Consider the following 144179-nt stretch of genomic DNA (forward strand, 5'->3'; position numbering starts at 1 on the left):
ATATAGATACAGAGATAGAAGCAATTTGAAATCAAAAGTAAAAGTTTTGAAGAGCATTTTTTTGTATATCCGTATACATAACTCAGTTTAAAAGCTTCCTTTTCTGAGTTAAATGAAACGTTCAAAAGATTTACCCCAAGCTCTTGCCTCATTTTGGTGTTAAAGCCCAACTGGGAGACCATCATGCACCAGTTTAGATTTTACTTTCTTCTTCTGAGATGGACTTGGGCTCCACAGCTTCATTTTGGGTACTGGAGCTTGTTGAAGAAGAGGAGTGTTCATTATTTGATGAAGATGACTGTTCACCGGTGCTTGTATTATTTTTTTCATAAGATCTTCTCAAGCGTCTCATCTTATTCTTTACAATAGATTTTTGTGGAGTGGAAAAAGTGTTATCAGTTTTGGTTTGCAACCTTTTCAACTCTTTCTGTTTTGCTCTATAGTTTTTCTTTGCCAACCCTAACCCTAACCCTAACAACCCTAAACAACTTCATTCTCGTTAGATTTTCTGTCTTAAGCTGCCTTTCTGTTTGCAGCATTCTTTCTTTCGCGGTCTTGATCCTTTAACTTTCCATGTAGCCTTTTGTTCTGATAAATAATTGCTCTTTTTGGACCTATCTTTGGGTACCCCGGTGGAGGTTCTCTATAAATTAAACCATGTCTGTTCGTTCGTTCGTTCGTTCGTTCGTTCGTTCGTTCGTTCGTTCGTTCGTTCGTTCGTTCGTTCGTTCGTTCGTTCGTTCGTTCGTTCGTTCGTTCGTTCGTTCGTTCGTTCGTTCGTTCGTTCGTTCGTTCGTTCGTTCGTGCGTCCGTCTGTTACCAGCTTTTCTCAGGATTGGCTCATTAGTTTTTTCTGATTTTTTGCACAATGATGCAAAATGGCAATGCCCAGAACGTGACGGAGCCCGATTTTTGAGAAAAAATTTATTTGGGCAAATTTGGGCCAAAAACTACCTAAAAATAGGGTTTTTTGGACTTTGCAAAATCTTGTCATTACTATTTTCTGATTTTTTGTACAAAGAATTCTCTAAAGAATGGCTGAATCACGAAGTGGTTTTTCCCGGAAAATTCTTATTCGCCTTAAAAAACGGATTTTCGTATTTTGGGGAAATTCCCTTTAACCAAATAAGAAAATATACCTTATTGGAACTAATTTTCGCGGGAACTAATTTTCGCGGTCGGAAAAAAGAATCCGAAAAATTGCATTTCGCGGGTTTTAATTTTGGCGGTTTTTTCCTTTTTGGAAATTTCGCAGGTTTTAATTTTCGCGGTTTTGCCCTTTTTTGGACAAATTTCTTTCATTTTCCTAGGGATTTTTCAAATTTTTCGATAAAATTGAAAAAATTTGTTTTTTGCGGGAATTAATTTTCGCGGTTTTCAATTCTCAAAATTTTTCGGGAGATCAAATTTTCGCGATTTTGACGAAAAACCGTGAAAAACGCTAAAATTAAAACCCGCGAAAATTAGTTCCAATAAGGTAGCTTTTCTCAATGTTGACTCGTAATTTTTTTCTGATTTTTTGCACAATGATGCAAAATGGCAATGCGAAGGAGCCAGATTTTTAAGGAAATTTTTTTTGGGCAAATTTGGGCCAAAAACAGCTTAAAAGGTTTTCTGGGCCTGAATGGTTTAAGTGATTTTCGTATTTGGGGAAATTCCTTTTTACCATTTTACATTATTCAACACACAAGCTTTATTTTTCCATTCTGAATTTTTGTATAATTATTGTCACTTTTTTCTTATTTTCATCTGATGTTAATCATTAGGTAGGTCCATTCAGCATGTTGCTTGTTACTCTTGATCTCTCTTTGCTAGTTTTACCCATTTTACTATTATATCTAATCTAAAGAAAAAGATACACTTAAATATGAAACAATTTGTGTTAGGCTAAAACCTTTAGAAAATGAACTATCATCACAACATCAAATTTCATATTTGATTGTTTACAAAAAGTTATCTCTGTACGTAAATTCAGTTTTAAAAAAGTGTTGCGGAAAGGACATTAGTGTTGCGGAAAGGACAAAATTTGGAGCCATAAATGAAACCTGAAGTAAATACCATATGATTTTATTAGAAGCAAAGAAGGAAAAAAATCATATAAAAATTTACCTTCCCCATACCTTTAGAGTATGAAATCAAGTCACTGTAATGATAGAACCCTTTATAAATGGTACATTTCAGTCTCAGTTCAAAGGGCACTTTTTTGAAAAAATGCCAAAAATTGGCTTTTTTCAACTTTGGACTCAAATTTTTGAAAATGACGGTCCAGGTGCCAACTTAAACTGAATTTCCCATGGGGGCACATGTAAAGTAGAAGCTTTAAGCTAACGTTTGAATGTTTTCCTTTTTGGACCTACCCCGGTGGAGGTCCTATAAATTAACCTGTGTTTGTTCGTCCGTTCGTCCGTTCGTTCGTCTGTTACCAACTTTTCTCAGGATTGAATCATAGGAATCTTTTGATTTTTGGTACAAAGGAAACTGGTAGTGGCCAAAATGTGACGGAGCCCGATTTTCGAAAAAAAAATTTTTTGGGCCAATTTGGGCCAAAAAACGGCTAAAAAAGGGTTTTTTAGACTTTGTGAAAAATTGGATCATTAATTTTTTCTGATTTTTTGTATGAAAGTAGGGTACCATCATAGGTAAAAGATGGCTCAAGCAGATTTTTGCAAAAAAATTTTGTTGGCTCAAAAAACGCATGTTTATCTATAAGAATCACTATTAATAAGCATACACCAATGTTCTTAGTCAAATTACTCAATTTTTTTATGAGATAGATGGTTTTTTTGCTCATGAGGGCTTACTTTTAGAGAGTATGTGTGTTTAGACATGAAATTTTGGTTGCTTAACTGTTTTATTAGAAAAACTGGCCAAATTCGATATTTTTTTATAAGCACATTGGTATCAATTACTTAGGTATTAGCTTTTCTCGAGATTGGCTCTTTCATTCTTTATGATTTTTTGCACAAAGATGCATAACTTTAAACCCTCAAATGTGACGGAGCCCGATTTTTGAAAAAAAATGTTTTTGGGCAAATTTGGGCCAAAAAACGGCTAAAAAAAGGGTTTTTTGGACTTTGTGAAATATTGGATCATTGTTTTTTTCTGATTTTTTACATGAAAGTAGGTAAAAGATGGCTCAAGCAGATTTTTGTGAAAAAAGAATTTTTCAGCTCAAAAAACGCATCTTTATTTTATAAGAATCACTATTAATAAGCATACATCAATGTTATTAGCCAAATTACTCAATTTTTTAATGAGATAGATGGTTTGCATGAAATTTTGGTTTCTAAACGTTTTTTTTATAAGAAACAAACGACTAATTTTGAAAGATCGTCACTATTTGTGTTCTGAATGATTGTTTAACGGTCATGCTCACGTAGATATCAATTATATTTGTTAAATGCATAACCAGGTAGGTACATAAAAGTATCACTTGTTTACTGATATTTTCAATTACTTTGAATCGTAAAGTTTGTTCATGAAAGCGGTAATAGATTGATTTTAATAAATTTCTTTTATAAACAATCAAACTTTGAAAGCAAACTTGAAAAAAAAACTATACCATGGTATATAGTCTTATACCATGGTATATCAGGAACATAGCTGTTTTTCCCGACAGGCGGGGGGAGCTCTATCTTGGGGGGGGACCTGCATTAGTTTATGTAACTCTAGGGGCTAAATAACACTTCCTAAATATTTTTCTTTACTGTTGGTTTTTAATTTCTCTAAACATTTATGTTTTCATGCAAAGTGTGATCTGATCCTTAAAATGCAAAAATGAAGACATTCTATTGCATTCTCTAAAAGTGCACACACATGTAAATAGAGCTTTGTGAATGCCATAAAATTTCCCCCTATACTGGGACCTAAAATTTTATCAGGCTGGGGGGACCTTGTTCTCAGGGGGGACCTAAATTTGGCGGGGGGACCTAGAACCCCAGTCAGAGCCATGAGGAACGAATTATTCAATGGCTGTTTTAGCCTACAGGTATCAAGACATCAAGACAATATATTGGCCAACTATCATCTAAACTTATTAATCACTCAGATCTTGGAGCAAGTAAGAGAAAAAGACCATTTAATAAGATGGCTCCCAAAAGCTCGCTTAATTCTCTTCCAAAAACTCTAGAGAAAGTAGGAGAAGACACGATGTAAGGGGTCTTTGGGAATAACACCATGTAAATGAAAAGAAAAAACTGAATAACGAATTTGGATTTTTCATCAAGAAATTTCAAACGATGAAAATTTGTGATTTGTTACCAAGAAGAATCAGTAATCCTTCATCCAAAGAGATTGTAATTAGCTCCAAAAAATGAGAAAATTTTCAAATGTCTGTCCCTTTTTCATTTCAGCCGCACAATCGAACATTTTGCAAGCGATATCAATGAATACAGTAACAGATGCCTTACCAAAGAAGAAATTGAGTAAAGCAAACTCAATTCCTTGCTTGATTTGCGCAGAACGATTTATCAAGACAACAAAGATGCATAACTATAAACCCTCGAATGTGATGGAGCCCGATTTTCGAAAAAAAAATTTTGGGGCAAATTTGGGTCAAAAAACGGCTAAAAAACGGGTTTTTTGGACTTTGTGAAAAATTGGATCGTTAATTCTTTTTGATTTTTTGCATGAAAGTAGGGTACCATCATAGGTATCATAAATTCGATATTTTTTTATAAGCACATTATCAATTACTTAGGTATTAGCTTTTTTCGAGATTGGCTCTTTCATTCTTTATGATTTTTTGCACAAATATGCATAATGTCGTATATCCCCTGGTTGGATACACGTAGTTCTATGGTGCTTTTTGAAAATGTGTTCGAAATATGCAAAGATATGAAAACTAGAAAATAGATCAGTTCATAAAGTTTGATTTATAGAGCTTCCTTCTTAGAGATCAAGCTTACCTTAAGATAAAGAAAGAAGAAATCTTTTTCTCCCAATTTTATATCTTCTTAATATAATTCCTTAATTTACATCCATTGCCATAATCATATCTTATATTCTTATATCTCTTCTAATTTACAGTTCTATGTCCATCCTAAGATGGGTAAAACTACTTACTCCTGTGTTAAGTTACAAAACCTCAGTTAAATACATTTTAGCTTATTTATAAGTTCTGTTAATTAATATTACATAAGTGTAGATATAGTTATTGTTCGTGTTAGGTGTGTGTTTGGATCGGATTGGTTTGAACACAATGGGATTCACTGCTTGAATCTGATGGTTGATATTCCAAAATAGGGTGCGGGTTGGATAGAATTTTGGCTCTCAGGAGTTCGCAGGTGATCGTTGAGTGGGGGACGAAGTTTTTCTCAGCGAGGATGAGTTGTTTTAGAATTAAACAATCTGTTTGTTGTCCCTCCTTTAAGGTACTTTGCATAGAAAGTGATCAGTTTGTGTTCTTGATCATGATGATTAGGAGTGATTGGTGATAATTAGATAAGGCAATTTCAATAGAAAGGAGGTAAGCAGCTTTTTCATATCAGCTTAAGAATAAGCATTCTTAGTCAATCAGTCCTTTTACACGACACCGGGGTGGTATAAGGGAGCCCATCACGGAACGGTGGTTTAGCTCTTTGTTACGTTGATATGTGGCCGCTTGTGAAATTACAGCAGGATCAAGCGTTATCCCCCTTGTTAATTTCGAATCATCTTGGTTCAATCAATAAACATCAAGTTTAATATTTTTTAAGGCCAATACATGTGCATCAATTCAAATTAATTATAGTGGATGTCAATCGATGCCAAAAATGTTCATTCCTGTTGTCTCGTTTATGATAAATATTTGTTAAATAATGTTTAATATATATTAGTGACAAGTAAAAATTCAATTACGGTAAATACTTTCTTAGAATATATGTTTCTTTGTCATCAATTTAGTTCAATAGTTTCTTCTCACAGTTAATCAGACTTATGGGGCAATATCTCGAAGTGTCCTTCCTCTTTGCATATGAAACAACTACCGATTGTTTACAATCGCCCTGTTCTTTATCGGTTTTAATAAGCTTTATTTGTCATTAATCTTCATTAAATACTCCATTGGGATCAACGCCTCTTTCAGCAAAGTGCATGGGTTGCCTCACGGTCGTCTCTGGTTGCGTCATTTGTAAGTAGTTCCTGTATCCAGAATCTATCCAAATCATTGTCAAGTTTTGTTGTTCGGGAATAAGATTTTGAGCAAGTTTTCTCAGTCTGCTCAAGTACGTGCTGATTGGCTCTCCATGTTGGGAGATTTGGTGTAAGAGTTGGCGTTTTCGATACTGATTTGTGGCACGTCGAATTCATCTGTAAGTGCTTGTTTCAAATATGGTAGTTAGCACGGACGCCTGCGGCAGGGTGCGATAAAATGTAAGTGCCCTGTCTTTTAATACTCGAGTGAGGAGCTTAGCTTTTAGCTCGCTGTGAGCTCGTAAAATTCAATTGTTATTTCATAGTTGACGAAAAATTCGGTTATATCTCCGCTGGGGTCGAGTCCAAATGTTGGTAATGACGATATTTCGATTTGTCGGGAATTACAATTTGTGCAACAGCAGCGGCTTCATCTTGGGCTACGGCCATTTTTCTGCTTGCGTTTGAAAACGGTTTAGTGTCTCTGTACATTGTCTGTAATGTTGGTCGTTTGCCTTTTTAGGATGAGTTGACGCGGTCAGATATTCCGGATTTACTGACGGTCTCCTTTCTGATTACGGGCAAGCTTCTTTATCTCGATGTGGTTCTTGAATGTTCAATTAAAGTTGGGTCGTTCTCAGTGCTCTGTCTTTTCCACTTCCAATGATCAGTCATCAATATGTCGGTTCATTAATTGGTTTCAGTTATAATTTTTCATTTAATTGTTCTATACTTCTAAAAGAAAAAAATTCGAATTTCATGCCTCGTCTTTTGTTCATTGTCTTTTAGATATTGTCTGTTAAAATATGTGAATTCAGTTTTTGTTTTGTTATTTCTTTTTAGCTATACGTTTTGCTCGAGTCTTCTTTGCTTCTTATTTCTTTCAAATTACCGCGTAATTTGCTCGTATACATGTATACCAGTCAAATCCCTGATTTGACCCGTAGTAGCTGAGAAGTCTCTTCATAGCACTTCTGCGCCAGCTTCTACTCAGGAGTTTCTTCTGTAACTTTATACTCCTACAAGTTCATTGTTCATATATTTTCAATTAATTATTTGTGTAATGTCTAAATTCATTTTCTTCTCTTTCATTGCCATGGTCTTTCTTGTTGCGTTAATTTAGTCGTTATCCTTCAAGGGATCAATTTGATATTGATCAATCGATCGTTTTTTTCTATTGTCAATTGGTTAAAGTTCTTTCAGACTTTATCATGAGGCGTTACGGTAAGATGACTTCGCGAATGTCTATCTTCTATCTAACCTCTTCTCTCGATAATGGTAAGATAATTGTTGCTGGTTCGGTGTTATCGATTGCCATCGAATTTATAATTAACTCTCTCTCTCTCTCTTTGAATATCGTAATCGGTGTAATAAATATCGCTTAATAAAATATCTCAATTCGGTAACGAATATTAATTCCTCTGTCTCCAGACAGGAATACCATCGTAAATAAACCATATTTCATTCAATTGTTTCCACGAACTTAAACAACCGAACAAAGGTAAAATAACCTTTTTACTCTTACGTTGACATCTCCCTGTGCACAATGGGATGCTCAACTCGTTGATTGATATCATATCTTAATTAGGCTGAAACCAAGTAATCTCTACTTAGCTATCCGTCAATACCGCAAACCTATGCCAATCGGGCATATACATACAGCCTTAACTTAAGTTTTCAATTTCAATCTCACTCTAACTCTCACTCTCAGCGCGTAGGATGTCACAAAACATATCATGTAAAACATTTAACATTCAATATATAAAAACTCTCTTGATGGAACAAACATGTAATATTCTTTCAACAAGTTGCAAGTTGGCATTTCCGGGCCCTGGAACACTCAACCTCTTATTAATTTAATACCACATCTTGGTTCTTGAATAAATCTTTTTCAAAGGTAAATACAATCAAAAAAACTCTTGGTCAAACGGAACTTACAATGTTCTTCAAACTCACGCGATCTCTCGTCACTCTCTCACGCTTTCACTTATTTCTACGTCATGTCTTCGTCATCCCGTTTCATATTTCTGTAATGTTTCTAGTCAAGTTTGGGATATTTGAAACCAAAATATATATACTATTTACACAATCGTTGTAGATTCTCTCTTCTCTACTCCTCTCATCTCTCATTCAAAAATGGAAAAATATCACTTACAGTTTTGGGGACTTTCTTTGAAGTCTAAAAGAAATACTGTTGGAACAAAAACATTAATATACCATACAACAAACAAAGTCCACTTCTTGGAATAGAATAAAATCATAAACAACACACATTCCAACTACTGTTCAAACGCAAAAAAAAAAGAAATACAAAATACTCACTAAAATTGAAGGTCTATAAATCGAAACTTTATCTCGGACTTGAACCTCCATGTCGTATATCCCCTGGTTGGATACACGTAGTTCTATGGTGCTTTTTGAAAATGTGTTCGAAATATGCAAAGATATGAAAACTAGAAAATAGATCAGTTCATAAAGTTTGATTTATAGAGCTTCCTTCTTAGAGATCAAGCTTACCTTAAGATAAAGAAAGAAGAAATCTTTTTCTCCCAATTTTATATCTTCTTAATATAATTCCTTAATTTACATCCATTGCCATAATCATATCTTATATTCTTATATCTCTTCTAATTTACAGTTCTATGTCCATCCTAAGATGGGTAAAACTACATTACTCCTGTGTTACAGTTACAAAAACCTCAGTTTAAATACATTTTAGCTTATTTATAAGTTCTGTTAATTAATATTACAATAAGTGTAGATAATAGTTATTGTTCGTGTTAGGTGTGTGTTTGGATCGGATTGGTTTGTAACAACAATGGGATTTCACTGCTTGAATCTGATTGGTTGATATTCTCAAAATAGGGTGCGGTTGTGATAGAATTTTGGCTCTCAGGAGTTCGCAGGTGATTTCGTTGAGTGGGTGACGAAATGTTATTTCTTCATATTAATGATGATGAGTTTGTTTTAGAATTAAAACAATCTGTTGTTGTCCCTCCTTCTTTAAGGTACTTTGCAATAGAAATGTGATCAGTTTGTTTTCTTGATCAATGATGATTAGGTATTGATTGGTGATAATTAGATAAGGCACTTTTCAATAGAAATTAGGTAATCATCTTTTTCAGTATCAGCTTAAGAATTCAAGCATTCTTTAAGTCAAATCAGTCCTTTTACACGACAATAACTATAAACCCTCTAATGTGACGGAGCCTGATTTTCGAAGAAAAAAATTGGGGGCAAAATTTGTGCCAAAAAACGGCTAAAAAACGGGTTTTTTGGACTTTGTGAAAAATTGAATCGTTAATTTCTTCTGATTTTTTGCATGATAGATGTTTTTTTGCTCACGAGGGCTTACTTTAAAGAATCATCATACTAAAATCTTCATACTAAAATCATCATACTAAAATCTTGATCCCGCTAAAAAAAATTATAGAAATCATGCCATAATGCTAGAAAGAAGCCCCTTTAAACAAGCGTAACGGCTTATTAACCAATATCAATTTGTCTCATAGTTGCATAGCAATCTGTTTAACTCTCTAGGATAGTAAAAAAATTGTAAAAATTTAATAAACAATTGCATCAATCAAAATAATTTTTATGAAAATACCCTTTAAATTCTACCCGATTTTTTACGAATATCAAAATTTATTATTCTCTTTCAGATATGTGGAGTATTGGCGAGAGAGATTCACGACAACAAAAGATTTGACTGAATATTGTGTTGTTGTTAATACCAACACCAAGGAAGAAGATCTAGGTTTGTCCCTTTGTTGACTTTCTTTGTTAACAATATGAAAAATCAGTTTAAAAGTAGCATTTTATCCTCTTATTTTTGTTATTGCTTTTCCTTTTTCAGGACCGAAAGAAAAATACTTTTTATTGACCAATTATTTACCTGAAGACCTTGAAATTCGACAGAAGCTTTCAAATGAAAAATTGGTATGCGTTTTGAATTTTTTGACATCCCCTGTTTCAGTACCTTTTGGAGTATGTTGGAGTTGATGATTTATAACAGGTCATCTATTCTGCGCACACCACGCTCTTTTCTAAAGGAATAATTCGAATATGTGATGATCTGACCTGGTTTTTCAACTGACCTTTATAAACCCTGGACAAAGCTATTATCTGCCAACTTTTATCAGAGTTTTTTTGAAAGTGGTACAGGTGTTTTTTATATAAGAATAACTTCCATAAGAATATCAGGGTGAGATTTCAGAGTTAGAACAATAGGCCTAATGTTTAAAACAATAGAAAATAAAGAATATAATACTCATCCTCAGCCAAAGTACACTTGAAAAAGAAGCCATTGCAGTGTTAAAATTAACGTCAAACGGCGCTATATCATCAAAAGTATTATCTAGGGCTCTCAATGTAATTACACCGCTATTGAGTATTGCTACCATTAAGGTACCACTTTTCAAAAAAACTGCCATCAAAGATTTTATTGGCCGAGATTGAGAAACTTGGTCCAGGGTATATAAAGGTCAGTGGTTGTTCAGCCAAAACTATCAGCTTTTTGCTTAGAGATAAAAGAGATTAAAGAGAAGACGATCGGGTTCTAATGTTCATGCTTAATGTTGACGTTTGTTTTGGTGCGCAAATCTCCGTTCTCAAAAGTTCATTTAATATTAATTCTAAATCTGGATGAAAAAGATCAGAGTGGTCCGCCAATCTCGGCACATTTAGATGTGGAGCCATGGTCTTTCGAGTGGATGCATGCTATACGCGGAGTAATTGGAATCGGTTATCAACAATAACTTACTCTGTGGGTTGAGTAAGAAAGAGAATAAATTGTCACGAGGGGCTTTTTATTTGCTTTTTTATTGGTCTAGAATCACTGGATGGTGTTTAACCTGGGACATGAAAACATTTCAAATTATTTTGGGCTCATACAAAAGAATAATACTTTTGCAGACTTTTTGGTAGGGTAGGTTCCGGGAAAGTCAAAGCTGTCAGAATTGATGATTTATTAAAAGATATATAAATATCATATTTGCACTACTGCTATAGACTAGCTCATGAATTTACAAAATTATAGTGTTTAGTAAGGACAGTGTCGGGACATTTCATATCCATCGTCCGTCTGCGTCCGTTAATGTTCGGCACATTATTGTTTAATTCATCATACGTCCTCTTTTTCCTTTGCATGCTATGTTTCCTTGTATATTTTCCTTGTTTGTAATAAGCCACTGTCCTTTTTTGGTCACTCTTGCTACAAATACGACGATCATTGCTTGACCCCAGTTCAATAGCGAACTCTCAACCATCACATACTGGAACTCATTCAACAACATCGTCCACTCCTACAAACTACTATTACTTTCTTCTTTCTCGAATTAAGCTGTTTCAAAGACTCTGATGACACTTTCGATTGTTTTTTGAGCTTTTTTAAACCAGTATCTGTTAATGTCGCTACTGCATGACAGGTCAACAAATACTGATATTATGTGTGATTTATTTTTTGCCAAACGAATATTCACTTTATCCATTTCCTCACATTTGATGAGTTCGCGCTCGTGATGAACAGTGTTTGATCGTGGTAGAATGTTCTTCCATCCTCCTCCTTTACGTGGAGAATATTGCTCGCTGATTGCAAATTCTAATGACGTCATTATTAATGCTCGAGTGAACTCTCGGTCGCCCTCAAATATTCTGTATCTCAAAACGATATCTTCACAGTGAATTATTAACTCCATATCGTTTTATCACGTTTACGCCTTAGCTTAACCTGTGCTTTTGATTTAATGTACCTTTTTCTGTTCAGCTTCCTACTTTTTATTCTCATTCGCTGTTAAGACAGAAAGCCGAAGACAAAGCAATCATACATAATTCATTAACCTGCCATCGCCTGTAAAACAGGTTATCGTAATCATAAACCTTTGTTAACATAACATTTGACGCCTTGGATCGGAAATTGCCTATTTTTCACTTTCGTTTTTTTATTTACGCGACATCCAAACGAACCAAATATGGTATAGATTCAAGTTAAAGATGGCTCACTCATTTCTCATCATGTGGGCTTTTAATCTACATTTTTTTCAATCACGTGTAATTTTCCTTCTCAAACGAATTGTTACGAAGAAAAAGGGGAATTGTTACTCTGATGCTTGTTCGATGTATTTTCATCCTTTCTGAAGATTCTAAACTGGACACGCGTCTCCCATTCTGACAATTAGTCGGAGAAAAATGACGAAATTCTTAGGTTAGTGACGAGGTTTTCTCTGGCGAGAACTTTTCTGTTTATCTTCAAGTTTTCCCTGACGAAAAGTTTTACCCGACTAAGTTTTCCCCATTAAGGTAGAGTTACCCGTCAAACCTTTTGCTGAAGTTGAAGCCAAATGAAAAGTCTATCTATAACGGTATTGCTAATGTTAATCTCTCTGTAATTTGAATCTTTCTTTAATTCGAAGTAAACTCGTGGTTTCTTGAAAATTGGGGGAAACTGTATACCTTTTTTGGCTTGAGAAAAAATTAAAGGAGTGTAGCTTTTTACCAGTATTTTTTTTATACATCCAATTTTGTAGGTGAATATTTTGGACCAGCAACATTTGGAACGACAAGACAGCAAGTTCTCCAAGAAGTGTCTTTTTTGTAAAGTCATGTTTCATGGAAACAGGTAAATACTTTATTATAATCGCGATTTATCATAAATTCTAACTCTACTCTGTCTGTAGCAGACCCGTTATCTACAGAATAATAAAGATTCATTGCCGTAGAAAAATAGACTGTAGGAAAGTCGTTTTTTCGTACTTACAAATCGGGGAAATAAGTCGAAACGGGGATAATAAATATAATCGGGAAAAAAGCTGCAATATTAGTTATAAAGTAACGAATGCAGTTATTTGAGACTTGGCCTGGTAGTATGCGTGACAAGTCAATCCAAGTAATAGAAGGAGCACAAACGAATGAAGTGAACGTAAGGTAAACGTTACCTGTTAGCTGCGATTGATTATTTTAATAGTGTTTAGAAGAAGTACGAACGTTAAATGTGAGATCTCTCAAAACGACCGTTCAAAAATTATGTCATTTTTTTAGGTCGAAACTTTTCCAGCATATGGCTAAAGACCACGCCTTCAATGTTGGAAATCCTGATAATATTGGTTTGTGCATTTCTACGATATTCAGTATTTTTTTCCTGTTTCTTATGAAAAGGGAAAAATTTAGAAATGAGACTTTAAATTCATTTAAAAGGCCTTAAAGGGACCCTCCGGCCTTTTTTAAAGTTTCTCTCATAACACTGCTAACATAAAAACATCTACGAAAACGTTTCTCTTTTCCCTCAATAGCTCCACATAAGGAGATTATGAGCACTTTTTGTTTAACAAATAGAGAAAGAAAAATCAATAGTCGCCATCTTGTTTTAAAACGTAATTTTTAACCGGATGCCGGAAGTAATGGGTTGTGACGTAGATTGTTGTCACATAAGAAGTTGAAAAGCTTATTTTACAGTGAATTCCAGTAAATTGAACTGAGATTATCAAGAACGTTTTCATTTTTATTTGATGTTCTTTTTTTTTGTCCCTTCAAAAAATGAAAAACCTTGCTTGTGAAGCTTTCATATAACTTCATCATTTCATTTTCATGGGTGTTTTGCGATAAAAATCACGGGAAATACGAGAACGGTTGCAATATATTTTGCCTTTGAATATAGTTAGAGAATGATACGAGAAGCTGGCAGATTGGGCTCCAATGATATTAAATCATTTGTATTGGGCGGCACGAAGTTGCAACGAAAACGAAGAAGAGCTGACAGAGCGGTTTAACAGCGTGATTGTTCACATTGTTGACAGATACGAATTTCAAGGAAACCACTACACAAGTTAACCACCCCATGACAAATCACATCAGTATGATTGGCTAAAGGCAGGATCTAAACCACACGAAAGCCTTGAAGAAGATTATCTTTAACGCGGAATTCCAAAAAGGGTTTCGCAAGCTCAATTTAAACGTCTATACAACACACTTGGAGGTTCTCCATGAACTGAAGATAAGGTACCTACCCAAATCTATCTTTTACGAGCAGGATAAAATGGAATGTGGTATGATGCTTGCGGCCTTAGACCACAACCTTAATATCAATAGGTACCCTATTGATAGAAGCAAACGCTCAATCAGGGAAAGTTGGTAGGGTGATTCAAGATTGCCTATCACAAATACTCCCACCGGTTTGTGGCAAAGCAGGTCAAGAAGGAGAAACCATACGACTTCCTTCGAGACATTGCTGTTCGATGCTATCACACAGTCGTAGATGGAAATAGGAACTTCATGACGAAGAGAAAGCGGCTTCACGTTACACCTGCTGAAAGGCCTGCTAGAAAACAAACTATCGAACGATCTACAAAGTTTTCCAGAATGGCAGTGAAAGATAATCAATAGATTTCATTTTGTTTTTTTTTCATTTCATGAATATTTGTCTAATATTATTCAGCTTTTTTATTCATCGAGTTCTTCTTCCTCTTCGACTAATCTCCATGATGACATACGGCTCTCTGTGGTAGCTACCCCTGCCTTGAATCCTACGTATACATAGCACACAGGCTGGTAATCATCTACGGACACTCTTTTTTCTTTTGCTATGAGCCCACCAAGTGAAATGTTTATACGCAGCATATCAATAATTTCTGGTAGTAGCTTTGTCACGTGGAGGCAAGTAATCACTGAATAAATCATGTAAGCTGACCAAACCCATGTACAGATAAGATTTATCAAGAAGAAATTTAGTGAAATCTCTCCATAGCGTAATATGAATCGGCTTTCTTAATTATCTTGTGGCAGCAAATTCATCCTCCTCCAAGAAACCATAGGCCGTCATAACACTACATTTATCACATTTACACCAATCATTTCTTTCAGATCTCCCAATTATTTCTGACTGGTCTTGTTGATTTGTTCTATTTTCTGGTGTAGTCAATGATGTACTAGTGGTAGTCGTTTTCTCCCCGCTTCGCGTTGGCTGGAACTGCATACCCATTATTTTCCAACCGTCCATTTTCCTAGGTTAATATTTTTGACAAGGAAAAATTTTAACCGTTCACAGAAGGGAGAAGAATTGAAAGAAAGATAACTTATCACTAGACAAAAAAGAGAAAAAACTTGAAAAATCTGAAGCTTTCTCAAATTATAAAAGAAGAGAGGGTAACAAGTGACGTCACATACGCACCATTTCGATTCAGCTGTTTGGAAGGGAAGCTCGAAGAGATAATCTTTTTATGAAGCTTCGACTGTTTTAAAATTTCATTTATGGCTCTGTAAGAGATTTTTACTTTTTATAAAATAGATTTTCCTTCTCATATTCATAAAACGAAAATTCAAAGCCAAACTTGAAAAATGACCGGAGGATCCCTTTAAAGATATCGGGTGCACCAAAAAAAAGTATACAACTTTGTCGAGATATTGTGAGCTTCAGGATTTAAATTTTTTGTTCATTCTTTTTTTATAGAGGATGCTCTAACTTGAATTTTGAGCTATCATACATTAAATTTGAAAAAGTGGTTCGAAAGTTATTTCCAAAAAACTGATTAAAAACATGAAAAACAGCGAGCAAACTTTTCTCTTGACACTTACCTTCTTTACACATGAAAATATCAAAAAATGCAATTGTTTTCATCAATTTAATAATATGGTAAAATAGAACAAGCTATTCCCACGTGGGATAATATTTTTGGAAAGGCTGAAAAAATTTTTTGGAAATCTCCAAGAAAGGTGTTTTGATGCTATGTGTGTGCTATGTGAGAAAATAGATCACCATTCCTCGACTAGTTGCTCAAAGAACTTGGCTCTGCATTGAGTTTGCTGGTGTTGGAAATGTTCATAACGTGCAAATGAGATGGACAAACTGTTGGCAAAATATAAGATAAGAGAAAAAGGAATAAAGAAAAAATGAGATTGTGTTTTTGTCATTTTGTCTTAGTTATTGCTGTTTTTAATGATTTTTTGAAATTTCGACATGGAAAAAAGTCAGTTTTTTGGAAATAACTTTTGAACTACTTTTTCAAACTTAATGTATGATAGCTCAAAATTCAAGTTAGAGCATCCTCTATACAATAAAAAAAGAATGAACAAAAAATTTAAATGCTGAAGCTCGCAATATCTCGACAAACCTGTATACTTTTTTTGGTGCACCCGGTATATTTTCTAGATTTTTTACCTTTAGTTGCAGTTAAAAAACATTTAATTTATATTTAGTCAAAAGGTAATAATTCATGGTCTCTGTTCAATAGAAATTTAATAGTTCATTTTTTGACGGTTTTGAGTAATTTATTTTTTCGTTCATTTTAGTATGTTTTTTTATCTCGTAGACCAATTTTAATGAACCATTAAAATCTAAGTTCATTTTTCTTCTTTCTAATGAAAAAGGTTTGATCCCTTAAAAGTCATTTGACTTGAGGAATTTCACATTAAACAGGGTAACTTATTTCTCGCACACCCGGTATATATTTACTTATGAATACCTTTTTCTTGGGTTTTAGTACACGCCGGTGATTTCATTGACATGATGAAAAGCAAGTTAGATAAGTATGTCGCTCTTCAGCGCTCTTCAAAATTTATTATCTAATCTAATTTTTTGTTTGTCACCTTTTAACCAATATTTCAATTCTAAGTTATTATATACCGTTGAAAAGATAATTCTGAGCATATAAACAATTTCAACAACTTTTGAAAGGAAGATGACAATAAAAGAAGAAAAAACTACTTTTGTGTTATGGAGGTACTTTAATATAATTATTTTGCACAAAAATTGATTGCAACTGATCATCTTCCAGAGGCTGTAACCTTTGACGCAATCATTTATCTGAAATCAGGAAGTTCAATATTCTCAATCTCGTTAAATCTTCGTAAAAATAATGTTTGTTTGAAAAATAGCTCCTGTGTAAGGTTGTTAATTGTAGCTAGGCATACCCAGAAACTTTGGATGTCGATAACTTTTGAAAGAGTAAACGAAACTTTTCCTAAAGTTTCCTAATTATCATCGAAGGGTCCCGCTTATACGTATTTCATAGAGTTCCTTTCCAACTAAAAAATATATGCCGTCTGTGCTTTAGAGCTTATTCTATAAATTCCTCAAAAATATTTTTATAAAGAAAAGCCTATGATTAAACAACCGTAAAATCCACACCTTATACAATCACTTTTCAAAGCAAAAGTTTTTTGGCTTTTTAGCTGGTTGGTTGATATATTTTTGTTCAATAATACCTTTTTCAGGTTCACTTGCCTGTTTTGCGAGAAGGAGTTTAAAGAGTGGAGCATTTTGAAAGATCACATGCGCAAGAAGGGACACAAACGTTTAGATCCTAAAAACAAAGAATACGATAAATACTACGTCATCAATTATCTGGTATGCTCAATGGGCTTTTCGAGAGCGAATTTTGCCTGTGTCGCCTAAAGCCTTTTCTAGAATATCAACCCCTATGTATTTTTGCCGAAACTTTAGATACAGAATCATTAGGTCATTCTTTAGCCAACTTGGATTTCTGATTTTGCTTGAATAAACAACCCCGAATTTTTTTAGCTTTGGGGCAACTGCTCTCTTACCCAGAAAATCTGACCTCATTCTTCACTTCATTCTGTGTTTTAATGTTCATTTTTTATATTTTTGAAACAAAACTTCCTTCTGACGAACTGCATCTTTTATGATTTCACAGGAACCCGGAAAAGACTGGAAAGCGCTTCAGACGGAACCGGAATACGAAAAAGAAGCGGAAATACCTGTTGCAGAAGAAAATATGGAAAAGTAAATATATATCAGACATCTGCAGAGTATATCGATAATTGATTTAAATATAATTGATATGAGCTTGAAACATTATTCCTATCTTTTACTGCGATCATCTTCTTTCACTTTTCAGAGAATGGGAGGACTGGATCGAGGATGACCCAACTCTTTCCCTTTGTCTCTTTTGTATGAAGACTGACAAAGACGTTTACAAAATCCTCGATCACATGAAGGTACTTTAAAAAAAGTTTTTTCACAGTTTTGTTTTCCAAAATAGGAAAATTCTTATGTTTCGTAATACACAGCCGACATACTCGTTCAGAAAAAAGTATAAGGTTAAGCCACTTAGAGAAAAAGGCCGCAGTTTCAATAAAGAGGCTAATTCAAATAATCTAGCCGAAACTTTATGGGAACTTATCCAAATGTCTTAAGATTGGTAGCTAATGTTTTCCCAGTGATATCAACCTAGAGTTATGCAATAATATGCTTTTTACCATAGTGTGCAAGGAGGTTCCAGGTCCACCTGAAAATTCAGGTCCCACCTTATCCTAAAATTCCCACCTTCAGCCCAGACTCCCAGATCCCAGCTAAAAACAAAAAAAATATACTAATTCGAGGAACAAAACAAAACTTCTTTACCATAATATGAAGATGCAATATATTACATATGTTTAACTTTCCATTTGCCTATGACCTACATTAGGGGTAGAACTGGGTAGAAACCAATCAAGTAGTCAGACGGCTTAGAAGTAAGTGTGAGTCGTTAGATATAAGTTTGTCGAGTGTCGACTTGAACAGGGAGATGTGATGGCCATTTTGAACATGACGTCACATGGCTATTAGCAAAGTAGACTCAGTTGGCGGAGGGCGGCCACCCAGCCATTCGAATACTGTATATAGCGCTTTTCAAACAAAAGTTAAACCGCAATTTAACCTGTGTTAAATCCAAAATATATTAATATGTCTATTATATACATTTATGAAATATATAAAAAAGATATATCATAAAGTCATAAAATCTGAAAATAAGAAATTTTACTTTAACTTTTTCCAAAACACCCAAAGTCCCACCTAAAGAAATTAACTCCCACCTTAACTTGTTTCTCCCACCTAAAACCTGGAAAACCCCAAATCCCACCTGAAAATTTTCGACCCAAATCAGCAAACCCCCCCCCCCCCCCCCACTATTCTGGGGGGGGGGTGCACACTATGAATTTACTGTGTTGAGGATTGTTATTGTGCTTACCTTAAGGGAACTGATTAAATTTAATCCCTAAGAAAATGAAAGAAATTTGTCCAAAAATGAACCTTGCTCAAACGAAAACAATCGGAGAACAATAATTCAAGAAAACCATAACGTAAATCAAGTAGATGATGTTGAAATAAAGATCAACGAAATCAGGATCTTTTATTGCAACGCCGACACGCTAACACCTGAGAAGAAGCGACAACTGGTGCTTGATGTAGAGAAACATCATCCCCACATCATTGCGATATGTGAGGTGAAACCAAAGCACGGTGGACTGCGAGAGCTACACGAACACGAGCTTAAACATTATAAATGTGTCAGTCATACGAACATGACCACTGGCATCGGTCGCGGGATAATTATTCTTGCTCATTCATCGATCAAACATTTGGTCACCGATGTCAACCAATCAATGAACCAAGTCAATTTCAATGAAGTATCCACAATCGAAATTCGTCTATCCGGAAACGATCTCCTGGTCTTCTCCTGTATCTATCGCTCCCCTACGAACAATGACACGTCAGCTGAAAATAACAACAAGTTGAATCATCTAATCAAAGATATCGCATCAAACAACAAATACTCTCATAAATGCTTTGTCGGGGACTTTAACTTCCCAAGAATCAATTGGAAAAATTGGACGACGCCACATCTCGAGGAAAGTAAAGAAGAAAAATTTCTTGATGCCCTTCGCGACTCCTTTCTCCACCAAAGTGTAGAAGAACCAACCAGGTGCCGTGGGACTGACGACCCATCTTTAGTCGATCTCATTCTAACAGGTGAAGCTAACCAAGCTCTATGTCTAGAGTATCTCAGTCCTTTGTGTTTAACTTAAGCGATCATAGTTGCTTGACCTTCACTATCAAATGTGATGCTGTATTGAAACCTAAATCAGAAAGATACAAGTACGAGGACGCAGACTTTGAAGCAATGAAACAAGATCTCAACTCTGATGATTGGTACAAGCAATTCCCGGAGATGGCTGATTCTAAGTCAACCGAGGAGCTTTGGCAGCTTTTCCGAAAGAAGATTTTGGATATACGAAACCGTTTTGTACCCATAAAGATCATCGGTGGTCAAAACTGGAAGAAGAAAGGTAAAATACCTATTGGAGTTCAACTTCGGAAAGAAATAGCAGAGAAGAGACGCCTCCATCGGAAATGGATGAAATCATCGCCCGAAGAAAAGAAATACAATCGAGCAAAATACACCCCTGTAAGAAACAGAGTGAGCAAATTGATGAGACAAGCTCACAGGAACTACGAACAAAGAATTTGTGATAACGCAAAGACCAAACCGAAGATCTTCTGGTCACATGTGCGTAACAAGATGAAATCTTCTAGTACAGTTTCATCACTACTTGAATCACCAAATGTCAAAACCTCGTTAAAGCATGAAGATCACGAAAAAGCTAATATACTTCAACGACAGTTCTGCAGTGTATTCACAAAAGAAGCAGTAGGTGAGCTTCCTGCATTTGAAAAGAGAACTGATTCATCCATCACAGATATTCATATCTCTGAGGAGATGGTACAGAATCAATTGAAAGAGCTCAACCATAATAAGTCATTCGGTCCAGACGAAATACACCCTAGGATACTAGCGGAATTATCTGACTATCTGTCTCTACCCTTGGCTGTAATCATGAACAAATCTTTAGTTGAAGGCTCATTACCACAAGATTGGAAGGTGGCACATGTCACACCTATTTACAAAAACAAGGGACCTCAGAATTTGGCAGTCAATTATCGACCTGTTAGTTTGACATCAGTAGTGTGCAAATTAATGGAATCAATACTGAGGAAACATATCATGAAGCACCTTTCTGATCATAATCTTTTATCGAACAAACAATATGGCTTCATTAACAACCGTTCAACCGTGACACAGCTTTTGTACTATCTGGATAAATGTTATGAGAGCATCTCTAAAGGAAACGTTGTTGATAGTGTCTACTTCGATTTTGCGAAGGCTTTCGACACTGTACCCCACCGTCGACTATGCAAGAAACTATCAGCATATGGCATCAACGGTTCAATCTTAAAATGGATAACGTCATTTCTAACAGGTCGAACTCAATCAGTAAAAGTGAACCAGTCCTTCTCGACTACAGACCCTGTAGTGAGTGGTATTCCACAGGGTAGTGTACTGGGACCAATGCTGTTCGTGCTATACATCAATGATCTTCCTGAAAAGGTCATCTCATTGATCCTACTGTTTGCTGATGATACCAAAATCTTCAAAGAAGTCAATTGCATCGAAGACTCTGTTTCCCTTCAGAATGATATAGACACACTTGTAGAATGGTCGAAAGACTGGCTATTACTATTCCATCCTGAAAAGTGTCACGTTCTGACGCTAGGAAAGTTTGGAAACATCAAACATGCTCATCCATATTCCCTAGATGGACGTCAATTGGAACACGTCTTTGAAGAAAAAGATCTTGGAATCCTCATTGACTCAGAACTTACATTTGAAGAACACATTGCAAAGCAAGTCAAAAAAGCAAACGCGATACTTGGCATAATCAATCGAGGATTTGTAAATATGAGTACAAGTACATTTAAAACATTGTATTGTGCGTTTGTTCGCCCGCATCTGGAGTACGCTCAGTCAGTATGGTCTCCGTTTCTACGTAAACACGTAAATCTGATTGAAGGAGTACAAAGACGGGCAACAAAACTTGTTCAAAAATGTCGTGATATGTCTTATGAAGAACGATTGCGTGAATTAGATCTTCCTACGCTCGAGTTTAGAAGACACTTTTGTGACATGGTCCAACTTTACAAGCACATCAACTATTACGAAAAAGATACCATCCCAAACAAGATAGCCCGTCGAACGCGACCAAACAGAAGGCACAACTTTGAGATGATTCCAAACTTTGGAAGCGATGGACTCCGTGGTGTACAAACGAATTCCTTCTTTTATCGAACTATACCAACCTGGAATAAATTGCCAAAAGATGTCGCTGAGGCAAAGACAGTCAAAGTCTTCAAAGAAAGACTCAACACTGCATGGAGTAAAGAGCCGAAAAGATTCGACACAAGACAATTGTAAAATACGTATAATCACGATCAGTTCCAGAGGCCCTCGTGCGCCTAGAACTTTGTTACATTATAATAATAATAATAAAACCACCAAAAGATTTTCGAGCGTGAAAATTACTTCCTGCGAAAGTTACAGTAGTTCTCTTAAGGTATACCAAACTTTATTAGTCCTTGGGAGGCCTGGGCTGGATACACTCTATAAAACTAAGATTCACTTAGAAATTGAACGTTCCTTTGCCCTGGGTTCGACGATCCATGCCATATGCAAAGAATTAAATATCATTCCTCTTTTACATGTGTGCGTAGATTTTCGATACATTTGATCATGCCTTAAAACTCAGGCAAATTTGAATTAGAGGCAAAGCTAAATTATACAATATGTAGTCGTAAACTTATTTTTTATACCCTTTGTGCCATACCCAGCTGACACACTTGGGTTCATGTATCCTAATGATGATATCTGTGCTAATCTGGAATCTAATTCTGGATTTTGTCCATCTAAAATCTTTCTTATTTCCCTTCAGGGTGAACATAAATTCGATTTGAAAGATGTGAAATCGAAATTAGGTAAAAAATTATTTTTTTTCATTTCAAAGAAAAGCAGTTTGTTGACTATTCTGAATATTTTGACGTGTTTTCCAACGGTTCTGGTGGTTGTTCACAAGACAACTTCATTGTAATATACAAATGAAAAAACGTTTTCTTGTGTTTTTTTTTTTAGAACTGGATTTTTATCATCAAGTCAAGATAGTCAATTACGTGCGTAAGCAGGTTAGTAAGCTCAAAAAGTAACTTAAGACGATGTTCGTTAGCTTTGAGCAAGATAAAATCTGCCAATAACTGAGGGCAATATGGCCTAGATTTATCTGCAAGGGGTTAGAAATTACTTTAGCTTAGGCGTACAAACTTTCGCGAGCAGAAACTTTCGCGAGGACGAAAAATCGCGAAATTCACGACATTTACTTTCGCGAATTAAACGGAAAAATATTTTTCGTGAGCATAAACTTTCTCGAATCAAGAGGTAAAATTGAGAATTTTCAAATGAAAAAATGGCTTAGAGGGACAAACACTTCCTTGATTGGCTTGAAACATTTGTCCTTTGATTTATTAGTCTTTTAGCAGGCTAAAAAGTGCCATAAAATTTACATTTTATTCAAATTTTGAAGTTTTAGAGATTTTCTATTTTGTCAATAATTTTTCGCGAGCATAAACTTTCGCGAATGGCCCTTCCTAGAATTTTCTAAGACATTTACTTTCGCGAAAGGGCCAAAATTCGCGAAAGTCTCTGCTTGCGAAAATTTGTACACCTAAAGTACCTTGTATAACTAAAATTGAAGGATGAAGGATTTTTTGTCTAAGCAAACCCAGACACCAGTCGACAACAGTTTTGTATTCGAAAAGCCTTCTCTCGACAACGAAAAAGAATCATTTCTTCCCTCTAGGTTTACCAGTGTAGATGTCCGATGTGTTTGCGAGAGTACGATGGGCAAGACGAATTACAATATCATCTTGCCGATGAAAATCATTTTGGACTACCGGACGATCGAAGTGTTTGGGATCAACCAGGGTTAGTATTATTCATTTTCATCGTTCCTTTTCATATTTCACAAGATTTGATGTTCCATTTCAGAAAAAAATACACCAGTCACTTTAATGATTCTGGCTAGTTTACACGGAAGACTTGAGTATGCTAACTTTGATCAAAGAAATGATTATCGGTATGATGATCAGAAAGTTTAAAAGAATTATTCAAGAAACGCCAAGATAAATCTACTAGAAATATTAAAAAAGTCGTATGTAATCTTACTAAAGTTATGTCAAATTTTTCCTACTTGCACAAGTAAATGTGGGAAACTAAAAGTGTTACTTTCTAATCCTGCCACAATCACTTTTCTTGAATTCATTACTTTCACAAAAATATTCATTTTTGGGTTTAAAAATATACGGAAGAAATAAGTGTAAATCCCAGTAAACTTAACGATGTCCAGATATTGCGAACGGCCTTCTCTGGCAGTTTGTTTTGCTTCTTTTGTTCAGTTATTTCTTCTCAACGTTTGACGATGACAGTTTGCTTTACTTCTTTTGTTCAGTTATTTCTTCTCAACGTTTGACGATGACAAGTTTGTCTTACTTCTTTTGTTTAGTTATTTCTTCTCGACGTTTGACGATGACAGTTTGCTTTGCTTCTTTTGTTTAGTTATTTCTTCTCAACGTTTGACGATGACAGTTTGCTTTGCTTCTTTTGTTCAGTTATTTCTTCTCAACGTTTGACGATGACAGTTTGCTTTGCTTCTTTTCTTTAGTTATTTCTTCTCAACGTTTGACGTTGACGGTTTGCTTTGCTTCTTTTGTTTAGTTATTTCTTCTCAACGTTTGACGATGACAGTTTGCTTTGCTTCTTTTGTTCAGTTATTTCTTCTCAACGTTTGACGATGACAAGTTTGTCTTACTTCTTTTGTTTAGTTATTTCTTCTCGACGTTTGACGATGACAGTTTGCTTTGCTTCTTTTGTTTAGTTATTTCTTCTCAACGTTTGACGATGACAGTTTGCTTTGCTTCTTTTGTTCAGTTATTTCTTCTCAACGTTTGACGATGACAGTTTGCTTTGCTTGTTTTGTTTAGTTATTTCTTCTCAACGTTTGATGATGACGGTTTGCTTTGCTTGTTTTGTTTAGTTATTTCTTCTCAACGTTTGATGATGACGGTTTGCTTTGCTTGTTTTGTTTAGTTATTTCTTCTCAACGTTTGACGATGACAGTTTGCTTTGCTTCTTTTGTTTAGTTATTTCTTCTCAACGTTTGACGATGACAGTTTGCTTTGCTTCTTTTGTTCAGTTATTTCTTCTCAACGTTTGACGATGACAGTTTGCTTTGCTTCTTTTCTTTAGTCATTCTTCTCAACGTTTGATGATGACGGTTTGCTTTGCTTGTTTTGTTTAGTTATTTCTTCTCAACGTTTGACGATGACAAGTTTGTCTTACTTCTTTTGTTTAGTTATTTCTTCTCAACGTTTGACGATGACAGTTTGCTTTGCTTCTTTTGTTCAGTTATTTCTTCTCAACGTTTGACGATGACAGTTTGCTTTGCTTCTTTTCTTTAGTTATTTCTTCTCAACGTTTGATGATGACGGTTTGCTTTGCTTGTTTTGTTTAGTTATTTCTTCTCAACGTTTGATGATGACGGTTTGCTTTGCTTGTTTTGTTTAGTTATTTCTTCTCAACGTTTGACGTTGACAGTTTGCTTTGCTTCTTTTGTTTAGTTATTTCTTCTCAACGTTTGACGATGACAGTTTGCTTTGCTTCTTTTGTTCAGTTATTTCTTCTCAACGTTTGACGATGACAGTTTGCTTTGCTTCTTTTCTTTAGTTATTTCTTCTCAACGTTTGATGATGACGGTTTGCTTGGCTTGTTTTGTTTAGTTATTTCTTCTCAACGTTTGACGATGGCAAGTTTGCTTTGCTTCTTTTGTTTAGTTATTTCTTCTCAACGTTTGACGATGACAAGTTTGTCTTACTTCTTTTGTTTAGTTATTTCTTCTCAACGTTTGACGATGGCAAGTTTGCTTTGCTTCTTTTGTTCAGTTATTTCTTCTCAACGTTTGACGATGACAAGTTTGCTTTGCTTCTTTTGTTTAGTTATTTCTTCTCAACGTTTGACGATGACAAGTTTGCTTTGCTTCTTTTGTTTAGTTATTTCTTCTCAACGTTTGACGATGACAGTTTGCTTTGCTTCTTGGAAGACGAAGACGATGATGAGGAAGAATATGATGAAGATGAAAATTACGTGGAAGACGAAAATCAAAACATCACCAAAAGCCCGAAACCATATTCACATGAAACGTGATATATCAAAAAGGTATTCGTCATTTCATTATTACATACTTTATTAGAACAGTGCTACATAACATGAAAAGCATCCTCCAAATCTCACCCTGTCCTTTATTTCGTTTTTTGACTATTCTCATAACTATGATTCTAATAGATCACGAGTGAACCTTGTTCATCAGATTTTTTTAGATTATCCATAAAATATTGTATTTTTCAGATTCATTGTGCACATACATAAGATATGACAACGAAGTCGTAGTTGGATGGTGGAGCCGACTCCTAAAAACCTGATTATGTCTCATTTAAGCATGATTTCAAGATGGATTAGTTAGTTTTTTTGTAGTTACCTCATGTATTATTGTCTGTTTTTTAAAGTTTTTTTCCTAGGAACTGTTCTTTAGCAGCCATTTGTTAGCAAAACATTTTACTATCCCACTCTATATCGAGCTGTAGACACTGTCATATCAGTCATATTAGAAACGAAACTGGTTTAAAAATTGTTTGTTTTGGTGGAAAAGGGAATAAGATAAACTCGAGATACTTTGAAATGTAGTTGTATTGTTTTTAGTTATTGTCAATATACCCTCATATAAAAATTTTCATTTTATGAACCATATATTTTTTATCTACCAAAAATTTGTGTTGAATAATACACTTTGAAACGAAAAAGACGAGTATCACTTCGTTTTATTTCGTAAAAAAGAAGCTCCATCATCCGATGTCCAATAAGTGAAAATCCTTTCCAACACTTTGAATAGCCGAGGTAAGAGACTCACTTTTGGAAAGGAAAGTGTGAGTCCCGAAACCAAAAAGATATAGCCTGATGATATAATAAGACGAATCTTCTGTAGAATTCAAAACAAATCACTTGTTCCCTTAAGCAAGTTTCGTGACCGGCGTGATTTTCAAACGAACGCTCGATTGAAAGTAAAATTTTCTGTTAGATTCAATTCGTTGTCCGAAATAAACCGCAATCATTAATTGTGTTGATATTATCTAGCAAATCAAAGTCTCTCACTCTTTTTCTACGATTCTTGATTAAATATAAATCTCGCGTAAGAAAATAAGCCTAGTGATGAAGATTATTATACATATTTTCCATAGATTTGATCAATATTTTCGGTGCCATGACTTTTTTTGAACAAATATTTGTGATTTATACACTTAACTCCTTCAGTAAACTGGATATAGCTGAAATTTATTTAAGGGCTCTGACCATAATCGTAAAATTGATTTTAGTATCTGAACATGAAAGTTATATTTTAGATTCTTTAACACTTTTAACAAAGAATTGCCTTTATAAATTCCTTTTTAATCAAATCCCTTAAGAGTAATTAAGAACTTAATTGCAAAAATGACGTTATGAACTTTAAAAAGACGTTAATAATATGTTGCATCACCTTCTTTTATAAAAAGTGCTAAGTTTTAATGGGTAATTAACCTTTTTGTTTCGAAGTTTTTTCAAACTGTCCGCAAAGAATTGAACTATTTTAAATTTTGCGGAAAATTTTTCTAAAAAAATATGTCAAAAGTTATGACTGTTTTTTTGAGCGAAATCCAGATGAAAAATTGATGAAAAACCACTATTTTCAAGATTTCGAGACAAAGAAGTATTTACAAAAATTTTCCGCAAAAATTTTTATTATTCAGTAAAAGATACACCATCTACTGCGAAAAAATTTTCAAAATGTTTTTTCTTCGCCGAAACTAAGCTCTTCAAAGTTGAAATACTCTTCCTCGCAAAAGTCTTCATTTTCTTCTTCATCAAAATTTTTCGATGCAATTTTTGAATTTTCAGATTCAGGAATAGTTTGTCTAACTGAAAATGTATAACATGCCATAGTTTTGTTGGTTACATCAGTCAGAAAACACATTTTAAACACGGCAATTATGAAAAATTCACTATGGTCAGAGCCCTTAAGGGTTTTTTCACCTCGCGGCACGTCAACTTCTCTAGTCAAATGCAAATGCAATTTTCTCGGCTTTGTCTTAAAGCAAAATAGTTCATGTTGAAAAACTGCCACTGCCACCCAACCTCGTCCCCGTGTATCCCAGGCTTTATTTTTATTTATATGTTACTGATTGACGCCAGAGAATATTATCTACCGTTATCAGTAAGCATCAAATCAAAAAGTTGATAATACGCAGAGAACGAGGTTGGCTGCCACCTTTTTTAATTAAATCTTCAAAGATTTTATTTGTACATTTGACAAGTGCAGTAAGCATGAAACTCGGAGTAGTGTACTTTTTTATTTTGTGATGAAAGATAACTTTTAAAATTTAAATCTTCAAACCTAACAATTTACCCTAAGTTTTTGCGATTAAAAGCAGACCAATATAGATTCAGAGATCCACTTAGGGTTCTAAAAGTACCTCTATACCTTGAATGAAGTTCATGAATCAGGTTGTACCTAATTGAATATCACCCCAAAGTTCTATTACCTTCGCGAACTTGGTGTCCAATTCGCAAAAAAAGAGGGCTGTGCGAACTACGCCCTTGCCTTCTTTAGGAAGTATTTTAAAAAGGGGCGTGATGAGAATGCAGCATAATGACAGGGCTTACGCCATGAAATTGAAAGTGGGGGCTAATGAATATAGAGTCTAAGGAGGCGCAACCAAAAATTATTACTTTGCAAAAAAATTGGGGGCCATGGCCCGGTGGCACAGGCCCTGAATGAGTTTAAAATAAAAAACCCGGAAGACCCAAGCAAAGGGGCTAGAGTGAGAGATGTATCTTCAACCTTTCTCAAGGAATTAAAAGCAAAAAGTGAAGCCTTCAGTTTGTCGTCCCACATTTGGAAATTTTGTTTGAAAAACGTGTTCTGAATGGGAAATAAGTGGCTTCATTTCCAAACCAGGCATTTCGAATCTAGCCCCTTCGGGGCTTTGAAATCAATGTGGTACGGCAGAGGTGAAAATTATCTAATAGCTATACTTTCTAACATCAAAACAAAATAAAGCGCGGGAAACGGGTCACGAAGGACATGATAATGGAATTGATGGGAATCCTGCTGGTTTTTTGACGAGTTTTAATCAGTTTTCAGAATCGATGCCAATAATTTTAAACTCACCTGATTATCATTTGGGAGCAAGATTTTATTTTAGACAGTTTTAGACGATCTATAAAGACCATAACAAACTTTAGAGAGCCGTCCATTCATTTGACCATTGACAGTCTGTTTGTCTGTCACAAACGTAGCCTGGGAATCCAAGCTCATAATCTTAGAAAAAACAAAAATTACCTCACCTCACAAAGTTCTAAGATTATAGAGCTTGGTGCAGGTAGATTAGTCTGAAGCAGAATGTTATAAACAGTCTGTGTGTGAACCCTTGTTGACAGACTTTCTGAACTTTGGAAACCCAGGCAAACACACTACTTAATCAACTTTATACCATAAAAACTCTTTTACAAGCTCTAAAGACTTTCAAAACTACTAAAAACCACATCAAAACATCAACCACATGTATTTAGACTTCCATCCAACAGCCATTTTGTTTCGAAATGAATCGATGTTTTCATTTTCATTTGTTTTCCTTTTTTCTGCAGAGTCCAGCTTTTTCCATAAAATTATGCGTGCGCATCGAAATTATCAAAATGCGCGCGAAAGTACTGCTAAGTAATACGCCGAAAGCTAGCCAATCAGGCCGAACCTGCATATTGCAGGGAAAAATCTCCCTGCAAGCGAGTTACCTGCGCCAAGCGTTAAACAAGCAGCAAAAATATCATAAACTAGACTGTGATTAAAGTTTAACGCTTGGATTCCCAGGCTATCACAAACGTTGATATTCAGAAAACTTAAAATTTCCCAACATTCATTTCAAGCATTCACTTCCACAATAATTTATGTAATTACTCTTTCGGCCAGTCGGGTTCAACATATACGCGTGTTTTTAGTCACATGACTGTAGTGCCTACTAAAACGATCCAGGACCTGGGATAAGTGTCAAAGCAACACAGCAGATTATTCTTAAAGTAAAGAAATACCTTTTGGCGTTGACAATCAAATGAAATATTATCGTGAATTTGGGTACCTAACTTGCATCAGTGGAGGCTTACATACATACCGTAACTTGGTCTAATGTCGACACCCCTCCTCTAATTCCGACACTTTTTTTATCAGCTGAAAGGTTGAAACTGTTTTTCTTTGCTTAGTTTGGTCAGAGAGGAATAATCTTTTTTCAATCAGTGATTCAAGCTTTCATATTATTCCTTTCTCTAAAGAAGGGTGTCGGAATAGACCTTTTTTCAAAGAGGCAACCCTGTTGAATAATTATGTAGTCCAGCCATACAAACAATGATACAGCAATGCATAATTACTGTTTCATGCATATTGTAATAATTATGCATGGGTGTATCATTGTTTTTCTGCTGGACTACATAATTATTCAACAGGGTGGCCTCTTTGAAAAAAGGTCTATTAGACAAGGGATGTTGATATTAGACCAACTTACGGTAGCCCTCAAACAAAGACCTGGCTGGTCATTGAAATACAAATATAAATCAAAACAAACCTGACTTGCAAAATTTGCGTGGTAATCTCCTAATCATAAGTGATGTGCATAATTATGTTTGATATCATTATTAAATTTAAGGTTACAAGTCCAGCAGCAGCCATCGAGAAACGTCCGAATTGTTGCCATCTTGAAATTTATGATCTTGCATGATTTTTATTATCCAACCACTCTGTTTTATCAACCCGCGGTTCTGTCGGCAAGTTACTTGCCAAAATTACTTGCGCTACAAATATGAGATTCTAAAATGGTAGAGTAGAGCTGTGACCTGGAAGCGGAGCTGTGTAGTTCATTTGTTTTGAAATTTTGCTGCTTTGGTTGTCAGGCATGCATCATCTGATGACTATGCAAGTTTCCCTCCACTGATGCAAGTTACTCGACTTCACGGTACATTATATTTCTTTAAAGGGACTCCTGGGTCATTGGAGCTTTTCAGAGCATGATATTATATAGATCCAAAAACCCCAAGTTTCAACTTTCATTGGGCGTTTTTCTTGCGCTTCGTTTATCGCGCAATTTTTGTGTCACACAAACTATCTCGGCCTTTCATAATGATTATGCATTGCCAAATTTGATTCTCCATTGTTCTTACTGTCAAGTCAGGATCAATGGTGACGTCACCTAAGAATAAAAAAAAAAGGATTTCTTCAGTTTTATGCATATATTAATTTGCAAGATATTCTATTCGCTGCCCGAGTGCACTTTTCGTAGACAAGTAGGAATACCTCTTTTTACTCACGGGATTGATGGTAATTTTTCATCTTCGTTATTTTTTAAATAAAGCACAACTGGAAAAAAATGAAACTTCAGAAAGTTGCGTATTTCCAGGGAGTAAGCGGTTCTGACAATTGACAAAATTGATAATGAGAAAATCAATTTTTAATTTTTATGACATCAATGATGGAATCATAATCAGTTTTGTTTTTTTTTTTGCAAAAATCAGCAAAAAAACAATTAGGTTACACATCAGGTTAGAAACTACATCATAATACCCTTCATGTTCAGTCATTTGTTTGGTCATTTTCTGTCGCCTAATGCAATATAAAAATTATGGTAATTTTCTGTTTTTGAGACATGCCATAACTTACCCGAGTTGCCAATCCCAAACTGTAAAAGACTACGACTCCAGTTTCCTTATCAGCTCTTAACGCTGACCAAATTTCAATTGAGCATTATCGAATCTCAATCCACCGCAATCAATTGCAAAATCTCAATCAAACCAATCCAATATTACCTAGAATTTGGCCGTTCGATTGAAATTTGATTGCGTTTACAATCGAATTTCAATTGTTCGAAAATTGAATTTCAATCGTTTGACTGTGTTTTATCTGGTTTAGTGGGTTCATTCATTAATTCTGTTCAATTAAGATCATCTGGCCTTAAGGACTATTGCAGATCAAATGAAAGCATCAAAACAAAAACCAATTTTTCTTGAAGGGAAAAGAGCTCCCTTTTCAAAGGAAAATTCTGCCCGCCCAGATTTCAGATAAATTTTGCCCGTCCAATTGACTGACCAACCTATCTTTTGATGATGAAAATACTGAAGTTGAGCCCAGTGTGCTGCACATATCCGACTATATATTATTTTACCCTTTGAATATTGAGTATATATACCCAACAATTTTAAGAGCTTGGATAATTTTTTCCTGTCAAGATTATCCAAGTTTAGATACTAATATAACTTTATACAATGTCTAAATTTGTCATTTAATACTTTCAAACATCTTTATTTGGAAAGTTTAAGATTTACTTCTTAAGCTTATTAAACAATTCTATAAAAATAGGGCTTATACTGTGAGCTTAGTAAGACAACCATTGAGCATAAAGATTAAGATTTTTTTACTCCTGATGACTGACATAAACCATTTTTCACTTTTTTCTCATTTATCAAGTTATATAATAATAATCGAGGTCAAAATGGCACAAAAGTTTAGATTTCCATTTCCACCTTACAAAATTCAAGAAGATTTTATGAGCAATTTATATGAAACCATTGAAGCGGGAAAAATTGGAATTTTTGAAAGTCCCACTGGAACAGTAAGTATGCCTCTTAAATGAAATAGATTCAAATCCTGAAATGTCAATCAAATTTAGCTCATTAAATTTTATAAAGGTAATTGTTTCAGTTAATTTTCAAATTTATATTACCACCAAAATCTTATTTTGCTTATTTCGTATATTAATACACTATTTCTAGCCCCACAGTAGAATTGCTTTCAAATTTAGATTTTTCAAGACAAGGATTTTTTCCTGTTTTTTAGGGAAAGTCACTGAGCTTGATATGCGGCACCTTAACATGGCTTGAAGATTATAATAAGAAGCAAAAGGAAGAACTAGAAAAGATTCTCTCTGGAAAGAAAGAGTAAATCTATTTTTGTTACTTAATTCATACCCATTGCTAGCACTAAATCATAATATTTTGAACTCTAAACATTATTAGGGTGAGATTGAAGAAAAAGGGTCCGTCAAACCAAAAAGCCTTTCTACAGGTACTCTGTATTGACTATGAGAATAATGGTCCATGGTACGTGCTATAACGGTTTTAATACTACATTGGTGTGATCAAAATAGATAGATAAAAGGTGTTTTGCTCAAGGCCATGTTAAATAAAATGTCAATTCTATTTTGGAATAATTTTCTTTAAATTTTACAGGGAAAAGCAGGACACAAATGATGGTATGTGATGATTCTTCTTATTTTTGCTTGTTTTTCAAATTACATTTTCCTTAATCTTTGTTAGCATAATAATTTTAGGATAACCTTAAAATAATATAAAAACCATAAACATGTTTTTTAGAACCTGACTGGGTCAATGATTTCTTTGAAGTGAAGGCTGCACAAGAACTGTCCAAAAAGATTCAAGTAAAATCTCTTCATTTATTCATTGGCTTAAAAATTTGTAATAAATCTATTTATTGGCTCGAGGCATCCAATAATTTTTTTCTGCAATTTATGTAACTCAATAATTTCAGTAAACTATGGTGACAGAGTGCTCTATGAATTAACTTTTAGCCAAGTATCAATTTAAAAATCATATTCTTTTTTTTTTAAGTTTAAAACATTATAGTCTGTTTCACGCGTTACAGACGATCTTAAGATGGAAATAGAATAAATCAATTAAGTCAAATAGAAATTTGTGTTATTCTACCATATTTCAAGCCCTTAAAATTTAATGTAGAGTGATCAAGATGGTCGAAAGAAAAGGAGGGAAAAGTTGCAACGCATTCAAAGAGAAAAACAAATGAAAAGAAAGGTACTGATTTTATGAATTTATTTAACACCTCGTTGCATATTTTGATCGTGAACGCTTTTATATTTGATTGTCAAATGAACTGAATAATGTTTGATCTTGAGATTCATAATTTCTTACCAAAACAATCATAATATAAGCAAAAGTTCTATCAAAACCTTTCACTCATTAGGACCATTGCTTTAGCTTCAAGTCATTGAAAACCATCCATGTAAATTTTTCTTAGCTCACTAAGTAGTATGTTGTTTTTTAGATTAGTCTACTTAATTCCAAATTATGTGCTAAAAAAGATTTTTAAGACAATCAAAGCAGTGGACTTTGGACAACAATCATGCTATTTTATAATGTCAACCGAATTCTTCCTCGAAACTGGCATCTTGATAAATTCTTTGGAATTCACTGTCTTCCTATAATTTTGTGTGAAAACTTTTATAAACATTGAGACCACTGCTAAATCAGGTATTGTTTTAAAATCAATAGATTTTTGGACCTACCCCGGTGGAGGTCCTATAAATTAACATTTGTTCGTTCGTTCGTTCGTTCGTTCGTTCGTTCGTTCGTTCGTTCGTTCGTTCGTTCGTTCGTTCGTTCGTTCGTTCGTTCGTTCGTTCGTTCGTTCGTTCGTTCGTTCGTTCGTTCGTTCGTTCGTTCGTTCGTTCGTTCGTTCGTTCGTTCGTTCGTTCGTTCGTTCGTTCGTTCGTTCGTTCGTTCGTTCGTTCGTTCGTTCGTTCGTTCGTTCGTCGTTCGTTCGTTCGTTCGTTCGTTCGTTCGTTCGTTCGTTCGTTCGTTCGTTCGTTCGTTCGTTCGTTCGTTAGCAGCTTTTCTCGAGATTGGCTCATTAGTTTTTTCTAATTTTTTGCACAAAGATGCATAACTATAAACCCTCGAATGTGACGGAGCCCAATTTTCGAAAAAAAAAATTTTTGGGCAAATTTGGGCCAAAAAACGGCTAAAAAACGGGTTTTTTGGACTTTGTGAAAAATTCGATCATTAATTTTTTTCTGATTTTTTGCATGAAAGTAGGGTACCATCATAGGTAAAAGATGGCTCAAGCAGATTTTTGCAAAAAAATTTTGTTGGCTTAAAAAACGCATGTTTATCTACCGGGTGCGCCACAAAAAAGTTTCTCTATTTAAAACTAATTTTCTAGGAATCTAAAAATTTTAAAAGAACAATTTCTATTTTATTGGAAAGAAGAAACATAAACTTAAATTTTGATGGGTCATTTATTAAATTCGATTCATTAGATCAAATGTTATCCTCAATTGAATAAAAAAGTTACTTTCAGAAAGTGCTCGAAAACGTCGAAAATCGACCTATCAAATTTTTAGATTAAAATTGGCAATCGCAATAGCCTTTACATGATTAAAAGCATTTTTCAGTAATTTAAACTCGTGAATTTCGAAACTGAAAGGCCGAAAGGGTTTAAAATCTTTATCAAAATCACTTTAATTTACCTTAACCGAAAGTTTCCTCCGATTTTTTGTTATAGATTGGATAAAGTCTATGTAAGGCCGGATATATCTCGAAACCCATATTTGATGGATTTTTATGAATTTTACCAGATTTTTTGGCCTTTTTGAACAAATGTTCCTCCTTGTATTGAAATTCAACCTTCCTTTACATATCATAAAGTTATTTAAACAGCATTATCATTTTTAATGACTGAAACGAAGATAATGATGTATCACATAATTATGCTTCTGTTTAATTTGATAGGTCAATTTTTAACGTTTTTGAGCACTTTCAGAAAGTAACTTTTTTATTTAATTGAGCATAACTTTTGATTTAATGAATCGAATTTAATAAATGACCCATCAAAATTTAAGTTGATCTTTCTTCTTTCCAATGAAATAAGAATGGTTCTTTAAAAAGTTTAAGATTTCTAGAAAATTAGTTTTAAAGAGAGAAACTTTTTTGTGGCACACCCGGTATAAGAATCGCTATTAATAAGCATACATCAATGTTCTTTCCAATGGAGATGCATTTTAAAAGCTCCAATTAACGATAAGGAAAGGAAATTTCTGGAAGCCTCATTTATTGCTACTATGGGACCATCATTAAACAACCAAATAGAAACAAAACAATTACAACTTTTTAGAAAAGGCATCACTTGATTTACTCCACGGAATAAAATAAAATTTTATTACCCATTATGTTTTTTAACGAATTTTTTATCAAGCGCTTATTAATGACTTTTTTATTTGTAGATAATTAGGCAATTTTTTTCAACATTTTAGATACAAATTTGTGATTTTTTACCATTCTTGTATACTGACGATGGCGTAAGCCGAAAAGCTTCTATAGTTTTGAAGTAAAACCGAAACATTCGAAAAAAGAACGTCTCATACAAGACTACCACATTGAAGGCTACTCCGAACCCTACGAAACAAATGCCTTTATTAATGTTGGACGTGGAATCATCGTTTTGACACATAAATCGATCAAAAATGTAGTCGAAGTGACACCCAATAGTGAATTTCAGGAGGTATGCTTGCTGGAAATCAAACTCAAAGGAGCGGATTCTTTGCTTTTTGGATGTATGTATCGAAGTCCAACCAACACGCCAACATCAGCAAAAAACAATACAGCGCTTAACCTCCTTCTGAAGGAAATAGCAATGAATAAGAAATACAGTCATAAGTGTATCGTCGGAGACTTCAACTATAAAGATATCAATTGGGAAAACTGGTCAACTCCTCACGATGACACGAAGGAAGACGAACAATTTCTCGAAGCTTTAAGAGACTCCTTCTTTTACCAACACGTCGATGAACCAACAAGAGCTAGAGGTACCGATACGCCATCACTTATTGACCTGATTCTGACAAATGAAGAAAGCCAGGTTAGCAACATAACCTATCTTTCACCACTTCATAAAAGTGATCACAGTGTTCTATCATTTACGTTCGAATGTTATCTTGAAACAGAATGCATTATTGAAAACTATAACTACAATAAGGCAGATTTTGAAGCAATGAAAGGACATCTTGAGAACTCTGACTGGGTTACAGGTTTCCATCAAAAAACAGGAAATGCAAACGTAAATGATTGCTGGAAGATGTTGCGAGATAAATTATTCGAGCTTAGGAATCGGTACGTTCCTCGTAAGGGGAAACATGCCTACGGAAAAAAGGGAAGTTTTGCAATCGATCAAGATATTCAACAAAGCTTAAAAGAAAAACGTCGCCTTCATCGCAAATGGATAAGATCAGTAGGTACAACTTCGGAACAGAGAAATAGAGCTATTTACGCTACTGCGAGAAACAAGGTTACAGGAAAGATCAGACGAGAAAGAAGAAGACTAGAAGAACGAATTTGTGGTCAAGCAAAAAGAAGCCCTAAGAAGTTTTGGAAGCATATCCGGAACTCAATGAAGACCAAAACGGGAATTTCCCCTCTTCTCCTTGATCCAAATGATAAATCATCACTTCGTTTTACTGATGAGGATAAAGCTGACATCCTACAGGATCAGTTTTGCAGTGTTTTTACGAATGAACCTGCTGGATCACTACCTGAGTTTCCATCACGAACAGACACAGATGTAGCATTCGAACTAACAATCGACATGATCAAAAAAGAACTGAAAGATTTGAATCCTAATAAATCGCTAGGACCTGATGAGATTCACCCAGTCATGCTGAAAAAGCTGGCCTTTTACATAGCCGGTCCTTTACATACTATCATGGCCAAGTCCTTCGTAGAAAGTAAACTACCTGATGATTGGAAGACTGCACATGTGTCCCCGATCTACAAGAAAGGAAAAAAGAACCTTGCAGGAAATTACAGGCCCGTTAGTTTAACATCAGTTGCGTGTAGAGTAATGGAAAGAATCCTAAAGAAACAAATAATGGAACACCTCACGAATGAGAAATTGCTATCAACCAAACAACATGGGTTCATGGGTAAGCGATCGACAGTGACACAACTACTTCACTACTTAGACAAATGTGCAGACTCCATATCCAATGATAAGGTTGTTGACGTAATCTATTTCGACTTCGCAAAGGCATTTGACACCGTTCCACATCGCAGATTACTAAGAAAACTCGAAGCGTATGGTATCAGAGGAAGGGTACTTGGTTGGATGAAAGCATTTTTGTCCGATCGTTACCAATATGTGAAGGTCAATGGAAAGTTATCTAAGAAATGCCAGGTGCAAAGTGGTGTACCACAAGGAAGTGTCTTAGGTCCACTCCTTTTCGTTATTTACATCAATGATCTAGCTGAAGTTACCAACTCAGAAATGTTTCTCTTTGCCGATGACACAAAGCTTGTTGAAGAAATAAATAACGCTGAAGATGCAATTAGACTTCAGCACGATATCGAGGCAATGGAAAAGTGGTCTGGTGACTGGTTGTTGAAATTCCATCCTGACAAGTGCCACGTGTTGACACTAGGGAAATTCTGGAACATTCAACATGCACATCCTTATGAGATCGCTGGCTCTGTCCTAGAACATGTTGATCAAGAGAAGGATCTTGGAGTGATTATTGATAGTGAATTGAATTTCGAAGAACACATCTACACCAAGATCAAGAAGGCTAACTCGATCGTTGGATTGATTAACAGAAGCTTCGACTTCCTTTCTCCCGAGATGCTCCGCACACTTTTCATTGCATTTGTGAGACCTCACCTTGAATACGCGCAAGCTGTTTGGTCTCCACGACTGATCAAACACTCTGATGCAATTGAAAGTGTCCAACGTAGGGCCACAAGACTTGTCGGTGGTTATAGAAACCATTCATATGAAAAACGTTTACAAGTCATGAACCTACCCAGCCTCAAGATCCGGCGTAAAATCGGGGACATGGTGGAAGTATATAAACATTTTAATGTCTATGATAAATCTTCCCTATGTCAGAAACTCGTTCTTCGAAATCGACCTCAACGTAAGCACAATCTCGAATTAAAGAGGAATTTCGCTGAAGACGGCATTAGAGGATACCAAACGAATTCACTTTACTATAGGAGCATTGATACTTGGAACAGTTTGGCAACCAATGTTGTAAATGCACCGTCCGTAGGGAAATTCAAACTAGAATTGACAAACGAATGGAAAGATAAGATCTATAAATTGTAAAGATGTAAGATTGTTTCATAGAGGTCAATAGACCTGAGAAATACACTTCTATTAAATAAATAAAAAAAATTTTATGTAGTGAAATAAATTTTGATTTTTTATAAACTATGGCGAATGGATTAAACAATGTTCTTAGTCAAATTATTCAATTTTTTTATGAGATAGATGTTTTTTTTGCTCACGAGGGCTTACTTTTAAAGAATATGTGTGTTTAGACATGAAATTTTGGTTGCTTGGCGTGTTTTTATAGAAAAACTGGCCAAATTCGATATTTTTTTTATAAGCAAATATCAATTGCTTAGGTATTAGCTTTTCTCGAGATTGGCTCTTTCATTCTTTATGATTTTTTGCACAAAGATGCATAACATATATATATATATATACCAACTGTTTTTTTGGTGATAAAAGAGAATTAAAAAAAAATATATATATATATATAAACCCTCGGATGTGACGGAGCTCGATTTTCGGAATAAAATTTTTGGGGTAAATTTCAGCTAAAAAACGGCTAAAAAAGGATTTTTTGGACTTTGTGAAATATTGGATCATTGTTTTTTTCTGACTTTTTGCATGAAAGTAGGTAAAAGATGGCTCAAGCAGATTTTTGTAAAAAAATAATTTTTCAGCTCAAAAACGCATCTTTATCTATATGAATCACTATTAATAAGCATACATCAATGTTCTTAGCCAAATTACTCAATTTTTTGATGGGATAGATGTTTTTTTTTGCTCACGAAGTTTTGAATATGAAAGAATATTTCAAGAGCATGAAATTTTGGTTTCTAAACGTTTTTTTATAAGAAACAAACGACTAATTTTGATAGATCGTCACTTTTTGTGTTCTGAATGATTGTTTAATGGTCACGCTCACGTAGATATCAATCATATATGTGTTAAATGCATAACCAGGTAGGTCCATAAAAGTATCACTTGTCTTTATTATTATTGTTGTTTTCAATGACAGAGAGAAGCAGAAAACAAGAAGAAAGTGAGCACCAACAAGGAAGGAGAAGGACAAAAGGAAAACCAAGAAGAAGATGAAGACAAGGATTTGGTGCTCGAAGAATATTTCAGTGATGAGGAAAAAAGAAAGAAAAACTCAAACAACGATAGGTATCATATATCTTGAAGCACAGATTTTGTAATTTTATTAGCAAATTAAAAATTTGTTTTTAAATTGTTTTAAAATTTTTTTTCTTGTTGATAGATTTTCACATTCTGATGATGACCTCTTGTAACACGGTATAATCGAATGAGACTCTCCATTTTCATCCTGAAAGATATTTGCAATAGTTTAAATTCCTTCCAACTTTTAGCTCTGAAAGCGAAGATGAAGTTGAGAAAAAAGAAGAGGATGAAAATAAAGGATTAAAGGTGAGATAATCTGAATACTATTATGCATTAAAGGGAGGTTCTTATATCATTTTTCTTACAAGAACCAGTAGATTTTCAATGAGGTTCGGCTGTTCTTGATTTTTTGTACTTAGAACATCAAATTGTTCTTGTTTTGTTCTTATCTATATGGTCAAATTGAGGTATTTTAGGCTTTATGTACCTAATTTTTACTACTTTGACTCCTAAATTGCTTGAAATTGGGTAATGTCAGGCTCAGCATTGTTCTTGAACTGTTCTTGTTTATTGGCATTTTTGAGCCTTATTGTTCTTTTAAAATTGTTCTTACACAAGAAAAGAGTGTATTTTTTAGTCAAAAATCACAATCTATGTAACAGGAAAATATATTTTCTCCTATTTTTGTTTACATCCCAATATTGAAATTATCTTCAACAACAGAATGCTGCTAAAATTAATAATACAAAAAGTTGCATGGAACCCAAACGAATTTACTTGACATGGTATACCCATTGTCCTTTTAACTATATTTTGATAAACAGATTAAAACAAAAGTAAATTTTATTTAAGTTAAAAGATACCATCATTCAAAAAAAAACACTTCATAAGAAATTGGTATGCTTTAGATTCCACACATCGATTTGAGCTGGTTTATGTAAACCATCACTGAAATACATTTTCACATTATAATCTTGTTTTGCCATGGTATTAAGTGTAGAGTGTTTTTCTTTCCCATTCAAGAAAACTGAATAGAGGTATTGCCCATTACTGATATATCTTTGCTGGATTTTCACTGAGTTTGTTTCATTCATATTACCAATAGTGAATTCTACTGCATGCAACGAGTTTCCACTGACTGATGAAATAATACGCATCCGTGTCTGTCCAGTTTCAGGTGTTTGAAAAAGTAGAACTCTTGGGTTTTTATCGATGGAAGGACCTTTAAAATCAAAAAGTCCTCCCCATCTATCAAATCGATCATAGGCGCGGAATTGAAATTCTAGGGACCATTCGGGTGATAGAACATCGATGGTTTGAAATATTTGTCCTTTCATTGGTCTGATAACTAAAATAGATAAAGAATTGATTCAACTTTTTGAAATCTTCATGGCAACATTTTAATATTCCCTTAACTCTATTAACCCCAACCTTTTTTGATTTTTGTAGCCCCAGGGGAGGGGTAGAATTTTTTATCTAGAAGAGCTATGGCCATGGAAATTGGTACAGATGTTCTCCATAATGACACAAACTTCCAGGAAGAAAAGAAATTGATGATTGACGAAAAAGCGACGACGTCATCACAAAATTTCCACCTGTCGGAAAAAAGCAAAAATGTATGGTTTACAAAAATGTCGTTCACAGTCAAAGTAATAAAGAGATTATGTTTGAAGATTCAAAAAGATAAAAGATTTTTCTTTAATATAATTGCCAGTTTTGTATTTCCCATTATGATTTTTTGTTAAAATCCATGCTGAAAATGAGTAGAATTTTCAGAATTTGATGACGTCATAAATGATGACGTCATCATTTTCAAAACTTTTTTTTAACCTTTTTTAAATCGCATTGTTAATACCTATCACCTGTCAAAATTTGAATATGATTGGATCAATACTCCAGAAGTTATCGCAATTTTAAAATTTTGAGTTTTAAGCGATTTTAGCTTGGTTTTATGTCATGTTTCACATTAAAGTCATAAAACCTGACCTAGAGGATCTATGACCCTAAAAATTTGCACAAGTACTGTTAATAAGATCTTATTAAAAGTCAAAAAGTTTGTAATCGTTTCAAAAAATTAGATATACACAAAAGAACACTAGCGTGGTAGATTCTACCCCCGCCTGGGGCTAATAGGGTTATGGCCTTGAGAGAAATCTCTTTTTTTATAAGCTTTCGAAAGCACAACAAATTAAATTTGCAGCTGGCACACAACGTTTTTTCAAGGTTCATCTAATGTAACATTCTGGACGTCGAAAGAAGGGCATGTCAGCTTAGAAGCAACCATACTTTTTTTACCTTCTTTATGATAGATTTGGGGCTGGATTCCATGATCGTTCGGTGGTATGCCAAGAGGCTAAAAATGATGTGAAAAAAATGAAATCAAACTCTACATACATATTAAAGGCTAATAAAAATAATTAAACGTTGAGATTTAAAATCTGAAAAGTTTCAAATAAATACAGATATAAAAGCAACGGTCATTGTTTTTCTCAGGGGTTTCAACTAATGCACGTTTGGTAAAAAGTGGATTTTCTCTCTTGACTTACATGTTCCAGTGATTCAATTATATGGATGCTTTGAAGTAGAAGAAGGAGCTGAACAAAAATTACTTTCAATTCCTTTTTTAACCCATCCATCTTTCTTGGGTTTACTTGAAACTATTGATTCTTCCAATTCTCTCAAATTTTTTAAATATGCCTTTCCCAAAAACTAGATATTTGAATAAATAATTACTGAGAATACTGTGATCCCTTTTACTCATCAAAATATATTTACATTTTCTTTTTAATTTCAACCAGTTGACGATTGGTGCTTTTAACTCCTTAAATCAAAGGGAGGGAGCAATTTACACTTTCTTTAATGTTTTTTACATTTCTCTAGAAACATTAAGTAGTTTTGGAACAGCCTATTATTAAAAAAAGTGTTGCTTTTATAACAATCATCACCAAATATACTTTATTTTTCAGCCTTTTAATATTCGAACTTGAAATTCATTGAAATAATGGCTTCTTTTTTGAAATATCAGCCAATCAAATTGTGTTATTTTCATTGTAATACCTTAGCCTTTAACTGTACTTTTATCTAGAGACCTAAGCCACGATGCCATATCTTTCTCAGAGTAGAAGACAATCTTCCCTTTTTAAAACACTCTGTACAGTCTAAATTATATTTTTTGTTTTCTTTGAAGATATTTTACTGCAGTAGAACACACTCACAGTTATCACAATTTATCCATGAGCTTCGTAAATCGCCTTTTGGTGAATCAACAAAAGTTGTTGCGCTTGGATCAAGACAAGTGAGTCTCTTTTTTTTTGTCTCTGATCAAAGATTCCAGTAATGGTATCCGGTCTGATCGTTTTGACTTTTTAAAACATATACACGTTTTTTTATAAGAACAAACTGTATAAGAACATGAGGCTTCGATGGCCAAAATGTTAAAAACAAGAAACAACATTTTAAGGCTTTACATAGCGTCAGCCCCCCCTGCTGGTTGGGGGGGGGGGTTACACCCTAAATTTCTCCCAAAAGAGGAGGGGGCTGGAAGTACACCACTTTTTTGGGGGGACCTATGTACTTGGGGGAGCTAAAATCTCATCACTTAACGTGGGGGCTAAAATAATTCAGCTTAATAGTTGGCTTCAATTACTCAAATTGAAGCTCATGAATCTGAAAAATTTTCACGTGCGGCGCGATATTTTTGTAGGAAGTGTGCACAATTATTTATCTTAAACTTAGAACTGAACGCATTTTACATTGGAAAAACCTTTTTTACTGGATCAATTTTTTGAAAGTATCTAGGGTCAAAAGTCATGGGTGCTAACGAAAAATTCATAAATCTTTGGGGGGACTTAAAATTCAGGGGGGACCTAATTTTTGCCTGGGACCTAAACCCAGGCTGACGCTATGCTTTACTAGAGACTTTAAACACCCAATTTCTTAGGAAAATGGACAAAAATGCTCAAAAAATGGTGAAAATAAGAAAATTTTAAGAGCATGTTTAGGCTTAAAACTCCTAAATTTAAGAACATCCGAAGGCTTCAAAATTTTTGGATGTTCTTTTAAATGAATCGTGTAGTGCTTTTAAGGTAATTATTTTTTTTATTGTAATTTTCAGAATTACTGTATCAACGAAGAAGTTCAACAGCTGAAATTTTCCAATAAAATCAATGAAAAATGTTTAGATTTACAAAAGAAAAAAGCTGGTAAGATTCAAACATCCCCCTGCCAAATAATCATAAGATCAATTGTTACATAAACCTTCTTACTTTCGAAAACTACCGAAGTTTGTTTTACTTAAGTCTTCAGAGAGGTTATTGCGCGAGCACCCTAAGGACGTTTGTTCATTTCTGAAAATAGGGGCGTATCTAGGATTTTTAGGACCCTGCAATAAAAGATTCAGCCATATTTAGTGTCTAAGGAGGACCCACCATGGTTTGGCCCGATGGGGCAGAAAATATTTGAATTTCGACCCTCTAGATTGGCTAAAACAACCACCTTATTATGCCCAATGTACCTTGAACCAGAGATAAAGATTTAAAATTGCATTCAAACACAAGATAGTTTTTCATTACTTCTCGGGCTAAAGTGTTTTCAGAACCAAAAAAAAACAGTGGCCTTTACAGTCGAGCTAGCTTGGTTGAATTGAATATGAAAACAATGAAGGAGGAAAGGAAAAAGGAGGGTAAAACAATGGCAATTCATTATATGTCAATAGCAAAAAAATCATAAAAATTATGAAGTCTTTACACTTTACACAACAAAGTGAAAAATGATAAAATAGCACACAAAAGAAAACATGAAAAAAATTATACAAAACTCTTTATCTGATCGTTATATCCTCACTAAAAGTACCTGAGAAAATAAACGTATATTGTGAAACAGTAAATGAAAAATAGGTCATTCACCAATTTAGGGGGGGTTACTGATTACAATAGAAGTCTGTCTCAAATATTCAAACCTTTTCTCATCCAGGGTTACCACTCAGACATCAGATCCTTTAACCTAATAGCATTAGTTGAGGACTGATTGCTAACGCTACACACTAGTGATCGTATCACGAAGCTTACACCGACCGCATCCTTTTATTTTTATCTTCAGAGAAAACTAAGAAAAGTAAAGAAGAAGAGCAGCCTGCAAAGAAAAGACGCAAAAAGACCACATCCTCAGGATGCCCATATTACAGCCACAAGAAATTCGCGGAATTCAAAGAACATTTGTTGGTGAGTGCGAAAGTAGTATCTTACTTGAATCAACTCATGTTGAGAAATCTTTGGTGGTCTACCGGGTGAGGTTTGGTTAGCTAACTGGGATAACAATGTGAATCTTTACCCAAATCATAATTTTTTTTCACACCCAGGACAATGTGCAAGACATAGAACAGTTGACGTCACTAGGAAAAGATCTTGATACCTGTCCGTATTACGGAACAAGGCATTCTATCGGAGACGCTGAGGTACGGATATTCTTATAGATTTCCTTTTTGTCGCCATGCAGCAATTTTGGCTCATCTCAAATGGTATTATATGGTAGTTTTGAAATGAAATGCTTACAATTTGTGGAATAAGGAAAAGAATGCGGCCATTAATATCAAAAGTTCAAGCTTAAGTTTAAGCAGTACCATGTTCGATTTTGGTCAATTTATTTTCCAGGACTTTTTTCAATCTCTACATTACATACACACTTTTAAACATTTTTAGCTAGTGGTGTTACCTTATCAGACGTTGTTACATAAATCGACACGAGAGACAGTCGGCATCAACCTTAAAGATAGTGTTGTGATTATTGATGAAGCTCATAACGTCATTGAAACCATCAATAATGTACATAGTGTAAATGTATCTTTAAGTCAGGTGCGAGTTTTTATTGACTGTTTCATTACGCTATATTTCTGAATGAAACATTGTAGTCGAGTTTCGAACCAGTGGATATCTTCGGGCGTTAGGCGAAATGTATACTGTGGATATACGAGAGTTCAGAGTACCTTTTTCTCAAGACAAACTCTTTTAGGGTTACAAAAACCAAACCACCTTTACAAGGGTAACTGAATTTTTTCAAGAATATCGAACAAATTTTTCTAATGGTTAGGAAAACCACTAAAAAAAGTTTGTTTTTTTAAGTTTTGGTTTTGAAATACCCGTCACCTTGCAAACCTAGTTCCTCATTCATTGTATTGTTCGGGCATAGATAATATCCTCTGGTAATTTTGATCTATAGATTTAAAATCATAAACTATTGAATACCATTGTTATGTTTTTTTTCAGTTAAACAATTCAGTGAGCCAACTTGCACAATACAGAGAAAAGTACAAGTAAGTTCACAGACACTTTTTCCAACTACAGTTGCCTTATTCGATCTTCAATGGACCAAAAATTTTATTCGAATTAGGGAAAGATTCAAATTACAGAGAGCTAATTTGAGCCAATTTCCAGCTGAGGGACCAATATTTTACTTTTATATTTTAATTTTAATTACAGAAAGATTCGAATAATAGAGATTCGAATTAGAGAGAGCTGAATTTCTATAAGATAAAGTTTTACTGCAATTTGCCTCAAACATAAACAAGGGTCTTCCTTTCCGCCTTGTGCGCTCACACGTGCTTAGATTTCCATTGTGATTTGTTATCTAGAAAACGTTTAAAAGCAAAAAACTTGATGTATATCGATCAAATTCTATTCGTATTAAAAGCCATTATTACGCACCTCAACTCAGGTAACATTTGGTCGACTACATTGTTTTAATAGGGTAAAAACTGGTAGATATTGGGCAAAGTAGGATCGGGTCAAGGCGTTTTAGTCTAGATTTTAGTTCTAGATTTCCAGTCTAGATTTAGAACGCCATGGATAGGGTCGCAAGGAGCCTTCACTCCCTGTGAGATTTCTTCTACATGCTTACTCAAGACATATATCCTCTATTTCGCACCGCTGTCTTGGCGCTCTTAACTCTTCAAAAGCCGTCTAATGCAGTGTTCAAAGGTCTTCCGTCTCACAGAAGTTTAAAAAAGCGAATTTCGTAAAAACCAGCCAAATTTGAAAAATCTGGCCAAGGTTGGAGTGTTATTAAACATGGCCCCCGGCGTGCGCTTCGAATTGAGGGGGCAAAAAAATATGTCGCCCACCATGGTTGGGCGACGAAGAAAATTTTCGACTTTTTGCCCTTATTTCACCCCTCTGAACGGTATATATAACATTTTTCGAGGTAAAAAAAAAATACTTTGCCAAATATTGGGGGGGCCATGTTAAACCCCATTTTCGTCTGACAGGAGAATCTCTGCTTTGACCACTGCTAATGAGCCCTTTACAATTTTAAAATATTAAAAGAGAACATCCATATCTATTCCAGAATCATCAATTTAGGTATGGTAAAAATTAAGTATCATCCGTAATTTTTTCTTGATGAGAGTGATGTGAATTTTTATTTTAGAAGAACAAGAAAAGGGCAAAGAAGGTAAGTTATATTGGACTGAGCCTTTCTTTTATGCTTGGTTGATAATCGTTTGAACCTTTTTTAGATCTATTAAGCCCCACTTTTTATATTGAGTACAAAGAAATAACATATCTTAAAAGTAATTGTAAACTTTTATCTTAACAAGCTTTTCGAAGAACCCTGATTACAGCGTTAGAGTCTCCTCGTGCGGGGAACACAAGTTTGTTCGAGTTGAGGAAATTTTGAGTTATGGAGTAAGGTTTATAAGGTTTTGTTAACTGAAGAAGGGACCATAAAACTTGTTCCAGTTAAAGAGACTCAACTTTTCACGTTTTCTTTTCTTCATAGCTGCTTATATGGCAACCATAAATAATTTTCTTTGCAAAACAAAAATCGATAACGTCAATTTGTTCAAGGTAAGACTTGCGAGGGGGCTTTTCAATTCAGTGTTCGTTATCAGATCATTATATTAATAAAGCTAAAATTAAGGAATGACCAGTTCAATTATAGGTTACCGTATAAGTTCCTCTTGTTATTTCAATTATTTTCCAGATCTGCCGTTATTGCGAGAATAGTTTGATTGCAAGAAAGGTAAGTTACCGGAAACTCTCATACTCCCTGCCTCGCTCAAATTTTTAAACCCTTTCACTTTAAATCAAGAGTGTTTTAAAATGGTCAAAAAGCAAAGTTTAGCTAAAAGTAGACTCTAATCTAGTCACCATGCAGCAAATCATATAATATTTGTTTTTATCCATATTGCACTCCATCGTTTACTTTTTTGCGTCGAATCTGGTTACAATCTTTACTTTCTAGATGAACGGTTTCATCGATAAATACCATGGCTCGGTCAACCAGACACAATTGGAAGGGAATACAACGTCTTCTTTTCTAATGATCGAGGCATTGCTCAGTGCGCTTACAAATTATGATAAAGATGGGAGGATACTCATCACGAAATCAGGTAAAAAAAATTCAGATTGCTTTATTGTTTAATTAAGGAGGCCCCCCAGCGTTAAGTCTGGTCGCGTTATCACGCAATTTTTTGTCTTCAAAAATCGATCACGATCACGAAAATCAGCTAAAATTTGGATAATCACGCATCCCTTTGAAAAAGTCCCAATCATGCATCGTGGCTCAAAAATCTTTCAAATCACGAACACGTTTTGACCTCTGATCACGCAATCATGAAGAAAAAATTTCCAAATCACGTAATCACGCTAAAAAAGGTCCCTATCACGTCATCACGAAAACCGCTTGGGGGCCTCATTAAGCTTTAGCATCACATGCAGTAAATAAATTATAAGTACACCTATCTTTGGAGAACTGCGTTTTTTTTCGACGAGAGAAAATCAAGTAAGATACAGATAAAAGATCACCGTAATTGAAGCAATTTATTACGTCCGCCAATTTGAAAAACCCTCAATTTGGAAGTAGCTCAATTTTTTGTTTTCATTTATAGCGACTGCAAGTAAGAGTGGGTTGAAGTTTCTTCTATTGAATCCTGCTGTCCATTTCGCAGAAGTTATCGAAGAATGCAAAGCCATTGTGTTCGCTGGTGGAACAATGGAACCGGTTAGCTCTTCTGTTTTAAAGGTTTTGTTTTTCGAATAAGAGTGATATCATTTCCTTACTCATCATTTTTAATTCACAAGCTTTTTCACATTAGATTGACACGGATGTGAAGCAAGATTGGTTAGAAACAGGGAAAGAAAAACATTTTTTGTATTAGCACAAGATAACAATATACAGGAATTGTCCTGATATTAAACATGTTTCTGATATATGAATCGGGAACGGGAACACTTATGTAAAAATAAAACCATTTAAAACAATAAGATGCTAACCGAGATAACCAGATAACTTTTTCAAAGTTTTTTTAATTTCGGTTTATTTTATCACCAGTCTTCAAGTTATAACATTTTATTATAAGATTCTAAAATTATTTTCATTATTTGTTTTTTAGGTATCAGAATTCAAAGATATGCTTCTTTATTCAGCGGGTGTTAGGAATGATCGCATTCTTCAATTTTCTGCCGGTAAATAAATACACACAAGGCTTTCAAATTAAGAATGTAATTATGACCGTAGACTCAAATCTCAGAATTTGATGAATTTTTATGTTTTTAGTTATAGAAAAAAGGCATTTTTTTTAAGAACAGACCAACCAAGAATATTTCAACTTATAATTCAGGAGAAAAAAAGATTAACCGATTATTAACCTACGGTAGATTTACCGGTTTCTTAAATCGTAAATTTTCTATCTATTCTCTAAAATACATAATAGCTTGCACCCATGAACCTTAAAGTTAATAAAGTCTCCTGTTTTAGACCACGTGATACCACCAGAAAATTTGATCGCACTAACACTTGGTAAAGGGCCGTCTTCAATTGATGTTAATTTCAATTTCCAGAACAGAAACAGAAACGATCTGGTATGTCATGACAAATATCTAAAGCTCATAAAATGATCTCGGCTTTAACCCATCAGAAGCATATTTTATTCTAAACCCCTTATCAGTTTTTGGGAAGAATGCTTTTTGAATTTATCCTGTTAACCTAGTTCTTTTTCACGATGACACTCTAACTACAGTTGAGTTTTTTCAGCTCGAACCTCTATAACCTGAATATCTTCTTGACTCGAACAATATCTCGTCCCTTTAGTTAAAAATTCCTATAAACCTTACTACATAACTCGAATATTTTTTTGCGTGTTCGAGTTATGGAGATTCAACTGTAATATCATGCTGATAAATTTGCGCCTACAAGGTAAGGGCAGGTTGGCTGTGTCCTGGTTGTGTATTAGAATAACATGTTTTTTTTCTTATAAGCATAACGTCTATAAGCATGTACAGGCTCAGTTTTGGGTACCCAAACAATGGCTCTATTGTTTAAGAACAATAGAATGTTAAGCATAATGTGAGCCTGATATTGAGATGTATTTTACAATTTCTAGATAATTCTTATTACCTCGCATTTTTCAGATTGACGAGCTGGGACGTATTCTATGCAATGTGTGTACAGTTGTACCAGGGGGTGTGGTTTGTTTCTTCCCTTCGTATGATTACGAAGAACTCGTTTACACTAGACTGTGGTCCACTAGTACCCTTCAACGTATCGGAAAACGCAAAAAGGTAATAACTTGGGTTAAAGGGTCGACCACGGTTACCACCACGTTGCTCGTGCGGATCAAATATCCAGAATCCAACATTCAGAGAGTCTAATTTTGACATTTTTGTAAGCTTTTGAGAGACTTTCTTGCCCTACCGTTCACGCTTATTACATCACCTTTTGTGTCCATTTATTCCTCCTAGAAGTCGAGAAAATCCGCGATAAATATATTTGATCGCTTTGAAAATCTTCTTTAGATCTTCCGCGAACCAAGGAAATCAGGACTTACAGAGAAAATTTTACAAGATTATACCAATCATATCAAAGTATTTTTATCATTTTTTTGCACTGTTTTTTAAGATTTAAGGTTTAAAGAAGCTGGCAAGTGGAAAGGCTCTGGAGAAAATGATATGAAAAGCCAAGGAAGATCAGAACTTTCAGCATTTTCATCTTTCTGCACCCTAACATAATATGGTGTTTCCATCAATGTGTACATTTTACCAAATTCAGCAGGTCGATCCTATCAATATCACAAAGAAAGAACGATTACTTATCTTCAATATTAAATAAAATAACATAAAATTAATCTCTTATTTGTAGAAAACTCTTGGCAAAGAAAACTCTGCGACGACTGGAGCACTTCTTTTGAGCGTGGTTGGAGGGAAAATGAGTGAAGGAATCAATTTCTCAGATGATCTGGGAAGGTTTGTTATTTTGTTTTTATCACATTTTATAATAATTCTCCGACTAGATATGAAGTGTCGATTTAGACACCCCCTCCTCACAGACCCGGTAGAATTTTTTCAGCAGGTGGGGGTAAAAATAACGGACTGAAACTCGATGGGGATCGATATTCCCTTATTTTTTATGACCGGGGATTTAAATTCTTTTGTTTTCAATTCAGAAAATTCAGCGAGGATGGTAAAAATAACATAATATTTGGTAGTGAAAATTGGTTTATTTTATTATTTTCAATGGGACTAAATTTGGAGTATGATTTTCCACTGGGGACAATATTTTGGCCAATTTTTCAAGTGGGAAGGGTTCCCAGTGGGTCTGTGAGAAGGGGGTGTATTTAGGTTTATTTTTGCATCTTGAAAATTTAGAAACTCTTCGAAACTTGATGGCAAAAGTGTAGGAATTTTGCTATTCTCAAAGGAAAATGCTGCTAGAATTCAGTGACACCCAGAGAGGGAGAATCATTTTTCAATCATTTTAACAGAATTTTAAACAAAAAAATTTAATATCGCCTTTGTTAGGTGTATTGTGATGGTTGGTCTACCGTACCCGAATAAAAATTCGCCAGAATTAATCGAAAAGATGGAATTCCTTAATAAAAACATCGGTGTAAGTTTTATATATTTCTGGGTTTTGATCTTATCACCAGTCAGTTTAACATATCCACACCATTGATTTCAAAGCTCCGAAGGGGTTCGATCCGAAACTCGAGGATGGTAAATGAAGCCACTGATTTCCCATCTAGAACACGTGACCCTTTGTGTTTTTGAAGCAAAATTTCTAAATGCGGGGCAAACTGAAGTCTTGCTTTCAACTACCTTGCTATTCTTTGAATTTAATAGATAGTATTATAAAATATTGTCGGTAGTGCTTTTGATTTTCCAAAGAGGGAAATTTGTCTTACAGTTATCCATCACTACGCTGGGGACTACAGTGTGTCCCAAAAAAAGGAACAAATCATAACTTATGCCATATTTTATGACTTATATGCTTATTTCAATCTCAAAAGCCTGTTCAATGATCTTGGAAATTGAATATCTATTGATTGAACAGAGACTTGATATCTTATTTCATTTATTCTAAGCCTATTCTATTTTACTTTATATAAAAATTTGTCCGCTTTTTTGGGACACATTGTAGTGTGGAGCATTACTAGAAACTTTTGGAACTTGTTGCTATTCGGGACGAAATTATTAGAATAAGGCTCTTAGACCTTAAAGTTAGAACTTAAAAAATAAGTAACGAAAGATTACAATACACCAATTCGGTTTCTCGGCTTTCTCATATCCCCCATTATGGATGATTCAAAATTTGTTCAAAATCATTTTTGATCTATTCTGGTATATTTGTTTAATGCACCTCTTTATTCGCTGATGTCATATTTCGAATTTAAATGAAAAGATTAGTAACTTTGTCAAAAATAGGAAGTGCTATATCCCCATCAGTCAATATTTATCTACCTTGAAATACGATTCCATAACATGAAGACTGATACCATAGTATGAATACACAGACACTACATTGTGTAATTTGAATCATGAAAAGTTTAACCTTTGTCAAGAAAACGTGACTGTGAGCCTGTATTATTCATCTATACGACTAGTTTGCTTGCCCTTCATAATTGAAAACAATCCCTGTTTCATTGATTCGGTGTGTTTTGCTAACGAGGATAAGAAAAATGTTTTCCACTTTTATAATTTGATCCCATGAAGAATTTCAATTTAATATTTCCAAATTAATAGGTAAAAGGGGTCTCATTTTAGTTTCTCAAAAGGGGACAATTTTTAGCCCTGTCAATGGGTAAGGGGTTCAAGACATCCCTCTTCTCACAGACCTACTGGGACCCATTCCCACTGGAAAAATTGGCCAAAATATCGTCCCCAGTGGGAAATTTTACTCTATTTTCTGTCTCCGCTGAAAATAATCAGATAGATAAGCAAATCCTCACTGCAAAATATTGTGCTATTTATTCCATCCCCTTTGAATTTTCTGACTCGAAAACAATGGAATTCAAATCCCCAGCCAAAAAAGAAACATAGGAATATCTATCCCTATTGAGTTTTGTTCCGTTACTTTTACCCCCACTTGATAAAAAAATCCCACCGGGTCTGTGAGAAGGGGGTGTCATAAGGGACCAAGCAGGTTAGTGACACCGTGTGTGTTAACTACCGACAAGTAAATCTCACCAACATTTCTATTTTGGTTTCAAATGATTTGTTTGTAACATCTGTTTTGAGGGTCAATTTCTTTCAATTTTAATAAACGAATATATTTTTCCCTTTTTCAGCCGAATGCGGGTTCGGAACATTATGAAAACATTTGCATGAAGGCTGTCAATCAATCTATAGGTAAAAGCTGAAAGTGGGAGGGTTGCTTTTCGTATTTGTATGTATCAAGTATATAACACTTGACTCTGAAATGAACTTATGACGAAATTGGGTAGCATCTACGTACTTGGATACAAATTGGGTTCATTTTTGAAAAACAGTTTTCAAAGTTTACGATGAAAGCTATTTAGATATTTACAGTATACCCATCCGATCCTTGAAACACTTCATTTTAACTTGCCATATTCCCACTTCAATAGTCAAGTTTTGGTTTTTCAAGTACATAGGCGCCAATATGCTACTGCCTATTTGTTTATTTAGCTCATAACTTTGTTATCAAAATAAAACATAACGCGAAGCCACTATCTTTCCTTCCTTTTCATTCCAAAGTAGTTTATATTTTGGCTTGTTTTTGTCCTCTCATTTGGCTTTCAAGCTGACGTCAATTCAGTAAAGAGAGGCCCCTGTGAATAGAATGTTTTGTGGTAGATAGTATTGACAATTTCGTCATACTCATATCCTTGTTTGAATTTAATTTGTGTACTTGATATGTAAATCTGATTAAAGTGTTTGTCCATAACAGTCGAATGTTTATTTTGTTATTTTGCAAGTTCCAAAACTCAATGACCCTTTATTTGCAAGACATAACATGGTATTAGTGACAGTAATAAAATCTGGCCGGGGGTATTATTAGTTTTGTCATTTGGCGTAATGTTCCCTTTATCAAACACCCTTTGTCACTTAGTGGACAGGTATATTTTCTTCTCTGTCCTACCTGTAAATTTCATTTTATCTTACATTTATTTCCTTACTTGAAAAATGTTATTTTTTTTCATAGGCCGTGCTATACGCCATAAGAACGATTATGCTTGTATACTAATGGTAGATCAACGATACTCCAAAACATCCGTAAATAAGAAACTACCATCTTGGATTCGAAAACAATTAGTTACGCATGATCGCTTTGGACCATGTCTTGGACAAATTAGTAAGGTAAAAGCTCATACATTCCTTGAATTGGTGAAATTTTTTGCCTACAATATGCCGAGATAAACACTACTGTTGACGTGGCTTCCTTAAAATGGTTTCCTTTCTCTATCCATATGTCTCTCCTGACTATCTTTTATCGACGTGTATGGAATTTAGTGTCTACCATACTACAGTTTGTAATTACAAGAATTGCTTTTAATTAAAAGATGACCTAGTATACCACGTTTTTTGTCCTTTTAAGAATGAGAATACTTGCATGCTTAATTAATGGAGTGTTTTATAATTAATCAATTATATTATCACCATGGAAACTTGTCAACCCCTATTGGTTGCTTCCCTAATGCTTGACCTTGGTTCAATTTTTTTCAAAACATAAAACTCGAGAATATTATTTCATTAGACCAGCCTCGTTTTGAATTTTCTCAATTTAAAATAGTTAGAAACTTCGCCTACAGTAATGTTTTGATGTTTTGAATCAATTTTGTTTTTCAGTTTTTCGCTGGGAAAAAGAAGTTGAAAAGTTGATGTGTTTTGGATATCGTCAAAGAGACGGTTTGAATGCAATGCCTTTTCATCATGGTCGTTTTCTTTGACTAATGACATTCAATTTCTATTTTTAAACGTACACTGTATGATTTGTTTTGTTGGTTGTCTTGGTGATAGAAACCACGGATTGATTCAAACGCAAACGAAATTTTTTATGAGATTTTTTTTTCTATTCTGTGTCCGTATCAAGGAATTTTGAAGTAATTCAAGAGAAAACGAATGATTATTTCATCACTGTTCATCGATTTCAATTGAAGCAATGCAATCTTTCTACAAACCCAATCATAAATTTTTTATCGTTTTTCGATTCAGTTCGTTTTCATCAACATCATCGTCATTTTTAAAAACCCTATTTCGTAGGCCCCCGGATTATGTTTTAATTTCTTCAGAAATTTTCAATTGCCGATCCAACCATCAAACTGTGGTGTTTTTTCTTCATCTTTTTTTCAAGGCAGGATTATAAAAAAATCAAAAGAGGGGATTTTTTTTTACGGTTCTGATTTGCATTTATGATTATCTCTCCATCCGTAGATCGCTTTTGTTTATAAAGATTTTGAAATGGATTCTGTACCATTTTGAAAAGATATTTATTTTATAAATTATTGATAAGGCAATATCTATTTCCAATTTTTAAGTGTTCCAATTAATATTTTTCTTTTGAAAACAGAAAAGAATTATAAGTATGAAATGAGGAAGATAAGGAAACCCTTTCCATTTTCAACTCAATTACAACCGTGAAATTTTATCTTGAAATACGATCGGGTTTTTTCATTTGTAGTAATATTAGTTTATATAAGGTAAGGAATTCGATTTCATCTATGGTATGATACTTCAATTTCATTGGTTGGTTGCTTTTCCTTTTTCTTTGTTTAGCATTGTTCTCAGACAATCAAAAATCATCCCTACCGTGAGAAGATACTCAATGCATGAATACTATTCACAGGTAGCCTCGTTTTCAAACAAATTACTGAATACTCTTGTTACCAGACCTCTAGTAAATGAAAATTTTACCATTAAGATATTTTTCATGAAAATTTTATTTTATGTACAAAATTTATATTTTGAAATAAATTTCTATAAATAGTTCACTCTCCTCGTTTTAATTGCACCACCTGTTAGGTTTTGTTGCCCTTTTGGTTCATTCTCAAGCCTCTGCAAGCTCTTTGGAGGAGAGTAGTACTCATCATTCAAAAGGAAAAACAATTTTAGGGTCGTTGACACATTTTCTTGTCACCATGGAAATTTGACAGGTGGTCCGATTGAAATTTCGAATTGGGATAGAATATCAATAAATGAGTCCTATTCATGTGTCCTTCGATATTTTTGCAAAATCATCTCGTTAATTATGAACGACTTTTACATACAGTCAAATCGAGAAAAGAAATTTCAATTTTTCACTCTATTTTTAAATTCACAGTTGATGTGGAAGGTTTTTCTATCAATTTGTGAAAATAAGAGGGTGAAAGGAAATCACGAGATAAGGGGGACTGTCACCCAACTCATTTCTTGGACTTAAAACTCTCTTTGGATTGTAAGTTACTTTTCTTTTACAATATTTTAATGTAAAATTTATATTTTCATTTGACTCGTTTGCCAAAAAAAAAAAATTAAGATTATGTCTACTATAAATGAAAACTATTCGAAAGCTTGTTTGATTTTTTTAGTACATATTAATATGAAAATCGAATCTTTCATTTTAGGTAATTTTCAAATTTTCACGACGGCACTAATACTTTACCCCCTCATTTTTCTTTTCCCCATTGAATTCTATATTTTTTTCACGATATAACAAGAAAGCGCTATTTTGTTTATTTTCATTTCGAAAGAATCATTGTTTCTTAATATGTCACTTTTTGATGAAATTGTGTGAAAAGTATCATTCTTTTTTTTATTCGATTTTGCTTCGCAAGTGAAAGTTTGTTATAAACTTATTTTTATCTTGAGTTATGTTTTTAAAGAGCTTTTGAATGATTTCTTCCTAGCGTCAAAATGAATATCAACTTTATTGTGCTTGAGGGACTAAAGAATTTGCAAAGGTTGACGTAGGAGCGTTAAAAAAGCTGTCAGAATATGCCAAATATTTTCAATAATGCAATGGGAAATATTGCGAGTTGCGGTATTTTTCCTAGTAAAGACGGGGGTTATTTCGGTATCAGATATTTGATGCCTATTAGAGGGTAATTTGAAAAAAGAGAGTCAGTATTTTTGTCATAAATGTCACGAAAAAAATATTTTTCTTCATTTCGTTTTACATTCATATTCATATCATAAGAAGAAAATTATCAAATTCTTATCAATATCAAACTGACATGACGACAGCTCATTTCTATTGAAATCATAGAAATCATACAACACAAATTCTCATTGTTTGGATGGAAATTTTCATCTTTGAAAAACAGAATAAAACATTCATAATTCATAAATGAGGTCTTTTTAAAACGTTCAATATAGTGACCAATATAATAAAATTATGAAAAATTATTCTTTTTTTCGTGCATCAACCGAACCCCCTGTCGAGAATTTTTTATCGGTGCCGAGTGGAGAATTTGATGTCGCCATTTTGAAAAAAATCTGAACAACAACAAGACGACTCCAAATTCGGAGAAAATCATTGAGCATAATTTTTCACTTTCACATTCAAATTGAAAACCACTTTCACTTTATGATTTACAGAAGACTCTAAGCTACACAAAATGAGCAGTGCAACAAAAAGAAGATCCACTAAAAATTTGCAGGGATCACAAACGAGTCTGACGAGGCAAGACGAAATGGAACTTCAAAATAAATCAAGACCTCAATCATCTGCCTCTCGCAAGGCTTGGGATCAAGATGGACCAGGCCAAGACGACGTGGACTTCAGTCCAAGAAATCAGCATGCTTTAGACTTACCAAGTGGTATGGCTGCTGAACCCTACAGTATGCAGTCACAGATCACTCACGATGTTCGTGCTGATGCCAAAAATGAACCAGTTGATTGCTTCACACGTTTCAAGAAGGGAGTCAGAGGTAGTTTATTTTAGAATTTTTTTTCTTACCTTACAATATAAGCGCCAGCTTTACTTTTTCCCAGACATACTGGCAAAAATAATAGTCGTTTTACCGTACTGTGTGCAAGTGTGTCTCGCATGGCATGGATAATAGACAGTTTGTTTGTATGGATGTGTCCCATCATTTTGACTTTACTGGTCAATTCGGTGTCCGAATAGTTTTTTGGGAGAACGCCACGGTCTATTGCTTAACTAATTACTCCACACTTCAGGAGATGCAAGTAAAACAAGCAGGAAATCAGAAAATACCTATACAGTAAATAAGTTTTATTCAAACATTCTCCCGAATTAGCATGGGATAACTCTGCGAATCTTCCCGCACAATGTGCTATAAAGTATTAGTTTGAGTATAAGTGTTCTATTTCCGTAATACAGAGCAGATATTTTTCTATTCTATTTGGTTGAGTTGCAGGAGGCTTTAGAGGCTTATTCTCGCAACTATAGACGCTTACTAATGAGTGTCCCGTCAGCACCTTGAACTGACTACCCAATTCCCCTCACATGGCATGGGTTGACCTGGGCAAAGGAACGTTCACGACCCTGGACACCGCCGTACATTGTGCGGTGGAGTCCGGTGGGTGTACAGTGGGTGTACGGTGGTATTTTAGGTTAGATCGAAAACACCGTACAACACCACCGTACAGAATCCCTTAGTGTGACATTGAATAGCATCATTTCATTTACCTCGACTAGGGAAATTTTGACATTTTCCGTACGATTGTCCGGTGGATGTACGCATGGATGTACGCACTTCCCACCTTACAATGTACGGCGGTATTTTTCGTGTACGGTGGGACATGAACGGTGGTAAAAATAGGTTAGGCTCCACCCACCGTACACCCACCGGGCGCCCACCGGACTCCACCGCGCAATGTACGGCGGTGTCCAGGGTCGTGAACGTTCACTTGCCAAGTGAACAGCCGTGAGTGGGAATCAAACCCTAGCCTCATGCACAGAAGCCAAGGTCGACTACCACTATACCACGGCACCACAGATAATTTCCGGTCCAAACTGGTGGAGTATATGATTAATATGGCGAACGCTTTCGCGTTCTCGTAAATAACTATTTTTTACATTGTGTCATGTGAGATGTTAAAGTTGGGCAGAAAAAGAAAACCAAATACTAATTTCACAACTACCATATATTGTACCGTAAAGTTGGTCTAATGTCGACATCCCTTTTCTAATTTCAATATCCTTCTTTAGAGCTAGGAATAATATGAAGGTCAGAATCACTGATGGAATCCTCAACTGATTGCTAAGCAAAGAAAATTAGTTTCAATCAGCGATTCCGGTTTGATCATAAAGATATTAAAGAAGGCTGACAAAGTTAGAAGAGGGATGTCAACACCCAAGGGGCACTGACCTTGACGGCTGACAGGACGCAGTGCACAGAACACAGTGCCGCTGGAGTTTGGAGAGTAGACCCTGTCAGATGAGAATTTTCGGAAAATTCGGACCCTGTCAGAACGAAAAATCAAAATTTTTCTTATTTTCACCCTGCAAAGTGGCAAAAATCACTGAAAAATGACTGCAAGTAGACGAAAAATTTGAAAAATTTATAATTTCCACCCTGAAAATTGTATATATAAAATAACCAGAAGTCGACCCTGTCAGATTCAGATTGTGAAATTTAGTAATTTTGGAACCCTGTCATCTTCAGAGCCTAAAAAAGTAACCCTGGCCAGCGGCACGTCCCCGTACCTGATTTTGCCTAGGTACTTTCACAATCAAAGTCCCACTATATCTTTATGATAAAACCCCACCAGGCATCACTGTACGATATACAATGGCATTCAGGGTCGTCTAATTTCTTAGTTAGAATGAGTTTTATCATGGCTCCGCACCCCCCCCACTTATTTAGGGGGGTGTAAATCTGAAATCAGCCTAAAAGTGGGTGGGGGCTGTCTCATTTTTAAACTCAGGGGGGGCCTAAAAAAGTGGGGGGACCTGAAGGGCTGCACTAAAGTTCTGGGGGCTAATTACAATAATTAAGAAATTGTAAAAATATTTTTTTGTTTGGTTTTAATGTTCTGTTTTTAAATAATCTACCGTTTTATTTTCATCTGCGTGCGAGAGGGGGTGGTACACACACCACAAAAAGAAGACATATTGAAATCGAAACAATTTGGTGCCAAATTATTTTTCTTTGCTGGGACCTGAACCTTGAAAATACTTTTTGCAGGGACCTGAACCTTTAGATTTCAACTGGGACCTGAACCTTACTGAAAAGTGGGGGGACCTAAAACTTAGGGGGGACCTAAATTTGTTGGGGGGACCTAGAACCCCATTCGGAGCCATGTTTATAAAATAGGTCTTTTCCTAAAATTCACAATGCCATGCTGAATAACACAAATTGTTGTGTTTTTAACCTTTCCGGTATTTTGCAAAAAAGCTTGGTCTCTAGTAAACAAACCTGTTTTTACCTGTCTTTCCTTAGCCTAGTTTCCATAACAGTTTCCATCTAGGATGCTCGACTAAATTTGAGCATGATATCTGACATTGACAGCCTGTAATTGAACCCCTTATAGGTTTTGGCAGAATATTAAAATAATCTTTGTTAGGTTACATGTTGACACATCTATCAATTGGCAAATTGGAAAAAATTTAATTCTTAGTGTGACATTGAATAGCATCATTTCATTTACCTCGACTAGGGAAATTTTGACATTTTCTGCCTCTGAGACAAAATTAAAACCTTTTTTTTTAATTTTGCTTCAGATAATATGGTAGATAGTTAAAACATGAAATTTTGCAGAAAGTGTATCATTACCAAGCTGTAGCTAATGAAAAAATAAAAAAATAAAAAAATAATTAACACTTGACTTGAATGAGGTGTATGCAAAAAATGATTTTGGACAGGGCAGTAAAGATTTAGTTCAAATCACCCATTTCAAGCTTGAAAGATTTTTTTTGAAAAATCCAACATTTAAGGTATAATTATAAAACTTAGAAATAAAACTCTTACTATTTAAAAAAAAGATGTGAATTTGCCACTACTTGCACATTTTGATCCCTTGCATTTTTCTTGAAATTCAAAAAATAAAACTAATTCTTCTGAAGTCCCAGTTTTAGGATATTTTATTAAATTTTCCAAGTGCTGGAAAATCAAGTTTATTTAATAAAAGATTATCCCTAATTTCAAATTACAAGATTGTAAAATCAAAATTCAAAATCAAAGTTTTGTGTTTATATTGATTTTTTAGATTTTTAATTTAAGAGCTATATGTTTATTGTACAAGTAACAGGATATTAAGGAGGGACTGAGATAATTAGAATAAGACAATGTGTAGACTCGAAAATAGAGGCTTTTTGTCAAACAACAAAAGTCAGGGACCTACTGTATCTGAAACAACTTTGAATTTTTGTTAGTATGTAACTAAAAAGAAGATTTGGATTCAAACTATACCAGCAGCTTACCTAATCAAACTCATAGCACTCATCTCCTATTCTTATATTCTCTTTTAATTTGACCCAATGTAAAGCCAACTTCAATCTGGCGGCTCTGTTAAACTGATGGAATCTTATCGAACCACCCTTCCACTAAAAAACAACTACAAACTGCCACTATAAAAACTTAGAAAAATACCTAAAAATTCTTCGAAGTTGAGTTTATATTTAACCGAGCATACGAATAAACACCAATTCAAAACTCCTTATTTTTAGGCCTTCATAATAAGAATGAAAGAAAGAAAGAACCATTCTTCAGCCATTTGAAAAAGTCCATTTTTTGATTTAGCATTTGAAATAACTTCCTTTACTTTTGAATGATTAAAATTTTCGTACACTGTACAGGCCATTTTCAGAATCTGAAGATTCACTGTCAGGGTCTTCAAACGTCCCATTGATTCAAAACACTTTTCTTTATTGCCGTTGCTTTATCAAAAAAATGATAAAAGGCCAAAAAAGCCTGTATGTGGTAGCAATTAATTTTTCATGTGACCCACTACTTAAAGAAATTTTAATATGTTGGAGTCCTGAGTTATTTGAAGATTTATTTAGCCTTTTACTGAATTCTCATTGTATTGTAAATTTTCATCCTGCCAAGTCCTTTCCTTTCCTCTTTGTAAAAACCAGCGGACCTTTTTTATTAAAGTTTTGAAATTTGTTTTTCGTATGAAATTGAGAAAGTGAGAATCATGAAAAAACAGTAAAAGTTTGACACCGTCCTTGTGAGGAGGAGAGAAGACGTTTTCTTCGTTGTTCAGTAAAATCATAATTTTTTGTGACTCTGGAAAGTAATTTCTAAAGATGCCTTTTGTACCGAGATTGCGCCCTTCGAAAAGGGTGACTACCAAGAAAGTTTCGAACCACCCTCGTTCGAATCTGAATCCAGAGATTTCGATGAACCGTTTAAGTTCATCTTCGTTTGAAAGATCATCGAGTAGTGAGAAAAATACGGTGGTTATGAAACTGGATAACACCACCGAAATATCCGCGTTTCCAAAATCTTCAAGTAGAGGACACGCCTTCCCAAGATGTTAGTAGTATAAAGATCTGTCAGGTTTTGACAAATTAATGCAACTTAGCGAGAATCCTCCATCTTTGGAGTAAACGTTTTAAGTTTTAATTCGCAAATCGAATGTTTTCTTCAACAATGGCGAAAATTACGTAACCTAATCAAACTGAACAATATGTTTGGCACTTCATCCGTATTCATTGTTTTTCAATTCAGCCAAAATAACAAATACAAAGCCTCGATATAAATTAAACATAAGGTCGAAAAATATTTCTTATCACATTTTGTTTATCTCTCTCTATAGGTTTATGGCGAACTCGATTAACAGAATCCAACAAAGAAGATGATCGTGAATTCCAAGTGAAGACAACTCTTCGTGAATTGATCATCTACGTCGCCTTCATCGTCATCCTCTGCATCTGTATGTTCTTTTCCTCTATCTCATCATCCTATTCAGAAGTAAAACAACCTCTATTTTCACAAGCACTTAATTCTCTATACTATATCCTTGATATCCTTGATATTCTGAATTAACACACTCATCTTATGTGAAGCCAAAGTCCCCCTACGACCTTCTTTTTCATCCGTATCGTTGAAGAGTTCCCCACCTTATATCTCATCAAAATAGCACAAACGTCATAGCGTCAGCCCCAGCACAATTTACATTGAATAACCCTTTTTTTGTGGAACAAACTTTTAAAAGTGTCGAGGGTCAAAAGCCCTAGGGGCTACCAAAAATTTCATGAATTTTTTATGGGGGAAGTTAAAACTCAGGGTGGACCCAATTTTTGCATGGGACCTAAACCCAGGCTGACGCTATGAACGTTCGACTATTTCTTTCCATTTCAGTGACTTTTGGAATGACTCATTCAACCATGTACTACTTTACCAAGGTCATGAAAGGTATGTCGCACGATTAACAAAACCATCCCTAGTTTTCTACAAGAATCGAAATTAAATTTTTCTTAAGTGTCTGAATGATTTTACCCTTTTAATGAGGATTATATTATATGTTCACTGAATATTTAGAACCATTTCCACTGAGCTTTATAAACCAATGAGTCACTTTCTCAATCCCGGCCAAACAAAATACTTTGATCGGAGTTTTCTTTTTGAAAGTGTTACCCGCATCGAGAGCTATGATTTACTTAGTTTGTACATAAGTGATACAGCGCCGTTTGTCGTGATGCAGTTTTAACACTACAATAGCTACTTTGTGGGTATCACTCTCAAAAAAATACACCGATCAAATATGGCGGATATAGCTTGGTCCAGGGTTTATAAAGGTCAGTGACCATTTTCCTTATTTTACTTACGTCACAGACCTGTTTATTGAAGAGCCCGAGTTCGAGAGTATGACCACCATGAAACACTTCTGGGATGTAAGAATCGCATGCCTTTCAAACGCATGCTTTTCTCGCATGAGAAAGATCAGTTAGTTTAGCCGGCATGTCAATAGATTGGTTATTTAGACAGTACCTTGCATGATTTTGTCCGTTTTTCTTAGATCTTTTTGTTACTAACACTGGATTTGATAGTTACACAACCATGAAAGACTTCTGGACTGTAAGTTAACCATAATCTTTAACCAATATTGACTAATTCAAACATGTTCCTCCGAATATTTCTTTTAACAACACTTGCATGAATTTGTTGCATGTTTAACCTATAATTTGCCATTCCGGAATGTTTTACCAAACACTTTGATTAGCTGATACAAATATCTATTATCGAAATTTTCTCCCAAATTATGAATGTATTTGTTAGTGCTCTGCTGGTTCCACTTGTCGACCCAGGCAATCAAAACAACTGAATTTTACATTGTACATTGAATTTTTATATTTTGCTTGTATGTGTAGTTTGCAGACGACGGTTTGATGAACGGTCTGTACTGGGAAGAATACTACAACGGAAAACCAATCACCAATAATGATGAAAAGGGATACATCTACTTTGAAAACAAATTATTGGGCAGGCCCCGGCTTCGGCAGGTTAGGGTTAGAAACGACTCTTGCACTGTTCCTGATGACTTCAAGAAAGAAATTAAGGAGTGTTATGCTCCTTATTCTGAAAGTGTGGAAGATAAACGTGCTTTCCGTGTCATGAACGGCTCTGCGTAAGTCATTTTACTTCTTCGTCTGTAATACGTCTTTGAATTTGCCCATCGGTTGCTAACTGGCTTTTGTTTGATTGGTTATTGAATCTTTGTTCAAATTATATTACCGTACATCCTGTGCCCAAGTCCAGGAGTTGCCATAAAGCCATTATGGTAATAACCGGGAGGGCACATTGCTATACATTGTCTTTGTTCAAATTATAAATTTATATTTTTCGAATTATACAACTTCTATGAATAAATCGAAATTCCTCCCTTTTTAATAAGATCAATTAAATTTACTATGAAATTGTAATTATTCTTTTCTTTTTGTTCAGATGGGAATATTCCACGGAAGACGAGTTGAACGGACGTGGTTTCCGTGGGCGCGTCACTACATACGGAGGCGGTGGTTTCACCAAACTTTTAGCTGGTGAGAAAGCTCCTTCAAAGGACATCATTGCTGAACTCAAAGCTAACTTGTGGTTAGATCGTGGTACCCGGGCTGTTTTCATCGATTTTACCGTCTACAACGCTAACATCAATCTCTTCTGCATTGTCACGTAAGACATTTTTTACATTTTTTGTTGATACCTAAACCTCACTCACCTCTAAAGTTTTTTTTTGAAATCACTAGTTTGTACAGTTTCCTACACTCAGTATTTGAACCATATGATTGTTTTTAACACTTCTTCCCTTCACTCTTTCAGTTTGCTCTTGGAATATCCGGCTACTGGAGGATGTATTCCATACTACAAATTCCGAACATTGAAACTTCTCCGATACGTCACACCCATGGATCAATTCGTCTTCGCTTGTGAATGTATCTTCGTTCTTTTCCTCCTCTACTACGCCATTGAAGAAGTGATCGAAATCCATAAACACAAATTGGAATACTTCAAAGACTTCTGGAACATTGTTGACATTTTGGTGGTATTGATGGGTATCGTGTGTGTTGCTTTTAACGTCTACAGAACCATGGAAGTGGGAAATCTCTTACAAGACCTTCTCGATCATCAAGACAAATATGCTAATTTCGATACTTTGGGTTATTGGCAAGAAACATTTAACGATTTCATTGCTGTTGCTGTCTTTGTTGGATTAAGGTAGGTTACTGCTCACCCTTTTATTAGGAATTTTATCTTTAGTGGTCTGCAAACTAGACTAGAATTGAGGTAAGTTGATCCAAATGAAAAGAACGCAATGACTTGACGGATTTTTTGTTCCCCAGATTTATAATCGAATTTGAGTATAGCGTGACTCTTTCAGTTTATTGAAATCTCATTTAATTTCTTTTTTGTAGGTTTTCAAATACATCAGCTTCAACAAGACTATGACACAATTGCAATCTACTCTTGCACGTTGCGCAAAAGATATTGCCGGATTCGCTGTCATGTTCTTCATCATCTTCTTGGCCTACGCTCAATGGGGTTATTTGATCTTCGGAACACAAGTCCGTGATTTCTCCACTTATCTCAACAGTGTGTAAGTATACTATTTTATTCTTTCATTTCATTTAGAACCTGCTGTTTTAGAGTCTTTTGTGACTTTCAGCACTTATGTTTATCACTTAACCTGATTGATTTTCAACATTTCTTTCATTAGTCAACCGTGTCGTGGGTTCTTAAATAGACATCGTTCCATTTGGTGCTTTTAGGAGAGTTTAAACGAATCCCTCATTTCTGTATTCAGAATATCGGGAAGCCCCGAAGTATAAACTAATTGGTATTTTAAACCTTTTTTTATCTATACTAAGGTTATTTTCTTCTTTTTCAGTTTCACATTGTTCCGTATCATTCTTGGTGATTTCAACTTCCGTGAGATCGAAGACGCCAACCGCTTCTTGGGTCCACTCTTCTTCATCTCTTACGTCTTCTTCGTTTTCTTCGTCCTCATCAACATGTTCTTGGCTATCATCAATGATACCTACGCTGAAGTCAAATCCGACTTGGCACAACAAGAGGACGATTTCGCTTTCGGAGATTATTTCAAGAAAGGATACGATAAGATGATGAACAAACTCTCCTTCAAACGTGAGAAAATTGTTGACATTCAAAAAGCTCTCCAAACTGCTGACACTAATCAAGACAACAAATTGGACTTTGAAGAATGGAGAACTGAACTCAAAGCGTAAGTCTCCAGCATATCACCAACTTGTCAAAAGAGAAACAAATTGAAATTTTATGAAATTACTAAAGCAAAAGTACTTAGAGAAAATACCCGCTTTGCCTTATTTCCTACTTACTTCAATCAGATTTAATTTAAAGGTTAGAAGTATCTTTGCGCCTTAAAACCTTGTATACAATCCTTAAACTCATCGTAAACAATTTCCACTTTCACCTTCTTCCTATATTTTAGTCTTGGTCACGCTGATGCGGAGATTGAGGCAGTGTTCGCCAAATACGATGTTGATGGTGACCGTATCTTGAACGAAGATGAACAACGAAAAATGCAAGAAGATCTCGAAGGACAAAAGGTATGTCAACCCCTTCTAAGAAATGGTGGTATTTTATAATTCTAAGAGAAGAAGAGCAAAGTTTGTATGGCAAGTTTTTTAAAAGGGATGCTTAAACTTTTATCCAAACGATGCAAACTGATTAGGATAACTTTGATTTCAGAAAGCATGGAGAGGGTTGGAAGTTAAATTTGTTTTGTAATTCATTTTTTGAATTGAAATTTTTACTCGTGATCAGTCGTGATCAGAGGACACCGAAACTTCTAGAAATATATGTTTACAATTTCTACAAGTTTCTTGATATAAATCGAAAAATTCACTGCATTTTTGTTCATCCAGGCTGAATTGAACGAGGAAATCGAAGAGGTTGAACGTGCAAAGGGTGATGCCTCTCGCATCAAGAGCAAGATGAGCGTCCGCGATGATGACGATTCCGATAACGAAAGTGAAAGTGGTGGTGGCACTCGCATCCCGTTCGAAGAATTCACTGTGTAAGTTTTTTATTCGTTTAAAAAAATGATTTTCAATTTTTTAGAATTTGAATTGCTCTTTTCAGAGATTTTGTTCATCCTATTTTAATTGTGTCTCATTACTTCAATTTACTGACCCTAGACTTAAAGGATCTGTGTTGCATTTCTAATCAATTTTCTGAAATTTTTTATTTTACAGTTTGAGCCGAAGAGTGGACCGTGTGGAACACAGCATCGGAAGCATTGTATCCAAGATCGATGCCGTCCTCCTCAAACTCGAAGCTATGGATAAAGCCAAGATCAAGAGACGTGAAACCATGACCAAATTGTTGGACAGCATCTCTGAACAATCGAGTCAAGGAGGAGATGATAATAAGCGAGAACGCCTCGAAAAACTCGTCCGTGATGAGTTAGAAACCTGGGACAGCGAGACCGCTTTGAAACGACCTGCTAGCTCCAACAAAAAATCCAAGGGGAGCTCAGTTTCAATTAAAGTGAGTAATTGACTTCTTTTTCATTCTTTCACTTTTTCTTTTCACTTTTTGGATAAAAGAATGACGCACATATATTCTTTAATAGTTTTGAGTCATCTTATTTGCTTGAAATGTCATTCACGAATTCATGTTTTGATGGGTTTTGCCCAACGACAATTTTTTCTTCTTTTTCTTTTGTCTAGATAGACCCTTAACTCAACTAACAACTTGTGTTGATTGTGACCAAGTGTAAAGAGAGCCGAAAAAATCACACTCTTCTTTCGTTCAATTTGTAGGAGGATGCTTCCATTCCAAAATAAAATCCGAATCGAGCTGTGAACGAAAGGATATTAAAAAATATATATTGGAAAAATTTAATATACTTTAAAATGCACCTGCACGACCAAGGAATTTTCTTTCGTTTTGTTTTTCATTGAGAATCAACCAACCCTAAAACTAAAGAATCTTACATGTTAAAAACACACATTCAAGGAAAAAAGTGGCAGACATTTGGATAATATTCCTTTCTTATTCTATCTCGCTATGAAGGATTGAAATAAAACACGTTATTGCTGACCTCATTTTACATCATTGATCTAATTTTTATACTATCACCTTTTTCCCCCACTACGTTTTCTGTGGTACGTTCTGTGTCTTCCTTTTTCATAAAAAAAAGCTCCACTTCTTCCTCTCGCTATGCTATAAAGGCGTTCACTTTTACCCAACTTCTCCTGAATATTTCTTAAAAAGAAAATTTTATTATTAAAATTAAAAATGTATCAATTTTGAATGTTTTTTTTTTTTTGAATCTAGAGATTTTAATTTCACCATTTTCATTGTATATAGAATTATAATTTTACGCTTCAGAAATTTTTACTTGCATCAGAAAATGTTTTCAATCTTAAATCAGGGTAAAGGTATAAAATACCGAACAGTCGGTCATAACGCACAGGAAGTATTGAAGCAATTGATGTATATTTTAAGATTTATGTATATTTTTAAATGTATTTATTAATTTTTTTTGCCCTCTCCTTTTTTTGTTATGTTTTTAGAAAAAAGGAAAATATTGCGATTTAGACTCTGCTTGAAATTCTTCAAACTGAAATCCGAATAAGTCGAGAATCTTTTTGCCTCATTTTTTATCATGACAATGATCACTTAAAAGATCAGCACTCGTACGTTTTTCGTTGAGATTTTCTTCTTCATTTTTTGCGCAATCTTTTTTTCCTCGGGTCAGTTGACAAAAGAGAATATATTTTGTAGTGGTTTGAAAAGCGAGTCGCACTTTTGCTTATAAATAAATAAAAATACTGTTGATGAATATATTCTATTGGAATGTGTATAAAAATTCAAAATCCTCATGTTTTTTTTTTCATTTCTCACCTCATCCAATTCCCTAGTCTAGCAAGCTAGATGACTAATTCAGATATAGTAGAAATAAGCAAAAAGTAACGAAGGGAACAATTTTAGTTTATACAAACTAAATCCCGTATTATTATCAGTATTATTGGTATTATTAGTATTACACACATTATAAACGACTCCAGTCTACCAATTCCCTTTTTTTTTCGTTCTAAATTTGAACTTAAATACTGAACGAATAAAACAAGTCTGACCTCGACCCAGTCCAGTCTCAACAACTCTTCACTTCATTGCCAATTAGATAAGGCCTTAAAAGTTTTATTTTCAAATGAGAGTAATATCGTTTGCTTACAGCACCTGACCCCAAGAATGTAGGTGAAATTTGAATCAAACCTGAAAGATGTACATTTGCATTTTAAAAAACATTGAATGTTTTCAACGAAACTTTGAACTCCCGAAATCCTTTCCCAGGGTTTAGTTTCATTGCTTTTGATAGATAAACTAATTTTTTTGGTCCTTGAAGTTGACTCCCATTTTCGTTATAACCACCAGAGTGTAGGTTTGGTTTTATGACTTTAAATCTAGTAATAGTAAAATGTTGATATTTTTCCAACTGGATTAATCATAACAGCAAATTTTAGAAATATTTTATTGCGAAACAATATTCTAAAGACCATTTTGTTATTCTGAAAATATGATTTTTTTCGATTTTCAACCCCCAGAATGTAGGTGAAAAGATATGGTTGTTGATAGAGCGGAATTTTAGTATTCACCGGAAATCTTTGTTCTCTAAGTGAAATTTATGCTTTAGAAATATATTCTGACAAAGATTTAACAAAGATATTAATTCTATCGTGCTACAAATTAGGAAAAGTAAAAGAAGAGACAAGAAAGTTGTTTTTATTTTTTAGGTTGAAAATTTTGTGCTGAAATATGTGAATAATGTAACAACACCCCTGCCTCACAGCCCAGGTGGAAATTTTTCCCACAGCGGGGACAAAAAATTCTACTAAAGTCCCAATGGGGATAGAAATTCTATTGTTCAAAACATAGGTAAATTTTCTGAGATTGAGCTTGGGTCCCAGTGGGTCTGTGACCCGTCGTAAAAGCTCAAAATATCAACATCAATCATCTCTTAGGTACTCTTGTTAAAATTTTCCTATCATCATAACTTAATTCCAATTCGATTTAGAGAGGATTTATTTTAAAAATGCCTCAATTCGGGTTGTATCCAATCAACTTCGATTCAGATTTTCATATCAAAAATATTAATTTAAGTTAAAATTTAATGTCTAGAAATAATGAGTAATATGTAACAGCAGTGCCGTAGCAACTGGGGGGGCCCCCCAATAATTTTTTCAAAAATAGTTATTTTGCAAAATGCAAAGTTTTTCTTTTTTAATTTGTCATAATTGTCTTTTGTTATGAGTGCATTTTCAAGCAATCTAGAACTATCGTTAGGCCTACAATACTGAAAAATGAGAAACCTACATTCTCGGGGTTTACTACATTCTCGGGGTCAGATGCTGTACTCATCAATTTTAATTTACAAGCTTTTTTACATTGAATTTACACGTGTGTGGAGCAAGATTGGTCGGAAAGAAGAAAAGAAATACAATTTTTTGTTTAAGCACAATATAACCATAATTTTTAATTTTAATTTTTTAATTTATAGAAGTGTATTTCTCAGGTCTATTGACCTCTATGAAACAATCTTACATCTTTACAATTTATAGATCTTATCTTTCCATTCGTTTGTCAATTCTAGTTTGAATTTCCCTACGGACGGTGCATTTACAACATTGGTTGCCAAACTGTTCCAAGTATCAATGCTCCTATAGTAAAGTGAATTCGTTTGGTATCCTCTAATGCCGTCTTCAGCGAAATTCCTCTTTAATTCGAGATTGTGCTTACGTTGAGGTCGATTGCGAAGAACGAGTTTCTGACATAGGGAAGATTTATCATAGACATTAAGATGTTTATATACTTACCATGTCCCCGATTTTACGCCGGATCTTGAGGCTGGGTAGGTTCATGACTTGTAAACGTTCTTCATATGAATGGTTTCTATAACCACCGACAAGTCTTGTGGCCCTACGTTGGACACTTTCAATTGCATCAGAGTGTTTGATCAGTCGTGGAGACCAAACAGCTTGCGCGTACTCAAGGTGAGGTCTCACAAATGCAATGAAAAGTGTGCGGAGCATCTCGGGAGAAAGGAAGTCGAAGCTTCTGTTAATCAATCCAACGATCGAGTTAGCCTTCTTGATCTTGGTGTAGATGTGTTCTTCGAAATTCAATTCACTATCAATAATCACTCCAAGATCCTTCTCTTGATCAACATGTTCTAGGACAGAGCCAGCGGTCTCGTAAGGATGTGCATGTTGAATGTTCCAGAATTTCCCTAGTGTCAACACGTGACACTTGTCAGGATGGAATTTCAACAACCAGTTACCAGACCACTTTTCCATTGCCTCGATATCGTGCTGAAGTCTAATTGCATCTTCAGCGTTATTTATTTCTTCAACAAGCTTTGTGTCATCGGCAAAGAGAAACATTTCTGAGTTGGTAACTTCAGTTAGATCATTGATGTAAATAACGAAAAAAAGTGGACCTAAGACACTTCCTTGTGGTACACCACTTTGCACCTGGCATTTCTTAGATAACTTTCCATTGACCTTCACATATTGGTAACGATCGGACAAAAATGCTTTCATCCAACCAAGTACCCTTCCTCTGATACCATACGCTTCGAGTCTTTTTAGTAATCTGCGATGTGGAACGGTGTCAAATGCCTTTGCGAAGTCGAAATAGATTACGTCAACAACCTTATCATTGGATATCGAGTCTGCACATTTGTCTAAGTAGTGAAGTAGTTGTGTCACTGTCGATCGCTTACCCATGAACCCATGTTGTTTGGTTGATAGCAATTTCTCATTCGTTAGGTGTTCCATTATTTGTTTCTTTAGGATTCTTTCCATTACTCTACACGCAACTGATGTTAAACTAACGGGCCTGTAATTTTCTGCAAGGTTCTTCTTTCCTTTCTTGTAGATCGGGGACACATGTGAGTCTTCCAATCATCAGGTAGTTTACTTTCTACGAAGGACTTGGCCATGATAGTATGTAAAGGACCGGCTATGTAAAAGACCAGCTTTTTCAGCATGACTGGGTGAATCTCATCAGGTCCTAGCGATTTATTAGGATTCAAATCTTTCAGTTCCTTTTTGATCATGTCGATTGTTAGATCGAATGCTACATCTGTGTCTGTTCGTGATGGAAACTCAGGTAGTGATCCAGCAGGTTCATTCGTAAAGACACTGCAAAACTAATCATGTAGGATGTCAGCTTTATCCTTATCAGTAAAACGAAGTGATGATTTATCATTTGGATCAAGGAGAAGAGGGGAAATTCCCGTTTTGGTCTTCATTGAGTTCCGGATATGCTTCCAAAACTTCTTAGGGCTTCTTTTTGCTTGACCACAAATTCGTTCTTCTAGTCTTCTTCTTTCTCGTCTGATCTTTCCTGTAACCTTGTTTCTCGCAGTAGCGTAAATAGCTCTATTTCTCTGTTCCGAAGTTGTACCTATTGATCTTATCCATTTGCGATGAAGGCGAAGTTTTTCTTTTAAGCTTTGTTGAATATCTTGATCGATTGCAAAACTTCCCTTTTTTCCGTACGCATGTTTCCCCTTCGTACGAGGAACGTACCGATCCCTAAGCTGGAATAATTTATCTCGCAACATCTTCCAGCAATCATTTACGTTTGCATTTCCTGCTTTTTGATGGAAACCTGTAACCCAGTCAGAGTTCTCAAGATGTCCCTTCATTGCTTCAAAATCTGCCTTATTGTAGTTATAGTTTTCAATAATGAATGCATTCTGTTTCAAGGTAACATTCGAACGTAAATGATAGAACACTGTGATCACTTTTATGAAGTGGTGAAAGATAGGTTATGTTGCTAACCTGGCTTTCTTCATTTGTCAGAATCAGGTCAATAAGTGATGGCGTATCGGTACCTCTAGCTCTTGTTGGTTCATCGACGTGTTGGTAAAAGAAGGAGTCTCTTAAAGCTTCGAGAAATTGTTCGTCTTCCTTCGTGTCATCGTGAGGAGTTGACCAGTTTTCCCAATTGATATCTTTATAGTTGAAGTCTCCGACGATACACTTATGACTGTATTTCTTATTCATTGCTATTTCCTTCAGAAGAAGATTAAGTGCTGTATTGTTTTTTGCTGATGTTGGCGTGTTGGTTGGACTTCGATACATACATCCAAAAAGCAAAGAATCCGCTCCTTTGAGTTTGATTTCCAGCAAGTATACCTCCTGAAATTCACTATTGGGTGTCACTTCGACTACATTTTTGATCGATTTATGTGTCAAAACGATGATTCCACGTCCAACATTATTTAAGGCATTTGTTTCGTAGGGTTCGGAGTAGCCTTCAATGTGGTAGTCTTGTATGAGACGTTCTTTTTTCGAATGTTTCGGTATTTTACTTCACAAATTGCAATGATATCGGGTTGTTCTTTTGAAATCATTTCATTTAGTTCTTTTCTCTTTATTTTAGTTAGTTGGTCTGCATTAGTATATAGTATGTTAAGGTTTTTTCGTTTGTTAGTTTGTTCGTTTTTCTTCTTTGTTACGTCTTTTTTTTGTGTTTGGTTTATTGCCGATCTTTGGCGTTTATCTTCTTTACACCGAATCCGTTTTTTGCAAAACCCTGCACTCTCCATACTCCATCTTTTTCGGTTTGATTTCGTGCCTTAGCATCTTCTGCCGCCTCTTTGTACTTTTTTCTTTGAGCTGGAGTTAGATCTTCGCAAATGCTCATCCCCTTATAGGCATCAATAACCATAGGGAGACACCATTCTGATATGAAATATGTGTCTGATCTGAAATTAACCTTCTCACAAACCTGGTAGGATTTTTTCAGCCAGTGGGAATAAAAAACGGACTGAAACCCGACGCGAATTGATATTCCCATATTTCTTATGGCTGGATTGTCTCTAGTCACTTTGTTCCATAATTGCTTGGAAAATAACAGGCAACACTACGCAACACTGTACACTAAGCCAATGGACTCAAGAATTGTTTCCATAAAGGGCCAGTGACAGCAGAATAAGTTTTTTTTTACTTCAAAGACAAAGATCTAGAGATATTTCAGTCTCGATTTCAGTGGTAAGGGCACAAAGAACACAACTTCCAGCCAAAGATGTTGACTTCAAAATTTAGCTGTTTCAGATTACTTCTCAGAACTAAAAACCTGCACTCCTGGGGACCTGGGGACCTCTTGCATTCTGGAAATTTACTGTCACCTTCAGTCATGAAAAGTACCCTGAACTTTTCTTGGATGGCTGTGAATACATTTTTCTATAAATTTCAAGATTGTCATTTCTTGGATCGTGAACGGGGATAAAACTTGTGGTGGGGTGGAAAATTAAACGAAACTAAATTTTGCACACTTCTTTCTTTATTCTATACACCCCTGTTTCACAGCCCTTGTTGAAATTTTTCCAATGAGGATATGAGGATAAAAGTTTCTATCAATATCCTAATGGGGATATAAAAATTATGTTTTTCCTAGCTTACAAAATCCAGTGGAGGATAGTTTTAGAGTGCAATTTATTCTATTGAATTTCAAATGAGGATAAAATCATAGTTAATTTGACATTAGTAAAACATAGGGTATTTTTTCCACCGGGGAAGAAATTTTGGCTAAATTTTCCAGTAGGGCCGGATCCCTGACACAAGAATGTTTATATAACTCTTGACACAAATTTTATGACTTCTTAAATTTTTCAATATATCTTCTTAAGTGAGGTCAGTCAGTATGATAACCATGTGTTTCTACGTTCAACATTATGTTTTTTTTTTTTTCGCTAGTGTTTCCGTACTTATTGCACCTATACAGGATGGCGTCAACCAACTCTCGTGTATTTGAGACAGGATACAGAATAAATTTCAGCATCTTAATTCGCATGAGATGAAAAGAATTTCGGCTTAAAAATGTCAATTAAATAAAGTTTAAGAGATTAATGCTCATAAAAGGACGAAAACTTGATAAAAAAGATTTTAAAGATTATACCTCCGCCTAATCTAACAAAGGTATCGTCTTATTGCAGTATTAAGAGGGACAATATAATAAGACTTCTAGCAACGGATACTCAAGCTTGATTTGATTATCAACTCTCTACTAACATTTAAAAACAATATCTCTACAAACCCAAACAAATTTGGAGCGGAGCCTGAATAGTCAAATTATCAGTTTAAAATTAGAAACTATGTTCGTGATAATTTAGTTTAACAGATTTGAACCGAATTAAGCATTTCTATAAAAGAAAGTATTTTGTTATGATGATCTGATCAAAATCGATTCTTGAAAAGTCTATTCTAAGAATCTGGAGAATGTCTGTTAAAAATGTCAGGTATTTGTCAATATCAAAAAACACCCTGGGAAGTTTGTCAACAAAAAATACTGCAGTCGATAATTCATCTCGTAGTAATCTCTTAGAATCTTTTTACATTTGCATAATATTTTAAAAGCATCCTCTGTACATGTCACATAATATATAAATAAATTCTCTCTTTAAATCTGTTTTTCCACATAAATATAAAAAATAAAAGTCAGACCAAAAAAAAATATCGCGCCAAAAAAAATGGTTAGAAACGTGTAACCATGACTTGAACTAGGCTCGCTTCAGTAAAGGACGTTACTAACTAGGCTCGGTTTGAAACGAGCAAAATTTTGATTGAAATCCTGGTTACATGTTCAACTCAAATATATGTACAATAATAAATTGCAGCTACTAAAAGCTTCAATTCCTAAAGAAAAAAAACGGTTCTATCTCTATTTTAAATGTTATCTTTTGGAGGCATGGAAACTAAAAATCAAGTCAGTTTGCAGTGTTGTCATTGTTACTACGTGCATTTAGAGCAAGTCAGCTTGCAATGTCTTGATATCGTTGATTGCGTACAGAATCCAAGTCGTTTATAAACTGGGCATAATTTATTCCAGAATTTGTCATTTTTGCATCCTCTCTGAACTGGTTTGGCGGTGTTAGCTGAAAACAAAAAATAAAAAACTTAAATTGACCGCTGTTGCACATTGTGAGTCAAACATTTTCAGTAGCAGGACTCTGAAACCCCAATATTCAATGGGAATATATATCTTCAAAAATGTTCGGATATTTGTGATTGACACCAGGAACAAATTTGAACTCTTGAAAAGATAAAACACTTACGACATAAGCCACAAGTAACAGGGCACATAGCAGAAACGATTTTTTCATGACAATTTTTCTTCCAGTTTTTACATTTCATGTGTCGGTGATCTTTGCAAGCTGAAAAACGAAAAAATAATTCATTAAATAAAAATCTTCGAAGAAATATGTGGGGAATGTTGATGGAGATTTGTCTAGAACACATTCCACCATTATGCAAGATTGAGCGTATTGATGCACTAGTTATCTTTTATGCGGTAAAGAATGCTTTTGATTTCAAAAAATACTCATTATCTGAGATGGTATGAGTAGATATGACTAATCCTCGAATACCATGCACAGCGGGAAAACCCGTACGCTCACTGTATGTCTAAAGGGTCTTCTTTAACATAGCTTTCGGTCAAATTATTTTATATTGCATGCAGTAACGCTGGAGCCAATCAGAATGAAGAGAATTCCTCACCTGGGCACCCTTTTCCATTTGGTCCAAGAGCAATATTCTTTTGGTCCCAACAACATCCATATTTTGTGTTGACCATGTGACATGGGTTGGGCTCATGAACTTTTTCTATTGGAAAGAAAAAAATGAAAAGTCAAAAAGATGACAAACATGTAATATATCGTCTATATCGTAAATTTAAGCAAGATGAGATCGAAATAACTTGAAAATCTTCAAATCTTAAGGTAGCCTCTGTATGAATTAAACAAGGATGTTAAAGAGGTCCATACCTTGGTTGTGATTGTTGTATTCAACCGAATTTTCATTTGTGATGTCTACTTGGTTGAATTTGTGAACGATATTCTTCACATCGTTGCCAAGGCTCGCTGTAATGAAAGAAATGAAAATGTAAACGTTTTACCACATTCAGTACATTGGAAAAGAAAGAAATGAAGCGGGTTACAACTCTTCCTTATTCAACGTTCAAGCACATTGATGTCAGTTTTATAGCGAGCTACTAAACTAAGGACTGAGGGCAATGCTTCCTATCTTGCATTCATTGAAAAATTGATTTAAGAAACCCTTCAATTGAGCATTTTATGTTTAAAAATCTGAATTTCATTTCCGGTAAGAGAGCTACCACATACATGACATTCAGACTGCTTAGACTGCTTACCTTCTTCGAAAGCTGTCACAATTTGAGTTGCAATCAAGCATAAAGTACAAAATAAAACCAAACTCGATTCCATTCTTCTGATTGTTTATATTCGATATTCTAATGATTTGTAGATTTGTTGCCGGGCGATCTATAAGAGATACCACAAAATAACTTCTGAACGTCTACACGTTTTGACTGACTTTACTGATTTGAAATGAGTGTACAATACGCGCGTTCATTTATAAACCTTTCGCTATCATCATGTCATCTCTCTATTGTCTTTTCAAATAAAAGACATTTTTAACATTCCATGAGCTCACTAATACACAGTACACTGCTTATGATGATTGAGCTTTCATTAACATTTTTCAATTACTTCATCTGATAGAGAAAAGCGCACTTGTTATCAAACTAAATACATTATCTAATGTAATCATCATTTTTTCTCAAAACCAATAGCCAAACTATTCTTTTTCACCCATATAGGGTAAAGACCCTGTTTACTTTTCTCACCCTAGCATTTCATTACACAAGTACTTTTTCAAGTACAAAACCAACAAGTCGCAATTTTTCGACACCCCCTACCGAGATATCCCACATTACGTAATTTGTGATGTCAGAGGGCCTGGCGCTAATTAGCACACCCCCTGGAGTTTCCCATCATTACGTCACGTTCCTTGTCACGCATGATGTAATTTCAAGAAAGCCTCAATTTTTATAAAAAGGTCAAAAATCTATATCACATTGTGCAACTTCTTGATTAGCGCTCATTAGATCATAAATGTACGGAAGGATTTGATGAATGCGCACAAGAAAGCAATACACTCTTCTCGAGATACATAAATTTATTGTTGTCCTCGTTTTCAAACAGATTTCATTGCTATAAAATTACATATTCACAATGATAATTGTGTTGTTTACACCTCATGAGACATTTTGAATTTCAAGTACTTCTGTTTTAGAGTTAATGTTTGCCTTTTGGGAATTTAAATTGGTTTAAATGTATAATTTCATAGCAATGAAATCTGTTTGAAAACGAGGACAACAATAAATTTATGCATCTCGAGAAGAGTGTATTCTAGTTTGAGAAAATCTTTTAGCTTACAATTCATTTTTCAAAAAATTTCATTTTGCTAGTGAAAATGATTTTGATGCCCAAAGACTTTCACACTGGGTAAATCTCTCTTGTTTTCGACTTGCTTTACTATAATGTCGAAAAATCTTAAACTTTACCCTGGTAGACCCTTAAGTAGCCTATCAACACAATTCAAGAGCTGACGGAAAATACCACAAGTTTTTCAATGATTTGTGGCAACCGGGCACATACAAAGAACACGACCTTACTAGACTACACGTTTTTTTTTTATAAGGAACACGTTTATAAGGAACTCGAGGCTGAAAATGGTTCAAAAAATAAGGAATTGTTAAGGAACTGCCCAGGCTGAGAATAAGTGGATTTGAAAATAATGTACCTTATTGGGACTAATTTGACCAAATTTTGATCTTTCAAGGGGCAAAAAGTTCAAAATTTCCTATGTAGTAAGGAACTCGATAAGGAACTTTGAGACTGAAATTCTCTGTAAAAATAAGGAACTCCAGGCTCAGAGCAAAGTTAAGGTTCCTTAAAAAAAAAAACGTGTATACTGTAGACAAGAACATTTGGAATCTCTCTTGTGGGCCACGTGGAAAGATGACTGCATTCTATCCACTGAGCGCTTGACTCATTAAGATAATAAAAGTAAGTCTTAAGGCCGACTTTATGATCAAATCCATTTTTCAAACAAATATTTTTCATCGAAACACAAATATTTAGAAAACAATCACCCAAAAAAACAAGCTGTCACGATCTTCTAGACTTTTATCTAGTTCTTTGGTCAATAATCATTTCCGATTTTTGTTGAATAAATGCAGGTCAAAAATCTCACTGAAAACTGAAATTTCGAAATTTAAATATTCAATATCCCATAATCTTCAAGCTGTTAGGAAAATTTTAAGGTCAGTAAAAGCAGACCACAATGAGTCATTTAAATCATTCAGTTTGTTTATGAACATAAAAGACAAGCTGTGGATCAGTGCATAAGTCAAGTGAGTTTGTATATTACAAAAATAAAATATCGGGAGAAATCAAAGGTAATTTGTCATGCGTTTTCTTTCGATGCGTGTGTGCGATAAAAACATCATGGTACCACACGTGGGTATGTATCTAAGGGAAAGTGAAATTTCATCATGATGAATCAAGATAAAATTAGCAATTCTCGTGTAGGTGGAATTCGTTAAATTACCATGGTTACCGGAAACGGAAGCAGTTTGATATTCTCAGACGCAATATTGCCATAGCAACGGTCAGTTTCCAGATAAGTGTCAAACTATTTAAAACATTCGAAAGATTTTCCCACTTGCATTCGCACGGGTGAAAGAAATTTTTGGAATGACTTTCCATATAGAGAAAAAATCAAAATCAAAAATAGCTGATCGGAAATGAATCCAGCAGGGTAAAGTAAGTATATTGTAGGGAGAGAATGTTGAAATTAATAAAATATGTCAAACATTGTAGTCATTTTACCATATATGGACAGAAAGTTGTTGCGCAGAGAATACTTTTATCTTAGATGTGTTATTTCCATCATTTTTTTCCAAATTGATAACAAACATACAGGGAAAGCACAAATCATGGTTGATAAAGATCAAGGGGGTTGGGTATGATACAAAAACTCGTAAGCGAAAAATTGTCTTGACGAATTTTTGACGACGAAAACTGATTAGAGGAGGAGGCACGTGAAAATTTGAAACATTGGTCCAGACAGGATTAATCAAAAATTGACGTTTGTAATTATTAAAAACCTATGATTTGATGCTGGAAGAAACTTTTTAGAAATTAATTGCTTTTCTAATCTGCAGATAGGTGATTAGATTTGAGATAAACAAAATTATTTCGTCCTTTTTAAAAAAATTCTAAGTAAAACGGTAACATTAACATCTATTTGATGTGAAAAAAGGGATCGTAAAATCTTCACTCTTAACGGTGTAGCTTAAACTTTTATATATACGTCTTTTCCTGCTTTTTTTAACCCTTTGAGTGCCAGGGTCCTTTTTTCTAAGTTTTTTTTAAAAAATCGCTAGTTCAAACTTTAAGGGCTTATATCTCCTGATCTAGAAGGAATTAGAAGCTCGTATATAGCTCGTTGGATAGCTTAGAGTCTCTTCTTTCTTTTGGGCGCCTTCGGCGCCGCCCGATTTAGGAAGGGCGTGGTGGGCGGCGGCCAAGGGGGGGGGGGTAGGTTAGGGAATTAAAGCAGTCAGGCCCGCTGCGCGGACCTGACTGAACTGATGAAAAGGTGCCCAGTGGTAAAATTTCAAATCAATTCACTAGAAGACAGAATAAAGTAAAACAGAGCCAAATTTGGAGGTTCTTGGATCACTCGTTGACCAAAAATAGTCAAAAAACGGTCAGAATCTCAAAAAAGTGAATTTTTGTCAATTTTTTGCATTTTTTTGACTTTTTTGCTTAAAATTTCGCTGGAAAGACTCACTTTTGAATTTTTTTTTGCTTGACCATAAAGGACAATCTAATTCCTACGAGTTCGACCAAAAATAACGATTTCTAACTCAAACTGGGCATTACAGGAGGGCTTCGCCCTCCTATATAGCCCATGTCGTATATATACGACATCGGCACTTAAAGGGTTAAAGAATAATATGAAAACTTTTACAAGATAATTACGATAGAACAATTGCAAATGAAGAATAATACCATTAGGACTGTTGAGGCAGAACTGAAGGGAAAGAGTCAACATTTACGAAGCAGAAGTATTACACATCCTTCTCACAGACCCACTGGGGAACCCTTCACACTGGAAAAATTGGCCAAAATATCGTCCCCAGTACAAAATTATATTCTAATTTTCGTCCCCGCTAAAAATAATCAGATAAACCAATCCTCACTGCAAATTATCATGCTATTTTTTCCATCCCCACTGAATTTCATGGCTCGAAAACAATGGAATTCAAATCCCCAGTCATAAGCAGGCTAAGCTCTGGATTAGTCGGCCCACTTTTAGCCCTGCCTATTCTAATTGCTAGAGTTGGCATAAAGTGGATCGAAAGTGCAAGTGGGCTGTCTTTGTTTGACTTTAGACGGCCAACTCTTTGCCGACTTTTGCGAAACAATAGTATAGCGTCATTGGTTGCGAGCTCGAAGTTCTATGCGCAAAATATTTTATGTCCGGTTTTATGGTGCGTGTGACCCACAGATATCTAAGCCCGAAGGGCTAGATTTGCAGCTTTAAGCTTTCTCCAGCAAAAAAAAGTGAAGCTAAAATTTGACTTTTTAAATTTCGTGCCGATGGATAGGATCTAGCATTTTGATTGTTTTCGGAGCGCGATATCAAAAAAATTAGGTGGCAAACGCTATTTCACATCTCTCAAACCGGTGAAATTGCATATTTTAGTCACGTGACTCTGGTAGGAAATCCTTCCAAAGATGAGCTTCACTTTTTGAACAAAGCTGCAAATCTAGCCCTTCGGGCTTTACAGATATCTGTGGTGTGACCGCGATAAAAGTAAACAAACATGGTAGACTCAGCTGCGGAATAATTATCCTCTCTCGTCGATCTATATCAAGTGAAGCAAGTTGCTGAGAATTTTAACTGTATTACAATTCAAGATGGGAATATAAAGCGAAACATTAAATTCAAAGATGTTTTTTTCCTCGATATACTAAAGGCACGTTTTGAATCGTTTAACGTCTCAATTAAAGATGAGTAAAAAGTAATTACAAATTTGTATCATTAATGAGTCGAATTACTTAATTAATGATTGGTTTTCGTTTTCAATAAAGAGTTCTTCCGTTCAATAATTGACCTCAACAAAAACTTGTGGTAAAACTCTCCGTTGCTTTTGCAAGGTTTTGTGGTTCAGTTAGAGACAGATTTGAAAGAAATTTGATTGCTTACTTCTCCTCTGCAATACACCTGTCAGATTAGCAGACTGCAAACTCTTTTGTCTACTGTATGTCATTTTTGAATGATTCTATTGGAGGCAAAGGTTCTGTGAAACAGCGTTGACTTGAATACTGCAAAACTCTATCTGATTTTTTAAAGCCATATCAAGATTGTAATTTTAAAGGTATTGTAAAAATATAGATTTAACGTATTTTAAGTGCTTAAAATACCTTGCATTATCTGGCGAAAAAGTCGCGTGAATTATGGAGGAAATCTGCAGACAAGTTGTCTTCAAATTGCAGTTCAGTTTATCTTCTCATCACAAAAGAATGCGTAAACCTAGGTAAGCCTGATGGGGAATTTCATCAAAGTTTGAAAGAATGTTGCAAATGAAAATCTTAATCTACACGAAAGATCAGACTGATCCCTTTTGATGACGTCATCAAAAATTTTCAATCAAAATATTTCAAATGTTTATCTTATGCTTAAATCCACACGCTATAAGATTACATTGATTACAAGGTTACTGATTGGCTGACAGGCGACCAATCATATTCCAGTGTTTAAAATAAATGCGAACGGGTCGTTTTTTGAGCTCTGTTGGAGTTCAAGTGTGTCATTGACATGTCTCCAAATGAGCAAACGTCTAAAAATGTGAAAAGCATGGCAATGAAATTTTCAAAATGTAGTGCACGTCTTTTTTATAAGAACATCCAACATTTTTGAAGCCTTGGAATGTTCTTTACTTTCTGAATTTTAAACCTAAAAATGTTCTTAACATGTTATTATTTTCGCCATTTTTTGAAAATGTTGTCCATTTTCCTAAGAAATCTGGTGTTTTAAGGTCCTCAAAGCCTTAGAATGTTCTTAACTTGTTCTTAACTTGTTCTTAATATTTTGGCCATCGAAGCATTATGTTCTTATATAGTTTGTTCTTATAAAAAACGTGTACTGTATTCACAATAGCTTCCAAGCAACAGTTCATTCGAATGAAAAATCTACTCTAAGTTCAAAATGCTATATTTAGAAAGTATGATGTATAAATGAAAATTAAAACGCTTAAAAAATCATCAGAAGCATATACTGTACACCCCATTAAGTAGAACGGTATCAAATCTTGTAAACTTATTTGTCATTCATTCAAATTCTATTAGACTGAGCACTATTTTTTTACCAACAAGATTAAGTATTAGACAAAACAAAACAATCTATGTGTCACCACTACACCCCGCTTACATCAAAAATGAAATTCTTTAAATGATTGAAATATAAGAAATACCTGAACTATGTGTCTCCCAAAACTCTTTGATTCAATCTCTGCTTAGGAGGTCCTCTGGAAAAACCAGACCAAATTCATGAGACTGGGTTTAATATTCAATTTATGAGAGTTTAGCAGACATATGGTTTTTATGGGATGGTTCTTTTGGACCAAATAATAAAAAAAGAAATCTGTTCTTTGCTATTTCATTAACACAACGAATCGAAAACTTCAAAATAAAATCTATTTTCAAAAATAAATTTTGTCTTAATATATTTAAAAATAGTTGTCAAAACTTGGATGTTTTATATTGATTTAAGAAGAACTATGCAATCGGTTGGTGACTGAACAACATTTGAACAATGAAATAATAAAAAAGTAATGGGGCTGGTTTTCCAGAAAACATCAAATAAAGTGAGAAAACTTGGTCTAAGGAGGGATTGGGGAGGGGTCAAGCTCCCACGTTCAAAGGCCTGACGTAAACCTAATTTTCTTACTATCCTCAAACAGCTTGCGTCAACAAATTCAAATACAATTTTTCGCACAAGTGATCCGGACCGGATTAATCTAAAACTGACATTTGTAGCTTAAACCTCTGACTTCACACTGAAGCTTCTTGATGATGCTGGTCGAAATTAATTACTTATTTTAATCTTCTGAGTCAATTAGAATTGAGGTAAGCAAAACGTTGTGAAACGGTCTAGACGATTTTATGTAATTAATCATTCGAAGAATCTTGATTTTCCGCATGAGAAAAACATCATTTAATAAATGTAGTTAAGCCAAGAGTTACCTAATATATGGAATAGGTTAACCATACCAGAAAGAATCGTGTTAACCGTGACATGGGTCTAATTTCCAACTTCCAGCAAAAAACCTTCAACTATAGCCCTGATATCGAAGCTGTAAACTATTTTTGTATTTTAATGTATCCTACCTAGACGTTTGTAAACCTAGGGTCGACAAACCTAACTTGTGCGTAGTCAATGATTTGATAAGGAACGAAACACATACTTTTTTTTCGATTTGGGAATGCAAATTGATTTGGAAAGACAATCTGGCAGTAAGCCAGAAACAGAATTTATACCTTTCCAAAAGAAATTTCTACTGCCATTGCAAAGAATAAAAAGGTTTGCAAATGAGTGAAATTGACTATATTTTGACCCAGATAGATGATATTCTTGTCGGAATTGGTCCACCGTGGGAATTGGTTTATTTTAGTCCAGGAAAACGAAATCCCGAAAAAAGAAGAAAGCTTCACAAATTTCAGAAAATACTCCAATCCAAAAGCACTTTCGACGAAGACTTTGCATTTGATCCTATTTTATAGCGGAATTTGGGATTTTATTTGGACAGGATGACGGAATAGGAAAAAGAATAATTGACGGAATGATATTCAGTTCAAAAGAGCCTAATTTCGCCTGCATATTATTAGAAAAGGGGAATGTGATGCAGAGCTATACTTTCTTAGAAAGACAAGGTAATTGTCTACTCGTAAATTTCCTGCCAACTAACGATGGCAATTAGCCTGGAGGAAGAAACTATTTCCCTGTCACTTTTGCACTATAAACATCAACCAACACCAACAAACCAACAATCATAATCTCTTATCATGATAATTCCAAACTTATTTTTAGTTTTCTCGAAACTGATACCATCTCATCAAAGGTAATGACCACTGTAGAAAAATAGCACGTATCACCTACTTACAAACTTCCTCCTTTGACAAAAGTTCGCATGCATTGGCTGATATGATAATTTAAAAAAATTCATTTCATTCAAACAAATCTGATATTTTTGGATTGCAACTAACTAGCTGTAAAAAAAACCCGAAATGTCACAGACCCGTTGAGACCTCCTCCTCCTCCAATCGAAAAAAAATGGCCGAAGAACTGTCTCTGGTACGAAAAACACCCTGAAATTTTATCGTTACTTGGAAATTACTTTGAACCCTCGTATATCGATTAGGAAAGACACTATGATTTTGAGAATCCCACTGGATTGTTGAGTAATAATTGAGGTAATTTGAAATCCTTCCCATGAAATCCCTCCAATCCATTGGTATTAGGCTTCGGCACTCACTTTAGCCTCATTGGTAAAAAAACTCACTGAGACAGGGGTGTAGAAAAGAATAAAGTATAATGAAGATCAAATTTAGATTTGCAAAGCTATCATAATAACTTTTTCATGAGATACGAGTGCTTGCGACATGAGCGAAGCAGTTTTGCTATCGTGTATATGTACCTTTAAATCTCACCTACGCTGGGGAGTGCAAATGAAAAATTACTATATATATCCAATCTTTCAAACGCAGAAATGATTGAGAAAGCCGTCCGCCCTTCCTTAGATCAAACATAGAACCGCGGCGGAGAGACCTGAAATTACAGATGGTTAAATTCGTTTTTTTCAAAAAGTGTCGCCTCTTGCGTTTAGATATACCAATTCTTAAAAGCTACGGAGATAATACACGTGGTTACCGGTACTAGATAAGCCTTATTTTTATCTCCTTAAGGTTTAAATTAGGAAATCTAAAGAAGAGATCGGAAAATCAGCGCGGGCTGGAAGCGTTCAAGAAGCGGCAGGTCCAAAATGCATAAAACATAATGCATATTGCATAATGCGTAATGCATAATATTTGAAAAATGTCAATTTTAGAGGCTATAATAAGGAGAATTTGAAAGATAATACTTTCAACGAAACAAATATACCATTTTCTACCAGAAAATAAAGGGTAGAAAGCTGTAAATTTGAACTTTGGATGATGAAGAAAATCCATGATCCACTGAAAATCACAGATATCTGTAAAGCCCGAAGGGCTAGATTTGCGACTTTTATCAAAAAGTGAAGCTCATCTTTGGAAGGATTTCCTACCAGAGTCACGTGACTAAAATATGCAATTTCACCGGTTTGAGAGATGTGAAATAGCGTTTGCCGCCTACGTTTAATCGTTCTGCAAATTACACAATACTATTATGCATTATGCAATATGAATTATGTTTTATGCATTTTGTACCTGCCGGTTCAAGAAGCGTTCAAATGGTGCTCATTTTTCAAGAAGTCATTGCATTGACTCGAACAAAGACTTTCGAAGGGCTTTCGAACTTTTCCAAATTCGAATGTTGACAACAAACATTTATTGTTGTTTTGAAAATAGAAATTGGTGTTTTGAAAAGAGATGGTGCTTGATGAAAAGAAACGAGGAAAGCAGCTGAACTTGCGGAATGAGAAGAAAGAAGATGGAATTTTTATTCTTTCATCGACAGGCAAGGCTCAACAGAGTTGTTGCTTCATTGCAAGAAGAGGATCTAAGCTGAAGAAATGAACTGTATACATATGGTGGGAAAGCCATTCCCTTTCGGTTTAGATTGAATCTTGGTAGTATGTTGAAGTGAGCATCACTGGACTTTTTGTATGTTTTGAATTGATGGGAATAAAAATATTTTGCGCCTTTGGATATGGCTAACCTGGAAGAATTTATTCCTCCTCTTATTCGGTGGAAGGAGAAATGTTTGTTTGTCGTTGTTTATGAAATTTTGGCTTGACCGACCCTCGATGATGTGGGATCTTTGGTAGTTTATTTTTTATGAATATGCATCGATGGTCAGAGATATAGAACGTCATTGACATGTGACTGTGTTATAAAGGATTTTATTGTTGGTAATGGTAATTAATGGTAATGACTTGTAAAATGTTGAAATACAACGACAAAACATGACATTATGTTTATGGATGCATTTTAACTGTTTTAAATTCCTGTGCTACAGCCGAGAAAAAAGTCACAGATTTTTTACTTTTTATGTGAAGAGTTTGCTCCTGTTTGTCAACAACTTAAGGGTAAAAAACTGCCAAATATTTTTCTCCAGCAGACTTAAGATTAAGAGCCTTTAGATTTCCCAACTTTGAAAAAATACACAACCAGGAACATTTAGATGTTTTGCTGAGTAGACTAGAATCAATGGAGAATTATTTCTAAATCTCCGCTTTTTGATCTCAGTTCTTTTTATCTGAATTTCTTCATTTTCATATCAGGATTTTACAGCCCTATATAATAGTTTTAATATGATTTCAGAACTTTGTTATATACATTTTTCAGAATTTATGATGCAATAATACTCCTACTGTCCTAATTATAGGTATGGTTATTGTAATTCTGAATATCGAAATTGCATAAGTTAACTTATTTCCATTAAATTCTAGTCTTGAAATCCTTTGTATTTGTCCTATACTGTCTCGATGGTTTATCGAGATGGTAGTGTTTAAAGTTTGTTTAATTTCTGGGATCTCTGTAAGGGAGACCTTTTGAATAGGCTAGTTAGAAGGGGATCATTTTGCAAAAGACTTTTATTGAAACTTTTTTGTTTACTGTATAGTCCACACCCCAGTCTCGCAGCCCGGTGGAACCTTTTTCCTTTGGGGCTTCTTAGTAGGGATAAAAATTCCTATTAAAATCCTAATGGGGATAGAAATTCTTCTTAAGGTTAAAGGGGTGTTTACAAAACATTGCAATTTGGAAAAAGTTTTCGAATGTTTTTATTCGAACGTTCGAATTTTGAAATTAGAAAAGATTCGAAAGTTCGATTTCAAACACAAGGAATTCGAAACCGGAAGTAAAACGAGTCAAAACAAAAACTAACAATAATTAAAAATACTTAAGGGTCGCGCTTAAGGGTGGGGCTTTTCAGCATCCCAAAATGCACTGTAAGGCTGTGTTTCTGTGAGATTGGACTGCAAGGGTCGAATTTTAAAATAAATTCAAAATAATTGTTAAAAAGAAAGGCTTTTACTTCTCGTTTGTTTGAATAAGTTTCTATTGTCTGATAATTACAGCTGGTATGAATAATTTTCTCAGTTTTTCTTTGAAACAGGAAATTTCCCAAGCTTCTTCTTTCACGCAGATTTACAGCTGAGAAATATAGTGCACTATAAGGGTTGGGTAAATCAAGAGAAAATGCACTGAAAGAAGTACTGGAAGTAAACGAAGTAAACGTCATAACTGTTTGAATAAATCTCTAAAGGGTTCGGTCTTCCTGGACCAGACTAGTTGTCGGTTTTCGCGGGTTTTACATTTACGGATCGATTATTTCAAATCTATGACCCTTTTGATTTAAATATTTTGCTTGCAACTTGCGAATCGAGTGACTTGCCTGGATCGCTTCGCAATTCTTATACATATACACTAGTTATTAGGATAAGCATTCCAGTGAGGCTTTGAGCTTTTGAGAGCCTTCACGGACTGTGGAGTTTCATTTACATTTGATTGAATGTATAGAGAGTATAAAAACGGATTGTTATTGTTGGCAAGATCTGCAAAAAAATTGTTTACGTTAAATCCAATCTTTTAAAAGGGTTTAATGCACTTTATTCATCAAAAGATTAATTCCAACTGCGATTAAGACCATCAAAAATGTATAATGACGTCATTGGAATCTATTTCAAAACGAGGCGGAGGCTAGCTCCAGCAGAGATTCAGATGATATTATAAGAGGCTTTAATATTCGAGATGTTGCAAGCTTGACACATCCACTTCAATTTTATTTTGCATGGAAATCACTGCTGCTTGATTCAAATTTCCTTGTACTCACTTGAACAGGACTATAGCAAGGTATTATTTTCTTGGCAAATCAATTGTAGGATTTTAGGTCAATGAAGAAAACGCTTGATTTAACAGTACTGAGAAATAAATTAGAAGAGCGATCCTGAAAAATTCAGAGGATCAGTTTTAAGGAAAATGTAGCCTGCACTGTAAGGATCTAACACTGAAAGTCAAATTAGTCCGAGTTCTATCTTGGTACCAAAATTATTACAAAGTTCTATATAACATCGTTGGAAAGATAACTCAAGGTGATTTAACCATTATATCTTTTCAACACAAATTATCCTCCATTGTGAATTCATCTATATAGGTCTGAAAGGCCGGAATACATCCTTTTTATAAGACTTGGAACTCAACCAAACCCTTTTCGAAAGAGTGATACAAAGGAATGTTTTTGAGATGGATTGAACTCTGTTCACATTAATAGCCTGGTACTGACTGAAACCATTCACTCATGTTGTTCTATATCGTGCGTCAAACTTGTGCTCTGTGTGTTTAATAAAGAAACAACCAATGAAATGATTACGAAATGTAAACAGGGTCTTATTTTCATTAAAAACAAGGTGGTCCTAAATTTGATGCATAATTAACTGCATTTTAAATTTAGAAGTGAATTATAAATGATATCATTTTTCAAATCAACATTTAATGAGATGAAAATAAATAAGGCTTTGTCAGTTTTGCGCAATTAACATTTCATGATTTGATAAGACGAAAATGGCTAAAAATATGTTTCCTAAGGCTAAATAAAACTTTATCATTGGATTAAATCAAATAATGTTCCCTTCCTTCTTCAACTTTGTATAAAGTTATAAACATGGAAGGGCATGGAAAAAGGTTTGAACATTGAAAGTACTACATTTAACAACTTGACTCAACTGAACGACTCTTACTTTATACAGGGAACATCTCTGAAAAGGAGGTTCCAAAGTTAAAAATTTTCACCTTCGTAAAACTCGGAGCCTAAAAGAATTCCGAAAGGTCGACACTCTTTTAAAGGCATAGTGTTAAAGAACACGCTTTTTATAAGAACCAGTAAATTTCGGTTCAGGCTGGGTTGTTCTTAATTTTTAAGTTTTCAGGCTTAAATTTAGAAATTTAAAAAGCGCGTATGTTCCGAGAAAAAAAATTAGCAAACCGTACTTTTTCAAACATTCCGATTAAGTGAGAATTTAGTAGGTCACGTGGAAAAGAACGTTCTTTCTCAGGACAATGACACGCGGTCGCCACTGATTGGCTAAGAAATAAGGTCATCTTTCTGCAATACTACAGTCACTACAGACATGGCATCTCTAAAGAAGAAAGATTTCTTAGTCAAAGGTATTGAAAATGTAAGAACGAATAATCCTAAACGTCATTCTGCTGACTGAAAAGTCGGAAAAAATCAATCTCGAAAGAAAACAAGAAAAAGACTTTCTGGAATCCAATTTGCAGAACTTTCTACCGATTTCGTTCATCCATTCATTTGAAACGAGGAAAAAGCAAGAAAGCGACAAAGATGACGACAAATTAAGATTAAAAAGGATTTATTGGGAGGGACTGAGAACGAGGAAATTAGATATCTGGATTAGCTCATCGAGAAAGATAGTTAATAGGCTTCAGAGAATTTTACTAACAAATACTGGGAACGGAACACGAGGGTGACGAACCTTCCTTTTTCTACACGGAGGTGTTTTCTAAATTTTTGATCAAAGACAGAAATATAAAAGTAGCTATGGATGATATATTCAACTTACGCAAATTTCTCTTCATAGACATCTCGAAAACAGGTGTCATTTACAATTTTGATTCAAGAACTTCTTTTAAATTTATTCCCTTCGTGATTAGTTGCCAGGTCCAGATTCTTCCTTTGATTTGTATTTTTCATATTAATTAATTAAATAATAAATCATAGTCTGAAACGAAATTTATAAAAAATATTACAATATCAATCAATCAATCAATCAATCAATCAATCAATCAATCAATCAATCAATCAATCAATCAATCAATCAATCAATCAATCAATCAATCAATCAATCAATCAATCAATCAATCATATTCAATCAATCAATCAATCAATCAATCAATCAAAACAAAATAATACTTTTTTGAATTTTATTTTTCAATTTGTTAAAATTTCGCCTATACAAATTAATAATATTTTGATATTATAGAATTTTTACATAATTCTTTTAAATCAATTTTAAACAATAATACTAAAATATCAACAACAAAAAAAAACAGATATTATCAATAGCGTAAAAGTAAATAATCCAAGATATAAACAAATTAAGCAAAATTAATTTCTAAAATTCAAATTTAGGCAAAGGTTCCTTTCGTTAAGTAAGACCGTAGAGACAAATTCGATTTGACTGTTTAATTAGTTGTTGTAGAAATAAAATCCAAAGTTTTCGGGAGACAAAAGAGGGAGAAGATATCAAAATCAGCTCATAGCCAAAAACTCAAACTGATCTACAACTACACAAAAAGTATTATCGATTTATCGACATAAATAAAATATATACATTATCTCAAGAAAAAAAGGTAGACAAAAATTAAAAAAAAAGATTTCCAAGTTACCTTTGTAATACAACTCGCTAGTCATATAAAAAATGTGCGTTTATATTAATTTTAGCATTATCTAAATCTTATATTTCTTATAGTACCTATAAGTAAAAAAATCATAAAATATAGTTTTTCAGCCCAAACCTAAATAACTAAATAGTTAAAAAATAAGGTTTAAACGAAGGGATATTCAAGTTTTTGCGGATCTTTATCTGTTCAACTGCATTAAAACAAAATGGTGTAATGAGTTTTCCGAACTATTCGCTTCCCAGTTTGAAATAAAGTCAAACTTTATAGGAGTTACCTAATACACAAAGAACTGGTGAATAACAGCCTTGTTGTATACGAAATTATCATACGAAAATAAGCAAAACGATTCATAAATCCCTTCACGAATCCATATCGCAAAGCACTCTGGGTAACGATTCAAAGTTTGTTCGTTCTTCATAAATCCCTTCACGAATCCATATCGCAATTCACTCTGGGAAACGATTCACTCTTCATCATCTTGGTCAACTTTCATATTAACCAGTAAATGTTCCATCACCACAGCTAACGTATAATCCATCGGATCCAATGCTCCTCGTTGCACCCATTTTGGGATAGTCATATTTGCATGCGTGAAGCCTAATTTCTCTAACACCCAATCAATACTAACTGGTTCCATACGTTTACCAGCCCAACTCAATAACGATATCCTGGGTTCTAATCGCCATATTTTGACGCGGAATTCACGGTATTTTTCCTCCTTCTTGATGGCTTGTTCGGTTTTGGTGACAGTTGCTTGGGGCTCATTACCAGCCTCCCGTTCCATTAGAGAACTTCGCGAACTCAATCTATTTGAAGACACTAGAAACAAAGTAAGATATTTTTTGAAAATGAATGTTTTCAATGTTATGTTAAAAAAATATCAAGATTGATTGATTATGAGAGTAATATATCGATTCATGTAAGCAGTATGACACTCTGCAAGGCAGACAAAGGTTTCTCCGATTTTTGCCACCAATGGATCTTTTCGTAAATTACATTACGAACATCACTTGCCTCGTTTTGAAATTATTGCCATGGTGATTACCTCCCAGCGGATTTTATCCCGGGGGGGGGGGGTACTAGGGTTGGTGAATGAGGGGTATGTGCGGACGGGACCTCCGAAAACCGACCCTTAGAGAGACCAAATTTTAGTGAAAAAGTGACCCTTAGAGAGACTTTTTCGAAAAGTTTTGTCTGATTTTCAAAAATTTCTACCCTTAGTGAGACTTTTTTGTAATTTTTTCTCTCAAAATCAAATTTTTTTTCTAAAAATCGTGATTTTTCCCACCCTTAGAGAGACTACTTTGAAATTTCCTGATTTTTGTAACCCTTAGAGAGACTTTGAAAGGTGAAAAACCCGACCCTTACCGTCCGCACATACCCAGCACCTATTTTTGCCTAAGTACCCCCCCCCCGGGATTTTATCAAAACTACTTTTTATCATAAAAAAGTCTCAAGGGACATAATCACCATGGTAATTGTTTGAATACGAGGCAAGTGATGTAATTTATGAAAAGGTCTATCAAAAGTCCAAAAGACAAAATTTTCCGCAAAAAAGGATAAAACAAGTGATACTTTTATGGACCTACCTGTTTATAAAACGAATGATAAAAGTTTAATGAAGGCAATGTAGAAACAAAAACTGAATAACTTAAAATTGTTGGTGCCAAATTTTTTTTTCGAAAAATGAACTTTAATTGTAATTACACTGTAATTCTCGTCTTTGCACAAAAAAATAGGACAAACTAATGAACAGATTTTTCACAAAGTCCGAAAAAACCTATTTTTGGGCATTTTTGGGCCCAAAAGAATATTTTTTTGAAAAATGAGCTTTTTCATATTTAGCACACTGTAATTCAATTCTACATCTGTGTACAAAAAATTAGGAAAAACTAATGAACAGATTTTTCACAAAGTCCAAAAAACCCTATTTTTGGGCATTTTTGGGCCCAAAAAAATATTTTTTCGATAAATGAGCTTTTTTATATTTAGCACACTGTAATTCTACGTGTTTGTACAAAAAATTAGGAAAAACTAATGAACAGATTTTTCACAAAGTCCAAAAAACCCTATTTTGGGGCATTTTTGGGCCCAAAAAAAATATTTTTTCGAAAATCAGGCCCCGTCACATTTTGGTAATCACCACTTTGCACCTTTGTACCAAAAATCACAAAATTGGTAACAGACGAACGGACGAACACAGGTTAATTTATAAGACCTTCAGGTAGGTCCAAAAAGGACAAGTTACTTACTTCCCAGAGAGGTTTCTTGTTCCTTCATGTAGCTTAGAATCAAATCATGAAGATAAAACAACAAACTGACATCCATCGAGACGTGGATGGCATCATCAAACGTCGACAGAAATGACATCTCCACAAAATGAACACCTTGAGCTGTCGGGAAATTCAACTTGGAAACACGTTTTCCATTATAAATGAGTCTTTTAGAGATCAATGACGTCATCGGTTGGTCATGCTCCGTTGTTAGTTGCACTTTCAGGCGCGGTAGAGCTAAAATGACTTCTGATTCGTTTTCATAGCGGACTTTAGGAGCGAAGGAGACTTTTCGTGAACCACCTTGACCTTTAGTGAGGGAATATTTTTCGCTAACTTCTTCTTTCTTAGAGCTAGAGGCTTTCATTGGAATCTCATCATCACTTGTGGTGTTTACGAAGTTCAACCATTCTTGAACTGGGGCGCCTAGAGCGGGTGGATTTCGACGCCCTCGTGAAACACGCCTAACCGTCGCCATAAAATCTGAAAAGCAAATGTATAGTAAAATCATAAAATAATAGTTGAAGTAAGAATCGGTGGAACCTTATACAAGAATGGTCCATGGATCTTTAATCATCCTCCTTTCTTCAGTGAATCAAATTCCCTTTTTTTCAATAAAGCTTTATTCTTCAATTCAATATTTGAGGCAATATCTAAAAGTTTAATAAAGGAATCAGACTTCGATCCTTACCATACATATTGACCGTAGATTTTCTTCGCTCAGTGATCGTATGTTTTTCTGATTTTCCAAGTTTAAAAGTCACATCATGAACACATGCAGCTCGCATCACTTGGCAACTTTTCTCCACAACTCGTGTCTCACTCGTGAACTGTAAACTCGGTTCGCACACTGTAAACAAGCCCCAGTTCTGAGTTCGGAAATTTGCACCATGAAAACAAGCTAGTGATGCGAAATTTCCACATAAACTCAAGCGTCCGCCGAGGACAACATTGCGGTCGGGAATGCGCGCAGGTAAGTTGTTCAATTGTAAACCGTAAAGCCCGTTCATCAGTTCGATCCAATGTTGATATTTCAAAACTGAAGGAAAAGTTTACAATTCTTTGGTTAATTTCGTTATATACTTAGTCCCTAAGAAGCTAAAAATTTAATTTTAAAGAATCTACATTTAAGTGAAAAATATCTGAATCTTTTAAATAACACACCATGTTTATTATTCATGTTTCAAATGGTTATTTCAAAGATCTGATTTTTAAAAGGTTACAATAAGGATACAAGCCCATTTGAGCAAAACAATCTGAATTTCGTTAGCCTTTGTTCAAAATAAGTCTTAACTAAGACTCAATACTTACTTGGTTCGTTTTCGCTTTCCATTTCATTTTCTTCGGGAACTTTCTGCATGTTGATGGATGAATAATATCCTCCTCCTCCTCCAGGTGTGTTGCTCTGACTCAACGTGTGTAAGGCTCGAATACCACTCCTATGTTGCTGATCTAAAAAGTCTTGCAGCTTGACTACCATCTTGGCAAGATCGGTTGCCGTAGATCTTGAAATAATGATTTGTAAGTCATCCCACCTCGTGTCACAATTGATATAGATTTCACAAGATTTGAGTTCCGCTGCATTTCCGCTTTCCTTAGTTGTGGACGTGGACACGGAACTGTTGAAAGAGGTATCGCCGCTTCGTGCTGATTCGCCTATAGCGAAAAAAAATTCATACATGAAAATAATTCGATAATGTAAAAGAAGGTTTTATCAGTGGCCAAAGCAAGGTTTTTGGTCTGAGACGGAAAATAGACTTTTCACAGCAAATTAGCAAATATACTTGAAATTTGGTGAATAATGCAGAATTTTGAAACCTCTTTATATTCTTCACTGAGACGGAATAACTTTTACAATGGTGTTTTTTGTCTGCTGTTGTTAAAGAGTAGTGATCAATCGATTAATATTGAACTGAGAATCGAACGAGGAAGCTTTCCAGGCCGTTTGACTCGTCACGTTCGCAAGTAAAACCACGAAGCTTTATATAGACCCTGGAGGCAGTTCATCGATCTCGGTATCCGCATCGAGAGCGCTAGATCTACTTTGTTTGGACACAAGTGATATAGCGTTTGTCGTTGAAGTATACTCACCACTATTTTGTTCAGAAAGATTTTCAGGGATGAGCCAATGATCTTCCAGCTTACAGCTGAATGAGGATAGAGAGGCCATGACAATACTGGAACCCATGTAATCAAGTCGCACTTCACCTTTACTCATGGCGATGTTGGCGTAATGGAAAGGAGTATCACCGTAATTTTCAACAAATTTACCTGAAAGGAGATACAAAAAAGCGGCGTGACATCTCAGGGATAAAGTGCGTCTTGAAGAGAAGTTATTAATTAAAGTACTTAAGTAGGTATCTATAATTAGTATCTAGGAATTTCTGTAATACACGGATCAAAATAATGTGAACGAAATGTAGGCCAAAATTAAGAACGTATTTCCTGAGATGCAAGTCATTCCCTTCCTTCTCTCTTTAAGTGGAAATTTCAGAAAATACTAGTTCAACAAAACAGAAAGAACCCCTAAATATGCATCATCATCAATCATGAAGTATATTACTCACCATCGACTGCGATTTCATAGACTTCGATATAACCACCGATAACACCACCATGTGCATCTAAAGCACCTTGACGAACGGAAAGATCGATGGATGCTGAACTCAACCCGATATTGTTAATCAAAACACTTGCGTTTGTTCGCAAGTCGTTTGTACTCCATCTAGGAAAATCAAAAAGGAGGGTTAAAAATTCAAGAAATGAATCTAGAGTAAAAAAAGTAAAGGTAAAAAGAACAAAAGTTTAGTTAAATATAGAAATAGAAATACTGTATTTTTAAGGGGCTTTTCACTACAGCTACAACCGTAGAATAAGTAAATTTAATTCTACAGGTGGAATTTAGAAAAAAATAGAATCAGAAAATAGAATGCATTTACGTGGCTTGGCCCATAGTATTTCCCATATTGGTAGAGACATCGACACGTGATACATTAACGGCAATGATGACACGAGTTTCCCATTCTGCAATGGGTGACGTACTGACGTTCTCTGGACCATCAATCTCGTCAACGTCAGGGTCAGAGACGGAACTTGAGCTGTCGTTCATCGTGGTGGTGTTGGTCTTCGAATCTGATGAAAATGAAAAAGATACCAATTCGTCAAGTTTATGCAGTTGACTAGAAGATTGGCCATTCTTTTTGACGATTTCTTTGATAAAATATATATGGTTCTCTAACGATGCCATTGCTGGTATGATAAAAGTTGATCCCATGCCCAGAAATCTACTTTGAATGTTTCATTTTTGAAAAAAGTGTCAATTTCTTAAAACCTTAAAAAAAAGTTACGGTCTGCAAGGTCACGTAAAGGTAAAGTAAAACCTTTACCTAGGAAATCATTTGATTAGCTAGATTTACGGCGAGCTTACCTTTTGAGTTTGACCCAATGAAGTCGAAAAGATACATGCTGTCATTGCGTGCAATATTTGCACTCTTGGGAGCAGGGAATGGACTTGCAATCAAATTGCTCAAAAAAGTTGTCCCACTGCTGACGGCTCGACGATGTGTCATTACTGAAAAGAGAAAGATACAAACGTGACTTACACCTCAGGGATTCTTTCACATGGAAATCATGGTATTCTATGGAATTCTTCGGTAAGAATGGATAATGCAAAAACTATAGACCAAGTTCGTGAAAACTGGCTGCACAAAACCCTAAGCCAAAATACAACAAATTCTCGGACGGAAAAAGTGTACGCACAAATTCGCATGAATTTCAATAAGATTGAGACAAAGAATCTATAGTAAACCTCGTTGGATTGTTTCTACTCTAGTTACGGAGAAATCCTTCCTTCCTCATTGCATCCGTTCAAAATCATACGTAATGAAATTAAGAGGGGGGTTATTACCTGGCGTTCTGTTTCCACGGTTTGTTTTTGGTGTTTCTTGAGCCGCTGGAAGAATGGGTTCTACTACGGGTTTCGGTTGTGAAGGCTCTGAAGGCGTCGCTTTATTTGATTGGTTCATAGTGTTTTGTGTTGCTAAGGCTCCTTCTTTACCGAGGAAAATGCGTTGCATGAGAGAACGTTTGTACCATGCTTTTGGAACATCCAGAATCTCATTTAATCGCCTCATGTCGTAGTTGAAAGCTGCCGAACCAATATCACAAATTGCTAGAGAGAAAAAGAGTGTTTTAAAGTGACAGCGAGTCACATAAGGTGCATTACCGGTGTTCTTGCTGAGCTTTGCACATGTGTGCTCTGACAAAGAATCTCCTGCTTAAAGACAAATGGTTGAATTCCTTCACAAGTAATGTCTCTTTAAGGCTTAAGTCCAAAGAAGTATTTCTGATGAAACTTACCAGAGATTTGAACCGATGTCTTTTGGTCATCTAAATTTTTGATGGTGTTTCGTGACAGATTGAACTTGATGAATTCCACATTCAAACTCAACGAATCTTTGCGACCAGACATCTGTTGGTTGCGCGACGCTCTTGAATCTTTACGGCGATCTGAAAACATTGCGGAGCCCACGCGTGTGTCTGCGGAACTTCCATATTGTTTACCGTAAGGATGGAAAATGCAAAAAGAGAATTTCGCCAAACATACTGTGAAACTTGTTCCTGATTTGACTTCACTTGTTTCTGTTGATGTGTTAGATTGATAAGAGGAGCTTGTCGATGTTCGCGGCCGACCAGGTTTTTTCCGTAAACCAGGGCAACCGGATGAAGGTTGTTTGGGAGGCGTTGAAGTAATGGCGAAATCAAGCGAAGGAATCCTCAGGAGACATTCCACTTTAGAGATTGGGAAACAACTGAATCGAATATCAGAGGGCTGGACACGGATCAGGACAACTACGTCAACAGGGAAGGAGTAGAGGCTAGACCCCGATGACGAGAGCATCGAGCCTGTACCAACTGTTGATTCGTTATCGATTGATTGGTTCGTATCTTCAACGTCCTTCATCATGATTGGTTCAAAAGCTTTCTCCAAGTAGTCTAACAATGAGGGTTTCACTATGGTCTCCTTAGAAAGAGACTCTACCTGTACTGAAGCGTTCAAAGTGGCAGATTTACTCAATAAGGGTCGGTTGATTGTGCTTCCAGTTACTGAAAGATTATCCAGATCAGTAGAAATGTTCTTTGTTTCTGACGTGAATTTGGAGAGGTAGTATAAACGAACTTTGACACCAGGTATTAGCAGGAGGGTGTGTTCCGTGGTGGAGGGCGGGTTGTTTGTGTTAAGAATGTTACCAACAGACCTCATCGGGCGTAACATCCTGTTTCGTTGAGGAGGCGGCATATCTGTGGTGTCAGATGTTCGACGGGGCTTTTCTGTATCCCTGAAGTAAAAAGAAAATTAAATTGAGAGTATAAGACTTGAAAAATGGTACAGTTTTTGCCGGTTTAACACAGGGGGGATAGGAAAAACACAGGGGAAGGACCAGTTTGGGTGTTGTCTGTACACAGACATAGTATCTACGGCTAAATTCAAAACTCATTGTCGTAGAGGGTCTGTTGTCATTGTCTTTTCTCAGTTGAGATTTTTCAAACCGATGGAGTGTTGGTGAGAGAGGGGAGACGACGAGAGAAGTGTTGCTATTTATGAATTATACTTCGTCGCAGAGGTCTCCGTACGTTAATTTTTTTTATGAAACAGACCATACAAACGTGAGAGTTTTGGTGGCGAATTTAGTTAATCAGACAGGAACAACTCATACAATATTGTGTAAACTTACTTATTAGGAGTTGTTTCCAGATTCTCGGTGGAACTTGAGTGAAGGGTACATTTCCCTGATTCAATATCAATCACCATATTGAATTCAAAGTCCAAAGCTTCGGCAGCCGGCACAGCCGTAGACCGGTTGGTATCAGAATTTTCCGATCGCAAATCGTGCGTTGAATCAGAAAATTTGACTTGCGTTGGAGCTTTTGGTGGAAGATCTTCAGAGTAGTCTTCCAAGTTCAATTTCCTAATAGCGGGTTTTATGATAGGAGGGAGAGGCTCGGTGTCGATGCTTTCAACGAAAGGTCCATCAATTTCGTCTGCCGTACTTTTCGTCGATTCGATCAAACTGATCGACCGCTTATGGCTGATTTGACTCTTTGAGCGGACTAGCTTGTTGGCAGAATTGCTGCCAGGTTGCAGATGCGTGCTACTGCGAGAGAACGATCGACGGCGCCATGACGTATCCATTGTCGAACGTCGTGTTTTACGACGGAAGCGTTTTTTGACGTCTTTAAAGAATTCTTTGGAGAGAAGATTTTCAATTTCTTGAAGTTGTTTCACTTCACGTTTAATGATCTCTGGGTGAGCTCCATCACGTCTACAAAAAAATGGTAAGATAAAATTTTATTTACTAATCCTTCGAGTTTCGACTTACACCAAAGATAAAGCCACTTAAGTTGCACGCGGCCCAATTGGTTTTCACACAACCACTGGATTGAAAGCAACATTTATGACCAGATTTTTTACTATTATCTAGGAAGTTCTAAATTTTATAACATCTCTGCCAGCATGGTGTCTTGAAATTTGAAATATTTCCAGTGCATTTTATCGATGTATCGCTTGTTTTGTATGAAAACTTACATAGTTTACTTAGATTTATTAGCGAGTATTAACTTGTTTTCAAATTGATTTTGACCTATTAAGGATTGTTTCCTTTTTCAAGACAGAAAAATCTATGTGGATGAAAAGAAATACCTTAGTTCATTTACAAGAGTGGTCTGAATGAGAAGTTGTTTCTCCAAAGAATCTTCTTCCCAATGATTTTGAAGGTTCAAAGACATCTTCCTCGTTGCTTTCTTTTCGCCCTCACCATCAATCAGATCTTGTGCTACCGCCCCATCCAAATGGGTGTCGGGTGTTTTCTCTTTCAATGTTTCAAAATCTTCTGCAACAGAAGAGATATCAGCGACATCAGATTCACCAGTAAGGGTGGTCAACGCCTTGATGAGTGCACTCAAGCGCTTCCCTATGTTTGTATCAAGATGGACATCAACGCCGCACATCTTCCAAAATAAAGTCATGATCCATTTTCCAGGTTTTTGAGCTCCTTCAGTGGGAGTCTCAGGTAGAATGGTTCTCGAGCATAATTGGTATGTTCCTTCGGGAATAATGTCTATAAAAAAGTTACAATAAAACTCAGAAAATAAATAGCACACAAACTTCAAGAATGAAAATTACTGAAGGAAAAGTTCGACACTTTGAGATAAGCCATCCATTCTATGAATAATAATAAGAACATAGAAAATAAAACATAACACATTCTTGTAACAATATATCTTTTTCAAGTCGAGAAACACGTAAGAGGTCGAAATATCGTTAAAAAAATGTTTTATGTTTTATTTTGATTTGATTACACATCACATGACTATTTTATGTTTCACTCATTTAATGAATAATGTGCTATTTGTTCCCAATCCTTAACTCTTCCATGACTTGTGTGGCCGGCCCAAACGTTGCCCAAACTTCAACCAATCATATTTCAAAAACAAAACTTTTCAATGGACTTGCTCAGCTACCTTTGTAGCCAGAGTAAAAAAGACGAGAGATTATTCGAAATTCTCTTTCAAAATGTACATCTCTTCGGAAAGGTTTTAGATAAAGATAATAATTGTCAAGAAACTTACACGTGTTCATAATATCTTCATCATTGAGTGACCACGTGTTTTCCATGTGGTTGAAATTATCTGCCAGACGTAAACAGAACTTCTTGAAGTGACCAGTACTGACAAATGAGCCACTGCTGCAACACGTCACTGATGCTTCAAAGGCGGTCACTAGTAATGCAGGGCCTGGTTCAGTGTCTGAAAAGAAATGTTTTCTTAATTTACTATTTGGTTTCGGATACAAATTTTCTTTCAACTCAAGGGTTTTGACCTAGGGCAAACCCAACAAGGCGAACAAGCAACTGTTCAAGGTTTGGATTCCCATAAATTTACATGAGCCTGAATTCTTCTGTAAGGTAATCATTAGGACCACATATGAATGATTAAATTTAGAGAGAATTTTTACCTGCAAAGTTATTTTGAGTGTTTAGCGACAGATTGTTGGTGTTCCGTTCTTGAGGCTGAAAAGTTATAGTCATATAGTTTATCATATTGAAATGTGCAATTACAAACACCAAAGACTTTCACTAGACTTGCAATATGGTAATGAGAATAGACATGGTCAATTAAAGTAGTACCAAACCCATCTTGGCGAAAGAACCGTGGTAAAAAATTTCAAAAAGCAAGAATCGCATTCGGGTTGGTACAGACTATTAAAGTAGTTACATACCTGAACTTCTTTGATAGGGAGACAAACGCCAAGTCCTTCCACAGTGACTTGCAAAATCAAATAACTCGACAATTCATCCATGTTTGCTTGTTGAGGTAATTTGTTCAAAATATGTTCAGCAACGGCTGGAAACTGAAAACAGAATAACGGATTTCACGATAAGACAAAAAAATGAACCAGAAGGTCAAAAGATAATACAATTATAGATAGTTAAGGAAAAAAATGATCAACGAAACAAAAATTCGTAGACTGTCTTTGGGCGAAAAATTATAAAAGTTGGGTTTAAAAAATCAAGTAGCAGTAAAATAAAATGTAGTTGAGAGTGATTTACCTCGGTCTTGAGAACGGCGCGTTGTTCCATCCAGTACTCGTAAGCGTTCTTATAATGAAGGTACACCAGAACTCCTTTGTCCACAGCTGATGGCATGACGAAAAGTTGTGGTTTACTCAGCGTGATCAAGATGGTTTCTTTGTCCATGTTGGAAGTTGTATGTTGCTTCTCCTACGGAAAAGAAGAACGAGAAACGACATTTTAGAAGTCAAGAATTAGAACCCAAATCATCTGTATCTTGTAGTCATTTGAATGAAAACGATGGTCCCTCAGAAAGTCATCGAGTTTTACATACACTACACAATATATTGACTATATAATGCTGAGTTCCGGGATTTTTTTTGAAAATGTATCTACAATATATTGCCAGCTTGATTTGCAATATTCCAGCAATATAGGGAGTATATTTACAAAAAGAAAATTCCTTATTATAATAGAAAACGCGTTGGTTACTTCGTACAGCTTTGTTAGCTTCTCTAATCTTAAGAAAAAATCCGCTAACCATATTCGAATATTGTTCGTCAATATATTGTGTAGTCTAAGTAGCCCTTTAAAAAGACGTAATTCGAATTGTCCTCATAACAAACGTCAAACAAATCTAAAAAAAAACCGTATATACAATCCATACCTTTAACAAGTTGCTGATGCCGAGAGAAGTATCGAAATTGGCGTAAACTGAATAAATGTTCTCGTTCGATGAATATGAATTCTAGAAGGAGAAATACAAGATTATCATTAAATGAAAAATGAAAAACTAAATCTGGATTTGGTTGCTTTGGCATGAGAATCGGGGAGTCATGTTTTTCAACAAGAAAATATAGCAAACTTTTTCCTTGTATGCCATGTGCGCGAGAATTACTAAACTGGGCTAACATGGGACATTGCATCGGTCTTCAACAAACATGTCTCATAAAAACCATCTCACCTTATTGAAAAAGCCAAGAGCGATGTTGATATCCACTTGAGCTTGCCCATATACTTTCACTGGGTTATCTAAAAAATAATGATTTCCAGTCAAAGTGAATTGCTTGCCATGAAATGTCGTTTAGATGCTTGCCACTGCAAAGTTGAAAATCCCTATATGATTGAATTTCTTAATTTATCCGTTCATCAATTGAGAGAAAAACTTCACTCAAAAAATGATTTCCAGGCAAATGAAATTGGTTGCCATGCAGACAGAAAAACTTCATTTGAACATATCCTTCACCTATTGTCACAAATTTTTTTGTACTAGATGCTCTAGTTTAGACGGCCGACTTTCTGCCCTGCTTATTCTAATTGTTAGAATAGCCAAAAAAGTGAGCAAAAAGTTGACAATTGAAACATTACATTAGTTTGAAAAAAATTAAAAGAAGCCATTGCATTGACGTCAAAAGAGATCGACAATAAAGGCCGGTCTCCACTTGCGCGCACTTCGATCGCGCTTTTTCGAGCAAAGCTTCCACGCTATTGGTCAAAAGAAAAATGAAGCAACTCCATTGGCGCGAACTGACGTAACGGTTGAAAAAAGTTGAAATGTGTTCAACTTTTTTTTCAAGCGCGCGCTATATTTTTATGACGTAATCTTTTTTCCAAGCAAAAAGGATTGAAGCCCAAAAGTGCGATCGTATCGCGCGCAAGTGGAAACCGGCCTTAAGAATAGGCAGGACGAAAAGTGTTGTGGTCTAAGCCAGAGCTAAGAGAACAATTGATTTAGTGTTTCCTTACAAGGCATATTGAGTACTGAAGAAGATGGATTCTGATTGGTTATTTCCATGGTCAGTTCGCCTGTCTTTAAACGAATACCAGTATTTGAAGGCGTGGTCGCTGTCACTTGAATACCCTGAAGTAGAAATGAAAGAATGATTTGATTCCTAAACAAAGTTCCAAAAAACGTCAAACGGCCACTTTTAACTATCTCTAAACTACTTTATCCGCGATATTGAGGCCCCGCGAAACCTTTTCTCAGTACAAATCAATTTGAGAATTCTATAAAGAAGCGCGCAAACTTTACCTTTTGAATCGCAAGTCCTACCTGAACCACGCAAACTTTACCTTTTATATCGCAAGTCCTACCTGAACAGCGCAAACTTTACCTTTTGTATCGTAAGTCCTACCTGAACAGCGCAAACTTTACCTCTTGTATCACAAGTCCTACCTGAACCGCTCAAAGTTCACCTTTTGTACCGCAAGTCCTACCTGAACCGCGCAAACTTCACCTTTTGAGCCACAAGTCCTACCTGAACCGCGCAAACTTCACCTTTTGCATCGCAAGTCCTATCTAAACCACGCAAAACTTCACCTTTCGTATCGCAAACTTCACCTTTCGTATCGCAAGTCCTACCTGAACCGCGCAAACTTCACCTTTCGTATCACAAGTCTTATTTGGACCGCGTAAACTTTACCTTTTGTATCGCAAGTCCTACCTGAACCACGCAAACTTCACCTCTTGTATCACAAGTCCTACCTGAACCGCGCAAAGTTCACCTTTCGTATCGTAAGTCCTACCTGAACCGCGCAAAGTTCACCTTTTGTACGCAAGTCCTACCTGAACCGCGCAAACTTCACCTTGTGAGCCACAAGTCCTACATGAACCGCTCAAATTTCACTTTTTGTATCGCGAGTCCTACCTAAACCACGCAAAACTTCACCTTTCGTATCGCAAACTTCACCTTTCGTATCGCAAGTCTTACCTGAGCCGCGCAAACTTCACATTTCGAATCGCAAGTCTTACCTGAACCGCGCAAACTTCACCTTTCGTATCGCAAGTCCTACCTCCTACCACCTGAACTGTGGAAAATTGATCACGTGATCCTTACTGATTCACACAAAAGAGAATTGACTTGAATTGACTTGTAACTTATCAGGCGGTATTACCACCGCTCACCTGTAAAGCAACTTTGATAGAGTAAATCATAGGGACAACTTGTTGCGGTTGTTGTTTGGTTTCTTCGACGTTTGCTGATCGCGTACGATGAAGAAGAGGGACTTGTTCTGTGTTGTCTACCACTTCTACAACTTCGTTGATCTCCTACACAAAGTGAGAAGAAAATCTCGAGTTAACAGTCTCTAAATGGTATAACGAATAAGTGAAATGAATATTCAGGAAAGTAGCATTATTTATCCAAAGTTATTATTGATCTGGTTTGTAGAAATTTTAAAGCACCAATAAAATACCAATGCCAATACCAACAAGGCTAATGATTGAATATTAATATTACAGAGCTTATTGGCTCTCGTATGCTTTTTTAGGACTATCAATGTTTGCTAACTAATGCGAACAGACAATAAAGCCAAACTGTGCCAAAATATAACATACCTTAACAAAACCCTTCTGAAAGAAGATAATATGGTTCAATAAATCAGTGGTCAGATTCTGTTCCAGACTTCCAATATTGACGCTGACGCTCAAGTAACCATGACTACGTGTATTGGATGTAGGTGCAGTAGTCGTATAGTCATTGACCGTTGTCGAGTCTTGATGAATTTCCAAGTAATGACCTTCCACCTTGATCCGTGGTAAATCGATGTGTGTTGTTGGCGGAAGTGGCACCACGTGAACCTGATATGATGGTATTGTATTGAAAGATAACTTGGTTGTTACCATTGAGTTTGAAGCCCAAAAGGGACTAGAGAGGAATCTACAACCTTTCTCAAGCAAGAAAAAGAGAATCTTAAGATTTTCCCCACAATTAGAAATGTTGTGTAAAACCAAAATAGGACGCATCATATCCCATCCAGGAGTTTCGTATCTAGCCCCTTCGCAGCTTTAAAATCAATTTTTGTAACACCACAAAGAACTGGGGACCACAGGAAAGAATATATCAAGCTCTTATTCAGTTTAACATGGTTTTATAATTTTAATTAAAAAGATTAGTTTCTAATTTGGGCAGTAGTCAACCGAAAAGATCAAAAGGCAAAAGTAATTTGTATAACTTTAATAAAAAAAACGTGTATTGTTTGACAAACCTTTGTGTTGAAGGAGAGCACGTGATAAGGTAAATCACAGAAGAATCGAGCTTTCGAACTCAAATTACCCCATGCGTTAATCTGCTCGATCTAAAAGAAAGAAGCAAGAGAATTCGTAAATTGATTCGAGGTAGATTTTACGCTAAATCCAGCGTTTATATGAAAACCACACGGGCCATGCGTCTTTGACGAGAGATAAGAGGTTTCATCTTTCATCCAAATGTCTCGAGACTAGCACTACAAGAATAGACTACAATGAAATTGAGACTCATTGGCAGCATCCAAAATGAGTTAGGTCGTGTAAATAACTATATTGTAACAAATCAATTTTCTTCCCAATGTGCATCAGTATAAGTAAAAAGTTTACCTTATACTCCACTCTCAACGAAGGGAGCAATGCAGCACTGATCAAAATACTGTTTGATGTGACTCGGAACGAGGCTGATGATGAGATCGAGGCTAGAGAATCTTTCATGCTTGTGACGTCAATGTTGGTGGTTAAGGGAACAGGTACTTCTCTAAAAAACAAAGCAACTAATTTTAGATTCATCATGAAATTTTCATTTTTTATTCTAAATCTCAAATTGTGGCAACCTTGGTCTAACCTAGTGACATCAAAGTAAATACTTTATTTTTCTGACATGGAAACAAAACGGTCACATGATAAATCTAGGAGATGTCGAAGTTTTAAAAACACTGGCAGATCAATGAAGTACCTCCTGGATGCTCTGTAATCATCAAACTCGATGAAATGTTTTTGCAATCTTTTAGAGAAACGAGTGACAGTGCTCCTCAAAGCACCAGGGTGTTGTGGGATGTCAACGGCGATTGGTCCAATTGAAAACAATGAATGTTGATGACCTCGTTCATTGACGCCATGTTTGTCGAAATTGGAATGTAAGCCATGGGAACGGTATATCTTGCATGTCAACAGGGTCCTGGAAAAAGAAGAGATCGTTTGCAAAGGAGAAGATTCTGGCATATTCCTTCTCAAAAGTACTGATGACCTTTCTTTAGAGGAATTTATACAGCAGCATCATAAGTTGACGTTATTAAGATAATACGGTTATCAGACCAGAAATTACAGGTAGTTATAATAAAATTTAGCGGCAGTAGCCACTTTAGTAGAGCATCCAGCTACGGTTCGCAAGGTTTTGGCTTGGGTTCTACCCCTGGTCGGGTCATACCAAAGATTGGTAACAAAATAGTACTTGATGCCACTCTGTTTGATGCTCTTCAGTTAAAGGAAGAATCAAGGGTAAGTGGAGCAATCCAGGGAGGAAGGATGGTGCCCTCCCCTATCTTCGGGTAGACAGCTATCGAAAGAGTACCCTTCGGGTCGCCTCCGTGTTCGTAGACTTACTTGTATTTGATGCATCCGTTAGGTTAAGCAGACTTACTTAACTATTATCATAACTAATATAACTTCCTGTTTCTATTACACGAAATGGATCAGAGTTAGAATATGGGAAGAGTGAAGTATATGCGTATGTAAAATGAGAAGGAAATACAAACCTTGAGATTCTGAGGTCTGGTTGTTCTTCATGTAGAAAATGATGGTGGGAACTAAACGAAGAGAAATGTGCAAAAAAGGTGCTCTTTAAATGGTCAAACTTTAATTTAACATATAAATACTAATTTAGCATACTTTAAACGCTTGAGAGAATTAGTTTCTAAAGTTCCTTCGATTACAAATCTTAAGGTATCAGCACAACACGCTTTCCGAAAAAAATCGTCATTGGAATCATTTCAAAGCCTGAGAATTTTTTTTACGGACAAAGTTAATGTAAACGCCACTCACAATTGAACATAAATAAATTTAAAGTATCGTCAAAGTTTAAATTTTGTTAGGTTTAAGTTGTAGTTTTTGGTCGATAACGTCATTCGTAACATTTACACTTTTTTTAAGGTTTGGATTGTTTATCGTGAAGTTTTAGTGTTTTAATGTATTTAGGATGAATGTGCAGTGCAGAGTGTTTTGTCCCACCTGGAAGTGTACGTAAAATAGATATAGCTGTTTTTGCTTGTATTTTCGTATAAATAGTAAAGTAGTAGTTCATCGTGTAATCGTAAAACGGTAGAGATTTAGTTTCGATGGTAACCGAGATTGTGTTTACTTACTCTTTCAGTGCTCGAACAGATTCAATGAGGTTAATCTTCAGTCGATCCAAATGCAACGAAATCAACAGTTTGTTGTTTGGCGCTAAAAAAAACCCCAAGTGTGTTGTAATGTAATACATATTAAACCCAAGTGATTGTTCACAATTAGAGTAGGGTAGTATATTTGTATTCTTCACCACGGAAAGCCTAGTGATGTACTCATTTTTTTATAAGCCATGTTCTAGCTCATTTTATGAACAATTTGCTTTGACAACCTGGTATTATACCATATGTATGGTTACTGGGCATATGGTTAAATCATCAAAAAAAGCTTTTACTTTACGAGAAATTGGCTTATTTGAAAGCTGGAGCCTTAGTAGCCTTGTTGCTTATAAAAAGAAGTGTACTTTGCAACCAATAAGGTTTCATAATTTCGAGGGGAAAACAAGATAATGTGTACTAAAAGCACACAATTAATTTCTAGTGAGACTTCGGACGTCGTGCCAATAAAAAACTTGAAATGTCCTGATGTATTATAGAAGAAAAGAATTCATTAATGGAACCATTGCAATGTCTTCTGACATTACATCAGCAATGTCTTCTGACATTACATCACGGAGCCAACAGCTGATTGGTTGTACACTTGCAACCAATCAGCTGTTGGGTGCGTGGAAAACATTGCAATGGTGTTTATCATGAATACAAACCTTCTTTCTTTTTGAAAGGGTCGACGACCGCAACATTGTTATTGGTTTGTTTGTTACGGTACAAACTACCGTTCAAATTACGCATTTCAAAACACAATTCCAATCCACTGATACTCGCAGTAACTTGGGCTTTTTTTATAGCAACAGTCCCTGTGACAGAGAGTGTTTTCTTGACATTCGAAGCATTTTCAACTGACTGTTTGCGCTCCTTCGTTGCGGTGTTCATTTTAGAAGTGGTGGATTCTGAATGACTAGGTTTTTCTTTGGACGTGCTTGCTGCAGGAGGAGTGAGCGGGTCAAAGGTCTGTTCGGTTACAGAAAGTAATACTTTACCAGCTCGAATGATATCGGGGACTCCTTTTTGAGAGGAAGCTGTATGAGAAGAAGTTAAAGATTCTTTTTAATGCTATAGAAAGGAGGTGCTGACAAAGTAGGATAAACAAAAGAATTCCTCGAAATTTGTTCTCGCGAAGTGCAAAATGGGAGAAGATTGTTTTTTCTTTTGTTTAGAAATGCTGTGTAAGCAGTTGGTAGAAATTACGTTAAATCCACACTGGTAGACTTGAACCCAAACTCCATCCGGCGTAAAGGTTGATTGGTGTATATTGAATTGAATGACAAAGATAATAAGATATCTAACAAACACTGTGTTGACGAATGTTCTATAACCTGGTTACGTACAATACTCACGTGATTGAAGAGCAGCAGACGGATTGGGAGGAAGAGCCAATGAAGCGAGGCCAGGTTGCGTTGTATACAGGTTCATGACATTATACATGTTTCGCCAGCATTTCGGTAAAGCTTCACCAGGACTTGAAAGAGGGCTTTTCAGATTCTTCCAATCAAAACCATTCTTCTCCTTCTGTTCACTCTTCTCTTTGGCAGCGAATTTCTCTTCTTCTTTGATGACGTCAAGTGTTTCGATGACTTGCAAGATGAGTCTCACCAAAGCAAAATTGACATGTTGGTGAATGTTAGCCACACTAACGGAAAAGACGACATCAGTTGCTAGATTCTCCTGGTGTACAGGAGTGGTAGTGATGGAAGGCTTCTGTGTACCGTTCAACAAAATCTGCAACTTGTTCAACACAAAGACAGGAGGAGTGTCTCTTTTATGCTCACCCTCACTCGAGGAGGTTGATGTGAGAAGCGTGACTTCAAATTCTTCTATACTAGCAACACTACGGAATGTATTCTCAACAAGAAAATCAGCCTCGTAATGAACTTTCTTCAACCCAATCGAAGTGAGTATAGCAACGAAAACTTCTGTAGCTTCTGCTAGTTGCATTCCACTCGTTGGTACACTTACAACAGGTGATTTGGCACGCAAAGCGTATATCTGATCCATACCAACGTCTTGTTTATCTATATAAAGAAAAAGATGATTGTTTCAGTTAAAAAAAAAGCAAATCCTGGTTTTCAAGGATTTTGATTTAAGTTTCTGATTCTATCGTTCTTTAGTTACGTAGGAAGAGTAAACAAGTAACACTGTATACCGTGAGGAAAAATGATCGGCATTAATTCAAAGCCTAAATATATGACACAACGTTTATCAGAAAATTTCCCCAAAGAGAGTTGCTCATAAGTAAGTAGTAGTGAGTATATTCATCTGGTAGCTGTCAGCGTAGTCAGAAATGAGGGAGTCTATCCCCTTTTCTATTTGCGCTAGACTTGGAAGATTCGAATGTTGAGGTGGAGCGCCACACCTACTCTCAGCTCCCAATAACTTATCGCCTAGATCTAATTACCCAATCTAAGCTACATGTTTTTTTTTATAAGCATACAAAAATCTGAAAACAGGCTCAGAGATGCTTAGGTCGAAAGCTTAATAAGGCTGAAAAATGCTTGAGGGGATGCTTAAATCTAAAGCATAAATTTAGGGAAATACTGAAAATCCGTGAAATTCCAGCCAACAAAAGCCAAAATCAGGAAAAATATATTTTTTGTAGGCTCAAGCAATGCTTGGCATACGCTTAATATTTTCCCATATCTGAGCCTAGATATGCTTATAAGTGCAATGCTTATAAAAAACATGTGCTCATTCTCTGAGTCGGTGGTGACCGGGGCTCAAATTCAGAGCCTTTGAATTGTGAGACAAATGCTCTACCGACTGAGCCATCTGGGCACGCTTGATAATGAGAATGATTAAGAAACGATTGCGATACCTGTTTCAAGGTTGAAGACATTATCTTCAGGTTTGTCATCCTCTAAAGCAGCAGTGGTAGGATGTGTTTTATTAGATTGTTCTCTCATGGGTGACTGGACTGCAGAGCTAGAAGCAGGTGATTTTGACATCCAATCATAAAGGGTTTGTTCTTTCTTTTGATGACGTTTCAGAGATTCTCGTTTGTTGTTTGGTTCTTCATGGTCAGTGTCCGAAGAATCACCACTGTCCGATGATTGAAGCAGAACGTCCGCTTCTGTATGTGTAGTGTCGAAGTTCTTTAACGGGATGTCTAAACAAAAGAAAACTTTGCCTTTAAAATGTGGGTTATTGTGGAAAGGAATGACAACCTTGTCCTTCAATCGAAGGAGTTTTTTAAAGTCAGTCAAAATGAGGATTAGAGTCTACTGGAGCTAAAGGCTACCCCATATTTTGCCAAAGTAGGCAACCTTAAACAGAAATGAATTTCGAGAATCTATCCATCTAATATGCCTTCGAATTCATGCGACAAAAAGAAAATTGACAACTATTTTTGTAAATCTAAACCACCGTTTTAAGATTCAAGAATAGAAATATCTAATAATTACCATTTTCTTCGATTAGTACATCAACAATTTCATCCTGAGCTCTATTTGCATTACCATCTCTTACGGTAACCGAAGGAGTACTCTCCGCATGCTCACGACTCAAGTACTCCAAATGTTTGGCGGGTAAATTACCACGCCCTACTACAGGCTTCTTCGTACGTCTATTGGTTGAAACAAAAATGTTTTGAACACCCTCAGCGCCGACGATGACCGTCTTCCATTGACGGGCCAATGCATATAATCCTGAAAGTCAAGTATAAAGAGCTACAGTTGACGTCAACTAAAATTTGACATTCTAAAGTTTGATTAGCTCCCGTTCTCGATAAAGCTGAAAGTCGCCGTCAGATTTCTCGAGTGTGTTCTTATAAACGACACTCTACTATTCGACATTCTATTATTTGATCCCTTGAAGGTATTTTGCTCTCTGATTCAATTTCTTCCATGCAAATACGCCTTTAAAGGGCGGAATTTATTATTCTTATTCTCGAATTATAATATACGATATCGAAATTTGATTTGAAATTGGAAAATATCGAATGTTTTTTCTTAAATCCGTGTAAATCGCCTCCCACTATTCGATACCTTGCCGTATTCGATAAAAAATCAAATCCTTTGAAAATTTAATTAGAAGGCGTCGACTGTAGCTAAATAGATCCGAACACCAATTAAATGGATAAAAAGTAGGGGGATGAACTCTGATATCAGTGGCAATGTTAAGAAAAACTATTTAAGTATAAAGCTACAAAGGGAATGGGGTGTTCCATTAAATTTCCTACGGGGTGGACGAGCCTTTTCAAGGCAAAAAAATAATCTTAGAAATGTATGGATACCCCCTGGAAAATGGCAAAATTTGCAAAAGAACCTTCTTACAAAAATTATTTTCATACCTTAAAAATGAGGGTGTACGAATTAAAATCATTCCTTACTCCCTGGTAATTTCAAAATAACCTTTTACCACCTGGAAAATGAAAAAATACCGTCAACTGCTCTAACTTGGGACTATCTGACAAAACATGGGACGGCAATTCGGCCACCATTTCACCGAACCTCCAAAGTCATTTGATTTGAGATAATGAACGGCGTATTAAAAAATACACAATTTCTCTTTCGCACCGAGTAGGCTTTTAAATCGAAATATGAAAAAAATCCGTAGTGGAACACACGCGAGTGTCTGTGCACTCTAAAAGGAACGAAGAAGTATGATTGATAAACTTGGTGGAGTTATCAAAACAAATTTGTTGTCAAAGAGATTTAACAGTAAGTGAAAATACAGGCCAGATATCAACCAGTCCCATGTTTCGACCAAATCGTGCCAAGTTAGAGCAGTTGACGGTACTCATTTATACCCCTAGGAATTCTTTCCCGGTTACCCCCTGGAAATGTTCCCCCACCCCCTGCATTGATATAAAATGGAACGTCACAATCTTGTCAATCGTACCTTTCTCAAGCACAGCTTTGGGTGGGATGCCACTTTCATTTTCCAATGAAGTTGCCAGGTTTTGAAAACGGTGGCCAACAGTTTGTCTTCTCAACGCGTTGATAAGTTGACTGGATGCTTCTTCTTGCAAGAAACGTGAAAGTTGAGTGGCCGCTCCCGATATGTGAATCTAATATCGAGAAAGTAAATAACACGTTTCAAGTGTAAGAATTTAGATTGGAGTAAGATAAACGATTTCATGTGTTTTGCGTAATCTGCAATGGAGGCGATTAGCTTTTGATTTGTATAGATCCTGACTGACTGAGGAAGACGGTAAGTCGGCACTTTTATATTGTCCTCGATTTTGTTGGTCAGAGCTGCGGGTTGTTTCAAATATTTCCCGTCACTTCACCGTCCTCAAAAGGGTAGTACATAAACTTATAAAATGAAAACAATACTTTCAAGGCATACCTTGAAAAAAGCTGGTTTTGTAGGATATTAACTTTAGTTTTGTCGGGAAAGGACAATCAACAAACCGTAAAACAGAAGAAATTATTCATCGTATTATATATAAATTTCAGTTTTGATTTTAGCAAAAAAACAGTTCTTCTTACCTTTTTCAATAGTTTTCCGCTCTCTGGCAAGCCTTGGCCCATCAATGCAGACAGCACAGTGTAATTCCAATGTACTCTTTGGGTAGCCAACATCTCAAAAGCTTTGATGCATTCTACAGTGGAGGGGATCCAACAACTGGCTGCAGGGACCAACACCATCACCAGATTCACATCTTGCTCTGTGTCAGTTTGGTAGGATTGAAGATGTGTTGGCGCCGCAAGGTTGATCCACACTTTGGCGACATTCAAACCGCCCGTAGCTGTTTTCTTGATGATCGGGTTCTTAGTGGTTGCATTGAGGTCCTTCTTTGATTCTTGGTTCCGGCTCTCCTTGTTAAAAGTGCTTGATCTGCGACTCCCACGTGTGTGGTCGGACCCAGAGAAGAGACTGGATGGAGTCTCGTCATCATCTAAATCAGAGACATCTCCAGCTTCCCCAGGATCAATATCCAATGCTACATATCCTTTCCTTGTACTGGTGGATTTCTGTGCAAAACTACTTGCAGCTGAACTGATGGTAGAGTCACTTCCCAATGGTTCGTAAGGAGTTTTCTTTTTCAACATTCGCAATTGAATGGCATCTTTCTCGTCTATTTCCTCAAAAAAGACATTTTCATCCTGATCATCTATTGATGGTTGAGGGGGATCCTCAAGATTTAGTACTGTTTCTTTTGGTTGTTGTGACGTTGACTGTTTCCTGTTGTTGACACTGTTTTCTCGTGTAATGTTTATTTTTTCTTGCGTGTGGCTCGCTTTCATTGTTTCTTCCTTTTTCTCTTCTTCAAAACACTCACTATTGAGTTCGGTCCTCAAAGAGCCTGATAAAGTGATCTCATTCATACCAGCTTCAAAGATGATCTCACCAAACTCATCTAGTTTTGGTGAGTCAACAACTGAAACATTATCACCGTACAGATTCCCTCCCTTCCTTACCAAAAAGTCAATTCGAGTCTTCTCTCTAGCAATAGATGTGAATTTAGATTCTTTATCCGAAGGACCTTCCAGATGCAATAGCTGCATTTTTAACGATTGTAAATCACCAGAGAAAATCGTATAATCGGATATGCTTCTTTTCTTTAGTGTCTCTATAATATCTGAGGTAATAACTGGACCATTTAAATCGTTCAACTTCTGACAGATCCTCGATGCGCAGTGAAACATGGCCGGATCATCATTCTTTAAGAAAGCTTTCAGTTTCAGGTTTGTCAACACAGCTGCAAAAAGAGAAGAATCTGAATTTCGGACATCAAAATCGTACGAATATTCGCTTCCACATTTTGCGGACAGAGACGACTGTTCGGATGGTGTGTAGCGTTCGCCTGAGATTTGAAAGAATAAGAGTTTGAGTTCAGGTAAGAGAATATCAATGGCAAGTTTCTCATTGTGCGTTTTTGTTGATAGTTCTTTTTCAACTTGTTCTTTTGACTGGTACGTGATGATCTCGAAGAGAGTTTGTTCTTTGAACTTTTGTTTGGATTTCTCAATGCATTTGCTGTGAATGGCATCCAAGAGGTGACACAAATGTCGCGACTTCGATAAAGGTGATAGTGACGTCACGAATCTAGAAGTGAAACATGAAAACATAGTGTTTTATTATTCATCAAATCTTCATATTGGTAATGGTATCGAGACTATGTAATTGCTCCCGAAGGGAGCCTATGTTGCTTCACGAGGCCGTGCTGGGGATCGAGCTGGAGAAAAATTGTTCAAGAAAAAAAAACGGGACGATGTAACCTAGTGACCGCATCTAAAAGATTGCCGTGTGGTGAGCTTTTAAGCTAGCTCGACCGCGCAAACATATATTTTGCGTTTTTGGCGCTCCAAAGTCATAGCTTGGAATACAACAACACTGCGTGAACAGAAATTTAGCGTCTTTAGCGCTCCAAAGTCATAGCTTGGAATACAACATAAAGCAACGAAGCAACTTAGGACCAGTTGGTTTCAGAAAGTAGAAGGTATAATCCCATAGACTGTTCTGCAACTTTGATAGTAAGTATAATACTATTTTATCAAAAGTAATGTTTCAGATAGGAAAAGTAATGTTTCAGATAGGATGTATGATTGAAAATTATTTTAAAGAATTTCTTTTTGCTTTGTATCCTTGTTGTATAATCAGGCATCATCAGTTTCTTTACTGTTACTTTTGGGTAATTATTATCAGAAATTGGAAAAAACTTTGCATACCACCATTAACGAACCTTCTATTTATCTCCAGGCGATGTCAATTGAATTCAATTGATCCAAATTTTCGTAATTGAACTATCAAATTTTATCAAACAGAATCAAACTATAGGTGTTTGGTTACTGAACCTGATCGAAGACGACCCTGTCGAACGAAAGAAATATTTCTATCCCCAGACAAACAAATTGCGCTACCAGATAAGTGAACCACGCGGCTGGATAAGTGAACGTGTTGTCACGAGTTAACGCACGGTCGACTAAGTTCGCATGAAAGCAGGCAGAATAGGGATGGCGAAATTGACGCCCATGTGTGATCGCCCAATTGTTTAAGTACGTCTCGCAGACCACGCGTTCAGTCCGGGGTAAGTCTCAAAAAGTAATGTTAAAATCCTCGGACACGCAACAAGAAAATCCCTGGAGTCCGGGGAATCGGCAGGGTCGTTCGAACATAATTCAACTTTACCAGAATCTTTTAGTTTCGTGACTGTTCGATTTGGTTGCGGTAATCTATCGTTTGATAAAATGTTAGTGTTAGATTAGATTGGTACCCGTGAAAAAGGGTAATTTGCATCATTTGAGGGAAACTTTACATTGCCTTCAAACTGTAGACCTTTCTTGGTCTGCACTTTGTCTAAGCTAAATGTTTTTGACTTTTGAATTTTTACAATTTTATTACCAGAAAGCTCTACTATTTGGAGGCGATACCAGTTTCCCTCCAGTGATTACCTTTTTTCACGGTAATCAAACAGTCTGATTGACATCACCTGGATATTTATTACAAATTATCTATTGACAGTTTCTTCTTCTCTATTCCTATTTCAGCTTTATGGTTTTGCCTTCCAGCCTTCGTTCATTCACCATGACAAATACCATATTAACCATTAAAGTAGTTTTACACGTTGGATGTACCGTCAACTGCTTTAAAGCCAGATTGACATTATATGTTTTTACAAGGTCTGAATCGCTGCACAAAGATAGCAGTTGTTCAACCAATCATCAAACTTCATTTTAACATAACATTTTAATGAAAAGAGAGTTTTGACTTCAAAATGTTGAACAAGAATTGGAATAAATTGTCTGCGTTTTTAATGGAGCTGTGCAATGTTTGTGCATTGGAACACCAAAACAGCAACCATTTTAACCGAACCTCCACAGAATCATCTTTTTTGTACTGTCCAAGAAACATGGATCTGTTTGTTGTTGAAGAGGATGTGACGATAGAGAAAAAACTGACCAGAAAGCAGTATGTCCCATGTTATCTCAAGTAATCCCATTTTAGAGCAGTTGACAGTATTATACACAAACTTGACATTAACACTCCTTTTGTTGGAGAAATTCCTGAAGGATATTTCATGTTATGTTCCTGTTGTTTGGTTGTATTTTGAATCATTTTGGTTTTGGAATGTTCAAATTACAATATAGACAACAACTTAGCTGAAAATTATATCATTGTCAAAATATACTCTTGGAAATTATAAATTCATGTTTTAATATGTTTGTTATTTTTATTTTTGTTATTGTTGTTTCAAAGAAAATGCTTTTGAGAAGAAAGTCATTCTAAATACTTCCTGAAGATTATTCCAAGACCCTGCCTATAAAACATGAAAAGCTTTTTAATTCAAGCTTTATAAGGTATTTATTAAAGGGGGCATGTTTAGTGCAAGCTATGGCTGAGAAAAATTGAATACTTTGCAATATCACTGTATTTCTGAAAAAAATAAACACGGCATTTCGCCTTTTCTGAATTTCGATCAATCACTGTCAAATGCCTGTCATCGGGGGCATCATAGCGAAAGCTACTTGCTAGTTAGAAAGTTGGAGCATAACTTGAAATTCACTGTGTTTTCACCCAAAAACACTATGTAAAACGTGTTCATAAGAATAACCGTGGAACACTCTAATACGCACTCGCCTGATCGAGGGTCGGTTTTCAATACATTGACATTGGTGACTTGCAATCGGGATTACAATTTACGCTCGAAGCAAACTTTAAAGTTTTATGATAAAGTAGTTTCGTCGATCAATTCAAAAATCATTATGGCAATCGACGCTAAATTCTGACCGTCCCTCGAACGATGAACAAGTCCGTCGATTGAGGGACGACCCGCTATAATAGTATCTCACTGACCAAGAAGAGTGATATCTGGACTATTCATGATATTCATTACATAATATTTTTACCGGTTTCCCATCCCGGTTTTTGATAGTGGTTAGTGGCAAACTTTTAAAATAATTCTTTTCTAATATCTTAGATTTACCACTCCTGGCAAAAGAAGCTGTGTGTCCGTAGAAAACATTTACACTACGAATATACCTTTCTGTGACATCCATCAATAAAGGAGTGACAATGAGGGAGACTTCTTGGTGAAATTTCATGGTGATTGCTGACTTCTTGTCTTCGTTGTGATGTTGGCTACTACTTGTTTCACTCCTAAAAACAAAAACAACCCGCAGTTATGTTGCGGCGTCGCCGAATAATAAGATTGCAGAAAGACATTAATTCGAATAATTAGAATTATATACAACAATCCACTCAATTTCAACAATGTAATGTCTTTTTGACTTTCTTTCATTTACAGTTCAAAGATTCAACCAACTTTGACTTTTGAATTAATTTCAATGGACTTACTTGTTAAGAACGTGCGACTCTGGTTCATTGAATTGACTATTGTTGGATTTCTTGTTAGAGTCTTCGACAGAAGTCTTTTGGATACTAAAGGGCAGCTTTCCTTGGAGACTCGGATTGAAGTTTGGTAGACTTGGAGATGAGCTTCGATGTCCAGGAGGAATAATGACCTGCGGAAAATACAGTAAGTAACAACAAGCAACATGCTGAATGGACCTACCTGATGATGAAAGTTAGTTAGCATTGATAGCAATGCGAAAAGAAAAATGAAAAAAATCAGTCAGAAAATATAGCATTTAGCGAAAATACACAACACAATAAAATGCTAGGGAAAAAATAAATAGGAAGTTCTTGTCGCAAAAATCAGTTTTATTGACAATTGAATCATGCTTGATGGTGAGCAATGTTATCAATAATGTTTTTGTGTGAAAAACATAGAAATACAAGGAAAAAATCCAATGAAAATCTGCAAAAACGGCGATTTCCGGCAACCGGAAAAATTTTTTTTTTCAAAAATCGAACTCGGCCATTTTTTGAGCATTGCGAACGCATCTTTCTGCAAAAAATCAGAAAAAACTAAAAATGAAAATTCGAGAAAAAGTCAAAAAAAAACGCTTTTTCCGGCATATTTCCGGCATTTTCGGCCCGGAAACAAATGTTTTTCGAAAATCGGGCTCCGTCACATTTTAGGTATTGTCATATTGCATCAGTGTGCAAAATTTCATAAAAATATATAAAGTACAGCTCGAGAAATTCAAGAAATACTGTCTTTCCGGCGAAAATCGGCTGTTCCGGCGATTTTTAGAAAGTTCCGGCTTCAAAAATCAATTTTAATGAATATTGAAACATGCTTGATGGTGGGTATTGCTATTAATAATCTTTTTGAATGAAAAAACAACAAATTATATGGAAAAGTCCAATGAAAATCTAGAAAAACCGCGATTTCCGGCATATTTAAGGCATTTTCCGCCGGAAAAAAATTTTTCTTAAAAATCGGACTCAGCCATGTTTTGAGCATTCTTAATACGCATCTTTGAGCAAAAAATCAGAAAAAACTAATGATAAAATCTCGAGAAAATGCCAAAAAAACAGTTTTTCCGGCATATTTCCGGCATTTTCAGCCGGAAATGAATTTTTTCGAAACCAGGATTCGTCACAATTAGGTATTGACATTTTGCATCAGTGTGCAAAATTTCATGAAAAAATATAAAGTACAGCTCAAGAAATTCAAGAAATACCGTTTTTCCGGCGAAAATCGGCTGTTCCGGCAATTTTTAGAAAGTTCCGGCTTCAAAAATCAATTTTAATGAATATTGAAACATGCTTGATGGTGGGTATTGCTATTAATAATCTTTTTGAATGAAAAAACAACCAATTATATGGAAAAGTCCAATGAAAATCCAGAAAAACGGCGATTTCCGGCATATTTCCGGCATTTTCGGCCGGAAAAAATTTTTTCTCAAAAATCGGACTAGGCCATGTTTTGAGCATTGTTAATACGCATCTTTGAGCAAAAAATCAGAAAAAACAAATGATGAAATCTCGAGAAAATGCCGAAAAACCAGTTTTTCCGGCATATTTCCGCCATTTTCGGCCGGAAAAAATTTTTTTTTCGAAAATCGGGCTCCGTCACATTTTGGGCATTGCCATTTTGCATCATTGTGCAAAAAATTAGAAAAAACTAATGAGCCAATCCCGAGAAAAGCTGGCAACAGACGAACGAACGGACGAACGAACGGACAAGGGTTAATTTAAAGGACTACCTTAGGTAGGTCCAAAAATTTATATGCGTCATAATTAGATAATCGTAAAAAATAGGAAATTCATACAATCGAAAAAGACTTATCACGGGAATACATGTTTTTTATAAGAACATCCAAAAGTTTTAAAGCAATCTGATGTCTTTAACTTTTCGGGGGTTTTAATTTTCACCATGTTTTAAGTATTTTTGTCCATTTTCCTAAGAAATCAGGTGTTTTAGAGTATGTAAAACCTAAAAATGTTCTTAACATGTTCTTAAAATTTTGACCACCGGAGCCTTATGTATTATATAGTTTGTTTTTCTATAAAAAAAAACGTGTAGCAACGACCTCAGAGTAGCGAATTAACTAGTAGGATTTCAGCAAAGACCAATGTTTTGCAATCATAAGAGAGAAAACGAAAACGAACAAAGTACCTTTAGATTTTTTAGTAAGCTGAATTTCTTTTTCAAGCCATTAGGAATACTTTGTCTCCAATTGATGCATTTAACTGGCTGCATGTAACTTGTATAGGCGGACAACAACCCTGGTTGCACCAACGGATCAAGATAAATGGAATCTACCATTGGAGCGTCTACAAAATCACCAGCGTTGTCTTCTTCCAATAGATCTCCAGATGAGCTGACAGCTGAAACATACGATTCTGTGGAGCCATCCGATTTCAACGAAGTTTGAGAGGCTGTTTTCCCACTCCTCCTGAAAGTAAAAAAAAAGGAAATCAGTCAAAAGATGTTGTCCCTATTTTTCAATTGTTGAAATGTTTTCCAAAGCGAAATCATACAACAATGTTTCAAAAATCTGCAATTTATGCTTCAATGAAAAAGTCGAAACTAAATTGCACAAACACAAAATGTTCAAGATTATTGCCAAGTGAAGGCGCATAAATATTCACTAGCTAATTATAAATCTAAAGATTGACACATGTTGTTTTTTCTTAGAAAGCAAATTCCCTAAACAGTAGAGATACATCAAATTTTCAAACCTTGATTTGATTTCGAGTTCTTGTTCCGAGTTGCACGAATAAAAAGTGCTTTCGCTACCAGCGGAGTTCATTTCATTCATGGGCATTGAATCTGTATCCATGATTGAACGTGACCGGCCAAAACCCAACTTGGAATCTGTGTCTCGCACTGATGAATCTCTTCGAATTTGTCCAATGTAACTCAACGATCTGCCGCTCTGGTCAACAGAATCTGTCCAAAGAGAAAAATAAATCTCTTTCAATAGATGTATGATTGTCCATTATCATGGACTTTAATCTTGAAATTTAAGTTCGAAAAAAAGATATCCCAGGATAAGAATAACACCCAAAGCCCAACAAATACTTGATGTATAAAAACCTTTGCTCGAGATATAGAGATATTCAAGATGCACGGAGGTTGAAAGAAAGTGTCCAGTGTGATAAGTACGAAGAAGAACAACCAATTTTAGAAAAAGTACACGATGATAAAAACTAAGCAATTAAAAAAATAGAACGAAATGCTTCGATTGGAAAATGGTACCAACCTATTCCAGACCCATAGATTTTGCTACTAAAGCTCGTTCCGCGACTTTGTTGGATGTTATTGGCAGAAAGTTTGCCAGCGCTCCCAACCACGCTTGTACTGGTTGACAAATAGCCACTGCGACGGAGTAAATGTTCTTTGACGTTGCTTCCCATTTCGGAGTGTCCTCCACCCCAGAGGCTTTCACTACCGTACCGATTGTAAGCACCACTTGATGCGTCTAAATTCTGATTTGTGAAGAATCGTACACCGTTAGCATTTTTACCGAAGAAATTACAACCGCCAACGCAACCACAGATTTTACGTTTGCAACGGTCGACGGCTAACTTGCCGCGGAGCTCTTCTACGTTCCATATAAACCACAAACGCTTAGTACAGCGGTCATGAAACGTCAGGAATTTGATTTGTTGATGGCACGATGTTTTATCGATCGAACTCTCCTGTATATCGACCGTGATAGGGCCCAAACCGACTACACCGACCTCCACCCAGTTGTTAGAATGACTTGGAGCGTACGAGGGTTTGACTGTTTCAACGTAATTCATGTTGAGTTGTTGAACGAATTGTCGTATGAAAATCTCGTTGATAAACAAACTACCACCATCGTTGATTCTATCACTCTTCGAATTGCAAGATGCAAAACGGACAGGTGACGCCTATAGGTGTGTTTAAAAAGTTTTCATTTGAATCTTTGTAAAAACGAAATTTGATAGCATTTCTATAGGATTTTGGCGCAAAACAGCTCTACTCTTTCCGAAAATTGAAGAAAAGAATAAATTGAGTCTCCGTAACAAATGAAATAACATTATTCGAGCATGGAAAACGTTTGAAAGTTTGACCAAAATGGACTGTGGGTGACGAAAACATTATATATGATATACCTGTATGTTACAAGCGCATTCTGCTTCGACTAAAAAGAAATTGAGAGATTCCAAAGAGAATCGAACCATCTTATATTTGACACTCTCTTCTTCTGGACATAGTTCACCATCTTTCGACTGCTGGCAATCTTCTTGGTGAAGCATGTGATGACATTTGGTGACAGGGTCAGGATTCAAGATATCATTTTCTTCGTCTGTGACGTGCAATAAGAAAGTATCCGCCCACAATGTCAGCATTTGAAGCTGAAGATACCAAATTTTTAGTTAAAATGAAAAAAATGAAATTATCATAAAAGTTTTCAACCCCAAACTGGTGAAAACATAAATATTATATTTTGTTGTTGGCTCTGATCATACTCCAAAGAAACAACTATTAGTTAAAACAATTAGTCAACAGTCCGGAAGGCTAGTCGTTCAGGGAAAATTCTCAAAACTCACTAACCATATCAATAATGTGATTATGATATTATATATAATGTATGTAAATAGTAAAATATGGCTTCATTGTACCTGTGACGGGGTCATTTTTCCTTTCAAATGACCAAGCTGGACTTCAACCAACCATGCATATTCAATAGTATCCTGCCCCAGAGGAAGATCTTTATCCGAAAACATTGCATGACCACGGAATTGCACTCCCGTCAATGTAAGGAAACCTCTTGTGAGATGAGAACTATCGTTTGCTTTCTATTGGAAAGGAGATTTACAGATTTTTGATATTCATAATGATTATTTCATACGGAAACGCCGAAAAAAGACTGGGTGTTTACCACTAATTTTAAATTTACTTTGGGTGTTTCCGGATTTCATGACCATTCGAATGAGGACCACTCAAAAAACTTGCAGGTTATCAAGAAAATATTGAAAGGATGGGACAATGAAAATGGTATTAGAATCTAGAACAAGTCAATTATGGGCAACAATACAAAATAGATTCCAAAATATTTCGGTGATCTACAAAAAATAAATACAGGATCAATGATTTCATTATCTGAAACTGATAGAGAAAGTTTGAGCATATCGGACTACTGACCTTCAATTGGTCCTGGACGATGACGGTTACGGGCGACACGATCAATTGAAGTCTTGTTTCTTGGTACGTCTTGTGCATTTCGAACGTCAGTCGATCAGCGTACGCTTGTGGAGATGAAACGTCAGGGCTGGTGTGCTAGTATGTAAAATATTAAAAATTCAATCCGTTTAAATGTTTCACGCGGATCGAAAAGCTTTCTAATTATTAACGTTTTTCACTTAAGATCACCATCCTGGATGGCATGAAACTTTGAGTATGAAATTAACTTAAAACTCGCTTTCTTTACTCAATCTAGTATTAACGTTCCCAGTTATACTTTAAAACCATAGCATCTGCTTATTATCAGAGTCACTCAAAAGACTTAACAGATTGTACTTGATGCCTCTCCTCTAAATGCAACAGCAACAAGTGGAGAATCGTTGGTGAATTCCAGGAAGAAGAAATGACACTCGGGAAGAATGCTATCGGAATGTTGATATCTAATCTCCTTAGCTTAATCTTTACATCTCAGAGAACAAAAATTGGAATCGACATCATCTCATTCAGGACGATATCTCCCTATTGTTATATTGTGCTGAATAAACAAAAATAGTTTTTCTTTTCCTCTTTCTAGTCAATCTTGCTCCACATCCGCGTCAATTAAATGTGAAAAGCTTTTATGAGTAAGCAAACGATATCACTCTTATTCAAAAACAAAACTTTTAACATACCATGCTTAGCTCAGCTTGCAAGTCAAGCAGAACGATGGTAAGGTTCACTTCCAGTGGTCGGTAATGTCTCATATCTTTGGTCACATCAGTTGTTGATGGTTCTTTGTTAACATTTGAAAAACTTGAGGTTGTGGTGGAAAGAATAATCTCTCGGTTTGTATTGAATTCGTTCATCTCTTGGAAAAGTCCAAAATAATTGCCCTAATAAACATACAAAACGATTCTACCAGTTACATGACAAGCACAAAAGATTAAAGATTATAATCTAAGCTTCTATAGAATCAGGGATTGGAAATCAAATTTCCAAAAATCAATTACCTTGAAACCTAAGAAAAACTGTCTCCAGAAATATCCCAAAACTCTGATAGCTGAAGGTCCTGCTTCAAGCTCTATTGTGAATTGATCTGGCGACAAACCCAGTGGTTCCTTCGCATCATTCTTGATGCCGCATTGTTCGTTGATTCTGGTTGTTGTTTCATCCTGCGAAACCATGGGATAATACTTATAAAACAGATTGAGGATGATGACTGGGACTGACCAAACATCGATCCAAACATTGCTTCCAGCTGTCCGTCTGCGCCATCCCTTACTCAATTGATCCTCAAGGCTAACTCCACTGTCAACCTCATCATACATATCCAGACTATCAGGCTGGTCGAATTCTGCAGTGTTTTGTTGCTTGGCAGATGCTTTAGGATACATATGTCGGTCACTGTTCTTAGCAAGGGATATTACACTACGACGAATAGTGTTCGATTCTGGAATAAATGTTCTCAACATAATGGTTTCACCACGAAAGAAGAATTTCATTTCAGATTTTTCTGGTTGGTAATGTGTGAAGGGCAGCACAAAATTGATGTCTAGATTTTCTCCACACAAAGCAAGTTCACCTGAGAAATAACAGACAGTAGATTAATCATTATTGTGAATATTGATATGACAGAATTCCATTATTACGTTTTTCACTACACAAACCATGTGCCTGCAAAGTCAAGTAGTGGCTAGCGGAAGAGGGTCCATTTATTCAATCTTTGTGGTATGAGTGTCTAAGAATTCAAAGAAAAAGTCACTTTCCTATAAAACCTTTTCACGAAGTTATAACACAAGCACAGATTATACTGGGGTAGGAGAAGGGTGACCCAAACTCTGCATTTTGTAATGCTTTTTCGTAAAGAGTTTCGTGGCATAGATTTAGGAGTTCATTTTCAAAAGAATCATCTTACTGTTTTCATCTTCATTGGTGCAGTCCACCCAATTGAATTGATTGACCAGAAGGATCAACTCGAAATCACGGAAATAGAAATTGAACTCCCATTCATAGGGTACGAAACTTGCAATGTCTGGAGGTGTTGTCACTGACCACTCGTTTATCAGATCTGAAACAGAATGTAAGAAGAATCGTAAGAAACTTTCGTAAAAGTTTGAAGAAAACTCAGACTTACTGTTTAATTCGTCAGATTTTCCATCTTTATACTACAATGGATTTTCTATCATTCTTTAAATCTTTCTATAATTCGTAAATTATAAAGTAACTCTCACTCTCCATCACATTGGCAAGAGTCCATTGTAGCTAACTCGGGATGTCACTTTGACCTTTTGAGTTTATAATAAAATGAATCAGCAAAATTCAGAGAGTGTGGTCGTTAATTATACAACTGACGACTTGTAAAAAACTTACCAGTCATATAGTCAACATGCTCCCATACAAAATACATTGTTGCTTTGACAAAACAAAGTTCACAAGTCCAATGTTGAAAATGATTCCACATACGAGGAATCGCCATGTTGATCTCAACCTATAAACAGAAAGAAAATGTGGAATTCGAATTCGAGTGTTACATTGAAATGTTAAAAAAATCTGTTGGATACCGTTTTAAATTTTCAAGAAAGGTGCTGATACTGGGAATACAGTAAACAAAAGTCAAGGAAAGACCTGTCTCTTAAAAGGGTAAATTATTGAAATTACAGACAGGAAGAAAACTAAGGTACCTCAATCGTATCACTTTCTAGGAATTTTCGAAACTTTAAGCTGGTGGTTGCTTCAACTTCTTGAAGTTGGACAAAAATATTGGTCATATAGCCATATTCATTAACCATCCATGGTTGATGATAATGAATAACAGAAGGCTTTGGCTTTTCACCACCTTTGTTTTGATCACCACAAACAATATGAATCGCAACGGTTTCCTTGAAATAGAAATAAAAATTGAATTTCGTACAAAAAATAGTATAAATTATTGTTCCATAAAGAAAGACGGTGCATTTTCAAATTTGTTGGTGTATAACCAGAAACAATAAGACTTTCAAAACAGCTTTAAGACTTTCATTCTTCGCAAAGATCATGACACCAGAACTTTTACGTAGTTAAACCAGAGTGCTTTTTTCTCCTAAAAAAATTCAATCCCACTTGGTTGAAGAATAGAGATTTCAAATTAGATAGTGAAACCCACCTCATTCCTTGTAAACAATATTTCAATCGAAGCACCTTCTTGAAATTCTATGTTTACATCCAACCCTGTATGAAGACGTCTTTGTTCAGCTTCTAACGGCTTTGTTACTGGTAATTCTTGAAAGTCATTTGGTAAGAAGTATTTCTGTAGAGCATCCCTGTTGAATCAAAACAAGACTGGTTGTCATAAGGTATTCTTTTTGCGAACAAAAATATCCTGAAGTATCATGCCTTTCATGCCTTTTTTAGCGTCTAGTGATCGGACGTTTTACCATCCTGAATTATGAAAAATTATGGCAAAAACAGCCTATTTCATGAAAAAGTAGCAGAATGGTGCCCTCTTCTGTTTCTAGCGGATGCTGTCCTGCTTTTCTAGAATTTGGGCTGAGTATTTTCCTTCAATTTTGTTCAATTTAATAGAATCGTATATCTTGGAATGTTGAAAATTCACCTTTGAAGATCAGCCCAAGGTCCATAATTGATCTCAGCTCGCTTTGTAAAAACAATGCCAATTCCCCATTGAGGATCGGATTCTGGTTCTTCATCTATTTCCACTGGAAACAATCCTGTATATAGAAAGAAAGATAAAAAAATAATAGAACAATAGAAAATAGAAAATAGAAAAAACTTTTAAACTTTAAAAATGTTTGTTTGTTTCCTTTCCTTGAGGTTTTAAATCTCTGATTTTCATATAAAAAAGTTTAAATATGAATAGGCTTCTAAGATTACAAAAAATCATACCTGCCGCATCCATATAATAAGTGATTTTTGCTTCACCAGAATGGAGAATAGTGAAATCTTGGTTTCTCCATCGTGGTGGACTGAAAATAAGACAAGATTAAAATATTTTATTTCATTAATATAGATTTGTGAGCTTTTACCCTGGGTAAACAGCTACTGTTGGTTAGGAATGTTGTTAGCACCAGTTAAAGTAATGAATACTCTGATAAAGTATAAAAATTTCTTTTTGAAAGGTAAATTACTTTTTTATTATGTGGTAGTTACTTGTACCCTTAATGAGATGAAATGTCCCTGGAATTAATCTCATACTTTCCAAGACTTGAAAATCAAGGAAAACTGTAATTTGTTCACTATTGAACGATGTATAAAATCTTACTCTGAAGTTTTCCCTTTGTATCCAGGGCTTTTGGATAAGAGCATTCGTATGTCAGAACATTGGGTGTGTATATAGTGAGTGAAATGATCCAAAGAACATGGAGCCTTAAAAAAAAAACATACAACAGTCAAGGATCTAAATAGATTCCAACATTGCAGCACCACAATCGATTGATTATCTAGATTTACTTATTTTAGAAGTGTAACAAATTTGTAACAAGGTTTCATACATCAGGCATTGAATAAGTGGCATTTGCAGTATTGAAATGAATCCAGAAAGTGTTTTCAAGTAATCTGTTGCCAATAGCCAATTTCCCCTGAAAAAAATGAAATGGTTTTAGAAAACACTGCTATACTGAAAAAATTACAATTTTTCTTAGAAATCTTTTCGTTTTTTTTAAGATATTTAATGAAGTCATATGCAGTAAAGAAAACTCTACAATCTGTTATTCTAAACCAAATACACAAGAAAAACATAAAAAATAATTGAATGGCAATGAACAGTGAAATGACAAAAAGGAGTAATAACGCCGAAGACCAGGAAGGATAATTTATTGAAGAAAGTGTGCGAGCTTACCGAGCGTATACCACATCGAATGACTGGAAACAGATCTCTCCAAACATTGTATGTATCTTCTGTATCTGTAGTTCTAATTAATGTGAAAAAATGACTACTTAAGCACTTATATGTGGAAATAGTGATATTTTTTTGGTAGGGACTACTTAAGACTACTTAAGCACTTATATGTGGAACGTATTGATATTTTTTTTGGTAGGGACAAATATATGATTAAGATCCACTCTCCAATTTCAATTGAATCTCTTCAGACCAACATTTGCATACATTTAATGTGAGCTTGTAGTTAAAATGGAGGTTTTAAAATTTGAAATTACAAGACTTTAGAAATAGGAGTAATTTTTCATCTGATATTTTTGACAAAACATGCTTTGAAAAGAACAAGTTTCTGAAACTTACTGATTCACAGTGGCATCGTTCAGAACATCCAAACTTTGAACAGATTTTCTTGCATCTAAATGAATAAAATTCAAGGTGATGTAGATAATTAATCATAGAAATATTTCAAGGTATATCAATGATTTTAAAATTGAATCATAGCCTTACCTCCATACCGTTCACACTTTAATATTTCTTCTATCCTGTTATACAAGTCTGACCTGATACAGAAAAAAAATTGGACCAGTTAAAAACAGTGAAGATGAGATGCTTGTTAATGTGTTGGTTTTAAACCTAAGACAATGCGGCTATTATATTTTGATTTTTCCATACATGTTTTGGACTGGGCCCGTTCTCAAGGGAATCATAGTGGTATTATTTATTATTCCATTTCTCTAAGGGATCTTTTCTTTACTTGTAAAAATTAAAACCAAATTAGATAAGTGTACAGAAAATAAAATGTTACCTGTTGAATAAATGAAACTCTAATCCATTCAATTGAAGATTAAGTCTACATTTGCCAATCTCAAGTTTTTCTGAAATGAACAAAATACATCATGTACAGTAAGTTTGAGTTTTGAAAAAGTCAACTTCTCCTTGGCTTCAAGCTAGATTAATTCCTTCTCTTCCAGATTTTTTATGCTGAGATTTTCAACATATGTTTTGATATAACTATAATCATTTTTACATTATCATTCTTAAATTTCGCTTGTATCAATAGACTTTGTTTATTGAAAAGTCTTTAGTAACAAAGAAAGTTAGTTCATTTACACATATATTTTGTAATGCAAGAAAAAGCGTACAGACTAAGCAAAATCCTTGAACTGTCTAGTGGAAACGAAGTTGTTGGAGTGTTTGTTTAAAGAAAGAATAGGTATTTCTCCTCTTGAAGAGGTATAAACACTAAGAAATGTTAGAACAAAATGAGCATACTTGTATCTCTTAGAACTTCTTTGTAATAATTTGCTTCAGGTTCTTTGAAAACAAGCCACCATTTCAAAATAGCAAGGCCATCAACAACTCTGAAAAAAGACAAAGATTTCAAAGTGAGTTTAGATATAAGATGGCTACATTTAAAAGTACAAATCCCTGGAACAATAGAAGCAAAGGTGACTATTTAAAAGATATATGATAAAACATGCATCAAATATAAGAGTTGGGAAAAGCATCACACTCTAAGCCATATGTCCACTCCGGATAATTTTCAACGGATCGGTATGGTTTGGAACGGTTTCTATTGTTCTGGGAATTATATTCAACCAATTTGCTTCATATTTGTTTCACGTGAACAGTTCACGTGTTTTTGGTCCAAACGGATAGAAAAAAAGTTGGATTTTTCACCTTTTTTTGTGATCCGTGCCGGATCGAAACGGTTCTATTGATTTCAAACAATAGAACATTTGTAGAAGATTAAACTAATTAAATTTTCTTTGTATAAATATTGTAAACAGAAAGAATCTGGTTCAGAAAATTTGAAGTGGATATTGTAAAACTGTCCAGATTGGTTTTCCAAAATATTCCGATCCAAACCGATCCATTGAAAATTATCCGGAGTGGACACATGGCTTTATAGCAAGCATGATTTTTGCATCTTATTAAAATGGATAAATTGTTAGCTTCTAAGTAATTATAAAACGCAATACACTTACTGTATGCTAAAGTCCTTTGTTACATATTTGACATCTCGAAACATAAACTTGCCAGATAATATTGAAAATGATAATGAACCTTAAAATGAACAAAAATGAAGATAATAAAAACATTAATTGGATTATAATCATTATGTGAAATAATAAAAGGGATTGTTCTTAAGGTATGTGTACACCTTTTTTCCGATTTTTTGTCAAAATTTTTTTTTCAGTCAAAGTGGAAGAAAAGTTACTGGATTTCATTTTGGTAAAATAGCGATCTTAAAATCTTTTTTTGATTCAGAGTTATATAACCATTTAAATTTCAAAACAAAGTTCGTCTTATGATGGATTATTTACTCAAATAATTGTCTCTTTCGGAAACAACAAAGACAAAAGAGAGAATTCAGCTGATGTTTATTCTCACCTCTATTGAATAGTAATATTTTTGACACATTTCACTGATTACTCAAATAAACAGCAATTATCTCGTTATAAATTTCAAATTGATGTAGAAAAAAACGAAATTTTACCACACCATACTACTTTTAACGAAGTTAAAGTCACCCATAGTATTTAGATATCGACTTCATTCTTTTTTTATGAGATTCCCAAAAGATCAAACTTAAAAAGTGTCTTAGGATTTTATTTCTAACCGAGTTGCTTTTCCTCAATTTACAGATAACTGAAAAAATCACATTTAAGTTTACTTTTTTATCAATATTTTTACAGAATTTAGGATTTAAAGAGTTAAAGTCAATCCGAAAAAAAATCTCAAGACACTTTTTTAGTTCAATCTATTGGGAACATAGTATCGAAATTATTTTTTCAAAATTCAAAAGCTATGGGTGACTTTAACTTCTTTGAAGTAGGTAAGGTTAACATTCTTAAGATTTTAATTATATCCTGCCCAGTTTTTTAAATTCAGCTGAACTTTTACCATTAGAAAGAGAATATTATTAGCTTTCAGAAAATATATACTTTTGATATATAAAAATTTGTTGTTCTAAAGATATGATCAATTAAAGAGAATGTGTCAAGAAAGGTGAACACATACCTTAAAAGGGAAAATATTTAAAGTGATTAGGATTGTATTTGAATAAACAAACATACCAATATATAAGCAGCCATCTTTCAAGTAGAATCGACGTAACAGTTTTGTGATGATAATGGCAAATAATCTTGAATTATAGAATGTTATGAAGTAAAGCCATAATCCAGTAAGACAACAAGCCACAAGGACAAACACTAAACCAGGATTATTTTTAAAATCAAATGATTCGTTAACTATGCTATTTCCATTTGTCTCATTTGGCTGTATTGTGGTTGGTATGATGTTTGACGAGTAATTTCCAGTAGACATAATTCTATCTACATTTTCACTATTTTCTAAAAGAATAAAGTTTCTATTAGATGTAAGGAAATTTTTAGGATCTTTAGCTAAACAGGATCTCATTTTGAGTAATTAAAAAACTCCAGCAGTAAAACAATGATACATTAATGCATAATTATAATGAGTGTCTGTCAGTGTGCACTAATTTTTTCTTATCATTGTTTTGATGCTGGAGTGTTTTCCCATTCAACATGACATCCTGATAAGCAAAAGTGTAACATGTGGCAGAAACGTTGCTGAATCCATCTTTCTGATTTTTATGATGGCAATATGGCTGCAGCAACTGATTTGGTGGCCAGGAGGGACATATTTTGATTGGCTTAGACATTTTCTGATCTACTGTAGCTAAGTTTACTATTTCAGCGTGGTTTGAGGATTGAGCCAAGTTTAAAAAAGCCCCCCCCCCCACTGGAACGCTTGCAAGCTCCTGCATGGGTGAAAAAATTTAATCTGTCAATTCTTTTCTAAAAAAAGAATACGCAAAGCAATCATAGTTTTACATAGGTTTTTCAGATCATCAGTGGATAGTATTCAATTATCATCATCTCTTTATTTTCATTTCTGGAACTTTTGCAAAAAATGGGAAAAGTTGTATTTTTCCTGCTCTTTTTACATACTGAAATTAAATAATCTTCCATGTGTTTTTTTTTTGGAAACTTCAAAAAACTGATTTTTGTCCCACTTCTGCAAAGTGCTGCATTGGGTACAAAGTCCAAATATGTATTTCCCGTAAATTTTGTATGAAAAATTAGGGCTATACTGGTTGGCACGTTTCAAATTTTTTCATCTATGGCTCAAAATTCCAGGATTCTTCCATTCTACCAGCCAGCAAAAACTGATACTTGTAAACTTAAGTTTCTTATCATTTCCCATTGAAAACAATCGAAAACAACTGCTTCCAAAAGCAAGAGCTGGAAAGATCTAGTTTCAATCACCAATTCTGCCCTTCTCCTCTAATTCTTTATTTCCTATCTCTGACTGTTTTTTCTGATTTCTGGACTTAGTTTTCTCTGATTTTGACTATTTGAAGCATTTTGGTTTGCTAATTCTGAAATATACTCCCACACCTCGGTTCAAACGACCAAATACAAGCAACCATGCAGTTGGTGCAGGGTGCTGTGGTACAGTGGTCATCAACCTTGATTCCTGTACGTTCCCACTCACGGCAGCTCACTTGGCAAGTGAGCAAACCCTTGCCCGGGTCAACCCATGCCATGTGAGGGGAATTGGGTAGTCAGTCCAAGGTGCTGACAGGACACTAACTGGGTGTCTATAGTTGTGAAAATAGGCTTCTCAGCCTCCTGCAACTCAACCACATAGAAATAGAAAATGGTGGAAGTACTACGATTTGTGAAGCGTCTTTACGTCCCATAAAACAAAAGAAAATAGCAAAAGAACAAAGGAATTACCGTCAACTGCTCTAACTTGGTCACGATTGGAAACGATTTGAAACGAAACATGGGACTGTTGACAATCTACCCTGTATTTTCACTTCACGTACCGTCAAATTTTTTAGCGTCACAGACTTAAACCCACCCACCCCTTCGCGTCAATTTGCGTTAGTCGTGGGAAGAATCGATATGTGAGTGACCCCTTACCCGCCTTTTCACGGTATTCAGTCAGGACCTCAGGACCTAACATTAGTTCGGATAGAATAAAAACATACCTGATCAACACAACCAAACCTTCTGTCTTGCGTTTACTCTTTCCTTCCCAACAACTTTCGTTTTTGCTTATGTAGGTTTTAAAATCCACAAGTAATGAACCTCTTATAGCTTTATCTGAATAAATCTGGTTGAGAACCTTTTGTCAGGTTTCATTCCGTACGTTTTTTATCCACGTTGTGAACCGGTTTCCCCGATTTCCCGATAATTAAAAATTGGAACTTTCCAGTGGGCGCGATTGGGCGTACCGCCATCGCGAAATATTTTTCGTGAAAATTTACCGTATTCTAACGCTAATATAATCTAGATAGGAAACAAATATTAAATTTGATCTTTTTTTTCTCGTATTTCTAAATTTCAAGATAAAAAGAACTATCTACGAATTATTATTATTAACAGGCGTTGAATCGACATTGACATATTTAATGATGTCATATAATCAATGCCGTGCATATTTTGTCAGCGCCGTGCATATTTTGTCAACATAGCGACCGTAGTACAGTGGTAGAGCATCCGGCTACGGTTCGCAAGGTTGTGGGTTCAACCCCCAACCGGGTCATATCAAAGATTCCCAAAATGGTACTTGATGCCTCTCTGCTTGATGCTCAGCAATTAAGAGAAGGATCAAGGGTAAGTGGAGAAATCCAGGGAGAAAGAGTGGCGCCCTCCCCTACCTTCGGGTAGATAGCTATCGAAAGAGGAGCCTTCGGGTCGCCTCCGACTGCGGTCGCAGACTTACTTACTTACTTGTCAACATCCTTTTCATTGGATAAACACCACTAAAATATACAAGATAAGTAACATAAATTTATCGTCCGCGAGCACGGCTTAGCTAAGCGCACCTCTCTTATTCATTATCTAAGAATTGAAGCGGGCAAAGATTACCGCGCGGCTGATAGCGGACGAAGGTTTTTTTGAATTCTATGTTTAGATTTTTCTACCCAGCCCCGTTGCTATGTACGCGCGCCCTGTTGCTAAGACCTTTGCTTGAAATCGAAACCAAGATTATTTAGCGCACACTGCCGTTTGCGTAATATCAATAAAGTGAAATGAGGTCCTGACTGGTATTGGGTGTCTATTTAATCACAAACCAAAAGAGACAATCTATCTGACAGTTAGTCAAACTAGGAAATCTAGCTTTCAGAAAAAACAACATCAGTCATCTACAGGATCTATTTTTTGCAACAACAAGGATGAGAGTTACATGAATCAAGTTTGCAAGACAATTAATTAAAACTTGAAAGTTTGAAATAAGATAAAACGTGCAGCAGCCAAAATCAACCAACCAAAATTTGTCATTCAATTCCCAAGACAGTGCTTTCGAGTTTTAAGGCCTTGTTTATACGCTAAAGTAAAAAAAATTCTGCACATGTAAATGGGTCAGTTTTTGAGGTCCGGCAAAATTTCCGGGAAGTAGCCTATCGGGCGGTGCGCGGATCTATGTGGGTCCCGTCTCCCCTGTAGATCTTTTTCTTGGGAAGTTGATCTTCAAATTAGTTTTCAAGGTTGGCTTGGCTCAAACTTTTTCATCTATCATGGCTCAAATTTTAGGCAATTTCTCATAGGTAGTTTTTGAAAATGTTAATTACATCAAAAAGCGCGGGGTTATTTTTTCATGAATCCCTTTAAAAGTTTTGGGGTGCATTTTTTTGCTTGCGAGAGTATCAACCAAGGAAATGATATAGTGCTTTCGCAGCATTAATCTTTGATACACATTTCAGCAGGACGCTAGTGTGACTAACTGTCTGAAAGAAAGTGGTGCAGGAAGACACCTCTTCCTGTTCTCCCCCCCCCACCCCAGGCCAGCAGCAACTATCAGGGGGGTTCGGGGTCAAAAATGCGAAGCACGGAGGCCGTCGTTCAATTCATAGAGGTCGCCGTAGAAATCATCGATGTCGTCGTCTATTACATAGAGGTCGTGAGCGGACTATAGAGGTCGTAGTGGGTCGTAGTGTAAAATTCAACATTTTAAGATCCGGTCTTTGATTTATAACATTAAGGTCTGGAAAATAAACGAAGGTCTGGAAGATGACAAAATTTCCGTCTAGCATAACATAGAGGACGCCGTCCAATCATAGAGATCGTCGTCCAACCGTAGAGGTCGTCGCTCAATCATAGAGGTCGTCGTTTAAACGTAGAGGTCGTCGTTCAATCATAGAAGTAGTCGTCCAACCGTAGAGGTCGTCGTTCAATCATAGAGGTCGTCGTTCAACCGTAGAGGTAGTCGTTCAACCGTAGAGGTCGTCGTTCAACCGTAGAGGTCGTAATCAGTAAAATCGATTATAGAGATTGTAGGAGAGGCCTGGAATCATCGAGGTTAGCAATTTTCGAGTTAGCAATTTTCGAGTTAGCTATATTATGACGTCATAAAAGTACAAATTATGACGTCACTTGACTCTAACTCGATTTTTTATTCTGAAAAATCTTTTTCGAGTTAGAATTAACTTGATTTTTTGTTTTCTCAAAAAGTTTTTCAAGTTAGCTATCTCTAGGGGTAGGGGGTAAAAGTCGGTATCTTCAGATCTTCTTCGCCTGGTGTTTTTTCTGTTCCATATAATGATAGAAGACATTTAAAAAAATTTTTTTTTAATTTTATGCATTTTTGACGAATTCCAGCCCAAAAAACTGCCCGGGGGGGCTTTTTTACCAAAAAATCAGCTTTTTTGAGGTTTATTCTTCATATCTCTTCCAAAACTTGCTCAAATTCAAGATGTAGTGTTTTTTATGAAAATTTAACCTATTGTGATGCATTCTGCGCAATTTTTAAGGTCAGAAGTCCAAAATTGGCCGAACCCCCCTGGGGGTACTGATTCGCACTACAAGCAAAAATTTGAAAAAATGGCATTTTCTGGCCTTTTGAGGCCTGTAAATATGTCAAAACTATTGCAAATCTTATTTTTTTCACTTGCTGTACTAAGTTTTATGAAGAAACAACAAAATAATCATATTGGATTGAAAATTGTGCCCGTTGGAGCCTTAAACAAGCTGTTTTAAGCCGATTTTGGGTAGCAAAATGCTTTTTAAGGCAAATTTTGCAAGTTCTTAAACTTTAAACTAATTTATTCACACGTCTGAAATTTTCAGAGATGGAAGTCTTCAGTAAAGTATTTAAGCAAAATGAATTTCAAAATTTTCACTTTTAAAAAAAAATCATAATGGCGTCTTCAAAAATTGCTTTCTGGCAAAAAAAAATCAGATTTATCAAAATATAGCATTTTTTAAGGCAAGCTTCTACAAACTGAGTTTAAATGCTGATTGAAATTTTTTTTTGCAGTGGTAGTACTCTGGAGATACTCCAGGGAAATCAAAATCATTTGGGTCTGGGATGCGTCTATGTCCCCCATTATGGAAATAAAATCCCTGCTAAGAGCCATTTTTCAGGCAAAAATCCAAATTTGGACTGAAAAAATCTCTAAAATGACAATAGACATGGGCCCAAATTTTCTTGCAGTGATAGTATTCTGGAAATACTGCAGGAAAATCAAAGTCATCTGGGCTTGGGATTTGGGTATATCCACCATTTTGGAATTGAAATTCTTGCTAAAATGCAATATTTCAATCAAAAATCCAATTTTTGACTGGAAAAATCTTAAAAATGGCAATAGACATGAACCGAAAATCTTTTTGCAGTGATAGTTTTCTGGAAATACTCCAGGAAAATCAAAATCATTTGGGTTTAGGTGATTTTGATTTCCCTGGAGTATTTCCAAAAGACTATCACTGCAAAAAGATTTTAGGTTCATGTCTATTGCCATTTTTAAGATTTTTCCAGTCAAAAATTGGATTTTTGATTGAAATATTGCATTTTAGCAAGAATTTCAATTCCAAGATGGTGGATATACCCAAATCCCAAGCCCAGATGACTTTGATTTTCCTGCAGTATTTCCAGAATACTATCACTGCAAGAAAATTTGGGCCCATGTCTATTGTCATTTTAGAGATTTTTTCAGTCCAAATTTGGATTTTTGGCTGAAAAATGGCTCTTAGCAGGGATTTTATTTCCATAATGGGGGACATAGACGCATCCCAGACCCAAATGATTTTGATTTCCCTGGAGTATCTCCAGAGTACTATCACTGCAAAAAAAATTTCAATCAGCATTTAAACTCAGTTTGTAGAAGCTTGCCTTAAAAAATGCTATATTTTGATAAATCTGATTTTTTTTGCTAAAAAACGATTTTTGAAGACGCCATTATGATTTTATAAAAAAAGTGAAAATTTTGAAATTAATTTTGCTTAAATACTGTACTGAAGACTTCCATCTCTGAAAATTTCAGACGTGTGAATAAATTAGTTTAAAGTTTAAGAACTTGCAAAATTTGCCTTAAAAAGCATTTTGCTACCCAAAATCGGCTTAAAACAGCTTGTTTAAGGCTCCAACGGGCACAATTTTCAATCCAATATGATTATTTTGTTGTTTCTTCATAAAACTTAGTACAGCAAGTGAAAAAAATAAGATTTGCAATAGTTTTGACATATTTACAGGCCTCAAAAGGCCAGAAAATGCCATTTTTTCAAATTTTTGCTTGTAGTGCGAATCAGTACCCCCAGGGGGGTTCGGCCAATTTTGGACTTCTGACCTTAAAAATTGCACAGAATGCATCACAATAGGTTAAATTTTCACAAAAAACACTACATCTTGAATTTGAGCAAGTTTTGGAAGAGATATGAAGAATAAACCTCAAAAAAGCTGATTTTTTGGTAAAAAAGCCCCCCCCCCGGGCAGTTTTTTGGGCTGGAATTCGTCAAAAATGCATAAAATTAAAAAAAATTTTTTTTAAATGTCTTCTATCATTATATGGAACAGAAAAAACACCAGGCGAAGAAGATCTGAAGATACCCCCCAAAAAAGTTACTCTACCCCCTACCCCTACTATCTCGGTTTTCTTTTTCACAAAATCTTTTTTTGAGTTAGCTAACTCGGTTTTGTTTTTTTGTGCTAAAGTTTTCGAGTTATCTTTATCTTCCTTTATTGCAGAAAAAAGTCGTCCAGGGTGATTTTACGCTAATTACTACAAATAAAATTTAAAAAAGAAATGCAACACGGCATAGAGAATCTTTTTATGGAGAAATCCAAGATTAATTTGTTACTGAATAATACTGAAAGTTTAAGAGTAATGGACAAAAAACAACAAATCCTGAAAATCGGGGAAGTTGGGGACGTCTATACGGTTGGACGACGACATCCATGGTTGAACGACGACCTTTACGGTTGGACGACGGCCTCTACGTTTGGACGACGGCCTCTACGGTTGTACGACGGCCTCTACGTTTGGACGACGACCTCTACAGTTGGACAACGGCCTCTACGTTTGGACGACGACCTCTACGGTTGGACGACGGCCTCTACCAGGACCCTGCCGACGCACCGGACTTAACGAACACCGGACACGCGAAAGTCCGGTGTAAAATGAGAATTTTTTTACCACTGGACAATTTCTACACCGGACTTAAGGAAGTCGGATGTCCGGTGTCGGAGAAGGATATTTTTCCCACCGGACAATCAAAACACCGGACATGACCAGTCCGGTGCGTCCGGTGTTTCTTAATTTTTTGTTTCATAAATGTCCGGCGTTCAAAATTCCCTGTATGCAACACCGGACTTATTGCGTCCGGTGTAGCGAAAGGATACTTTTTGCCACCGGACAAATACACCGGACAGTCCGGTGCGTCGACAGGGTCCTCCTCTACCGTTGGACGACGACCTCTACGGTTGTACGACGGCCTCTACGTTTGGACGACGACCTGTATGATTGGATAGTGACGTGTATTTTCCAGACCTTAATGTTATAAATCAAAGACCAGATCTTAAAATGTTGAATTTTACACTACGACCCACTACGACCTCTATAGTCCGCTCACGACCTCTATCTAATAGACGACGACATCGATGATTTCTACGGCGACCTCTATGAATTGAACGACGGCCTCCGTGCTTCGCATTTTTGACCCCGACCCCCCCTGATAAGCAACATGCAACGAGAGACACTCGCTAGTTTTATCATCTTTTGGAACACAGTCAACCTTTCTTTCTGTTATATTCTGTTCATTACTTTTATCTATTTTATTTTTAACAAAGTTCTTAATTGGTGGGAGAAACATATACATACCTACAAATACTGAACGAAGGTTCAGACCAAAGCAAACTGCAGTTGCAATACAAAAAATTACCTACCTCAGAACCTGAAAAGGTGGGAAGTGGTGGGAAAAGCAAAACACTCTCCGATCTAAAGCTGGAGATCTATGCAAAGCTTTCAAGATCCGTGTGGATATATTCATTTTATAGCTCTTGGTAAAGTAAAAATAAGTACGGACAGCTGTCCAGGATAAACAAAATGCTGGATGTCCAGTGCGGCACGGACTAACTTTTGAAAGGGTGGACATAAAGGCGTTTTGATCAACGCCCAATCCGCCCCCACGGGATGTAAGCTGACCCTTATTCAAAAGAAAAATATTCAACAAACTGCAATGTAGACCGGCCTTACGATGTTCACCGCGAAAACAACAAAAATGGCGCTGCTTTGGGAAAGAAAAAATTATTTATCATTATTTGACTGAACTGTTTAATTTTACATCAACAATCACAGACCTAGACTGTAAGATTTATTAATATTTAATATTAATATTATTATCAATAATATTCGATTGTGTTCGATTGCGTTCGAGTAAGGTTCGATTGGTTCGGTTGATTGTCAATTTTTACCTTCGTTTCGATCCAGTTTGCACGTCAGTTTGCAGAGTATGGCAGAAAATCATCGAGATCTCGGGGGCAGAGTGTGTATCAGTTTCAAGGGCAGGGGCAAATTTTTGATAATTTTCTGGTCTCAGGGACAAAATCACTGAATATTGGCCAATTTTGAAGGTTTTTTAGCAGCCTTTCTGTAGGGGACACAGTTCCCCTCAAAATCATTGATTCCGTAGAGGTCACGAAATCGCTGTCAACAGAAATAAAAAAAAAAATTCAAAATGGCGGCTGAGTGAAACTGACAAAAACGAAAAATCATGAGTTTGTGACGACCTGAGTGCGGCATTCATTCGGAGTACGGCTCCGACCCTGCCGGTGCACCCGACAGTCGGGTGCTCTTGTCGGGTGCTCGAAGTTAGAAATTTTAACACCCGACAGTCAGGTGCACTTTGTTGGGTGCTATATCTTGGGCGCTCTTAACAGCACCCGACTTAACGGGCGGGTGGCGATTTCGCCCATCAGAGGCGATGTCGAGTGTTGATTGTCGGGTGTTCTCACTAAGTTAGGAATTTTAAGCACCCGACTGTTGGGTGCACAATTGTCGGGTGTTTTTGCAAATTTAGAAATTTCAGCACCCTACAAAACACCCGACAGCACCCGACTGTCGGGTGCACCGGCAGGGTCGTCTCCGAATAGATAGCTATACGGAGTAATACTTCGGATATTCCAACAAGTACGGTCAAACCAAACGCCCAGACCACCCGCTCTCCCCCGTTACGAAACTTATCCAAAATTTGTCTTTAACTGATATTCCGATGGCCTAATGACGGCCGCCCGAGCTAAAGCTCTAATCGGGCCAGTTGGGATAACGGTGATTTATAACATCTTAATTCTTCTTATAACATTTTTATTGTCTATATAAAAATATGGGAGGCGAAAATTGTAAAATATAGAACCTCTTATAATATAGAATTTCAAATGTTCCATAATATATCAACCATAAACAGCCTTAAGTCCTAAATTTTAGTGCAAATTTTATTTCCTATGAAGCATTGACATGAAATGTGTAGCCTTAAGTCCAACACGTATCAACCTTTAAAGTCAATTATCTCAAAATGGAAAAAATGGACTTAAGGCTGTCTTGAATTGACACGGCGACATATTCACAGAGTGAGGCAACTATACCAATCACATCATATTACATATTTGTAGGCTATAGCTACAGTGTAGGGCATTCATAATATACCAATCACATATTACATATTTGTAGGCTATACGGAGTTGCGGCAGCTATCCTGAGTAGGGCATTCATAATATACCAATCACCAGTGCGTCACAAACAGCCATATAAACAAAACTCAACATTCTCACAAAAGTTGTCTTTTTGATTTCCCAAACATTCGTCTCAAGCGTGTTCCCTTCCACAATAATTTATGTAATTGCAATTGCGGTCAGTCCACAGTCGGCTTCAACATATACACGTGTTTTTATTTACGTGACCGAAGTGCCTACTAAAACAATCCGGGGGTAAATAGCGAAGCAACACAGCAGATTATTCGTAAGTATCTTTTGGCATTGACAATCAAATACAATATATTATACTATATTTCCTTAATTCAAAAATCAAAAATTCATTTTTCATTCGCGAAAAATAAAAATAAAAGAATAATGAATTAATATTACATACTAAGACGCCCCTGTCTTTTACTATTACTCTCATTTAATTTCCAATCTCGGCACATCCAAAACGCCCGTCCGCCCAATATCCACCCAATCAGCTTAAATTCACTTTAATTGTCCTTTGACATTCAAAAAATAGTATTTAAAAATTATGAGTTTATAATAATTACAAAAAACAAAAAGTTTGATACTTCATTAGTGAAATATTCAATAAATTCCTGGTTTCAATTTTCAGTGGGCGTCCTTCTAGGGCTTCGTTTATCGCGCAATTTTTGCGTCACACAAACTTTTCTCGGCCGCTCGTAATAATTATACATTTGCCAAATTTGGTTCTCCATTGTCGAGTCAGGATCGATGGTGACGTCACCTAAGCATAAAAAAGAAAGGATTTCGTCAGTTTTATGCATATATTAATTTGCGAGATATTCTATTCGCCGCGCGAGCGCACTTTTCGTAGACTAGTCGGAGTACTTTCTTTTACTCGCGGGATTGATGGTAACTTTTCATCTTCGTTATTTTTAAAATGAAGCACAACCAAAAAAAAACGAAACTTCAGAAAGTTGCGTATTTCCAGTGAGTAAACGACTCTGACAATTAACAAAATTGATGATGATGATTTTTTTTCGGTCAGGCCAATGTCTCACGTATTGGGGGTTCTAGTCTTGAGCCCAAAGCCTACGCAGGATTGCAGCATTTGGGTAAACGAGACAAAACTCTAAAAAAGCTGGTGTTTTGACGCGCTTCCGTGCTCTCGAAATATCGCGGTTTGAGACGCACTGATCACATATTACATATTTGTAGGCTATACGGAGTTGGGCTAGCTATCCTGAGTAGGGCATTCATAATATACCAATCACATATTACATATTTGTAGGCTATACGGAGTTGGGCTAGCTATCCTGAGTAGGGCATTCATAATATACCAATCACATATTACATATTTGTAGGCTATACGGAGTTGGGCTAGCTATCCTGAGTAGGGCATTCATAATGCCAATCACATATTACGTTTTTGTAGCCTATACGGAGTAGGGCTAGCCATCCTAAGTAGGGCATTCATAATATACCAATCACATATTACATATTTGTAGGCTATACAGAGGCTATAAAATCGATAAGATTTTTCTTTGCATATTTATTACGAATTCACAAGTGAAAAGTACATTATTAAGGGCTTCAGCATCTGGATATCCAATGAACCATTTTTCAGGTGAACAGTGGTCACAGCTAAGGGCTAATCTAAAAAAATAAAGATGTAATCATGGCATATACAGAAAAGGTTTAAAAGCAGCACATGATCCAAGATCTAGCTGGTAACTCCTCGAAAAAATCTTGACAACCCCAGAAATATTATACCTGGGGAAACCATACAAATGCAATATCAAGAACAGTCAGTGTTGGTGGTGGGCCAGTTAGTTAAAATTGGGACTAAATCAATGGAATGGATAGGGTCC

At 35.5% G+C, this 144179-nt stretch overlaps 6 protein-coding genes and 1 long non-coding RNA gene across 10 annotated transcripts; 4 read left to right on the forward strand and 3 right to left on the reverse strand.

Annotated features, from left to right (window-relative positions):
• The first annotated feature begins 9042 nt into the window (after nt 1-9042).
• LOC136823500 (zinc finger protein 277-like) lies at nt 9043-26619 on the forward strand. The gene is made up of 14 exons (XM_067079689.1): nt 9043-9119; nt 9774-9868; nt 9968-10050; nt 12636-12727; nt 13147-13211; nt 16581-16626; nt 17314-17446; nt 17754-17842; nt 17958-18057; nt 22648-22690; nt 22845-22894; nt 23566-23690; nt 25811-25976; nt 26166-26619. The coding sequence occupies exons 1-13, from the start codon at nt 9043-9045 to the stop codon at nt 25962-25964; spliced, it is 1152 nt and encodes a 383-aa protein (XP_066935790.1). The 3' UTR covers nt 25965-25976; nt 26166-26619.
• Nucleotides 26620-32355: 5736 nt separating this feature from the next.
• On the forward strand, nt 32356-55131 carry LOC136823471 (ATP-dependent DNA helicase DDX11-like). 2 transcript variants are annotated; one of them, XM_067079664.1, is made up of 28 exons: nt 32356-32497; nt 32722-32822; nt 33114-33136; nt 33258-33322; nt 33639-33713; nt 39758-39906; nt 40110-40167; nt 43049-43156; nt 43976-44063; nt 44959-45080; nt 45218-45313; nt 45558-45710; nt 46122-46168; nt 46487-46569; nt 47281-47304; nt 47632-47699; nt 47836-47874; nt 48097-48244; nt 48743-48855; nt 49247-49319; nt 49612-49715; nt 50265-50414; nt 50649-50717; nt 50992-51095; nt 51651-51738; nt 53417-53477; nt 54295-54449; nt 54939-55131. In XM_067079664.1, the coding sequence occupies exons 1-28, from the start codon at nt 32378-32380 to the stop codon at nt 54969-54971; spliced, it is 2517 nt and encodes an 838-aa protein (XP_066935765.1). In that variant the 5' UTR covers nt 32356-32377; the 3' UTR covers nt 54972-55131. The 2 variants fall into 2 exon arrangements, with proteins under 2 accessions (XP_066935765.1, XP_066935766.1); XM_067079665.1 differs by lacking the exons at nt 53417-53477; nt 54939-55131 and having other exon boundaries at nt 54295-54435.
• LOC136823482 (uncharacterized) lies at nt 40746-42552 on the reverse strand. Its single transcript, XM_067079672.1, has 3 exons — nt 42408-42552; nt 42157-42214; nt 40746-41209 (listed from the first exon to the last, which is right to left on the reverse strand). The coding sequence occupies exons 1-3, from the start codon at nt 42495-42497 to the stop codon at nt 40746-40748; spliced, it is 612 nt and encodes a 203-aa protein (XP_066935773.1). The 5' UTR covers nt 42498-42552.
• A 1300-nt stretch (nt 55132-56431) lies between the features above and the next one.
• On the forward strand, nt 56432-68396 carry LOC136823470 (polycystin-2-like). Its single transcript, XM_067079663.1, is given in 15 exon segments — nt 56432-56523; nt 57666-57998; nt 62803-62919; nt 63348-63401; nt 63822-63880; nt 64358-64614; nt 64932-65156; nt 65304-65686; nt 65689-65699; nt 65897-66078; nt 66370-66723; nt 66952-67069; nt 67388-67539; nt 67718-68012; nt 68288-68396. Coding segments are annotated over 14 exon segments (2544 nt in total). The 5' UTR covers nt 56432-56523; nt 57666-57685; the 3' UTR covers nt 68312-68396.
• Nucleotides 68397-75843: 7447 nt separating this feature from the next.
• Nucleotides 75844-91343, reverse strand: LOC136823475 (uncharacterized). Of its 2 annotated transcripts, none has more exons than XM_067079666.1 (6): nt 91200-91343; nt 77691-77820; nt 77305-77400; nt 77039-77143; nt 76597-76695; nt 75844-76416 (listed from the first exon to the last, which is right to left on the reverse strand). In XM_067079666.1, exons 2-6 carry the CDS (start codon nt 77761-77763, stop codon nt 76274-76276), a joined length of 516 nt encoding a protein of 171 aa, XP_066935767.1. In that variant the 5' UTR covers nt 77764-77820; nt 91200-91343; the 3' UTR covers nt 75844-76273. The 2 variants fall into 2 exon arrangements, with proteins under 2 accessions (XP_066935767.1, XP_066935769.1); XM_067079668.1 differs by lacking the exon at nt 91200-91343 and adding an exon at nt 83892-83960.
• A 1040-nt stretch (nt 91344-92383) lies between these two features.
• LOC136823468 (bridge-like lipid transfer protein family member 1) lies at nt 92384-132705 on the reverse strand. 2 transcript variants are annotated; one of them, XM_067079662.1, is made up of 57 exons: nt 132417-132705; nt 131325-131403; nt 130609-130697; nt 130142-130211; nt 129844-129896; nt 129697-129751; nt 129298-129370; nt 128951-129037; nt 128722-128825; nt 128346-128425; nt 128056-128170; nt 127606-127762; nt 127145-127342; nt 126834-126951; nt 126379-126531; nt 125474-126045; nt 125156-125356; nt 124446-124580; nt 123923-124099; nt 123413-123655; nt 122533-123187; nt 122009-122219; nt 121443-121722; nt 119270-119436; nt 118955-119071; nt 114460-116020; nt 113867-114035; nt 112429-112671; nt 111843-112133; nt 110368-111042; nt 109678-110049; nt 108992-109073; nt 108386-108436; nt 107587-107808; nt 107238-107388; nt 106871-106960; nt 106221-106463; nt 105789-105932; nt 104630-104744; nt 103848-103915; nt 103551-103631; nt 102923-103093; nt 102592-102723; nt 102328-102382; nt 101943-102119; nt 101014-101431; nt 100049-100636; nt 98673-99652; nt 98221-98484; nt 97741-97884; nt 97253-97445; nt 96881-97038; nt 96405-96584; nt 95625-95969; nt 95005-95352; nt 94293-94796; nt 92384-92859 (listed from the first exon to the last, which is right to left on the reverse strand). In XM_067079662.1, exons 1-57 carry the CDS (start codon nt 132664-132666, stop codon nt 92504-92506), a joined length of 14010 nt encoding a protein of 4669 aa, XP_066935763.1. In that variant the 5' UTR covers nt 132667-132705; the 3' UTR covers nt 92384-92503. The 2 variants fall into 2 exon arrangements, with proteins under 2 accessions (XP_066935763.1, XP_066935762.1); XM_067079661.1 differs by having other exon boundaries at nt 110359-111042.
• Nucleotides 116403-117766, forward strand: LOC136823469 (uncharacterized). Its single transcript, XR_010849035.1, has 3 exons — nt 116403-116448; nt 116675-117002; nt 117463-117766. It is a non-coding gene; the product is annotated as an uncharacterized lncRNA (long non-coding RNA).
• Nucleotides 132706-144179: the final 11474 nt, after the last annotated feature.

The sequence above is a fragment of the Clytia hemisphaerica genome, unplaced genomic scaffold (assembly GCF_902728285.1).
Source record: "Clytia hemisphaerica strain Z4C2 unplaced genomic scaffold, Clytia hemisphaerica genome assembly, whole genome shotgun sequence".
In the NCBI taxonomy this organism is placed as follows: domain Eukaryota; kingdom Metazoa; phylum Cnidaria; class Hydrozoa; order Leptothecata; family Clytiidae; genus Clytia; species Clytia hemisphaerica.

Bases quoted from the DNA above. Each gene is read 5' to 3' on its own strand.
- LOC136823482 (XM_067079672.1), bottom strand. From the start codon at position 42,497: ATGGATGGGTTAAAAAAGGAATTGAAAGTAATTTTTGTTCAGCTCCTT. The intron at 42,215-42,407 runs GTAAGTCAAGAG...CATCATTTTTAG, and splicing joins TAATTGAATCACTGGAACAT to CCTCTTGGCATACCACCGAA. The intron at 41,210-42,156 runs GTAAAAAAAGTA...TATCTATTTTAG, and splicing joins CCAAATCTATCATAAAGAAG to TTATCAGACCAATGAAAGGA.
- LOC136823471 (XM_067079664.1), top strand. From the start codon at position 32,378: ATGGCACAAAAGTTTAGATTTCCATTTCCACCTTACAAAATTCAAGAA. The intron at 40,168-43,048 runs GTGAGATAATCT...TTTTCTTTGAAG, and splicing joins ATGAAAATAAAGGATTAAAG to ATATTTTACTGCAGTAGAAC. The intron at 49,716-50,264 runs GTATGTCATGAC...CGCATTTTTCAG, and splicing joins ACAGAAACAGAAACGATCTG to ATTGACGAGCTGGGACGTAT.
- LOC136823468 (XM_067079661.1), bottom strand. From the start codon at position 132,666: ATGTCTACTGGAAATTACTCGTCAAACATCATACCAACCACAATACAG. The intron at 107,809-108,385 runs GTTTGTATTTCC...TTCTTTTTCCAG, and splicing joins CCAGACCTCAGAATCTCAAG to GACCCTGTTGACATGCAAGA. The intron at 102,120-102,327 runs GTAAAAATTCTC...ATTTCTTTTCAG, and splicing joins CACTCAAAATAACTTTGCAG to ACACTGAACCAGGCCCTGCA.
- LOC136823475 (XM_067079666.1), bottom strand. From the start codon at position 77,763: ATGGAATCGAGTTTGGTTTTATTTTGTACTTTATGCTTGATTGCAACT. The intron at 77,401-77,690 runs GTAAGCAGTCTA...CTTTCATTACAG, and splicing joins TGTGACAGCTTTCGAAGAAG to CGAGCCTTGGCAACGATGTG. The intron at 77,144-77,304 runs GTATGGACCTCT...TCTTTCCAATAG, and splicing joins ATACAACAATCACAACCAAG to AAAAAGTTCATGAGCCCAAC.
- LOC136823500 (XM_067079689.1), top strand. From the start codon at position 9,043: ATGTTATTTCTTCATATTAATGATGATGAGTTTGTTTTAGAATTAAAA. The intron at 12,728-13,146 runs GTAAATACTTTA...TCATTTTTTTAG, and splicing joins GTCATGTTTCATGGAAACAG to GTCGAAACTTTTCCAGCATA. The intron at 13,212-16,580 runs GTTTGTGCATTT...CTTGGGTTTTAG, and splicing joins TGGAAATCCTGATAATATTG to TACACGCCGGTGATTTCATT.